The 144,179-nt window shown below is 39.5% G+C and overlaps 1 protein-coding gene, 1 long non-coding RNA gene and 1 other non-coding gene across 11 annotated transcripts; 1 reads left to right on the top strand and 2 right to left on the bottom strand.

Annotated features, from left to right (window-relative positions):
* Window positions 1-19,850: 19,850 nt before the first annotated feature.
* LOC141411484 (uncharacterized) lies at window positions 19,851-27,407 on the bottom strand. Of its 2 annotated transcripts, XR_012436273.1 has the most exons (6): window positions 27,243-27,407; window positions 26,152-26,387; window positions 25,198-25,355; window positions 24,479-24,645; window positions 22,796-22,985; window positions 19,851-20,796 (listed from the first exon to the last, which is right to left on the bottom strand). It is a non-coding gene; the product is annotated as an uncharacterized lncRNA (long non-coding RNA). The 2 variants fall into 2 exon arrangements; XR_012436274.1 differs by lacking the exons at window positions 19,851-20,796; window positions 22,796-22,985 and adding an exon at window positions 23,006-24,012.
* Window positions 27,408-55,464: 28,057 nt separating this feature from the next.
* Katnal1 (katanin catalytic subunit A1 like 1) lies at window positions 55,465-136,737 on the bottom strand. 8 transcript variants are annotated; one of them, XM_074043614.1, is made up of 12 exons: window positions 136,393-136,737; window positions 118,299-118,474; window positions 116,209-116,369; window positions 97,861-98,029; window positions 86,660-86,787; window positions 86,157-86,262; window positions 82,209-82,367; window positions 80,543-80,669; window positions 77,428-77,562; window positions 72,825-72,854; window positions 62,233-62,359; window positions 55,465-60,942 (listed from the first exon to the last, which is right to left on the bottom strand). In XM_074043614.1, the coding sequence occupies exons 2-12, from the start codon at window positions 118,458-118,460 to the stop codon at window positions 60,744-60,746; spliced, it is 1,503 nt and encodes a 500-aa protein (XP_073899715.1). In that variant the 5' UTR covers window positions 118,461-118,474; window positions 136,393-136,737; the 3' UTR covers window positions 55,465-60,743. The 8 variants fall into 8 exon arrangements, 7 of the variants coding, with proteins under 7 accessions (XP_073899715.1, XP_073899714.1, XP_073899713.1 ...); XM_074043613.1 differs by having other exon boundaries at window positions 136,389-136,736; XM_074043612.1 differs by lacking the exon at window positions 136,393-136,737 and adding an exon at window positions 135,992-136,183.
* Window positions 84,863-84,969, top strand: LOC141413123 (U6 spliceosomal RNA). The gene has a single exon (XR_012437947.1). It is a non-coding gene; the product is annotated as a U6 spliceosomal RNA (small nuclear RNA).
* Window positions 136,738-144,179: the final 7,442 nt, after the last annotated feature.

Genomic DNA, 144,179 nt, shown 5'->3' with positions numbered 1-144,179 from the left:
ATTATTTAAAACAGGGTCGTGCCAGGGTATTGTAGGTCTTTAGTCCTCTGTGACCCCAGTCCCGACAAGAAGATGGCCTTGTGAACAGACAACCCCAAGAAAAGAGCCATGTGAAAATGGAGAATGGAGTGATGCAGGTGCACACCAAGAACTACCAGCAACACCAGTGGCTAAGAGGGGCAGGGAACTGATCTTCCCAAGAGCCTTCGAGAACACACCACTGTAGGACCCTTGACTTTGAACTTCTAGTCTCCAGAACCGTGAGAGAATAACCTTGTCTAAGCCTTCTAATGCTTGCTACTTTGTTTAAGCAGCCTTGGAAAACTAATACCACGCCCAGGCAGGAGGCTGACTTTCTGTGTGTTTACACGAGGTAGGCCACTGGGAGAGCTGAGAGCCCAGGCTTTGGATTTCCTGGGCTCCACTCCCTCTTGTGCACTGACCAGCTCTGTCACACAAGAGAATGTGAGCCTCAGTGTTCTCATCTTTGGAATGGGGATAACAAGACCCAACTTCCTAGAGCTGTTTGGAGACAGATGATGTCTGAGGAGCACATGCCTGGGGCTTGGCACTTACAGCCCCCCAAAACACAGAGGAAAGACAGGGCCCACCTGTGCAGCGCAGTGCACTATGGTAGAGGCCCTAGCGCAGCAAGGCAAGCTATTGTCTGAATAATGGAGGGCGAGGCCAGGCCGGGCTCCTGCCTTCCTCAGATATTCTTGGGGAGGGGGTGATGTGTAGATGCCCCTGGAATGAGCTGTCACGTTAGCATTGAATTACCATCACACTGTTTCTGCTCTGTGTCATTGGCAGTTTTATAATTTCAACAAGACAGTTTTTGGTGCGAGGCAGAGATCTGTGTGCTGGGCCTTGATTCTCACCCCAGGCATCTGGCTGTCACGCAGCCACTGCGAGCCCATTCGCTTGGGTCTTACTGCTTAATTATTGTGAATTGGCACGGTTTCAGGTACTTTGAGAGCCCTTGGACATGCACCATACGTTCTGGGCAGGAAGGCTCTCCCGGCAAGGGGTAGCTGCTTGTCACTCCGGCTGCTCTGCTCTGTTAAGTGGTGGATCCTCTCCAAACTCGAAGCCCCAATGCACAGGAGCAAAATCCTGGCACTCGGTGGTGCCAGGGCTTCACACACAGGGGACTGACTTGTCAACCAGCCATCCAGCATTTGTCACCAATGGCAATGGGAAGAGGCAAGAGGGTGGGAAACCAGGGACCCAGAATCAGGGCTCATGTTCTGACAAGCAAGATTTGTGCAAAATATATAGAATCGACAATTCTTGATCCTCCAGATCAGAGTAAGGAGTGATGCCCTTGCCTGTCTTTATTGGCTCTTCTTGTGGGCAGAAAGCCACGAAGAGCTTGGCCAGAGACCCATCGCTCATTCTTTCAGTCAAATAACCAAAATTTATTGAACATCTAGTATGTGCTTGGGCTGTGTTTGGTCCTGAAGACACAGAAAATGGGATGAATATGGGACGGGGCGTCAGAAAGCATCACTTGCTCAGGCAGGGGACAGCAAGCATCTGGAATGAAGAGTCAGCCACGAGGAAGCCAGGCAAGCGGTGAGCTCCCCTGAGCCTCGCCAGGCACAAGTCTCCTTGAGAGGGGCTTGGGGTAGAGCTGCTTAAGGTGCAGGCTCTTAATGAAAATCTTCCACAGACTTTTATTTTGTTTTGCTTTTGAGGCAGGGTCTCAGGACATCTTTACTGTCTGCTTCCCTTAACTGCCAGCAGCCAGGGTTGGTCCAGACAGAAGGACTGGAGTCAAGCCCTCCTGTGAGGAGATGCCAGGGGAGTGGTACACTGAGGCACGGTGGGGTGGTACTTTCAAATACCGAGGCCAGAATATCGTGGCCCCAGTTCTTTCCTAAGGAGATGGGAAGACATCTTGACCTTTCAGATTTCTGATGTTGTGAGAGTTGACATATGTTCTCTTCCTTGCATATGGCCTGGTCACCTGAGCTAAAGCCCCAAAACCATCCTGGAACTTTCTGCTAAGAGCTGCCATGTCACAAGGCAAGGCAGGCCTGGTGTGAAGGAGAATCTGCTCACGCCTGTGTCCTCCAGAGAAACTAGAAGAGCTGCTGAGTGCTGGCACCAAGAGGACCTACCAGATGGTCTGTGGGAAGAAGAGCTGACCATGGCAGAGCCAGAGGTACAAGGAGCTGGGGACAGCACCGGCAAAGAGGCCCTGCTGGCCTGCTGGGCTGGCATGGTGCAGGCCTGAGCAGAGGTATTGGGAGTGGGATTCCATTCTGAAGGAAGAGGGTCATGACCAGATGAAGACTCCTCCCAGGAACAGGGAGGGAAAGGAGAAGGCAAGAGAGATTTCAGAAGTGAATGCAGCTCAGGCTGCAGCACTGCAGGGTTTTTGAGACAGCTAGGTAATTTTGTTGGGGAGGTTGGCCACACATTGCAGGAAGGTTAGTCTCTGCCCACTTGATGGCAGTACCATTTATTTTGGCCACCAAAGGTGTTCCCAGGTATTGCCAAATGTCCCCTGGGGCCAAAATCACCCCCATTTGAGAACCATTGATCTAGTTCTTTCCAGGCACAATTTTCCCCTGTGTCTGCTTGACTAACTTCTAGGGGAGTCACCTGCTTCCATTGGCCTGAAATTTTCCAGGTATTAGCATTGAAACTCCATCCATCCTGGGCAAACCAGGAAGGGCCAACTCCTTCCCCCCTGGACAAGGCCAATCCATTGGTTGGGCAATGTCTTCCTCCCCCAGCACTCCTCACCTCTTTTTCTGCTCTCTGTCTTCCTCGCTCCAGAACACTTCCCACTTTCTACCTGCCACGCTACTTCATTTAGCTTTGCTTAAACTACTTCAGGGTTGCATCTTTGTCTGCTTTTTGCCTGGCATGCCCACAACAGTGCCTGGCACATGGGAGATAGACAACAAATGCTGCATGAAGGATGGGCTTCCAAAGGCACTCTGAGAATCTGTGGCCCGTAGGATTTCCCCACTATTGCTTGTTAGCAAGAAAATCTTTTGCAAGAATAGGACCAGTGGGTCTGTCTTTAGGACAACAGAGACTCTGTGTCCCTTTGCTGCCAGTGGGGGAAAGACAGAGGTGGGCGGGAGAAGTCCAAGGAGAGAGCAGCCCTTTCTGAGGGGAAGGAGGCAGGATGAGCTCTTGGGCCTGATTGAAGAATGAGGTGTGCACTGGAGCCTGCACTAGCGATACCATTGCCATGCTGATGCTGCTAGAGCTTACCCCCTGCAGCATGGGGCGGGTCTCATACCCCAGGGCTTGGCAGTGTGCACGACACGTGGCAGGATCTCAATAAGTAGCTCCTGGATTGTGCATTTAGGAGAAAACAGAATAAGTGCTGAGGTTCAGAGTTTGGACTTTGAGGTTCAAATTAGTTCAAATGCATTAAGTTCAAATGCCAGCAATGCCACTTTATCCGCCTGACCCTGGGCCAACCTCCTCGACTCTCCAAACCCTCATACCATCAAGTGTTAGATTGAAATACAAATGATACTCACTTCACAGCATTACTGTTGTGAGGATTAAATCAGATTACAAATGTAAATCCCCCAGTACTTACAGAACTCTGTAAGTGGAGCTAAGGTGGAATTTCTTCCCAGGAGAGTTGAATTTATTGTCTTAACACTACATTACAAATCATCCATAACTGGGTGCCTTACAAAGCTCCATTTACATGGCTCACAGTTTCTGTGGGTCAGGTAATTCAGGAGTGGCTTGGCAGAGGACTCTGTCTCTGGGATTGTCCAGTCAGATATCAGTCAGGACTCTGGTCTCATGCAAAGGCTGGACTGGGACTGATAGCTAATGAGTTAGTGCTGGAAGCAGGCAGCCTCAGCCCTATCACCACACACTTCTCTACAAAGTGAGTTGACAGTCTACAAGTTATGTCAGTGGCCTTCTCCTGGAACATGGCCTTCTCATGACAATCTATGAGAAGGCAGACGCATCAATGCCCTTCACCCCTTGCCTTAGACGTCACAAATCACCATCTTTCCTGTCTCCTGATGCAACTTGGGAGCACTGGAGTCTCTAACACCATTAGAGGCTGTCTTGGATGTTGTCTATTACCTGATATTTGATCTTGAAATTGAGACTTGCTACACTCAGATTTTTCACAACCACACTGCTCCATTTGCTCATCTGTAAAATGAAGTGCAGTCATCCCTTGTTATCCGCAGATACCAAACCCCACAAATAATCCTCAAGTTCCTCATATGAAATGGCATAGTATCTGCAGAGAACCTATGTATATCTTCCTGTGTCCTTTTATTTTGAAATAGAATCTCTCTATGTAGTCCCCAGACGGGCCTTGAAATGACTTTTCTCCTGCCTCAGCCTCCCGAGTACTGGGATCACAGAGAGCCATCATGCTTGGCTCTCTCATGTACTTTAAATTGCATCTAGATTGCCTCGACTGCCTTACAACACGATTGCTACATAAGTAGTTCTTATACTGTATTATTTAGGGGATAATACAGTTTTTAAAAAGCTATGTACATGTTCAGTACAGAGACAACCATCATAGGCCTACCTACATCAACCCGAGTGAGAGGTGAGGCACACAAGGCTCAGGAGTGCTGTGAGATGCAGGAGCCCACAGCAGTCATGCTCACATTTGTCACATGGAATCCGCACAATGCCCAACTTGCCACATATTCAAGCTTTGTTTTTCAGAATTTTCGGGAATTTTTTTTTTTTAATTTCTGCTCCACAGATGTAGAACCCTCAGGTTCAGAGAGCCAACTGCACAGAGCTAAATGTTGTTTAACTGGGTGATTGAAGCATCTGTTTCCAGGGCTAGTCTGGGAATAAGGCACAGCTGGACGTGCCTCAAGAGGTACAGCACCTGCCTCACAGTGCAAGGCCCTGAGTTCAAACCCCAGCCTCCTCATACCTTCATCCACCCAGTGCCTCACAAGGGATAAGCAGATTAGTTGAAAGACTGGATGTTCTTTCGCAAAGAAATCCAGCTTCCCCTTGCTCCTGAGAGCTAACAAGCTGCAGCCCAGGCAGATTCAGAACGTCAAGGCTCCAGCACTGACACAAGGTAGGGACTTGGGAGCAAGGAGACTATGGATGTGACTCTAGTTGCTGCGTCCAACCAGCAAGGGCCATTAGGACACCCTGTACCCAAGCCACCCTTGACAGCCTCCTGAGCCATCCTAACCTGACCCATGTCAATTGCCAAGCTTTGGTGGCACAAGCAGTGCATTTAAACATCAAATCCTTCTTTCCACAGTATTAGGATTGAACCAAGTGCTAGGATGTTGCATGATTTTTACTTTTCTTTCTTCCTTTCTTTCATTTTTTTTTTTTTGGTGCTACTGAGTCTTGAACTCAGTGCTCATGCTTGCTAGGCAGGAACTCTACCACTTGAGCCATACCTCTAGCTTGATTTTTACTTTTCTTTTGGGTTTTCTGTGATTTTCAGATTTGCCATGCCTATGCCTTTGTTTAGTGAAGAGAGAGAAACAAAAACAGAAATCTTGATTGTCACCTTGGTTTGCCCTAACAGTGCTCCTGCACCCTGCCTTTCTGTAAGACACAATTGCCCAAGGATCCTTCTCCATTGTTGGGAGACCTCAATGACAAGTCTGTGAAATGGGGATATTAACCTTCACATTCTTCTTATGGTATATAAGACTTTTGCCTTCCCCAAGGATTAATGGGATGTTGCTGACAAATGGTTGAGACCTGTGACACCCCATGGCCAGTGACAAAGGGCTGGAGAATGAGATTGTTATCAACATCACATTGACCACCCCCCAAAACTGAGATGTGCCCCTGTTACCTGGATAATTATGCCCACTGTCCTTAATGGATTCTGCCAGAGGGAAGGGACCTGAGTTTGAAGGCTCACATTTAATTATTATCATTATTGCTGTGATTAGTACAATGTAATGGACTTAACGTTTTGCCACTATGTAACAGCAAGGTTCCCAGCTGATAACTGATCAAGGACAGAAATTGCAATTTTTCTTGAGAGACCGTTGTGAGATGTATTAACGTCACTGAAATCCTCAGATTCACCAGGCCTGGCTGCAATAAGTATTTTCCGCCCATTCTTTTCCAGTCCTTCTCAGAAACAGCTTTTCAGTGAGAATTGTCATGACAACCTGGAGAGAGGACACACTCTACAGTGTACCCAGCATGGGGACACAAGGTTCGTGCGTCACGATCGAAAAGCTGGGATGAAGGATGCAGGTCAGTCTGCACACGGCTTTGCTGCAAGCTGTCTATAAAATCACAATGCTTTGTGAAGGTTACGCTCAGCTTTATAAATGGGAAGCCATGAGGATGCTTCTCAGTCCCCACGAACCCCTGTGGATGACCAAAGCTGCACCCTAGCACGTGGCTCGGAGCCAGTGGGCTGCACTCTACCACACTGCCTCCAGCCCTTGCTGCCCAGAGGATTGAAGGGATAATTGAATTTGACCACCAAGGCAACCTTGTGCAAAGAGGCAAGGAGCGTGGGTCAAAGCAGGCTGTTAATCAAGGAAGAGCTGAGAAGAGCTTTCCAGAAAAGCCACGTGGGCTTTTTTGGATAGTGCGTTTTACTGTGACGTGGCCAGGAGAGCTGCTGCCTGCTGGAGCTGAAGAGGGAGAGCAGGGCCTGGCTTCTCCTCTGGGCTGTATGGCTGGCAAACCACTGGGCTGTCCTGCCAGGATGCATGGGGATTGCTGTGCTCCACCTGCTCCCTCCCACTGAAGACCTGTGGTCTCAGGACACTGGAGTATGCAGCACAAACAGTACCTGTGCTGTCAGAACCCCCTAGATCTGGACCCCAGTTCTGGCCCCTATAACTGCGTGACCTTCTCAAAAGTGTCGTTCCCCTCACTGCACCCCCACCCCATTCCACATCCATCCACAAGTCCAGTTGGTCTTGGCTCAAACACCTCTCCTGCTTGCAGCCCTCCCTGGGCCTGTACTGTTACCCCTGATCAGTCCTCATGGGTCTCTTATCTGGAGGCTGTTCCAGCCTCTAGCTGGGTCCTAGGCCTCCACACTTCCCACATTGCCACATATCCTCCACTCAACAGCCACCAGCCACGCCTGGGAAGCGCAGTGCCTGATTGCTTGAACTCCTCCAGGTAGCCAGCCTCTGCTCAGCAGGCTCTGAGCCCTGTATAAGTAAGCAGTTAGTTTACAGATAAGGAAACTGAGGTCAACAAAGGTTAAGTTCTTGCCCCAAGTCAGACTACTGGGGGGCAGAGACCAGACCTAGGTAGTCTGACCCCAAGTCTACATGCTTCGCACCACACTGGATTGTTTCAGATGCTACTCCAGCAACCAGAAGGTCCTCACCAATCTCAGCTCTCACTAGGCTCCTGTTGTCCCCTCTGTTCCTACAACAGGCTGGCACATGCCTGCTTCAGGGACTGTGTTGAGCTGCTACTTGCCTCTGGGCTGCATCCTGTGTCCTGGAGGACTAAGGCCTGCTGGTCTGGAAGGGGACCCTTCATCACATGACGTACTGTTTGTCCCCCGGGTTGTCATAGGCTCCCCAATTAGTGGATAAGAAGGGAGGACATGGCCGTGATTAGGACTGACAGCATAGTGCCTGTGGGGAGCATTCAGCATCCTTGTGAGGAACAGAACAGATGAGCATTGATACAGGTGAGCGCCACATGTGGGTGGGATGAGAGCTCATGACCCATTGTTTGCCCAGGGTGAGGGTCCCTGCAGTCAGTCTGAAGGGGGAACACGCTGGCATAAGGTGACAGCCACTCAAGGGGGAGCAATAGCAAGGGAAGGAGAAACAAGAACAAGTCAGGAAGATGCAGGGTGGCTGAGCAGAAGTGGGGAAGGCTGGAGTGTCCAAGATGGCACCTGGGCAGCAGATGATATGCCAGGATGAAGAAGAAGACAAGATGCAATGCTGTGTTCAGAAAGGACAGCGTCTGGGTACAGGAAAAGCAGTCAAACCTGGAAGGATTTAAAGGACCAGGCAATTAAGAGTAAGGTCATTAAAGGAGAAATGGGAGGTGGTGAGGACAAAAGGATTTTGGAAATTCCTAAGAAGCTGAGAGAGTTTCTCCTTGAGGTGACCAGATCAGCTCACATGTAGGGGCCACCTGAGCTGGCATCGGCTTGCAGTCAGTGGAGGGCAAATAGAAAGCCTCTTTTCCCAAAAATGACCAGATCATTTTCACTCCAATTGATTTCATTAGCCCCAAGGTTAAACTTGGGATTTTCTGCTGGGAGTCCCAGTGGGTTTAGAGTGGCTCTGGAAGATGCAGTGAGAGCTGGAGGAGGCTCTACTGGTGGCCATCTGTCTAGCTGGGGACAGCCCAGGTATGGGAAGAGCAAAGAAGGAGGCATCCAAGGAAGTGGCCACTTGCCTTGGACCTCACACTTCTGCCTGCAAAGTCAGGGACATCTTGGGTCAGAACTGGTAGGCCTGGGCTTGCGAGGCTGACTGTTTCAGTGGAGGGGTTCTGGGACTTTCGCCCTGTTAAGCCCACACCCACGAGAGAGTGCAATTGTCATCCACTTCTGTGCGGCATAGGGCTCAGTGTCAACACACACACTCCAGTTTATAGCACACTAGTTCCCTCCTTATCCGCAGTTTCAGTTACCCACAATTAACTGGGGCAAAATACAGTGCAGTACAGTAAGACATGTTGAGAGAGAGACAGAGACAGAGAGAGAACAATCACAGAACTTTCCTAACAGTATATAGTTATAATTATCTTATTTTATTATTAGTTGTTGTTCATCTCTTACCATGTCTAACTTAAAAGTTAAACTTTATCATAGGTGTGTATAAAAGCAACACTGTGTACGCAGGGTTTAGTACCATCTTCAGTTATAGGATCCCACTGGGGATCTTGAAGTTTAACCCCAGTGGATAAAGGGGGACTGCTGTGCTATATTTGTGGGGCCCAAAATGGTGCAGAGGAAGACATCAGGCATGCCAGTTTTTTGGCTCTTCCATTGCCTTCATGGGTGGTCTCACTGAGCCTGACATTTTTTTTTTATCTCTCATATAAGATTGTTAGATTATAAAGGCAATCCTTCAGTGATTTTTTAAGCAATGGGCCTTCTCTAAAAATTAAAGAAAAACGTTAACACAAATGCTACACAATGAAGTCCTACATGGAACAGCAGACCAGCCTGGAAAGCAGAGCAGTGACCCATGTCCCCAGCCAGGTTTGCTCTACAGATCCAAAATGCCCTGACTGACACCTGGAGAGCAAGGTGTTCTCAAAGGATATTCTGCATGGCTGGGTGACTTCCCTGGGTAGTTTTCTTGCTTTAGGGTTCCGTATGCACTCTGCCTGGTGCCAGAGAAATTTACTGGAGAGCCTGAAATAGGGTGAGACTGTTGTTCCCAGAGGTTGGGAGCATACTCTTTACCTCTGCCCCGGCCTCTTAGGAGGCTGAAGAATGCAGTCCCGTGTCACTCAGCACTAACATCCACAAGTTGACCCTCAGGTCCCAACCATACGGTGTGATATGTCACCCGTGAAGATGCCCCAGACTCTATGTGGCTTCTCCCTCCCCTCCCCAGGCAGGGTCTGCTAAATGAGGGTTTCCTTCCACAAGCCTCAAGCTGGGTACTGATGCTAAATCATAGATTCAGTATTGCCTTCAGCCTGTCACCCCACAGCCTCTATGAATGAGACCATCTCATGAGGTCAGGCTCCGCAGTCTGACAGACACAGGTCAAATCCCCTAGCCTGTTTTCTCATCTGCCCAGTGAAGAAAACAATTTGGACCCCCTCGGGCTGCTGCCAGGAAGAAATGAGAGCATGTGTTCGGCTCACACAGGCTCTGCATACCACAGCCACCACAATTAGCACTGTCACACGGGCCTGCTTCCAAATGATGCCTCGTGGGGAGAATCACAAGGTCAGCTACTGAGACCTCCACACACCAGGGTCATTTTGTAACCTGGATTTTATACCAATCTGTCTGCCCAGTTTGCATACTAGCTGTTTGAGTGTCAAATGACAGAGATGATCTGAAGTTCCACATGACAGTTATCTGCTACCTGCAGGGGAGTTACTTTTGCTCTTGGCAGGTACTTAGGCCAGGGGTGGATTTTCTAGGGTTTGTTTTTTGTTTGTTTATGGGGCTGGGGGTGAAACCCAGGGCCTCACAAGTGCTCTACCACAGAGCTGCACCCCCAGCCCCGCTTGGATAAGCTGATTGATTCGAAGCTGTTCTCAGTCTTTGTGAAGGCAGGGCCTTCTCAAAATGCCAGGAGGGTTTACAGGACCTTTCCTCTGTTTTCCCAGCACCATGAGACTGCTGGGAGTTCTGCCAGCTTTTCATACTGCTGATTGGCAATTTGACATCAGCAACACCCCAGTGGGGAAAGAGGAACTGAGCATTAGGGTCACCTCTCTATTTCCCTTGCCCCTTGATTTGGCTCAAGTCCTAGAGTTTTAAAATATTTTCTCCAGAACTGGATGTGGTGGTGGACACCTGTAATCCCAGTACTCAGGAGGCTGAGGCAGGAGAATCATGACTTAGAAGCTAGGTGGAGCTACATAGCCTGACCTTGTCTCAAACAAACAAACAAACAAAATTCTATCCAGTTATTCTGTTTGTTCTCAAGGTGAGGGATGGTCTGACGAGTCTACCATAGTCCATCATCTTGGTGGACTCTCACTAGACTTTCTATTGGATTTTAATGCTCATTTAAGTACTTTAAAAATTATTCTGTTTTTTATACTATATGTCTTAGTCCATATCATAAACTAGGTGGTTTATACACAAGTAGTATTTGCTTCTCACAGTTCTGGAGGCTGGGAAGTATAAGAACAAGGCACCAGTGGAAATCAGTGTCTGTTGAGAGCCTGTTCCTCGTAGGTGGTGCCTCCTGTGTGTCCTCATATGGTGGAGGGGGTCTAGCTAGCTCTCTGAGACCTCTCTGTCTTTCTCCAACAAATCCTGCCTCAGGTTTATTTACACTAACAGCAAGGGAGGCTACCAGCCCTAGACCAACAGCAGCCCAGGGTCATAGCGGTCCCTCTGTCCTCACGTTGACAGGCAGAGGCCTCCATTCTGGAGCTTTTATGGGGGCCTGGACACCTTTAGGAACCCAAGCTGGAGCTGAAACTGAAGCTGGAGCTTTAGCCAAAGCTTCAGTATAGGCCTTGGTTTGTTCATGGCTTTGACCTCTGGTCAGCAGAGCCTGACAACCTTGGTGATGTGGGCACAAGCATGTGTCCCAAGCTTAGAGTGGGCCATGTAGGGAAGTCCACTGAACTGTGGCTGATGCCCCTTGGGACCTAACCTCCTCGGGCTTTACAAGGAGCTTCATGGCCTGGGCGGCACATTCATGGCCTTGACATTGGTGGCTGCATCTTTTTCAGGCCCTTCTTATACTTCTCAGCAAAGTGCCACAACCCTCAGGAATTTGGTATTCACATGCTTTAGAAATTCATATCTTTGTGGTTGAGTTTTTTGATGCCATTTCTGTGTCATTTGGGGATTTGTATGTAGTGTGGTTCTTGAACTATGTCTTTACTATAACCCTTGGCTCCCACTGGGGGCCCTTTCATAAGGACAGTAATCACATTTCCAAGGGCTCTGTCCTCATGACCTTTTCACCTTCCAGAGGCATCACCTCCAAATATCATTGTGTCGGCAGTTAGGATGTCAACACCTGAATTTGGAGGAAGGCACAAACATTCAGACCTTAGGGTTATGCTCCTAACTTAAAGGCGGTCTCATTGGGTTGGTTGGAGAAGTGACATCCGTGTTTTCTGTGCTAGTCTGGGATCATGTTTCTCAGGAAGTAGCCAGTGAGGAAGGCCTCTGGTCAAGGATGTGGGCCAAAGGGGCACACTGTCTAGAGGTTTCCCCCAGTGCAGAACTCAGAAGATATTCTTCCTTAGCAAGTCCATAATTAGGTAAATTAGTAGGTTCTTCCTCCAAATTAACATGAAATAAGAGAGCCATCTCTTGATGGGAAATGTGGCAGTGTGTTAGAGACCTGTGGAGATTCTCACATTGGTAGAATCCTGTGGGCCCCGAGAAGTGTGGGGTGTCGGAAGTTGTTCAGAGTGGATTCTGCCCGTCTTCACCTGCCTTCAGTGAGTGAGCGCTCATCTTACGCATTTTGTCTATCAGGTTTCTGAGAGATTTTTACCATTGTGGAATCTGAGTTGTCCCACCATCAGATACATGGGAAAACCACTCAAGCGTCAGTTTAACTGCTTCATTTTTTATAGGTAAACCACCCAAGGTTCTTAGTGACTTCTCCTTAAGATCATACAAAGGATTCATGGTAAAACCAAGGCAGAAACAATCCTGACTCCCATTAACACTTTCTACCAATCCATGCTGTCTCTTGAAGACACACTTTCTCAGAAGTTCTTTTTTTTTTGGAAAAATGGGTCTTTTAAAGAGCACTGCTCTGCTTTTTTATAGAGCTGGGGCGGAGGGGCACATTGTTCATACACTCCTCCCTCAGGGAACAAATAGGAAATATGGCTGTGGTCATTTTTCATAATGGGAAGCCAAAGGCAGCCAAGTCAGCTGGAGGCACAGTGATGTCTTCCCTCAGACCTGGGACCCAGTTCCTGTCCTAGCTCTCCTGGCTCACTGGGTGACAGTGACTGGTCAGGTCACCTCACTGCTCAGATGAATGAAGAGCTTCTCAGCCTTGGGAGAATCTTCCAGTGTGGCCTGAGTCACCGTGAAGCCACCTCATAATGACCCTGCCTTCTCTTAGGAAACCAGTGATGTCAACAAGCCCAGACCAATCTCTGCTCCAAGGGAGGTACTTAAAGGGCCCTCACCCTAGCTTCAGGAATCATTCACCTTTACTCTTTTGACAATGTCTCTGCCAATGACTTGGAGAGATATTCATTCCTTTGACAATAAGATAGAGTTAGGATGAGGTATTACTAGGAATCTACAATTTCTACTTTGGGAAAAAGGTCAGAGTTCTCTCTCTCTCTTTCTCTCTCTCATGATGTGCTAGCAAATCTGTATATCTGCCCTTAACCCAGTGAATTGGCACAGGCTCTGGGAACTGGCCCTACTCAGATCTTTGCAGAACCCACTGTGCTTTTGTGACCCAAGTGGCACCTGCCACTGAATTCAGTGGGGGAAAAATGGAAGATGAAAGCCATTCGCTGATGTCTGTCCTTTGTATCCTCTCATTGCCATCTCAATGGACTAAAATGAATCAAAGCACCATCTGGTACAGGGAGGCAATGTCGCCCCATGTCTGTCACACCTTAAAACACACCTGGCTGGATTGACTGATTCAGGGCTGATTGGATGCTAACCAATAAAGAAGAGAGTAAGACAGTAGCTCCCACTTCAGAGATAGGTGCAGAGAACTACAAAGAAAGCCCCTCTTGCTGAGACAAGAAGTGGTATGTCAATAAAGGATTCAAAAGCCATGTTTGTACAGTCTCTGGTAACCAGCCCTCTGCTCCCTCTGTCTGCCTGAAGGTCACAATTCTCCTGAGTTCAAAGGCTGAGGAGAAAACATGAGCTCTGGAGCCCAGCCTGGGTTCTGATCCTGGCTCTTACTAGCTATTGTGTCCCTTGGTGTCTCTGACCCTCAGCATCCTTACCTGGAAGATAGGAATAATAATGTCTTTCTCATTTGTGTGAAGAATAAATGTAGTAAGGGCAGTAAGCATGAGCAGAGTGTACATAAACTGGTGTCACTTTCCACTTTAGAAGGAACACCTTCCACAAGTCCCCTTGCTGAACCCACTGCAGGGCTCTGCTCACACAAAGGCACTAGCCTGGCATTTTGACAAAGTCATCCACCTTGTCCATGGTTTTGCTTTCTGTTCTTTCTGTGCCCTGTGACCAACTGTGTTCCAGAAATACTACTATCTATCTTGACTCTCCAGGGAGAGTACAGCCACAAAACTTTATTACAACATATCATTGTGGTTGCTCTGTTTTATAATTACTTATTGTTGTTGACCTCTTATTGTGGCTTGTTTATAAATCAGGTAGGCATGAGGGCAGGATTGACACAAGGGCAGATGCCTGCCATTCCATCCAGTGACAAGGTACATCATTTTTTATAGTGTTGCACACTTATGTAGAAGTAAGAGCCCCTGAACACACCAAACACTGTCAGTGACTTTGCCCACGAAGCTGACATCTCTTTGCAAATATCCCTAAAGGAGAAGTCTTGGGGAGAACTGCATACCATAGGTAGATGTGCTGAGTCAGATTCCCTGAATCAGCACACAGAAGCACCCACAGCTCTCCTTAAACCAGGAGGTCAGGCCAGCATCAGGAGAGACACTGTGAAGATAGGGCTCCCTGCTCCTTCATTTAAATTCAGTGACAAAATCTCCCTGTGTGTGCTGCTGGTCTTGACATCACAGCCTAAGTAAGGGCTGCTAAGCATCAAATAGCCCATAATTAGTCTCCCACTGCTGCCAAACTTAAGCCTGCAAACCCCAACATGCCTTCATCAGAGCCCAAGAGATAGCTGACTGCCTGGCATGTCCAGAAAGCTCCACAGCTGGCCTGCCCTCAGTGTCTCCTTCCATGGTGATAAGCATGGTCCCTGTGTGAGTCAGTTTGCCTTCAGTATTATAAATGCCTTGGAGATTTATTTGGCTCAGTGTCTTGGAGTTTCTAGTTCATGATTTATTGGTCCCACTGCTTTGGTTCTGTGGCGAGGCAGTACATCATGGCAGGAGTGTGTCACAGAGCAGAACCACTCACCTCATGGCCTGGAAACAAAAGAGAGGAAGAGAAAGAGTTCGGTGCCCTCCAAGGCACGTCCCCAATGGCCTGAGGTCCTCCCACAAGGCTCCACGGCTCATAAGTTCCACTATCTTCCAATAGTGTCACAGGCTGGGGCCAAACCTTTAACACAAGGGTCTTTCGTTGACCCTTATCCAAGCCATAGCAGTCCCCAAGAGATGTATGTGAGAACACCATGTCAGTCAACAGTCACTAATGAGCACCTTTGTGCTGCCAGCCCATCTTACTGGGAAGGGAGCTCTACTGGGGGAAGGGGGGATGGGGCAAGGCACTCTTATTTTATGTGTGTATTTATGTATGTATTTGCAGTCCTGGAGATTGAACTCAGAGTCAAGTGCTCTACCACTTGAGCTACACTCCCAGTCCTAATGCTTTTAGTTTGTTTTTCAAGTAGGGTTTACATTAACTTCACCTTGGCTGTCTTTGAACCCAGATTCTCCTACCTCCACCTCCTAAGTAGCTGGGATTATAGGCATGCACCACTACATCAGATAGTGTCTTGCTAACTTTTGTTCTGGCTGGCCTCAAACCTCAATCCTCCTGTCTCCACCTAACAAGGCACTTTTAGATAGAAGTAGAAGGGTCAAGGAACATTGTTAGCAAATGAGCCATTACCTGGAATCACCAGGTCTAGATAAAATGCTAGGCGAAGCCCTGGTCTCCCTAAGTCAGAAAGACCTGGTTTCAAATCTTAGATCCTCCACACGCATACCAGACTGTGATACAGTGTGAAGAAAATTACTTCTCTAAGTACAGACATGCAAAATGCAAAAAGGTGCTTTATAACTTGTGGTGTCGTAAGGATTAAAGGCCATTGTGTAGGGGAAGAACCAGAACAGTGCCTGGGACATAACAGATGTTCTGTAACTATGAGTTTTTTCTCTTTATGGGCAGAACAATGGAGGCTTCCTGCTTCTTGGAGTCTTTCAACCTCTTCAACATGGCAACTTCCCAGTCTTCCTTTGGTTTTCTTTCAAAAATAGTCCAGACAACACCTTAAGGGTCACTTCCCTGAGGCTACTCAGGGCTGAAGCAGAGGCCAGGTTTTGCCTCACCCATAGTCCTGTGTCATACCCTAAAAATTACCACACAAGCCAAATGTGATGCCTTTTACATATGTTTCTCCCCAAGAACTCTTCAGAAGAGTTTTATTGATGTAAAAATCTTTTTCTAAATTGTGTTTAAGTCTCATCTACGTGTATGCTTAATGGTAAGACTTGAATTTATACCAACTAAAGCAATAATATGCTGCCCATTTTCTACGTGACTATGTGAGGACGTGGAAAGTTACAGCAATGAGGTTCAAGAAGCATATGCTAGACTAATCCGTACCTTCATAGAGCCTACAGCCTACCTGTGGTCTTAGTCTATCCTGTGCTGCTGTGACAGAACACCTGAGACTGGATAGTTGCTAAACAACAGAAACATATTGACTAGTGGCTCTGGAGGCTGGAAGTCTAGGATTGAGGGGCCCATGTGGTCAGTGCCTTGCTGCGTAATAGCAGGTGGAAGGTACCACACGGTGAGAGAGCAAAAGGTTACACTTGCAGCCTCAAATCTTTTTATAATCAGGATTAATCCACTCATAAGGATGGACCCAAAATACCTCCCATGACCCAAACACCTACCATTACACCGCACCTGGCCACCATGAGAGTGGGGATTAAGTTTCTAACACATGAACTCTGAGGAATACATTCATACCTTAGCAGTGGGGCCAGGGAAATGGAACATAAAAGAATGAAGTTATCACAGAAGATTGTTGGGTGGCAAATGGAAGGCACAGGTGGTAGACTGACCCATGCCCTCAAGGAATGGGAGCTTGCCTCCAATGCTGAGGCAAGCTAGCAGTCAACACAGATTGACAGGAAAGATGTAGAGTAAGTCTGCTTAGAGAGAGAGGACAGCTCTGGGCCAGAAGAATTCACTGTAATCTAACTGAAGATGTTCACATCTAAGAACATGCCAATGTAGAGTGCAGGTGGGTTCCCAGAGGAGAGTCAGAGAGATGGAGGTGCTAACCACAAAGGCAGCACAATGGTCCCCAAGGCGGAGTGCCTTACACCTAGTATATTGAGACGATCCTCTGGGTTTCGTAATAAATAGAACTTCTATCTATGTCTGGTTTATCCTTCAAATTTTGTATATATAGGAATGATTGACAAGGTGCAAATATATTAGTCCACTAGAACACAGTTTGTAATAATTAAGTAGACTTACTGTGTGTTTATGCTCAAAGTGGTTTTTTTCAGTGGGTCACATGATAAGCCAATCTGGAGCTGGCAGTCTGAATTGTGTCCCCCGAAATTTCATGTGTTAAAGATCTAACCCTTAGTTCCTCAGAATGGGGCTCTCTTTGGAGACAGGGTCTTTTAAATGGTGATGAAGATTAAATGAGGGTATGGCACGAGTGGTAAAATGCCAAGCTCAAACTCCAGTAGCGTCAACAAAAAAAGTCATGATTGCAGTACAAAATACACAAATTTGGGAAATAAGAGGTGACCTTGATCTCATAAGAGTAGTGGACACTACTGTGAAGAGCTCTCATAGGCCGGGCTTGTGTGCGGTCCTAAGCTAGACAGTTAAGTTCCTTGGCCTCAGTTGGTTTATCTATAAAGTGGGATTTAAAATAGCTTCCTTTGCCTGTTCAAAGATTGCAATACTTATAAGCATTGTTTGGTATACAGCTAAAAGTCATGAATAGTAGAGAAATTCAAAGTTGTGTGAACATTTCATCCACTGAATTAATGCCCCGTGACAAAGTTAGGTTCTGTTTTATAATGAAAGGAGACAATAGCAGATGATTTCTCATCAATATGGGAATAGTGGTTTCTTTTTTCCATCACAAAACTATGGGTTGGTCAGAGGAAAGAATGGGGAAGATTTTAGCAAATAGTAGTCCAAATGTCTGAATGAAATTTGTAAAAACAATTGATTTTTCTTCCCAAGGACTGGAAGTGGCGTGGGCAGTTGGGCAACAAGGGAACAGCAGCAATTTTCTACTCCATTTCTAGAATGACAACAAAAACATGATGGTGGAAAACAAGGCCAAATCAAAATCTTCATTTCCTTCCTTGGGGATAGAAAAACACATACATCTATTAAGTCTTTAAAATCTGTAACCACAGATTGCAGCAAAAAGACATGACAGAGGAAAAGCATGGTTGGGTTGAGCCAACTGTTTGTGGCAATGGATTAAAAGGATGGCTCCCGTATGGGAGAGAAGGGAGGTGCTGAGGAAAAAGAGGAGTAACAGGAACAGAGAGCTGCTTTCCCCAGCCCACTGGGAGGATTGATTGACACCAGTGGGGAACAGGAATTCGCTCTTGCAGACTCCCAGCTTGGGAGAGTGCTGAGTGCTCAGTGGTCCTTGATCCTGGATCAGGAGCCCTTGAGGAAGTTCTGTCCCCAGATCCTCCCTGGCTTCCACTCTCCCATCTTGGCTTAATGAACACACAGCAAAAGCTCACTTATCCAAACATCCCTGGGCAGGAGCTAATAATGCATAGTAATTCATTCTACCCCAAACTGAAGCTTAGCCATTTGAATTGCAAACATTTGTTTGCATAAAGTTTAACTTTTTTTGTTGAAATTTTTTTGGGTTTTTTTTTTTTAATAGCTTAAGACAGTACACATTTATTAACTCTCACCATTTTGGTGCATCAGAAGTCTCATTACAGCTTATATAATCTTTAAATTTTTACTATCCAGTTTCCCTTTCTTGGGTTAGGAAGATGAGCAGAACACAAGAGCAGGCACACTGGGTGCTCAGCAGCACACCTGCTTGTTGTTTGTAACTCAGGGTCATCAGTGTGAGTATTGCTGTTGGAGTGCGACCGCTGCAGAGGCAGAATAGCAAGAGACAAAGGCGAGGGGGACAAAGGACTTCTACTCTTGCCCCTTTACCATGAGGCTACCAATGGGCATTTGTTGGTCCTCTCCTTTACCCTACTCTTGCTCATTCAAGCTTGTGGCCATAAATATCATCCATATGCACAGAGGATTTGTCTACACCCTTGCCCACTAGAAAGCCTCATGAGGTTACTGAATTCACAGTACACGCTCCCAGCCATGGTACCTGCCCTCCTTCACCGACTCACTCTTCCCTGTCCCAGCAAGGGCAACTCTGTCTTCCAATGGCTAACACCTTGACCACATTACTTTCTCATTCCCTGCCTCCAGGGTATCAGTAAACCCATGACCTCAACCTTCAAAATAGACACAGGAGTTGATCCCTGGTCACCCTCTTCACTACTACCACCTTGTGCAAGCCACCACGGTCTTTCCTGGGTTACTACAGAGCTTCCTACTTGGCCTCCTAGGTTTTGACCTTGTCTTTCTGTTCTTAACAATAAATCCTTTAATCATGTCACTCTCAAAGTCAAACTCACCAGGAAGGACGTGGTCTGGGTACCCATCACCTCTCTGACCTCATCACGTCATATTCATTTGGCTTTACTCACCACCCTAGCCACTTGCTGTTCCTGCCTCAGGGCTTTTGCACTTATCTCCTCTGCCTACAGTGCTATTCATGTGGCTAAGCATTTGATTCCTCCCTGAGTTTCAGGTGCTTATTCAAACATCACTCTCCTAAGGCCTTATCTGGTTGCTTTATCTAAACTTCCCCTTATGCATCCAATGCCCCCTCTCTTTCTCTATCTTAACACTCATTTTTACCAAACATAAGATAGAGTTTGCTCATATATTTGTTGTCTGTCTTCACCAACTAGAATGTTAGATCCATGAGAATAGGGATTTTGTTTTCTATTGTCCTCAGCCCCTAGAATAGTACCTAGCATATAGCTGATAATGAATGAAGAATTCATTTCTTACTGTCATTATTAAGCCTGCTTCTAGAAATGCAGAGTAGAATAATAAAGATTGAAAAATCTGCTCTGACCGTATTTTACCTGCGTGACCTTGGGAAAGGAACTGAAGTCCTCTAAATTTAGTTCTTCACCTTTGAAATGGATACAATAAGGTACAAAAAGTATATAAAACTCTGAGCACAGACCCTGCAAACGACTCATTCAACACATTATCAGTCATTCTTAATAGGGATAAGCTACTGTCCCATCTCAGGGCAGGTCAGTCTCATCTGCTGCCTGCTGACCCCCAAACACCCACCCCATCTCCCTGACTCCTGTCTTCCTTAAACCCCTGCATTTTCTGCACACTAGGGCCAGAGTGGTTCTCCAAAACATAAGTACAATTAATAATAATACTATTAAGCTGTTTGGTAATTGACAAGTCAACTAATCATTGATAATCCAAACATTCTCTCCTCCCAAAAGGCAACAAGAAAACTGGCACAAAAATAATTGTCAAAATCAACTTTTCTAGAACTCTGTAAACTAACCAAAGGCTTATAGCAATCTGGGAAGCTTTTATTCAGTACAAATGGCTGGGTCTTGGTATGAAGGCTGAACTTTGTGGTATCTTATCTTGTCTATTCCCATCCCCTATCTCCCTCTTTGTGGGGGCATTGGAAATGACCCATGACAGTAAAGCCAGTAGCCTGACAGCCAAGAGGCAGCAAAATGGGGTTAAGGAACCCCCAAAGGCTCATACCCAGGGAACTGCCATTCCATGTCCTCTCCTGTAGTTCCCTGGTAGACCTAATGTGCAATACTATCTTTATTTGGCCTGACTTAGGGCTTATCCTAGGCAAAAAGCCCCCTGGATATATCCAGGGATATTTCTCTAAAACAATTGGAGGCAATTGATTAACTTTCTGACTGGATGATGCTCTGTGAATGTCTGAGTCCATGGACTTTTTTGGTCAAAAAGCTTAAAAGGAAAAATCTGAGGAATGAGAGGTCCACGGGGTCTTTCAAAAGCCTTTATTTTTCAAAGCATCTGGAAGGGCACGTGCGTGCCCAGGGTTATGCTACACGCATGCACAGAAAAACCCAGGGAGGCCCTAAACTCACCCCAGCTGACCCAGGGCTCTGCACACGCAGAAAGGGAGCAGTGTAAAGCAGAGTTGTCACGATGAAAGGCAGCTCTCACACGCACTCAGAGCATTCAAGGAAACTGTGTCCATCAGTTAAATGACACCAAGCTACCTAAACATGACAAAGAATGTAGGATTTACACAATTAGTTCAGAAAGGTCACTAAACAAAACAACAATAAATCCTGGGGACAGGGCAGAATGTGATTTCCAAAATTGCTATACTGTATTATTTTAAATGTCCAGTTTTCAATAAAAACATTATGAGACATGCAAAGAAAAAAGAAAGGATAGACTATAGTCAAAAAAAAAAAAAAGAGGCAAAAACAGTGAGATAGAAACTTTCCCTGAAGAAGCCCAGATATTGGACTTACTAGACAAAGACTTTCAATCTTTTAAGTATGTTCAGTTAAAGAACTGAAGGAAGGAAGTCATCTCTACAGAACCAAAGGAAACTGTGAGTGTGATATTTCACCAAATAAAGAATATCAACAAAGGGCTGGGCTGCAGCTTGGTAGTAAAAAGCATTTCCCTAGCATTCATGAGGCCCTGAGTTCAAATCCCTGTACTATCAAAAGAAACTATGTATATATAAAACAAAATACATTATCTATCAAGTGCATTAGTATATACTTAATGAGCATCTCAAAATGAGAAGAAAAGAGAGAAAAAGGGAAGGTTACTTCCCACATTTAATGAAAAACAATCTACACATTCAAGAAGGTCAAGAACTCAGGTAGCACTAACTCAGAGATCCCCACCTAGAACCATCATAACCAAACTGTTGGGAGACAAAGAGAACCTTAAAAGCATTAAGAGAGGGAGTGACTCTGATGGTTAATCAACTTGACTGGATTAAGTGATAGTTAGTTAGTGAAGCATTATTTCTGGGTATGTCTATGAGGATGTTTCTGGAAGAGACTGCTATTATAATCAATGGACTGAGTAGAAATCCACCCTCACCAATGTGGGTGAGCACCATCCAATCTATTGAGGGCCCAGTTAGAACAAAAACGTACACAAAGAGGATATTTGCTTCTTTTCTGGAGCCGGACAACCACCTTGAACATCAGAACAAGTTCTTGGACCTTTGGATACCAGGACTTGCACCAGCAGCCCCTAATTTCTCAGGCCTCCGACCTCAGACTGAGAGTTACAGTTCCCCTGATTTTCTAGCATTCAGGCTCAGAGTGAATTACGCCATGGGTTCTCTGGTTCTCCAGCTTGCAGACAGCTAAGACTTGCTGGCCTCCATAATCATGTGAGCCAATTCCTAATCTCAAATACTTGGAGATGAATGGAAACAAAACCACAACCTCATAAAGTTAAGGTTGCAGCTAAAGCAGTGTTTATAGGAAAATTCGTAGTTATAGAGACATATGTTTTTTAAAAAGAAAGACCTCAGATCAATAATCTAACATGCTACCTTAAGAAACTAGAAAAAGGAGAACACCAGAACCAAAATTAAGCAGAAGGAACTAATAAAGACTACAGGAAAAAAATTACTGAAATAGATAAAAGGAAAACAAGAGAGAAAATCAATGAAACAAACAAATTAAGCCAAAAGATCAATAAAATTGCAAAGCATTTCATTGGCTCCACCAAGAAAAAAGAGAGAAGTCTCAAATTACTTAAATTGAGTATGAAAAGGGGAATTAGCACTGGCTTTACAGAAAGAAAAAGAATTACAAAGAAATACTATAAACAACTCTATGTCAATAAATTAAATAAACTAGAGAAAATGGACAAATTTGTAGAAACACCACTGAAACTGATTCAAAAAGAAAGAGAAAGTCTGAATAGGTTTAATAACAAATAAAGATGTATTAATAATAAAAAAACCCAAAAACTTCCCACAAGATGACAGCCCATGACTGGCTGGCTTAACTGATGAATTCTACCAAACATTTAAAGAGTTAACATCAATTCTCCAGACTCTTCCAAAAACCAAAAGAGGAGGGAGCTCTTCTCAGCTCATTCTATCTCAGGAGCTGCCTTCAGAATACCCTTAGGACAGTCGTAATTCCTGACCATGGCTCCATGAAGGTCATGCATATTCACGCCATCCTCATGCAATGAGCCATTCAAGAACACACCACACTCCCTCCTCACCTCCCGGTGTTTTTGCCAGATCTTTCTCCTGCCTGGTGTGGCCTCTCCACCGCCTCTTCTCTTAACTAATTCCTCTTTCCAGTCTTAATTTTCCCTCCTTAGGAAAATGTCCTGGGCCTCTCCTGTGCCTGGTGTCTTTTCTGAGAGCAGCAGCAACAGCATCGGCCTATGTGCCTGTAATGCTTTAACTCTGGAGAAAAAACAAAACAAAACATTTATTTGTCTGCCTCTTCCCAGTCCCTGAAAACAGGAACTGTGAGTCCAATGGTGCATGAGCTTATTATTAGAGCTGAAGAAATGACCTCAGAAGAAAGTGAGACATTCCTAAACTGCTATAATTCCCAGAGCTAAACATTTTACCCCAGTACCAATGAGAACTCTCCCTTTATAGAGAATGAAAATGAAATTTTCTCTACACAAAAAAGACCTGCTCACAGAGTAAATTGCACAGAGCTACCCATTCCCATGTGTGATCTGTGTGTCCCCTTATCACCTCTCAGCGACACATCACACCTTCAGCAGCCTTGCCTAAGGCCTCCTGTTGGTGGTAGAATGCAAAGAGGCCTTAGACATTGCCTGTGCTTAAGGAGCGCAAGTGTCCAGTGAAGAGAAATGAGGTGGTAGGGAAAGGTAACATCACTTCCAGGAAACCACCAATTGGATCAAGGAAATGAGGACTACACTCACTGCGCCAGGGCACAGGGGCTGACCTCAAGGAGAACAAGAAGTTGCAGAAGTTCCAGCAGGAAGAAAAGGCTTGGAGGTGAGAACCACGAGCCTTGGGGATTATTGAGGAGGGGAATGGGAAAGGCAAATGAGACCAATTTGGAGGGTTTGAAATAGCAGGCCAATGAGTTTAATTTTTCCCCTATAGTCAGTTGGGTGCCATTAAGTATTTTGAGACAAGGAGAAAGTGCTATGCAAGCCAGGTAGCTTTCATTTTGATTAACCAGTCAGGGGTGTGCAGGGTGGCCTAGGGGGCAGAGGGAGGAAGCTCAGCAGTCCAGACACTAGGCAGCTTGGCCCTACCAGGAACGATACTTGTAGGAGGAAAAAGTAAGGTTGGGTAACTTGCTGTGTATGTAGTCCATTTGCTGCTGCTAATAGCACGATCCCACAGTCTGGGTAAGTTATGAAGAAAAGAAGTTTATCTTAGTTCACAGCTCTGGTCTGACGTGAAGAGACCACATCTGGTGATGGCCTTCTTCTAGCTGATTCTAAGGTGATAAAGGGCAAAAGACAGACAATGCATGTGTGTGGTGGTCTCCTTCTTCTTACAAAGCCACCAGGGTCTAATTTGGGGGCTCCACCCTGTTGACCTTATATGGTTGTTGAGCCACACCCTACAAGCTTTTTCTTCACTCCTTCCCTGAGGGCTGGGAAGTTTTCAAATCTTTTCATTGCCTCCCTACTAATTATACATTCCATCCTTACGTCATGCACTGGCATATAAAAGTAACCTAGATGTTTTGTGGATATCGTCCATCAGAAATCTCAGTGCACCACTTTTAAAGTCCATCTTTGATCAGGTTCTAGGGCATGCACACAGCTGGGCCAGATGTGACAGCAAGGCCTTTGCTTCAACTGCCAACAGAAGATCCCTCACTTGCATCTGACCACTACTAATCTAAGCTCTAAGACATCATGACTTTTCCCCATGCTGCTGTCTTCTATGATTCTTACCGGAATCACCGTAAGGCTCCATTTATAGGCATTTTTCTAGCCTATTCCTCCAAACGCTTTCAACCTCTGCCCATTACTGCGATACAAAGCTTCTTCCAGATTTTAGGGTGTTCGTGGTTAACAAAAGCCCCACTTGCTGATACCAACTTCCTCTCTTAGTTCATTTCCTGTTGTGAATAATACATAGTAATAGATAAGACTGGATACGTTATAAAGAAAAAGATGTTTATTTTGGCTCATAGCCCTGGTCCAAGGTCAAACGGCAACATCTGATGATGGCCTTCTTGACAGAGTCCCAAGGTGACTCAAGACATTACATGCAAAGGGCAGGGAGACCCTGCATGTGTATCCTGGTCTTCCCTTTTTTCTAAAGCCACCAAGACTTAATCATGGGGCTCTGCTCCAATGACCTTATCTAATTCAAGTACCTCTCAAAAGCCCAACCTTTAAACACCATAGTTGGATCAAATCTTCACCCTCTATAGTTCCTCACAGTGAGGATTACATTTCAACACATGGATCCTTGGGATCACACTCCAACTGTATCAAAACCATAGCACAGTGGTCCTGCAGCCTGGAAGTGGCAGGGAAGTTGGGGCAGAAACCCAGTGACCTCCCTCATCGTCATTCAGCACATCTGCATGGAGACCACCTGGATGAACCTTTAAAACACTAACAATAAAGATGGGTAAGGATTACATGCTACAACAGTCACTTACCAGCATTGCAGGAGTGGAATTTGTCCTCCAACCTTCTTACACAGTTGCTGAAAACCCTCTTTGGCCACACTGAATACTTTGTAGATGCTCATTGAATTGGAAAGTCCTCTGGGCACTGGGATAGTCACTAGAGCAGGTTGTTGCAGCCATATGCCCTCCTGAAACAGTTCAACAGGTTTCCATTTGGAGGCAGCACGATATCTGTGTTACCTTCAGTCATTTCTCAATGACAGGCAAAGGCAGGTAGGGCCCAAGTGACTATTTTAAAAAATGGCTCACCTGTGAATTGGCAACTCTTTGCTTGTGTTCCATAACTTAAAAACAGGGTGTCTACAGGGTGTCTGTGGGCACCCTGTAGCCATACAGGGTTTTTAAAGTTTTCTAAAGGTTCCTGCCTGACAGCTAAGTAGTGTGAGAATCCAGGCACCTCATAACCTTAGCATTCTGACCAGACTTCAAAATAAGCAGACTCAAAACAGCATTTCACAAGAAGAAACAATTCTATTAGGTCTTAAATTTTAAGAGCTTTTAACTGTGTCTTTTTTTTCCCCCTCTCGTAACTAATAGCACAGTTTGAGCATGAAAATAAACTGGGGAGGATGAACAGAGCTCTATTTGCTAATGTTTTTTCCTTTGCTCACTGTTGTGAAATGTAATTCTTTAATAAACGATATTTAATGCTCTCTGTTAAACTCCCTTAGGGCTCCGTGGAGCATGACAAATGGGAGGATAGTTACTTTTCAGTTCTCATTGAGAAGAGAAAACATTAATATATTAAATTTTGTATTTTAATCGAGTTTTTCTACATGGAGGCTTTACTTTTTTTTTTTTTTTTTTTTTTTAGAGTTTTCACTGATAAATCTGAGTTTCCCATTTTCCAACCCACTGTCGCCCTTTCCCTTTAAGAGGTCACCGAGGCTGGGTAGAGTCAGGCTTCAGGGTCAAGTCCATTACCAGGTGGTGGAGAGTCCCGTGCAGCCTCATGTGCTTGCTTCTGACTCTGGGGTCTGCAGTCAGCTGGCGCCCTGCGCAGTTCGGGGAGGCAGGTCACTGCTTGTAGATCAGATACTTCTCTCTTGGGACACATCAAGGATTGCAAGTTCCCTTCCTGTCTCAGTAACATGTCATGGAAAGTTCTGAGCTGTGGAACAGCCAGTCCTTTTATCTTCAAAGCTTGAGAGCTCTTGGATCTAGGAAGGAAATTGCTTATTTGGATTGAAAAACACAATTAGGTTTTAGGATAGTTAAATACAAGATTAACAAAAAAAAAAATTAAAGCCAAACAACTTTTAACCTAATAAGAAACCCACATGTTTACAAATCTGCTCTTCGCTCATTAATGCCACCTAAAAACCAGGCATCCTATGGTGGAGACAGCAACACCGAGGTCCAAAAAGAGTTGGGTGAGAGCAAACGAGAGTCTGCCAAACAGCAGAGTCTGGATGCCGATGGCCTCACTAGGAGTTTGAAAAAAACAGGTTAAGGAAACAGTTTGGAATAGGACTGTGAACCATGAGATACTAACAAGATGTGACAAAATTATCTTACGTGTCCACACATACCCAGGCACCCAGACACCTGCACACAAACTTGTACACACACAGTCACACACTCACCCTACAAACCTATCAGTGTTCCCAAAGGGTATGCCTACTGAGCCAAAAAGGATTTCACAAAGCACTATGGTCCTGCAGGACTGACTGATTATTAGATTAGACGAAGTGATTTAAAACATTATTTTTAGGTTATTAAATCACTAACTTTTTTGGGGGGAGGGTATTGGGTTTGAACTCAGGATCTTGAGCCACAACCTCAGCCCTTTTTGCTTTGCTTATTTTACTTATTTTTTAGGGTCTTGCTTCATGCCTGGGCCATCCTGGACTGTGATCCTCCTATTTATGCATCCTTGATAGCTAGGATGACAGGCGCACCCAGCTATTGGTTGCCATGGGTATGGTGAACTTTTTGCCTAGAGTAGCCTTGAACTGTGATCCTTCCAAGTGCCACCTCTTGAGTAGCTAGGATTATAGACAGGAGTCACTAACCTTTAATAGTCAAGGTTTCCAATCTTTGTAAGCTGCAGTTTCTTCATCCACGAAACAGGTTAACCAATTCCTTCTATGCAAGATTGCTGCTGAGGGTCAACAGGAAGCCTCAGCCCTGCACCTGGAACACAGAGCACACATGCACAGCACGGGTTGCCATGACTTCTGTTCTTACTTACAGTCAGGGTATGAAGACAAGGAATGTGAAGAAAATGAATGCCGTGGAGCTTTTAAAAGGAATGTTCTGGTGCTGGTGTAGCTTTTCTTTAAAATATTGCCCACATTATCATATCTTTTTAGGTTTTTTAAGATTACTGCTAAACATATGTATCTGTGTCCATGTGCAATAAAACCTGCATATATAGCTATTATTAGTTTTTATAAACATTTTGAAATTCCATGTTTAAAGAAAGGGATAACTTATGATAATTCATTTCGCAATAAGACAAAAGTCAGAGTGTGCAATTATCTCTAGAGAACCATTAGTAGGGACTGTCATCTACTTCCAAAGAAGGACATAAGCAAAGAAGTTTTTTTAAGTGTATAAAATACTCTCAATTTTTTAAAAAATATCAATTAGGAAGCAATGAACATTGAGGGAGAGTTGTGTCTAAAGACTTAAACCAGTACTAGCTTTTATGACTGAGCTAAATTTTTGTGACATTTAGCTAAGAGCCAGGGCAAAGCAAGAAACATAAAGTTGTATAGCTTTCGTGACTCAGTAACAGGAAGTCCATTGAATGCATAAGGACTCAGCTCTGAGAGGAAGCAATTATCTGTGAGTTTTCATGTAACAGTGATTTTATATGACTGTTTCTTGCACAGATCCTCTCTCAAAGTAAAGGATGTGATGGGTTTGTAGGATTTGGTGGGCTGTCTAGGGGTTGCTAATACAAGATAGCCTGGGCAAATAGCTTCTGATCAAGTTGGCATGACGCATTAGATGCCTACACGAGGCTGACCAGTGAGTGAGAGTGCGAAGTGAGTACAAATGAGTTGGTGGTGTCTTTGAGTGTCCCAGAGCTCCTGCTAAGGCTCACTAGCTTCCGGTCACATCTCCCTTTAAATATCTGGCTTGGTGCCTTCCTTGATGGCCTGAGAACTTGTGCTGCCGTCTTACTTTCTTAACATTCTCTAATGCAGCTTCCTAGATGGTGAGTCACAGAGCCTTTTTTCCTTTATTATTTGGTACTATTGGAGCCCAATTGGAAAGAAGTTGCTATTGTTATCCGATGTTGTCTGGGAATAGACTTTAATTTGGGAATACAGTCATCTCTCACAATCCTTTCAACTTGTGCTCTCCTTTGATTAGTATACAGATCTCACTCCATTCATGGGGCTAGAGGAGAGATGAATACTACCTGTCTTTTGGCTCCACTGTCCAGAAGAAATTGTAGAGTTTCACTTTGTGCAGTGTTTATTTAGAGATGATAGGCCATTTTTCATTTTGCAAAAATGAAATTACTTTATGAATTTGAGTATTATTTCTCACAGCACACCACTCTTGGACTCCAGTGTTGGGGTGGGATATGCACCTTCACCTCTATGAGACACTTATGAGGAAAGGAAGGTTAGGCCCTTAGGATCTTTCTGGAAACTTCTTTTCCTCATTCATGTGTTTATTCATCCAACCTGGGCCATAAAAAAAAAAAGTAGGATAACAATGGGTGGATTGCCTGACCTGCAGGTATTTTGAGGAGGAGATTGGAAGAAAGGCCCAAAGCTTCACTGGCCATAATAGTAGGAAGCAAATATGTGAGTTTCTATGAAAATTATATATTCTTGGCTGGATCATCTCATCTCCACCTAGGGTAGATTTGAAAAGAACCTGATATCCGGGCAAGGCTTTTCTTGGGAAATAGTTTCTTGGACATGTTCAAATGCTGAAGTGCACAGTTGGAACCCCAGGGCTTTGCCCATTAGGGAGAAGGCTAGAGAAGTCTCAACATGGCTTCTCTAAAACATTGGGTTTAGGGAGTTGGGAGCTTTTTGTTGGTTGGTTGATAGAATTTTGAGACAGGATCTCACTGTGTCATCTAGCTGACCTAGAACTCCTGGGATGGAGGGATCTTCCTGTCTCTGACTTCTAAATACCTGGACTTCAGGTGTGAGTCAACCACTCCTCTCTTTGAAATGCTGAGTTTTGAATGGCCACACTTATGACCTGCAAGATGAGCTTGTCATCAAATACTCCTCCAGAGAGTTAACCTGCTCACTAGGATTGATTATGCCCACCTGGGTGCTGAATAGAATTGTTGAAACCAGTAGTGTTTGGTAAAGTGGATATTGGAGATTAATGCTGAGTTGCACTTTCTGATTATAACTGAACAGCAGATTCAATTGCTCCTGACAACATCATGTCAGGAAAGGTAACTTGCCAGAGCACTCATGGTACCCTCTGCCTGTAATCCCAGCTACTTTAGAAGTGGAGATAGAAGAATCATGTTTCAAGGCCAGCCTAGACAAAAAATTAGTGAGACCTTATCTCAAAAAACAAGCTAGGTGTGATGGCACATGTCTGTGGTCCCAGCTACTCAGGAGGTGGAGGTAGAAGGATCTCAGTCCCAGGCCAGCCCAGGCAAAAGCACAAGGCCCTATCTGAAAAATAACTAAAGCAAAGAGGCTGAAGGTGTGGTTCAAGTGGTAGAGAAAGCTTGAGGCTCTGAGTTCAATCCCCAGTACTTGCCACACCACAACATATGCTCAGCTGAAGATGACATCACATTTTTTATAATGTCATCATACCAGAAGTTCAAAGGGTAAGATTATAACATCAACTCACATGTGCCACATGGAGTTGGAAATCTGCCTTCTCAGGAGCCCATCGTTACTTTCCTATGCTTAGAGGTGGTTCTTTCACAAATTGTCAAGAGGCACGCTGTACACCCTCACACAGGTCATTCTGGAGAGAGCTTCCATTTTTAGAGAATCATAGGTCTGTGGCTATTAATAAGTGGTAAGGTTATAATATTGCAAAAGTTCTTTAAGTGAACCTGAGTGTAGCAATAGCTCATTCTAGAATATTTATGCCTTAGCATACCTGATTTTCATGTAATATATCAAATTAAGGACTTTGCCTACAGTTTGAGGAAAGAGATGGCGCTGTTGACAACAGCATGGATATTTTCCAGAATTACTGTTGGACAAACTGCAAGTGTGCAAGCACTGGAGGAGACTTAAAGGCTGACCAACCCATTTGCCTACACTCAATAGGTGGGATAGTTTGATGGCTGAGAAATAATGAGTCACTACTAGACATTCCCAGATATACCATGGTTTTTCATGATGTCATGTCTTTGAAAAGGCTGTTGCAACTGACTAAAGGTTGTTTCCCACTCTGCCTACCAGTTATACTCAACTTTTACAACTCAACATAGTAATATTTTTCTCAGAAGCATCTCCTATTCCCTCTATATTAGTTTTTTTGTCACTGTGACCAAATACCTGGCAGACACAACTTAAGGGAGGAAGGATTTAATTTGGCTAACAGTTTCAGAGGGTTCAGTCCATGGTTGTCTGGCTCCATAGGCTTGGGTAGGACATAATGACAATGGGAGGGTTCGGAGAAGGAAGAGGCTGTTCACAGGAAGCTGAGACAATGAATTCAGGACAACACCAGGGCAAGATACAGCCTCCAAGGACACACCCTCAGTGACCTCCTTCTTTCAACTAGGCCCCACCTCCTACTTTTCACCACCTCCCAATAATGCCATCCTATTATAGATCCATCAAGGGATTAGTCTGCTTATCAGGTCAGAGCCCTCAAGATCTAAATGTCTCTGGAAACACCCTTCCAGAGATGTGCTTTACTAACTCCTAGACAATTCTCAATCCAATCAAAATAACAGTCAAGATTAACCATCATACCTTCCCAATCCCAGACAAGTGAGTGACTTTCTTTCTATGCAGCCATCGCAGTGATTCCAGACACCGATTACATAGCCCTGGTGACACTGGATTATATACTATCTCTTCAACCACGAGCTCCTGGGGGGCCCCTGCCCTCCTCCAGGTTTCACTCTTCTTTGCATTCCATTCATAATGCCTGGTACATTTAATAAATGCTTATTTCATTAATTAAATATAAATGTCTAAATAGCTAACTGATTACAATGGGTAATTATACACCTCTGCACACCTTCCAAGACAGTTCTCTGAAAATCCTACCTTGAGGGAAGGTGAAATCAGTTGAATCTGGTCTACTCTAGGGACAGCCAGTGTGGTGTAATTGCAGTGCTGTGCCCAAGTCTGCCCCTTGAAGGGTCCTTCAATGCATAGTCTGCCTCCTGACCAATGTCTTTCTAGACCCAAAGGCAACAGAAACAGCCAGGGTTTGTAGGAGAGGTTTCTTGTTCCTCAGAGGCAAAGTCTGGGCTGTGGAACTCACCAGAGGGAATAAGTTTCAGCAGAGCTGCACTTTCTTGAGTGTCAGGGATGTTCTCCATGGTCAGTCCCAGAGCCCAGCTACCCCTGTTCACTCAGCTCTCACTGCACCCTTCTCTCTGCATTGCAGCCTCTGTGCTTCTGCATCTCTGCTCCAGGTAGTTTCCCTGCCTGAAATTACACACACACACACACACACACATGCACACGCACATGTACACACACATATACACACACATACACAGGTAGTTGACTGGCAAATGCCTGCTCAATGTGGAAACTGGGTTCAGGCATCACCTTTCTGAGGAAGTCTCCTTTGACCGCCCCCCCATTCCCACTGTCCCCAGCCCCCAAGAAGCACTATACACTGGCTTCTATCCCATCACTCCATAATGACTGGAGGACAATCAGAACAAAGAGCCAGATTCTTCTGTCATCACAGGAGATAGTCACAGACAAAGCCTGAGACAGCAACCCAGATGCAGCGTTAACAGGGCATGGGATACCACACGGTTAGGGAGGAGTGCTGTGTGGTCCTGCTGAGTCTGAATGATCAAAGGCCTGTGTATGAGGGAACAGGAAGGTAGCCAGAGAGGCAGAGCTCTCCAGGTGATGCGGCCACCTGCTGTAGCCTTCAAGCCTCACTGGGCACTTGTCTGTTCTCCATGGTGGCATGCAGTTTTGAAGCACTTCTATCTTCCTTCTTCAGCTAGAGAAAGAGATTAACTAGGAGCATAAGAATATTGCTAAATGAATGAAGGTCTTCTCAGTAAGGAGCACCACCATCTTTGGCAGGGTTTAAAATCCACCTGTGGCTAAGAAAGAGAGAATGGTTCAACCATGAGCAGTAAGCCTGTGACAACGGCAGCCTGCCACATAGAAACTCCCATTCAGAAAGATTCAGAGCCTAAGAGCCCCAGCTGGTTGACAAATGAGACTACGAGTTAGAGAGTATAGTACCCACTGTTTGAAGGGCTTTCTTCCTAAATGTTGTTATTCATGACTCATCTGCTCCCAGAACTAATATTAAGTTCAATGCTTTCATGGAAGAGATTACTTTTAAAAATTATAGATAGAAAACCATCCGAAATGTTCTCTGCTTCCATCAAACCTGGTTTTATTTAGCTTTCCTGTTCAGGCTGGACGGCCATGAGAGTATTATAGCATCATACCTAAAATTACAGAAACAAGCTCTTAAAAAGCCGGCTTACCTCTTAGAGATTAACTTAGCAAAACAGTAAACACACAGCACTTACCTAATGTGCTCAGCCCTGTTCTAAGTGCTTTCTATGTATTGATTCATCTAATTTTCCCAACTATCCCATGAAGTAGCTACTAATAGAGGATAGTAAGCTCTTATGGAATGGAAACAGCAGAAATGAGACCAAGACACACATACAAACAATCCAAGCAAGGCTACACTACTAGGACTTCAGCTTGGGAGAAGGAAGCCAGTGCTGACCAAAGAGGTGATCAGTCCACTCACTTAACAAAGGGAGCAGCAGGCTTTTATTGATTTTCCAGGGTTGGCTAAAGTTTTGTCCATTGGTCATAAGCACAGTTTAAAAAAAGATATCTTCCTTCTTGTGCACAAGCATTCTGGCCTGAGGTCTGTGAGCTAATGGATGGGGACATAACTCAGGAACTGCTAGTTATTTACCGTCTTACATAAACATCCTGGCCTTATGGTGTGATCTGGTCCTTATGATAAGGACTGCAGGTACTTGAGCTGCCAAGAAAGCCAAGGGCTAGGTAGAAGAAACAGCAGTCCCAATGGGCAATAGGCAAGTTATTACAGTCTTAAATAAACATTTTTAAATGATCAATATGTCTACATGTAGAACTAAGGAGAATCTGACCCCAGGGTTTAAAAAAAGCAAAGGGGACTTACACAACATGAAGACAGAGAAATGCCAAGTCTTTTATCCCATTTTAGTCACCCATCAGATATCTGTAGCCTCAGATGAAGAGTCAGTGTTTTTAGCAAAAGTGGCCTTCAAGATTGTGAAAATAAACCTAGGCAACTGTTATCTATCATAACCCACATGTCACATGCAAGCAAGTGGGAAGCTTATGTATTTTTCAGCTGCATGCCCTACAAAGTTAGAGATCTATAGGTCAACGAAGAGAAAATGAAGCTTAGAAAGCTTATGTAGGTTTGTCTTTGGTAACAACTCCCCCTTGCTTTTGTCAATTGTGTAGCCACCTTGAATCTCATCATTTCTAGCTTGGTCTAGTCATAGGGGCTCCTAGTCTGTAAATATTCCAGCCTTCTGGCCAAATCTGGTGTTTTATGATAAGGCAGTTGACAGCATGCTTTTAACTGGTAACTGCTTAAAACCCCAAAATTTATTTGCCTTTTGTCCTCTTGCATTGGTCCCTACCTATCTCACTTAAGATCATGCTAATATAGACCAGGAAACTGAGGTAGAAAGACTCACCATTCTGTCCTGAGTCATACAGCAAGAAAGAGGTGAGGCCAGGGATTGAACTGGGCAGCAGTCGGTCTCCAGAGCTGCCTTTGATCACCCGGTGATTGGGCCCTTTAGCAGAAAGGCCATGTAGCAAGGCATGCAGGACAGAAAGGATGGTGGCCCCTATCACCTGGGATTATGGAAAAGCTAAACTGGATTCTTGGAATGACTACTCATGGGTAAGGATGTGCAAGGAGAAGGGCTGAAAGGACAAGAAGCTGGGATGTCTAGTGGGGCACCAGTCAAAGAGGCTATCACCAGGAAAGCTGGGGAGCCAGTGTAGGACCCCAAAAAATGCTAAACGTGTACAAGACAAGGGAAAGCTAAGATGAATTCTGACATTGAGGAGCTAAACTGGGCAAGTGCAGAAACCAGTGTAGGGCCAAGAGACCAACATGCACAAGGAACAAGAAGGTGAGGCCCCATTTGGAGAGGAAGGTCCAGGCAGGGGCCTCCTGGTGTTGGTTGATACAACTGCCTGAGGCCATGGGGTAGGGCTGGTCATGAGTGGGAGACGACCTGGGTTCAGGGGTGTCAGGGTAAAATGAATGCAGAGGTTTGAAGTCCAGGCACAGCAGTAAAGATGACATCACAGAAAGATAAACCAGCAGAGACTCATTAGACGAGATCGGGCACGTTCAGTTTGGTATGGCCGTAGACAGCACAGACTCATTAATGGATGCAGTCAAGAAATTTTTTTTTTTCCTAAGGGGTGGTGCTCTGAGTTCTCTTGAGCTGGGCAGACAGGATGTAGGCTTCCCCTTAAAAGCACCAAGGGAAACACTTCTATCTTTCTATCTGCAGCCTTAGCCCAGCTTGTTCTGGCATCACCTGCTAGATCCCCCAGTAGAATGTGCTGGGGTCACTTGTGTCCTCTTGGACACTGAGCAATAACAAAGCTCAGAAATCACTAGCAATGTCCCAGTAATCTCATAATGTCACTGTGGAGATTTCCCAAGTAAATAATTTCCTTTTCTACCACCAAGTATCATAATCATATGAATAGGAAAGCTTTCTATGCATTCCTGGCCAGCTTTTCTCAGATTTATGTCCCCATCATGACAAGAATCTCTCACTGCATTTCAAGCTTACTTAATCAAATGGTTCACTGGTTGACCCCAGCATGTCTTAAAATTGGAATTAATTATGGATATGGTTTCTTGCACAGGGTCACTCTGGGGCCTAATCTGCATATGACTCCCAGGAGAGCTGGGAAGTTATTTGCATAAGAGCCTCTAGGTTTCTTGGGAGAATTTACAAAGATGATTGTAGAACAGCTCAGGGGCAGATTCCCTACATGGAGAGCCCAGCTAACCAAAGGGAGACTCTAGCCAAATCCCAAAGAAAATCATGTAGGAGAAGCCAATTTCCACACACCTCAGGTCAAGAGCAGTCACCATGTGCTCTATGTTCAAAGGCACCTCGGTTATTTGTCTACCATGGTGCCACAAAACAACCTCCTCACTCCCTCTGAGGTCCACTCCAGAAAGACAGAGTGTGGTGTGAGTTTTTGAGCTAGACTGAAATTCATCTACTGCCAGTACATTTAGTTCAAAACGTTTCTTAAGATCCTGGAGATGGCAGGGTGAGAGAGCAAGACCAATAGGTGTGTATGATCCTTGCCCTCAAAGTCTCTCACGGTGCAGGGAGGAAAAGGCATGGTCCACAAAACCAGAGAGGCAATTCGTTTCCGTCTTCCTGGTTGATGTCTTCCTGGATGATGCCTTCCTGGTGGCTTGAGTCTCCTGACGTGAAATGGCCCTCCTTATCTCTACTAACTTTCTTTGCTCTGAAATCTCTTTCAGATATCATACAGCCTGTCTTGCCTTTTTTAAAATCAATACGTTCACGGTGTATCTACAAATAGAGAACTTCCTTTAGCCATTCTTAACAGATAGGTTTGCTAGCAATAAATTCTCCTATTTTTTTTTTTCCTTTGATAATGTCTTTATTTCCCCCTCATTCTTGAAAGGTGTTTCTGCTGGAGATGGAATTTGTGGTTGGGAGTTCTTTTCTTTCAACACTTAAAAAATGTCAGTTCCTCCTGGCCTCCAGCATTTCAGATGGAAAATCCATTGTCATTCGATTTGGAGTTTCCTTGTAAGTAATGTCTTTGGGACCACCTTCAAAGAAAATTTGTTTTTTGGTCTTTAACTTTTAAGTTTAATGATGTTGTGTCTTGCAAAGTGTTGCACACCGTGTGAATTCATTCCATTCGGATTTCACTCAGCCTCTTCAATCTGTAGATTTATGTCTCATCCCATGAATGACTTTCCCAGCAAAAGCAGGGCATTAACTCACACTATCCCTTGCTTCTAAGGATAAGTGTGAGCTCAGTTTCCCCGGGTCTCATTGACACCCAGCACCAGGGAAGGAGAGGGCTCACTCACACTGCTTCTTGCTGCAGTGTTAGGGCAGGAGCTCAGTTCTTTGCTGGGCCCTGTTGACTCTAGGGAAGTGGAAAAGGAAAGGTGTGCCAATGAGTCTGCTTCCCATGTCTTTCTGCCTATTTCGATGCCAGGTAAGTATGCTGCTTGGCTAGCCCTGGATTCTATGAACATATCCCTGGGGGAATCAGAGTACTTCCTGCTCCCATGGAACAGAAGATAGAAGATCAAGCTGTCCACTCAGCCCATAGATAGCACCCCACGGGAGAACAAGAACACCCCTGGACCCACCACTCCAAGGTAAGAGACGATGTCTTTGTTGAGTTTGGGAATTGGAGTGCTATCTCCACCCTTGCTGGGCAAGAGGGATATGGTCTGTCTGCTCTCTATTCAGCTCTGCTGAAAACACAAGGGGGATGGGGTTTTTGCATTATTCTTTAACTGGAGGAGGTGAATGAGTGTTGCCAAAAAGGTTTTCTGTAGTCAAGCCACTCTCAGTGTTTTAGCAACAGGGAATAAGCTTTTCTTGGAGACTGTTTGGCAGGTCAGGCTGGAGCCCTGTCTGAAATATACAGGAGGCCTTAGGGAAACTGGAGAGCCACCACTGTGCTGTGTTCCTCCAGGTCTGAAGGCCCTGGGAAGGCTGCTGTCCAATTTCTGCCCTTCGGGTCTTCCAGTGCTTACTTGTTACGTCACATCCTTGGACTTTTAGTGGTAAGAGAGGAGTCAGGAGCTACAGGGCTACTTTATTTTGATTCTGTTAGAATAAAAAAATCTGATTATACCTGGCATACTAAAGGGAGGTCAGAGACACTCAAGAAACCTGTAGCTCCTGTAGGGTTACAAGGCCATTGCCAAGCTTCCTCATGACCACGTGGGGTAGAGAAGCTGTTAAAAGAAAGAGCCAGTGAGCTTGCCAAAAGGTTGCTATGACATGGAAGGAAGTTTTCATTCCTTTCTGCACAATGCCTTTTCCACGAATTCCAATTAAGTAATAATTCAGGAACCTTGTGAACTGAGCCAGTTTCAAAACATAAAGTACAAACTTTATAGGGTACAGCCTACTCTCCCATGTTGGGTGAATGCATTTGGTTATTATTATTTAGTACTTAGTGGGCTACCAGAGGTACTTAAAAAAAAAAAAAAAACCCTCTGCACCATAAGCCAGCACTTCTAGACCCTCCATTCTAACATTTCCTAACTGTGGCTTTTAAAGACAGTGTCTTCAAAGACCCTTCACGAAGCATCTCTCTCTCTCTGTCACACACACATACACACACACACACACACACACACACACACACACACACACACGTGTGCGCATGTGCAATGGTTGCACTCAAGCATGCCACAGCAGCATGTGTGGCTTTGTCAAATGGGCTTTCTGGGAAACATGGTGTGAAGAAATCAATAAGATGCCCATTAAAAAGGAAGACTTTGATATGCTGCAAGGAGCAATGACTTTTGGCCCCCATTTCTGACATCTGTTTTAACACAAAGTTTCTACGCATCTATCTCTGAGGCTGAGCAGGAATGCTCAAAGCATCCAATGCTCTTCCCTGGCATCATGTGACAACTACAGGCTGTCTGTATTTAAAAAAATCCTACCAGAAAATCTTTTTCCTTTTCAACTAGTTCAAAGCAGAGCATTTAATGGCCATTTATACGTTGGCCACTTTCACAAATGGTGTCATGAGTCATGGTCAAGGGTGTGACTGCTTTGGCAGGCTATGAATGGGCTACTTTATTGGCAAGCTAGAGGGTTGGGGACCACCCCATTCTACGTCAGTCTCATCAGAAAGGCACAGTGTGAATGTATTTGTCAGGTATCCCTCTTCAAGGCACCACTTTGAAGCAAGAATAACTACTGGTCCTTTGTCTGATTTGAATGGCTTCTGAAACTGTGCTTTCAATCTCTGTGACAGAAGCTTACATCGCTTTCGTGGCTGTGGATTAGATGGGAGGGGGTGTGTGTCTGAACGTGCTGTGAGTTCGTGCACAGTAGTGGGGAGGTCAAGGCAGAGTTTTTTCCTTGATGAAATATATGAGGTGCCATATGTTGGAGCAACCTGAGAATGCCAGGTGTGCTTGCATTGGAATCTAATGTGTCGTTGCCATGGAGACCAGCGCTCCCTCCACAGTGCAAGGCTGCTCTTCCAACAGCCACCCCCCCACACCCCGCCCCAGGAAGTCTTGCTTGTCTAATAGAAGCAGGTCCTTTGACATACAAAGGAATTAAGCCTTGAAGGCAAGCCTTCAGCAATTTCCAATTTCTTCTTCCTTGGTTCTTCCTAGAGAGTTTTTGCCCTCTGTACTTGTGGCTTTTATTTGAGCCAATGCCTTGGAGGAATAACAGTGACATTTATTAAGACTGTACTTTGTGTAACACATACGGTATCTACTCTCTGGAGTGTTTTATCCTCATTTATGAGAAAGCCAAGGCTTCAAAAAAATGAGATTCTTCTCAAAGTCATAAATCTCTGTCAAAGTCAGGATCTGAACACAGACCTATCTGACTTCAGCCTGTGCACTTAACTTCCTGAAGGAAGTGAATCATTGTCTGGATCACCAAACTTTTTTTTTGTTCTATTTGGGCTTTTCTGTCAAAACCCACACTGTAGCCAGAGATGGGAATACACTAAGAACTGAGGAGCAAAGGAAAAAAGAGAAAAAGAAAAAAGAAAAAGGATGTAAGTACCCACAGCTACAAAATAGCAACTAGCAACTCATTAACAGGACATGCCACACCACATTGAGAGTGAATGGTTAAGAGTTATTGAGCATCTCTATGGGTCTCATTCTTTCAACAAATATGTACTGAGGCCTTTTTATGCCAAGTACTGGTCTCAGTCCTGTGGATAGAACAGTGAATAAAAAAGGAAACCAAAATCCCCATCTGTAGAGACTGCCTGTTCTGAGCCCAGGGAGACACTCTGGCCCTGGGAGCTTGGAAAATGAAGCATAGTTCTTACCCCAGCTAAATTTACAGTTCAGGAGCCAAGACAGAAATGCAAATAACCTAACCATAGTGAGCTGGGTAAGTGCTGGACTCAGAAGAAGTGCAGAGTACAGCAAACGGTGGGTGGCTGGCTGGCTGTGGGGACTCCAGTGTTCTGCTCATTCACTTTTGAGTGGTTACAGCCCTCACGAGACCCCAGGTCCTCTGAACTGCCGAGAGGTCTCTGGGACCCTCCTGACCAACTTCTAGGAAGCTGGGATCTCTCGGGTGACGTATTGGAGTGGGTCTTTGACACACTGTGACTATAACACCAGGCCTCCCAATCTAGTGCATCCAGCGGGTCTCTCCCTATGTCAAGTCATATCTTTACATTCCAGCTTCCATCCTACTGAGCTCTTTCTAAATGTTGTTTGAAAAATCTTCACCTTTGATTAAAACACTTGGTGATCAAGGTCAAGTAAAAGGCCTATAGCATGGTATTAAAGACTTTTTTCAAGTCCAGAATAGGTTCACTAATTTCCTCTGTTGTGGTCCTTCAACCACTCAAGAACCCATGTAACAGCCATTCAGGAGGCAGCTCTCTACCTTGTCCACAAGGACATCATTGGAGATGTTGTCAGTGCCTTGGGAAGGATACTACTTACACACACACACACACATATGCATGCGTGTGCACACATAAAATCTCGGTAGAAAGCCAGAATGATCACAATTGCTTTGAAATTCAAACTGTGAAGTAACACCACCCAACTATTTAGCTCTGCCCATGCTGGTAAACTCAGGCCTGGAATTTACACATGGGCTTTGCTGCATGACACAAACTGTCAAACAGGTGAAATGTTACCAGACAACTGTCCTTCTGTTTGGTTCATTTGTGAGCAGACAGGCATGGTATCAGAGCCATTAGGGAAAAAAGATCCATGTTAGCCTTAAACTTAGAACAACATGAAGCTAATACATTTTAATGATATGCATAGTCATGATAGCACTGTGTGGTAATTAAACAGGAATGATAAGACATTCAATGTAATTGAAATAATTTCTTCACATAGTAAAAAACTCCTGGGGTGTGAATTGGGTAAAGAGAAGTTCTAAAAGAAGGAAGGGTAATGAGGATTGGATTAGGGCTCCTGTAAGGTCAGGTTTAGGGTGCTGTCTGTTCTGCCTTAAACCCAGCAATTCCAAGGACTGTAATGTGTCTTTGTCCAAGTTTTTCCAATCCCTGGAGACAGCTGAACTAGTCAGCCTGGAACCTGAGCAGGGAAAGAACAGAGTCCAAGAATACTTGTTCAGTCTCCTGAGAGGAAAGAATGAATTGCCTCTAGGAAGCTGATATGAAGAAATGAACCTGATGAGGGAAGACTTCCATCTAATAAGATGAACAACAAGAGGCAAGATGTTGATTCAAATTCATTGCCTAGGAATCTTTTTAAAACTTCAGACACTGCAAAGCCTACCAAGTCAGGTCTCGAGGAGGGGTTAGGCATGTGTATATTAACAGCTCCAAGTGGTTCTGATAATCACCCTGGTCAAAACCGTTATGCATTGATTTATGTCTAGGTAATTAGAAGATAGACTGGGGAGGGCAAAATGAAGAGACAGGATCCACAAAGTGCTAGAATTTCAATCTGCAAAACAAAGTTCAATCGCATTGCTTGCCTAATGCCCATTACCTGGAGAAGAAATGTCTGACTGGGATGGATATGGGGAGATTATTCTGACACAATTGGAGCAGGCTGAGACGGTAGTTATAGCACGAGGGTTTGCGAAACCTAAATGAACTGGGCACTTGATTCACAGAGAGATGTTTTAGGTGGTGAAAGGAAGTGGGAAGATGGCTTTTCAAAATTTGGCCAAACTATTTTTGCGTTGAGTCTCCAGGTGCCAAGGCAGCATTTAGTGGATTCCTTTAGGCATATCCTTTCCTTCTCTCGCCTTTCACTGCCATGAATTCAGGGTGGAAACAATGTGTATCCAGGGAAGGATAATCTTTCTAACCTATAGTGCGGGGAGTGGAGTATGAGAAGCCTATGAGAACTTGACATAAGCACAGCTGTGCCCAATAATCAGCAGGCTGAGTTTAGCATGGCCCCAGCAGCAGAAGGCAAAATGCAGCACAGCTGCTTTTCCAAAGTTATTTAAGTTCAGAGAAGTAGGAATGCAGGTTTCTCTTGTTAAAATGTCACCCCCCCTCCCCAGAACTGTTGCTCCACCTCCTTGTTTACCACTGGATATAAAAGATTCACTGAAGGAGGATGTGAGGTTTTTTGATGGGGAGTTTTGATTGGCTGCTGCCGCTGCTGCTGTGTCTCACCAGAGCAGCTTTCTGCACCAAGAACGCTATACATAGGCTTTAGAAAAGCTAAGCTAAAGAGAACATGGGATAGTGCAAGTCTAGGGACTGAGACTTTAAGAGTTATGTTAATACAGTTTTTAGATGCAGCTGCTGTTGTTTGTCTGCAAGTCTGAGCACTGAAGCTTTAACAAAGCTAAAGAGAGAACATGGACAGTGCAAGTCTGAGGGCAAAGACTTTCTAAGAGAGATTTTGCTAAAGAAAAGCTAAGAGAAAACATGGGACAGAGCAAGTCTAAGAAAAGAGTCTTTAAAGAACAGAAAAGAAGACTTTAGAAGTAAGGTTTTAAACAGAGAGAAAAGAAGCTGAGTAAAGAGAAGTAAAGAAGCAATGAGGCTGCTGTGCATCTCCATCTGACTGCCCAGCACACCTGGCCCCAACTTTATACATGTTTGTCTATCCTTTGTTCTTTCTGCATCTCCCATCGTCCCCAGTTAGGTCAGGAGAACCAGGAATGAGAGAAAACTCTTAACACACAACAGCACTACCCGTGTGCCACTTGTTAGCACTGCTGCAAGAAATTCCCCATTTTGGGGACCTGTGATGTCTACAATGCCAACAAATGCAAACACATATTTAAATTAGGTTGGTCACAGATTTAACAGGTGTTAGTATGTGAAGTATGATGTTTAGATTCATGCAGTCATCTGTCCATCAATGGGTACTTGCCTATGAGCTCGCCTCAAAAAAAAAGGGATTGTGCTGAAAGTTAAAGGTTTGATGGGCACATGGCAATCATCCAACTAGAATTCTTATTTATTGGGAAGCTTCTCGTGCAATAAGCACTTTTGTCTCCTTCTCACCATCTACTCCCAAAGCAGTGGCAACTCCATTTTTCTGCTGTCTCCCCACCTCAGTGTTCCATCTGGGATCTCTTCCAGAACCCTGTAGCTACATTACCCCTTTCTCATTGGTCATTGACCTCAGAATTAGAAATCTGTGAAGAGTATAGATGTTCTAGGAAAGTCAGCGAGTGAGTAAAAATTATCCACATTGCATGCAGGCAGTGCTGGGCTTTAAGTTTTTATCAGCCAAGCACCATGAAAACACTAGCAGCCCACAGAATACCTTCTGAATGGCTCTCACCCAGGTTAACTCCCCAGGATTCAGAGAAATCCACTCACTGTTTCCTGACACAAAGGCTGAAAGAAAGCATACCCAATAGTACACAGAAGTTATATTTTAAAATCAAATCAGCACTCTGGTGCAGGCTATTTGTAAAATAGAGATGCAATTTGCCTTGGAAGAAACTGTGACTTATTAAAACATGAAACAACTCCTGGTGTCATGTTGATACTACATAATAAATGTAAATGAGTATCCACTAACATGAATGTGGCTGGAGAAAAAAAGTGGATAAAAACGGAGCTAGTTTTCATTCCCAAACTAGCCACTCAGGTTCTGTTTTATGTCTCTGTCTCCCAGAGTGGTGTGATTTCAGGAACAACAAAGCATTTTCTTTCACAATGAGCAAAGTGGCAATTCTTTGCTAACATTTTCCCAAGTTGATGTGTGGAAGAAAGTACACAGTGTGTTGTCTTGTGTGACCTCGGCTCCCCTACTAGAAATGCAAGAGTGCCAGATAAGATCTCCAGATGTCTACCCAGTTCCACAGCTGATTTTCCAATCCTAAAACCTACAAGAAAACATAAGCATTAAAATCAGAAAGTCATAGTGAATTGCCCATTCTGCAGAGCACTGACTGAGGTTTACAGTTGGATGGGTGAACAGGTACATCCTGTGGTGGACAGGCATGTCTTGTGGTAGTGTGTGCTATTGTTCCCAGTTAGTCAACCCCTCTCCCTGAAGATCAGCCCCTTGCCACCTATTGCTACACAAATTCTTGAGCAGAGGATAACATTGCCCGACAATGAGTTTGGCCCTATGACTTGTTTTGACCAGTGGGACATGAACAGAAGTGATATAGGTCACATTTGAAAGTAATTTTCTTTGAGTCCTTTAGCCCTTTCTGCTATGCCATGAGAACACAGGCACCATGATCTCAAAATGAAATGCTACCCAGAGCAGAATCAGCGGCAAAACAGAATGGCAGGTGACACATATACATGTGAACAAGAAATATACCTTGCTTATTGCAAGTCACTGGCATTTGGGGTCATTTCATTGCCTTAGTCTTACCTCGAGAAAGCTGACTGAGCCATCACCCCCACGGGGCATACAGGATAAACACTAAAGAATGCCAGGCTGAGCTTGACTAACACATGTCTTTAGAATGGAAGTTCCTGCTAGCAGAAACCTAGGGCTATGGACACCAGAGAAACACAACCCTTCAAATATGTAGCACCAACTGACTCACTGGAACTTGGGGTCAGAATAATGTAACTATCACAGCCATGCCCTCAATCCACCGCATCTCCAATTGGAGTACAGTTTGGTGAAGAGGACCCTGGACACACTGCCCAGAGCCCCACCGTCCCTAATTACTGAGCCCTTCTAGGGGTCTGCAGACTTTGATGCTGTCCCTGTAGCTGTAGGTAATTGGAAGAATCATGGTGGTTCTCCACTCAGAGAGGTCATCTCCACATTTACATTTTTTTACAGTTGTTCATCTAAATGAAAATTCAATATTTAAAAATTTCTCATTGAATAAATGAATTCAATGGCTTAGTCTAAGAAATGCTGGATTCAGTGATCTGTAAGGTCCCTTCCAGCTCTGGAATAGATGAATCATAAAGCATTATTTAATCTGGCCATAATTTTCCTCACCACTTCATGGGTGGATGGAGGATCTATTGGGGCACATATCAACTTGTTATAGCAAATTAGGGAAGAAAAACAGATGAATTTTCCACGTGAATTGACAAGATAACTTAAGATGAACATAGTTTATAGGTAAACCTGCCCTCACTTACCAGTCTTTGTTCAGAAAGCAATGTGTTTGTTACTTTAAGAGGAAAAAAAAAAATAGAGAACTAATTAGATTTACAATCTGTGAACAAAATCAAAATAAAGAGCTCAAATCTATTTTTTTTTCATTTTTTTATAGCTTGGGGGCAATAGCCAAAAGAAATTACTATTAAGTGTGAATAATGCAAAATAGATTGTGCGAATTTCAATCTGAAATGTGTGAATTTAATATACAACTGCAAATTAGGAAGCACCTTTTGATTTTCAAAAGAGGCTAGGTTCACAAGTGGAAAAAATTCTACCCAATGGACAACTCCAAGATGGGCTAACAGACTGCAAGGGGACATGGGGATTTTTGCAGCACTGTAAAGACACTGAGACTGAGGTGCTATATTATCCACAGCATGGAAAATCAGCCCACTTAAGAGCAGCACTGAGGCTTCGAGGGCATGGCTGCTGGGACTGTGGTGGCCAGGCAGCCACTTTCCCACTTGATAAGAGGCAAAGGAGTTTATTAGTGACCCCACAACCAGTTATCACAAGAAGTTGCCTTTAAGCTCCAAGACAATGAAAGGAAATGAAGTTTTGTATATCTTTGAACCATGTTCACAGACAGGACATTGATTTTTGCTCTGGGCTTTCTGCTTGGGAGTTGATTTCAAACCCAAGTCTTGCCAACATCGCAGAAAATCCTGAGTGTTTCTGCAAGTCAGGGTTTTTTGGGACTTCTTTGCCTACAGGGTCACGGAAGGAGAACTTCACATGTGATTATAGACTCATGTAGCCCTTTAGGGAGGCAAAACCCTAGGAAGGTGGCCATGATGGGACAATCCCCTCAGCCCTTGCCTAGCATGGCACCTACAGCAGCAAAGCTGTGTAAAGACTTGCTGTAGTAAGATGCCAGTACAGCTGGAATGTACGACAAGGAAAGTGAGGACAGGTGCATCTACCTGGATAGGTAGTCCCCATCTTGCTTCAGAACATGGCTACCTCACCTCCTCTGTGATCTGGCCTCTTTGTCCTTCTCTTTCAGACAACTGTTCTTACTGCATTCAGTGTTCTAGGATTGCTTTCTCTCTATCACTCTGAGTTCCTTGAGGGCACAGGTTGTGCCTTCATTCAGCTACCCATACAGTAAACTGAACTGATCACAGGTAGGTGTAATAGGCCTACATAAATACTCGCACAAGATTCAACGTAAGACAGATGGCCCCTCCAGATCCCCTCTCTGTGTAACACCTATGAACTACACAGAAACCTTACAGAAAGCCTTGGGAAAATGCCTTGTATGGAACCCGATACCCTCTGACATCATGCAATGCCTTTTCTCTTACGAAAAGAAAACGGGACTAACACACTGTAACTGTAGTCTGTGGTCTTAAGCAAGGTACATGGAGGGCTGTGGGATTCTCTCCGAAAGACGTACTATATCCGCAACGAGGAAGCCAATGTGTAACATTTGCAAATTCCCTGAAGTGCCTGTTTAAGAATTGTGCTTGCTTTTCAGTTTCGACTGAAAATAGAGGGAAATGTGATCCTTACTGTGCTATGTGAGGCAAGAATTTTAACTGGGTGTTACCACCAGCTTCCATTTTCTTGGTTTAGGAAAGATACTAAAATAGGTGAGAACAGAACCTCTCTTTCTCCTACCTTCCCCACCTCTGCTGGAAAGGGAACCAGGTACCTCTCACAAGCACTTGGTCTGCCAGAACCTCAAGGTAAGTAAGTGGTACCAATCATGGTTCAGAACCTTTTGGACAGTGGAAGAATCCACATTCGGCAAGAGGCTGAGAGCAGCATGGGTATAGCCTGGGTGCAGCTTAAGACTGCATTTGTCAAGGAGTAAGAGGGCAGTGCACATTTTAGTTGCTTCTATAAAGGAAATAAAAGTGCTAGGGCATGGTCTGGCCCAGCCAAGAAAGTGGCTAATTTTGGCAAATGCCAAAATAGTCATCCTTGCATCAAAACAGGCCCCATGCACTACGACTAGTCAGGACCAGGGGGAGTGGTCACCACTGCCTCTACGTGTTTCAGAAGGAGTGCCAAAGCCAGACGACGCACCCAGAAAACAGCTAACCAGTGGCATCTGCTGAGTGAGCTCTCCAGGGAGGGGGGCTGAGGCCTTTACTCTCACCATGGCTAACCTACAGTCGACAGGCTGGAGACATTCCTTAATGTCCCACAACAGCTCTGAGGAAGCCTAGCTCACAAGCACGGGCACACCACTGCAGCTGACCCTATGGAGGACTTATCAGGTGCCAGAAGCCAGTAAGCACGGCAGCCTCAGGACTTCATTTAATCTCTCCAACAGGGCTACTAGAAAAGTACAATTACTGTCATCACCTCCATTTCTTTCTCTTTCTCTCTATTCTCTTCCTCCTCTCTCCCCCTCCCCCTCTCCCTCTCCCTCTCCCATATTGACATTTGAACTCAGGGTTTCATGCTTCCTAGGCAGTCGGTCTGCCACTTGTGCCCCATCACCTCTATCTTAATTAAGGTGAAGTACCACAGGACAGAGAGTAACTTGCCTAGTCACACAGCTTGAAAGTGGTGGAGCTGGTGCTAGAATCCAGGTTCACACCCCAGAGTTGCAGTTCCACACCACCAAAATGCCCAACGGACAGACGCTAATAATTATGTAGCCAAAGAGCAGGAAGAGAAAGCACAGTCCAAGCAAGACCAAATGCTCATGGCTCCTATCAACTTTCACCCACAGTGAACTACATTGGGATTCCTCTTCTCTGTCACTTAACACTTTCCTGTTAGTACCTCAGGGTCCCTGCTCTATTCCTGGTCTTCCCTGGAATGGGTCCTGTCTGTGATCAAGGAGCAGCCAAGTAACTGTGTTACTTTGGGAGCTGACAGCTGTCTCTATGTTCTCCTTCGGTCCCTCCCCAGGGAACCTTTCATAAATGGAAAAATGTGGACACCACACAGGAATCACTGATAACTGTCATGTTTTCTTTAAAACATGAAGAAATTTTGATAACGACACATCCATATCATATCTGGAAGTCAGGAACTAAGATGGGAGAAATGAAAATTCACCAGGAATCAAACTTGTTCTGAGTCACTCAGGACTCTCCTGTGTGGACGGAGCACAGCCAGGTGGAGTTCCTGAGAATGTGAGGGCGAGCAAGGCAAGCAAAGGGCAGTTGCCCAGGCTTCACCTTGACAACCTGGTAGCAAAGCTCAGGTGCTAAATATCCACCCAGCACAGTGAAGGACGGGTGCCCCCAGGGCCCAGGAAACCAGGATGGGCCGCTGCTGCTCACCAGTCCACTGAGCAGTTAGCACAGATGCTCCCAGAGGGCAGGGCTGCACCCAGGGCTCCCAGGGCAGGAGGGGTTTAAATCATACGTGACGGTCAGTAACAAAACCAGTTTCCTGTATCGGGTCCAGCAGTTTTACAAACTGAAACTGATTAGAAAATATAGTGCCTTACACATGAGAAGGGCAAAAGCTATTTTTATTAAACTTCTATGTGTACATACATATCTATGTAAAACGAAATGCTTACTCTCAATTCTTTCCAATTACGTTATTTAAAAGATGTTTGAGGAAATTTCACTGAAATCTGTTATGTGGAGAAAATTGATGTTGAGAAATGTTTCCACTGTTACATGATTTTGTTGACAAAAACATTGAGTCTCTTATTAAAAACTCTAATATGTGCTACTTAAAACAATTTTCCTGTTTAAAAATCTTCCAAAGGAAGAGCTTCAATTTTGAACTGTGAATATTCAGTGTAACCTTCAAATTAATTGTGAGAACTGACTGACATCAAGGAAAATGCAAATTTAACAACCAAAGTTAAACAAAAACTTCTGCATAATTAGTGGGTATGATTAAAAATGAAGCTCATTAGAAAGTTGATCTCAGGTTAGGGGCATGGCCCATGTGGGAGAGCACCTGCCTAGCAAGCAGGAGGCTCTGAGTTCAAACCCCAGTACCGAAAAAAAAAAGAGTGGATCTCATAGAAATAGAAAAGAAAATAGTGTTTCAAAGACTAAGAAAAATATGAGGGAGAAAAGGATGGACAGAGGATGGGTAATGGGTGCAGATGTGGATCTGGATATAAGAATAACTTCTAATGTCCTACAGCATAATAACATAACTATGTCTGACAACAACTATTTCAAAATAGCTAGAAGACAGGATTCTGAATGTGCCCAACACAAAGAAATAATTTTTTAAAAACCCCATGAAGTTGTAACTGTAGTCAAGGATTTTCTCCCACTTAGACAAATACACTTTTATAAAGTAACTTTTTCAGCTACAATAATTACTGGTATTAAGCATGGAAAAAAACTAAATGTCCCAAAATCAAGGGCAACCCCCCCCACACACATTTAACCTCATAGCTGTCGATACAAATATTGTTCACAAGTTTTGGAAGGACTTTGTACCAATAAAATTACTTTTCATGTTTTCAAATCTAGCCTTTAAGATCACTATGTTTGGTGAACATCTCTATATTTAATAAATGTTTTTATGAATTACAAGTGCTAGTGTCAACTACAAACATTCTGTAAACTATTGGTAGAATAGCAGTGTGCAGCACTTTTTAAATTAAAATAAATTGTTTTTGCAGTCCGGGGATCAAACCCAGAGCCTCGTCTATGCTAGGCAGGCACACTACCACTGAGCTACATCCTCAGTCCTCGTTTCTGGGACATGATCTTGTCATGTAGCTCAATGTAGCCTTGAACTTGTGATCCTCCTAGCTCCCCCTATGGAATTCTGGAATTACAAAGCATGCACCAACATGTATTTTATTGCTGGCACAGCATTGTCAATGCTTAGGAGCACTGTCCTATGTTGGTGACAAGGACTGCCACAATACTGCCACACAGGTCGGATGAAAAGATGTCAGGAGTCCTGGCTAACTTAGGTCAATGCTCTTGGAAGAAAGGAGGAAAGAGAGCCACTGACTTGATTTCTACAAATACTGCTTTTTAAAACCTTATAATAATTTTATTATTTCTTTTATAAAATAATTATCATGCAGAAAAATACAAAGTAAAAGGTAAAATTCCTAATGCAGGATATATTTTGCATTTTGGTTTGAATAAAGAAAAAGTTAAAGTGTTGATTCTTAAAAGAAATTTATCATAAAGTTTTTCCTAAAATAATAAGAGTCCACTTATGGCACAAGTTAACAAAGTATATAAGAAACTGATTTACTTTGAAAAGTACAGAAAAGATAGTTTTACTAAAGAATTCAGGGAAAAAAATGAAATAGTTACCATTAGAAGTAGGGATTAGCAAATGTGTATTTCCACAATTCCCTACTGAGAACCAATAAAATTGTGCCTTTCTCTTAGCATACATCTGCATGGTTTCTAACTGCCTTAAGCAAACACCTTTCTTTTGTTGCTGTTTCTGCAAATCTTTCCCAGAGTTATTGTGGCTTATGACATTCTGTCCAATTAGCTGTCGGCGCGTATCCTTTTACCTTCACTGCAATAACCTTACTGTTTTCTAAGATTTCATGCCATTAACCTGTTCAATTAGAGCTAAGCAAAAAGCTGTTCTCAAAAACCTACTGCTAGGCAAAAGAAACCTGTTGAACTAAATCTCAGGTAAAAAAAAAATCTAAAAATACATGAGAGCAATTATAATAACTTCACAATAAATTAATTCAACTCAGTAATGTCTTATTAAAATTTTAAGTACAGGGTGAGCATCTCTAATCAGAAAATCTGAAATCTAAAACTTTTTGAGCACTGACGTGAAGCACAAAAACGTCCAGATTTTGGAGCATTTTGGATTTCGGATTTTTAATTAAACATGCTCAACTGGTAAAGTCTCTGCAAACATTCCAAATCCAAAACTCCAAAATCCGAAACGCTTCTGGTCCTAAGTATTTCACAGAAGGGATACTCAACCTATACAAGTAAAAACAAGTTAACCTGGAAGAATTTAGCCTACATGTTAATTATCTCCTCATATTGCCAGGAGTCACCTGGCGGCTCACTAATCCTAGCTACTTGGGAGGCTGAGATCAGGACGGTCACAGTTGCAGGCCAGCCCTGGAGGATAGTTCTTGAGACCCTATCTCCAAAATAACCAGAACAAAATGGATTGGAGGTGTGGCTCAAGAGTTAGAGCTCCTGCTTTGCAAGCAGGAAGCCCTGAGTTCAAACCCCAGTACTACCACCAAAAAGACCCAAAAATGAACAAAAAAATCCTTCTCATGTGTACACAAATGTGTGAATATGTATATAATTTCAGCATACCTGATAGAGCCCCAATAGTTCAGCATGGTATGTTTGATCAGCTTACCTCTGAGTTTGGGAAGACAGGAATGTCAGTGCTCTTGTGTTTTTAAGAAAACACAAACCCTTTTCCTGATACTTGTTTTGAAGTAACAAATGGAGTAAGTTCTCACAGTAAAAGAGAATAATTTATCACCATAAAGTCAGGGTTAGCTTAGATTTTGAAATACAGACACTGCATTATAAACCATACAACATTTCACCCACATTTATTTATCTTGCGGGAAATGTTTTGATTGGGGAAAGGCTTTCAAAGGCTGACAGAATTCATGAGAAGGGTTCCTCGAACTTCTTGGAAACCAAATTGTTCTTAAAAAACAACTTTAATGAGTTAAGTGCAAATGAATCAGAAACATGCATTAAATTTCCTTAAAATACACAAGGGCTTAAAAATTAGAGGAAATGTGTTTGTAAAGTATGTTTGGGACGTGTTACAAAATATATTTCAAAATATTTGAAAAATAGCTTGAGGTATTTGACAAACCCCAAATGAAGTGCAATTCGTTCATCCCTAATTGCATAATAAGCACTAACACTATAGTTTTAAGATTTATGTTAGGGAATACAGTAGTCATCCCATGATTAGTTATTTGTTAAAAATTATTTAGTATGTGCTAACTGAAAGACACTTTAAGCATTCAGAACCAAACTCGGCTCTGGGGTGGTGTGCCATTAGTGCCTGTAACTGATGACAGCCATACATCCAGCAAGGACCATGGACTGGCATCCAGTCAGTGGGGCAGTGGTGGGAATCTGAGTAGTAGAGTTCTATGCCGCTTAAACTGGTGGTCTAGGTAAAATTCATGGACACTCTTAGAACAAGCAGTTCATTTTGTAAGAACTTTGCCATGAAAAACAATAGATGGAGACAGGCACTCTGATATAGCAAATGACAGTAAAGCCCCAAATTAATTTAAATCCCATGACAATGCCTCTTTTTTCCCATTAGTACTAACATTAAAAACTAACAGGGCAAAACAGATCCTGTTGCGGGGTTGATACCATTGGGAGGGGATGTTACGGTAGAAATATAATGTACTCATGTATGAAAATGGAAAAATGAGACCTGTTGAAACTATTCCAGGAATGGGGGGAGGGAGGATAAAGGAGAATGATGGAGGGGGGGAATTCAACATGATATATTGTAACAACTTTGGTGAATGTTACAATGTACCCCCAGTACAATAATTTTAAAATAAAACAGGGCATACCACAGTCGTCTTCCTAAAAAATCTAAAACCCAAAACACTGAAAGGGAAGATGAAAAGTGGTTAAGAATGTCAGAATAAGGCATAAATGCAACATATTTATTTCAAGAATTGGTATTTTGTGGGTTGTGGGTGTTTAACTTCATTGAGAGTAATCATGGAATATGGGCTCTAGAACAGAACAAGATTCCAATCCTCCTCCTGCTTCTTAGGAACCATGCACCTAGAGCAAGTCCCTCTAGAAGCCTGTCTCTTCTTTCACAGAAAAAGAGGAACAGTAAATACATCTCAGACTAAGGAATGAAGTCAATGAAACAATAAAAGTATCTAGCATACACTGAACATTGCAAATGTTATTCTGATCCTTGGATGCTAATATCTTTCATTTCTTAACTATCATCAACTTGGGTAAACAGTCAATTAGTACAGATGAAGTATTCCTAATCCAAACACCCCAAGTGCTCTAGAATCTGAGTGTTGATGTAATGCCACAAGTGGGAAACTCCACACATGCCCTCCTGTGATATCAGTCAAAATGCAGGTGCACTAAAAATGTTATATAAGATTACCTTCAGGCTGTGTAAGGTATAAAGGAAACATAATTGGTTTGTGTGGACTTTGGGTCCTAGCCCTGTGATATCTTATCACTGAAATACAAACAATCCAAAATAAAAAAATATATCCTAAACACTTCTGGTCCTCAGTATACTGGATAAGAAATGCTCCACGGTACCATGCATAGTCTTAAAGGCCTGTAATAAATATTTTGCTGCCTGTCTAGCTTTAAGCCTTGTCAGCAGTATTCTTCAAGAGCAGGAATAGATGCATGCCGTTTCCTAGGCTGGAATGTGATCTTGAGCATGTATCTTAAATCCCATGGTTTTCAGCTCTTCTCCTAAAAGCTGAGAGGAGTGGACGGTCACTTGCTCCTGATTCTAGATCTTGATGATGCAGAGTGCTGGTGAGCCTTTCCAAACTTCTACAAAGGTCTGAAGACAGTATCAGGAAAGGTAAAATCAGGGAAGAGTTGGCCATCAAGCTTTTCTGACCACAAGTGGTCTCTCCTTTGCTCCCTTTCCCACCTGTGCTGGGTGGAGAAGAGCAATGGCTATAGGGAAGGAGCTTGAGCACCCAGGTGAATCTCCATCTCTGTAGCTGGCTGTGCTAACATCTAGTCAGGGAGGGAGGGTGGGAGGGAAGCACCTCAGCACCAGCCTCCAGAATCTGAGTGTGAATTGATGGCAGCAGCCAGGTGGGATGAGACCCAGGCCCACTTGCCTCTCTGCCTGTCCATTAGAAAGGAATCGGCTAATGCAGGGAAGGGAAGGTGCCAGGCAATGCTTATCTCTTTCTTTATGGTTTCTGGCTAAACTCCTGTCTTCTCTGGGCAAACCTCCCAACATTGAACCATTGTCTGACCTTGAGCCAGGAACCATGTCACAGCCCAAGCGGCACTGGCCATGTGCACAGGAGAAAGCAGGAAAGATTGACAAGAGAGTGGGACAGCTCTAGCCACAGTGTCTACTATTTCTGTCCCACTTTACCTAATTTTTTTTCCTTCATATGCTTCAAGAAATCAAAACTTCACTCAAGGTCACGGGAAGAAAAAAGGGTGGGGGTCACAGAACTGTTTCCAGGTGCCTTCCAGCTGTAAATGTCACCCACAGTAACATAATTATGTGTAAGTATTGATTCACACTTGGTCTACCTGGAACACTTTTGGAACCAAAGGTAAGGCTCAAAAGGCTCCATATGGCCCAGAGAAATGACACAAAGCACTAGAGCTCAAAGAACAGAACTTGACCGCTTTTATTCCCAAACCGCCATACTCATTTCCCGTGATCCTCACCAACCTAGCAATCATTTTGCTAGGTCACTGCAGAATGAAAAAGGAACAATAGGCCTCATGCACACCAGCAGAAATGTTAAAAAAAAACAAACACTGAAACTCAAGCACTCATCAGTGAGAGGTAGTACCCCTGAGGCTACCCCTCTTCCAGCTGGAAGTATAGGAAAGTTCTGATGTCTGTAACAACTCAGAATCAGAGAAAAGTAGTTCAAATTCTCTAGTTTATGAACTTAAGGGCACAAGTGTAATACTTTTAGAACTGCTTCAATCACAATGAATTAAAAAATTGATAAGCATATGAAATGGGAGTAAGACAACAATGGGATACATTATACACCTGTTAGAATGGCAAAATCCAAAACATCAACAAAACCAAATGCTAGAAGGATGTAGAGCAACAGGAACTCTCATTCAGGCTGCTGAAAATGCAAAATGATGCAGTCAGTTTGGAAGACAGTTTGGTAGTTTCTTAAAGTAAAAATACCCTTGCCATATGTTCCAGGAATCATACTTGGAAGTATTTACTCAAGTGAGTTGAAAACTTATGTACACAAAAACCTGCACAGGAATGTTTACAGCAGCTTTCTTTGCAATTGTTAAAACCTGAATGCAATTAAGACCGCATTTGTAGGTGAGTGGATAAACAGCTGTGGTCCATCCAGACAATAGAATATTATTTAGTGCACAAAAGATGTGAGCTATCAAGTCATGGAAAGACATGGAGGAATCCTAAATGCGTATTTGTTTCATGGACAATGCACAGCAGTCTTAAGAGGTTACATACTATATGATTCTGACTATATGACATTCTAGAAAAGGCAAAAGTATACAGACAGTAAAACAATCAGTGGTTGTCAGGGGCTGGGAGGAGAGGGACAGATGTACAAGCAGGGCATGGGGGATTTTTGAAGCAGTGAAATTACTCTGTATGATATTATAATGGTAGACACATGGCATTATGCTTCTGTCAAAACCCCTAACATTGTACAACGCAGAGTGAAACTTACAGATTTCAGTAATAATAATGAAAGGTCAATGTCAGTTCCTCACTGTAACGATTACACCATGTTAAAAAAAAAGGGGAATCTGGAGTATTCGTGAGGGAGAGATGAGAACTCTGTACTTTCTGCTCAAGTTTTCTATAAACCTAAAACTGCTCTAAAAAATACAGTCTATTTCAAAAAGTTTTTTGGCAAGAGGTAACTGTACAGAACATATATTTTCCAATAATGCTACACAAGTAGGTATAGTTATCAAAACAGAATTAGTTGAAAAGCCACACATCTTACATGTATCAATCATGAAATTAGTGTAATGCACAGCAAACACAAAATGTGATTTTATGAAAAACAAAATCTGTGAAAAGCCATCCCCCACTAGTGAGGGATTTATTGTTTCCACCAGTGGCAAGAAGTGTACCAGTGACTATATGTCAAGAATGAAGCATAGAAAACACTGATGGCTCTCCAGAAATTTATTACTAAATTACAACCTGGACATAAACCCAGCTCAGCTCAAGACTAGCAAAGGAGCAACACAAAATATGAGGGAAAACACATTTAATAATACAATTAGAAACATCTTTACATTAGGTTCAAATACGGGGAGACAAACACTGGAACAACAACCTTAACCACACACAAGCCATGGTGACATGAAATCCTGCTGGGCAGAGTCCACAGCAACGTTTACTTAAGGCATCTCCTGGCTGCCTTACCACAGTATGAACAGACGCCTGTCCACTTGGGTGTGTTGTTCTAGCGTGCTTAGGTTCTTAGAGAATGACACAGGAACAGTTAATGTCGTCATGCTGGTTTACACTTACAAAGGTCTGAGAAAATGGAATGTGGGTTGTTTGAACCTGCTCCTCAGAATGAGACCCATCTGAATAATGAAGCCATCACAGGGACAGTAACTCAGATGCCGCATGGGGCTTCATTTAGAAAAGTGGCTTTGCCACAAGAAGAATGGCAAACAGCTTTTTAAAATATTCCAGTTTTGGTTCTAAACTTCACAGGAGGGCAAGAGCAGAGGGGAAGAAAATGCTTAAAGAAACAAATCTGCAGAGATTATGAGTTGAATTTAATTCAATTTCTTCCTTCCTACTGAAAATATGCCTGGCTAACTGAGGTAGGCCGGGGATAACACATGTAAAAACTCAGTTTTTCCAAAGGACATTTAGTCACTTCAGAGCGCACAAAGTAAAAGTGCATCTCATAGTTTTGAACATAAAATCAAATGGAAGTCCCTTCTGTAGCAGGGAAACTTCTCTATACTAATTTCCTATTTGCGCCAAATGTACCATTGCTATACCCAGCCAGTGGTAAAGCAATGTCCAGGTTTCAATTTTTGTTTTCTGTCATAAACAGAACTTCATGACATTACCTTAATATTTTTCCTGCTTTTATTGACAAGTCACCTGAAATTTAGAACTATTATCAAAGCTAAAGTTATCCAAAGTCAGAAAAACTAATTAAAAATTCAAAAAATTGTTAACGAGATGAATGTGCAAAAACATTATCTATTATCACATAGATTTGATTTTTAAATACTCATACAGATAAGAAACAATAAAAACAAATGTCCAAAAACAAATAAATAAGTACGAAAAGCCTAATTTAAAAGTATAAATAAGTAAATTACAAGAGTTCTTAGCTCTTTCTGCAAAAATAATAGAGATGAGTAAAACATTTGAGGTTTAAATAATTTTATCCCACTAATACATCCTCCAACTTTTTGCTATTGTGACAGATCCTTAGATTCAAATAAATATTATGTGTATTACAAATTAAATGGTATGTAAATAACATCATATAATCAAAACAGTAATGAACAAAACAAAGATACAAAAAAGTTAGAACAGTCATGATTTTTTTTTTCTCACACAAGTGACCTTTTCTTAGAAAGGACCAACACATACACTTTTAACATTTTATCCCTGACACACAGGGTATATCCTAATGTGCTTTATCTTCAGTAAGATAACAGGAAGAGCAGAAATCTACTATTACACACAAAGACCCAATAAAGAAGACAATGCTAATGGAGCCAACACTACCGTACATGAACTACCTGACTAGTGCTTCACTTTATCTCAAGCTGGGGGACAAGGGCGTGAGACATAAGTAACTATGTCAAGTGTCACTGTTTTAGGATTTACAGCAGATTCAGCAGCATATACAGAAACTTACTCCCAAGGGAGGAAGTCAAACAAACTCAGGCCATCTAAGACTTAAAGATGATACCATTAAATTTTTTTCATGTCCAACAGAGAGTCAGGCTATACAGAGCAAAATGAAAGAGTGACAATTACATTGTGAATCTGGCCTGCATTTTCTCCTGATGTATCTATATGACTGTTCATATTAGATTTTCTAGAAACCTGCTTATTTACTTTTTGAATAATGAGTTCAGTCTATTTTTTAAAAGATATTTGAGGGTCAAATATCACATCACGAAAACTATAATCTCCAGAATTCAAATGAAGCCCTAGCTATACAGCGTGGTTCCCCTTCTACAATGTCTTAGTATTTTTGGAGACAGGAGTCAGAGCCTGATGTGTGTGTAGGTCATTGCAGAATGACTGCACTACCACTGACAAGAAGGTAAAGGCCATGATGCTATCATTTGTGCTCTATTTAGATAATTAGAGGCTGCAGCTTCCCTTAAAGAGCAGCTTGTCTGGTACATTTCTCCAACTTTACTTTTAAAAGAGGAATTATGGGAGCAAATTATTTACAGTACATGTGTTATATGTATACATGCTTATCATGATCGCACATGTAATTATGGCTAATGATTAAAAATCATTAAAAGTCAGATCTGTAATAGCTTTATGCTGTTTAACCAAATATATATCACCTCTAATTTTAAAGCTGATTAAAGAACAAAAAAGATGGGGGTAAACTTAATGTATATTACCTTTCCAAAACACACACAGACTACTGAATCTCTCCATCTATAACCTGAACCTCTTGTCTCAGCAGCAGAAGCCAGAAGCTACACAGAGTAATTAGAGAAAGTGCCAAGTTGGACTTCACTGACTCAGTCTTACAAAACAAGAATTCCCACCCACTGTCTTATACGCAGTAAGCAACCAATACAAGTCTGTCCATGAAGGGACTATCTGATCAGATACCAGCAAAGGAGAATTACATACAACTCAGTCCTACATTTGTTGTGCTATAATATGCAAAATACTCATGTTTTCAGAGGAGTTACAGGAATCAAATATTTCTATTTCAGTAATGCGTGTGCTATTGCAATACAGAAAAACAAAACAATTCCACTTCATTCTGGGTAAGGCAACACACTCTCTTTTGTGATTAAAAAAAGTATGTATATATATGTGTATGTGTGTATACACACATACACACACACATACACACATACACATAAAGGTTGACTAGAACCCTGAGGGTCTCCTAAAAATCCTTTCAAGGTTTAAAATATGCAAAGCTTTCTCCATCCACTGTTAGAACAAAATCTCCATTCATCTAATTCATCTCCCACAGTAAAGATAAGCTTCCTGAAGTGTAAGTCTCCAAATACTGCTTAACTGGTAATAAAGAATCATGACTACCATGAAGAATTCAAGTAAAAAAAAAAAAAATCAATGCATGCAAAACCTAGAAAAGGTATACTTATGAAAATGTTACAGGAGTTTTAGCAATCACAACACTAACGTTTTAATGAGTACTCCTAAGAATTTAGAAGAAAAAAATGCTACTGTATATAGTACTAGATGGCAATAGTTTACAAGATAATTTTACTGGCATTGTTTATTTCCTTTTTGCCTCTTTGTTTTTTGAGATAGGGTCTAACCATGTTGCCTCAAACTCAAGATCCTCCTGCTATAGCCTCTCAGATTATTAATGTCCTTATTTTAAAAGTTCATGAGTGAAGCTATGCACATCTGGTAGTCCCAGCTACTCAGGAGGCTGAGGCAGGAAGATCATTTGAGCCCAGGAATTCAAAACCAGCACAGGCAACCCAGTGAGATCCCCATCTCAAAATAAATAAAAGCTCATGAACAAAACTAATTTTTCAAGATGAACTAATTCAATTACAGTAAAATCATAATGTCTTATAATTTGAAGATTTATAATCTGTCTCAAAGGAAAGAGGGCAATTTAAATTCAATAGATGAATTCATTCATTAGGTGACTACTGGAGTTTAAATAGTCAGACTTAAGTTATCTGAAATAAATAAACATAGGACATTTAAAGTTCTTACTAGGAAAAACTTAAATCTCTTAGGCAATATACTAAGAGTTTTCAAAGTGCCTGTAAAATATATGTATGTGTATGTATACACACACACACACACATATATCTATATATACACATATACCTACCCATAGATACCTATATATGTATGTGTACACATATGCACATATCAGTTTTAAACCAGTGGCTGCTATCCAAAACCAAAAATTCAGGATATCATCAAATACAAATTTCAAAAAGTTTGACCATTAAAGTAGAAACTGCCTAACAATCCAAATGGCATAAACACCACTGATTCTGCAGCGCTATCACAGGACGCTGTACTTGTGACAGATGGCATGCACAACTTACCTTTTCTGGCTCCTTTCTATTGTCTAATTCCTTCTGAATTAAATAAGCATGTCAGATTTCTATCCTAATCTTGCTGTGGGTACAAGTTCAATTCAAGGAAGATTTTTAAGTTTTTCAAATAAACATCACTCATTATACATGATGCTGTTTTGTTAAACAAGCTGGAAAACCATAAAGATTTTGTTTTGCATTAGCCATAGACACTGGGCTTGTTTAGAATGCCAAAGTATTTCTCTTAAACACTAAAGTCAAATTCAACAAAAAATCAAATAGTGTTGGAGCTGAGGAAAATAATAGCTGTATCTGTTTGAACATATTGAAATAAAAGTGAAACCAAACTTAGAAGTCTAGAATGAAGTACTTCTAATACAATCATAATATTCTTCCCACCTTTCCAATACGAAATATAAGAAACACCAGCAAAAAAGTATTAGAGACCAGAGAAACAATCTGGCAAAATGATTCAAAAACCATAGAACACAGGATATTTCCCAATATAACTCAAAAAATAATCAAACAGCTAATGAAAGAACTGGTGGAAGAGGGAGGAGTAAAAATTATAACATGTTAGACTCTAAAACAGTAGGTAAGAACTGAATTCTACATGTTCAACTGGCAAATTCACTATTTCCTCCAAAATTAACTATTCTTTTCATATTATCCTTCAACAATGAATGAATTTAACACAAACCCAGGTTTGCTATTAACCGCCCCCCCACAAACACACGTCTTATGTTCCTTCATGCTCACAGAGCAAAGAATTGAAAAAACTGAAAGATGACAAATGCAAGTAAGAAGAAGAAATCATTCTAAATCTTTTGTAAACAAGTTTCTAAAACAGTATACTGCTACCTTCTGGGCCTCCCTGATATACTGGTTTGGGTGTTTAATATTAATGCTTGAGTATGTGGAATATTAACATAAAGCCAAAGAAAAGAGGCAATTAGTCTCTCTCTATAAGCTTTTCTTATTTCTCAAGTACATTTAGTATCTTTGTAGAGCTTTTTGTTTTGGGTTGGTTTTTTTTGTTGTTGTTTTGTTTGCTTCTAAGTGAAAATCTCTTCAATGAAAAATTCCAAACTTGTTTTTAAAAAAATTGCAGGAATTTCTTCACATTTTATAAACAAAAATACCACAAATGAAAGAACTGACAAAAAGTCAAGCAGATCCAAATTCGACCATCCATTTTTCATACTTCTCTAAGTCTGCAGCAGAGACAGACTTAGCAATTTTCTTAAGAGCCAACTCAAAATCTCCTTTGGTAACAGGCATCTGAAGTTCCTCCTTAGAAAGGGCACGGATCTCTTCTGGACTTAAGCCATTGATACGCCGTCTCATTGCCATTAAGGAAGCATCCCTAGAAATACCAAAATCAGTCAACAGTAATTCCTCGTAGTGTTCTCAGTGCTTTTGATTGTTACAAAGTTAGGAGACATTCAGATCATTTTATATGGAATTATGATACTACTTAGAATTTTCTATTTCTGAGACATCCTGAGGGTTCAAAGAGGATACGGACTTAAAATACAAAATGTGCAATGAATAAACCATAAAAGTCTAGGCTGCACTCAGATTCTTTTTCTATATCTATGCCTCAAAAACAGCCATGAAGTTTAAGAAACTGAAGTCAAATTTTCAATTGCACACTTGGAAATGGACATATGGCTAATGTTAAGATAACTCAAACCAGTTTGTCTACAGCCTAATTAGAGGGAGTAAAGCCAGGAACCCTGTCTCTGCAACATATGTACAAATAGTAGATATGGGATCCCCTACATGGAGTATTTGTGGGTAACTAAAGGCATAAACTCAGGCTTTTCCTGACCTCATTTGAAGCTCTATTTGAGCAACTGCAAATAAATATGAAGGTTTAAAAGAAATGGATGAGTCATGTTCCTTTAAGAACTATTAGAAAGGTCAAGCCAATGAAAATTCCAAATTTGTGAATGTTTTGCTACAGTGATGGTAGAAAGTTTTATGAGATTACTGTATGCCACTCAAGTTAGATGCACATAAAGAAAACACTAGCAAAAAAAGAGAAATGAGAAAAATGTTAAGGCTTTAAAGAAAGGCTATTGAGGTCAATTTAAATATAATTAGAAAAAGATCTAAAAAAAATTCTCTTTATTGAGTGATGTGAATTGTTTAAAAAATTACAATGTCACACTGAAAGAGAAATATTAAAATGCACATTTGTGTTTTTCTTCCCAAGCTTAAAATGATCAACTTTGTTCATGTGCATGTGGTCAAATAATGCCAAACAAAGCAAAGCTGAGGGATATTACTTATGTTGGTACAGCTAGACTCCAAGATAGAGCTAAATCAAGTGTAGAGTTTTCAGTTATTATTACGAAGTTAAATATAATAGTTTCTTTAAGAAAATCAAAGGATCAAAAACCTAAGTGAGGTCAGATGTGGGGGTACCTGCCTAAAATCCCAGAACTTGGGAGACTAAGTCAGGAGGATTATGAGTTCCAGGCCAGCCTAAGATATGCAGCAATACCCTGTTTCAAAAAAAAAAAAGGAAAAAGAAAAAAAAATTTCACAAATGGGAAAAAATTTCAAAAGAAATGGTTATCTGACTTTAAGACCAGTGCTCCTACAAAATCTGCAACTAATGCCTAAAATGTCAGGTCATTAAAAATACCTGCAAACATTAGTTATGTCCGCCCCAGAATAGCCCTCAATCTTCTCTGCTATGTCTTCCAGCTGAATATCAGGATCCAATTCAACCTCACGAAGGTTGATCTTCAGAAGCTCAGTTCTTCCTTTTGCTGTAGGAAGATTTTTTGTTGTGGTTAGATGTTTTACTTTACAAATCATTTTGCATAGATATCATATATTAACATCCAGGAAAAGACAGTAATGCAAAGAAGAGTCGGTAACTGAGAGTCTACCAGTCTTCTCAATTCATCTCATGGCTCACAGAATCATAAAAACTGAAACAGAATTCAGTCTCCCTATAGACTGCCAAGATACCTATTATGAGAACAAAGGATCTGAGATCCTTTATGAAAATATAAACATTAGTGCATTCAAGCACCAGAAATGCTTCTAATAAAAAATATCTGGCCTAGTTGTACAGAACTAGCCTGCAGAGTGAAGCTCCCACAAATGAGTCTGCTCACCTTTTGATATAACAAAGGAAAAGATTTCCGAAACTCTCATCAGTAGCTTAAAGACATCCTTGAAATCAGTAATTGGTACAAAATGCTCATTAATAAATTTTTAAAAGCCAGGTGTTGTGGATCACACTTGTAATCTCAGCACTCAGGACATGAAGGCAGAATGATTATGAATCTAAGGCGAGCCTGGATTACATAGTGACATGGCCAGGGATGGTGACACATGCCAGTAATTCTCGCAACTCTGGAGGCAGAGATGGGGAGGCCAGCCAAGACAAAAAGCTAGTGAGACCCCCTCCCCATCTCAATTAATAAGCTGGGTGATGTGTACCTGTGATTCCAACTATTTAGGAGGCTACTGGTAGGAAGGAGAGCCCTGAGCAAAAACGTAAAACCCCACCTAAAAAATAACGAAAAAGAAAAAAGGGCTAGGGATTGGCTTGAGTAGTAGAGCACCTGTCTAGAAGTATAAGGCCTTGAGTTCAAACTCCCAGTATTGCCAATAAATAAACAAACAAACAAAACAAATTTTTTACTTGGAGAACCTATCAGATTTTTTTTTTCTGCAGTTCCAGGGGTTAGAAAGTGCTCTACCACTGAGCTACATCCCTAACTCCTACATAATTCTTTAATCAATCAATGCTTGCTATTTCACTATTTCTTTTAATGGGAGATCTGATAAAGTACACCAAGATAGCACAAAAGAAATTTATTTGGTTCTCTACAATTTCCTGACAAATAAAATAAAATTCATCTAAACTTTTGCAAAATTTTAAGTCTACAGAAAAAATAATTTACTTTTTCATCAAGATTCACAAATTATTACCATTTGTCATTCCTATTTGCCTATTCCTTCCTCCATCTTTTACAATTAAGTACTGACTATCCAGTATATTATACTTCATCTTAAATTCTTCAGCATGTACTACTAAGAACATACTTATCACTCTTATCAAGAAATTTATGGTACATTAGTATTGTCTAAAAAACAATTCAAAGTAAAATCTCCCCATTTGCCCTAAGCCTTCATAACTTTTCAAAACCATCACATACTGCCTTTAGTTACCTTGTCTCATCAGCTCTCTCTCAACTAAAGTAGCTCCCCAGTGTTTGTTTTTTATTTGTTTTGTGTTTCATGACACTGATAATTCTCCCCTCAACTGATATTATAGAGTTACTAAAGCATTCTAATAAAGTTCCTAAGAGGTCTTTAGAACCTTTTTGTAAATACTAAAATGCTTACAGAAACAGAAAGAACCACAAATAACCAAGAAACTGGAAGAGTGCTAACAAGGCAGGAGGAACTGCTCTGTCAGTTTATAAGACTCACTTGCAGAGCAACAGGATGCCTGCAAGTGCATCCTCTGTGGAGAAGGACCAATCATCAATGACAGGGAATGGGGAGCTTAGAAGTCAATCAAAGTGTATACTAAGGACACCTAATTATGACAGTGCTGGTTCAGCAAGAGGAGGAAAGAAGTGTTTTTTCAATTAATGATTATAGAACAAGTGACTAATTCACAGGGAAAAATGAAATTTGTTCTACCTCATACTATACACAAAAATCAGTGCTGACATGTTACATCTATATACAATGTAAAATTACAAGCATTTAAAGGAGTAATTCCAGAAAATATTTTAATGACTTCAAGGAAGTATTCTCAGAATACATATTTTTAAAAAAATCAACTATAAAGGGAAGGACTGGTAAATTGAACTCATTTAAATTAGGAACATCTTTCATCAAAGACACTAAATCTAGTGAAAACAGACAAGCTAACAGAGTATGTTAAGGTATTTATAACAGATAAGTAACAAAGGACTTATATCAGGCTATTAAAAAAAGTCCTTCCAATCAATAAGAAAAAAATCAGACTACCCAATAGAAACATAGGCGAAAGACTTAAACAGATATCACAAAACCTAAATAGCCAATACATAAAGGGAAAATTGCTCAAATTCTTTACGAATAAATGAAATGCAATGTAAGCCATAACAAGACAACACTGCACACCAATTTACTGGTATAAATTAAAAAGTCTAGCCCAGCCAAGTATTAGAAAAATGTGAAACAACAGGAACTCTTGGATACTGCTGGTAGGCCTGTAAAGTGGAGCACGTACTTTGGAAAACATATTGAACTCCTCTATTAATGCTGCAGATTCACAACATGATCTAACAATTAACTCCTAAGATGTAACACTCCTTCCTGGCCTAAAGAAACTCAGGTATTTTTGCAATTATACTTGGATAAGAATGTTCAATTAGCATTGTTCATAATAGCTTATAGTGAGAAATAATCAAAACATTTATCCAGCAAATACCATGATGAATAAATTGTGGTACAACCACAAAATGGATTCTATGGGCTGAATTGTACTCATTCAAACTTTTATGATGAAGTCCTAACGCTCAGTGCCTCAAAATAGGACTGTATTTGGAAACAGGGCCTTTAGCGAGGTAAGGTAAAATGAGGTCCTATTGGGTGGGCCCTAAATCAATGTGCCTAGAGTCCTTCCAAGAAGAGTCAGGGACATGGATACACTTAGGAGGGAGACCACATGAAGACACAAGAGGAAATGGCCATCTACCAGGCAAGAAGAGAGACCTCATAATGAAAGCACTTCTACAGATACCTTTGTAATAAGGAAAACCTAAACAAACACTTTAGCTTCATTTGCTCTTAGGTGAGTTAAAGATCACTAAATTTTGGAGGACATACAGCTGGGCAATATATTGCTGGTTTCCCAGGAGCTCTGCTGTAGATTGCCATGTGGGAACAGTGGCCTGGGTTACTTTTCAGAAACTTAAAAACCAATTTTGCTAAAAATAGTAACTTGGGTTAATATTATCACTTGGGTCTGTCGATGTCCGATGGATTACTGGAACAGAATAAAAAGACTTGGCATCTCTTTCTCCATATTATGTCTGCCCCTTTGTTGCCTAAACCTTTAAGTCAGCTCAGTTTTGCAAGGAGACATGTTGATCATTTGAGAAATGTTTTGTCCGGAACATAATACAGAGTTATCTTAACCTACACTTGCCTAGTCTTTCTTCCCCTTTCAAGGCCAAAGACACTTACCAGTCACCATGACCAGAAACAGCAGACCATGAAAGGAATAAAAAAGAGAAGGTCATGTTGAGCTCCTAGAAGAGCTCTGTCTGTTCCCAGACTGAACATGACTATTCCTCCCTTCATTAGCTTATCTCATTATTCCTTCCCTGTACCTGTAACCTCTCAACTCCCTGTGGCTCAGCAAAAGCTCCCTCTTCTCCATCATTTGCCACTGAATAAAGCCTTTCTTTATTCCCAACATTCATCTCTTCAGACGTCGGTTTTTTAGGGGAATGAGCTTCCAAACCTGGGTTTGGTAATACCTGAATCCTGGACTTTGTAACCTCCACAACTGTGAGTAACTTAATTTCTGCTGTTTATGGCAGCCCTAGACTTAGGTATTTGTTATGGCAGCCCTAGAAATTAAACATAATGGAATAGCACACAGCAATAAAAATGAACTCTATCCATATGTGGTAACGTGGATGAACCTTTAAAATGTACTGAGCAAAAGAAAGCAAGATACAAGTGAAGTCAAGTATGATTTCATTTACGTAAGATGAAAATAAAAGGGGGTAAAACTGTTTTTGAGGATATACTTTTCGGTGATAAAATTCTAAGGAAAAACAATAAATTACTGCCATAAAGAGAATGGGAGTTATCAGAGGGGGAAGGAACATGCTGGGGACCTGATGAGTTCTGAGGATGCTCCCTTGTCTTACCCTACAGTCCTACAAGTGGTTACATGGGTGTTTGCCTTGCTAACTTCAGGATAAACCAAACATTTTAATAAATGTTTCTGTACTTCAGTTATATCACACACACACAGAGCCAAGTAAGACAAGGCAAAGCAAAGTTGCACAAAGAACACAGTGGCAAAAAGAAGCAGGCAAGTGTTTTGAAGGCCTGCCAGGAAAAAAGGCACAACTAGAAAACATTCACCTCTATAATTTCTTAATCTTGAAAGGCTCCTATGTTGGACCTCAGCAAACAGGCCCATGGTGCCATTCACTGGGGATGCCTGGCAAAGGGATGGTCCTATTCAGGAGGATGGCAAGGGGACTAGGAAGAAAGAGGGAAGGGAGGAAGCTCCTATACACCTACTGTTAGCCAAGGCAGCTGTACCTGATGCTCACATAAGCACTCACTGCTCAGTGCTCCACACAGCAAGTGAATGGGTGAACTAAGATCACCTAATTCTTTCAGTCCAATACTAGAACACCACTGTATCTGTAAGTTCACTGTGGCTGAGCCAAAGAACCTAACCTCCATTTTAGTACACTGCATTCTTTCATAGAAATAAAGCCTTAGACAGCTGATTCTAAATGAACCTGGAACATAAACCTAATCCTCAGTGAGAACCTGGTGGTTCTGTGCATGGTAGGCGGCATCCACCTTTTCCCTAGGAACTAGGACTTTGGGGACAATTATTTTTAATAGCAGTTGTATCAGTGACAGTTTAAAAAGATTCTAAGTTAGATTTATTGGTTCTATAAAACTAAATGAATGATATTTAATAACCTTGTGAAAAGATTTAACAAGGGATTAATATATTAATAATAGTATAAAGATTATCCAAATGCTACATAATAAGGTTTATTTGAATTCTAAATTCAAATAAACAAGGCACCACACCCCACTTCTTATATTCACAATTCCTCTTGATCTCACCAGCTAGCCTGGTGCAGTAGAGAGAGGATGCACCTGGGGGCAGATGTCTGGCTCACATGCCTGTTCTGCTGCACTGGGCAGGGCACTTAACCTCCGACTGTCCCAGCTTCCTCATCTAAAATAAAGACCAGAATAGAATCTGCTTCATCAGACTACCATGAAGATTAAATGAGTTATCACATGTAAAGCCTGGACCACAGTCAGCACTCACTGCCTGCCCCTGCCCATCAGCATACACACACACTAGTCAATCAACAGACAAACCTAGGAGAACCTGAGAAAACTCAGAATCCTGTCTATGGAGAAACACCTGGAAAGGCATCAATACGGACGAAAACGCAGAAAAGTGAAGTCCACACAAGTGAGACAAACCAAGGCGAGAAGACTGTAGTAGCAAGTATGCATTACACTGGGCTTTGAAAAACCAATACAAGGAGAAAACAATCCAGGATATAGGAGTACAATAAAAATAACAGATGTCTGTGTGGTCCAGGATGGGAAAAAAGTAGTAGAGTGCATGGAATAAATGCATAGACACACAGTACACACAGGTGTGAACCTGCAGTAAATAGAATGTAATAAATAAAAAGGACTCTGTGCTATGATAGGAAGCTAAACTCTGTAATGCCTTAATAGTTTAGGGGTTAGTCTAATAGCAAGATATAACTAAATGAAGGAGGCTGGAGAAATGAGTTCATTAGGCCAACCAGGTAATTGTTGCCATAATTTAGATGCATAAAGAAGTGACTTAAGACATTTGATCTTCAATGTGCCCATTATTTTGCCTTTTGTCAACTATGGCAGATGTATTTACCAAAATGGCTGTGATAGTATCTCTCACCTCACACTGCTCTACAATGTGACCTTACCACCCCTCCAATACCCCCAACCAGAGGTAGTCTAGCTCTCCTCCTCTTGAATTTGGTTGAGCTTAAGAATGCTTCTTCCCAAGGTACTGCAGAAGAGACACTGTATAGCCTCTAAGGCTATGCCACTTCTGACTTACCCAGTGGAGCATCACATTTGGAGTCCTGAGCTACCAGGTATGAAACCCTACTACTGCCAAGGCCACATAGAATGCCACAGGTAACATGCAGGTGGAAAACACCAGAAAGACAGCACCATGAGGTCCTAGACATGTGAGTAAAGACCCTGCCATGACGCCAGACATGGCACAGATACAAGGTGGTGTGCCCTACCTCACATGAACACAACAGCAAAACTGTCTTATCCTACTAACTGTTGGAATGTTTGTTAAACAGCAAGAGTGACTTTTCTTGACCCCCATGTCCTAATTCTCAATCTTAATATAATTTGCATATTTTAATGTAAATTATGTAATTTACAATGTGCCTTTTTGGATGGCTTTTGTTTCATTTCTTTCTTTTTACTCCCTTATTCCTTACCTTTGTCAATTAAAAATTAACAAATGCTTTTATTCATAAAATGGTGTTTAATATTTTTATTTTAATACACTCCACTTTTCATTTCATTAGTTACACTCTGGATTTCCACACTGATCTTTCCAAATTTTTTTTATTGTTCTATCTCTTCCACAGCCCTTTATCCCACTAGATGCTCTAGCTACCTGCTATCTACCTACTCGTTTTCAAGCAGCAATCCTTTGCTGTTTTTCCTCTTTGAAAATTCAACTGAAATATAACTTCCTCCATGAAGTCTCCCCTAAGCACATTAGTTAGAGTTTGTTATTCGTCACTCTCAACTCTAAAAGTACATCACAGAGCCCTCAGATCCCACAGCCGCTCTTTTACTGGAGCTGCCTCCCAAGAACTGTATCACTTTACTATTTATCTTTGTGTGCTCACAGGACCTACTCAATATCTTGCAGATAGCAAAGAGCTAATGAATTAGCACAGATGAAAGGCTGAGCAGAGTTCTGGAGTTGACTGTCTGGGAGGTCTTTCAGAAAAAGTGTGTTCCATGGTCATAGAGCGCACAGCTGAAGAGCCATAACCAGCAAAGACACATGCACACGTGACCAGCCATAACAGATATACTTTGTCGTGAGAGATAACAAGTTTAGAAGGAAGTATTTGTCTGTTAAATTTACTTTCTTCTGTATTTCTAAAGGAAATACAGAAGTTTTCCACAGACAAAGTCTTGTCTTCTCCCAATACCTAAGCTTGGCTCAGAAGTTTAGAAAAACAGCTGTCATCAACTGTTTCTCTAACTACATTTTTCTCCTTACTACAGTGAATTACAATTCAAAGTACAAAAGACAGAATGATGTGATGGCTCAGGTGGTAAAACTTTTACTCCCTTCCTCCATATTAATATTTTATTTATAATTACTATAATAGGACAGTAAAATCAAAACTCATTTTGATAAACTAGCCATCATATGTATATTTTGCTTAGAAAGCAAGGAAGAAGAGAAAAAGGGGAAAAGGAGAAAGGACAGAAACTAATAAAAATCAGAAATAAGAGTAAACCACTTGGGTTCACATTTTCATGTAACTAACATAATACAGAGCCAGGCACTAAGGTGTTACTTCTAGAAGGTGTAATATTCCAGGAGGGGTGGGGTAAGCTTATTATATTATTATTATTATTATTATTATTGCTTTAGATAAGGTTATTACTTTATGAGCTCAATCAATTTTTAAGAAAAGTAAGTTTTCATTTTAAATAATAAGATTATTAAAATACACAGAGTGACAGCCAGGCCAGGAGCCAGTGGTTCACATCTGTAATCCTAGCTACTTGGGAGGACCAAGGTTCAGGGCCAGCCCCAGCAAAATGTTTGTGAGACCCCATCTCAACCAATAGCTAGGCATAGTGGTGCATGCCTGTCCTCCCAAGCTACACAGGAGGCTGAGATCAGGAGGATCATGATTCTAGGCCAGCTAGGACAACAAAAGTTTGCAACACCCCATCTCAATAGAAAAAAGCTGGAGGTGATGGCACATGCCTGTCATCCCAATGATGGCAGGAAGCATAAATTAAGAGGACCAGGGCTAGGCTGGCCTGGGAAAAAAAACAAGACCCTATCTTCAGAATAACAAGAGCAAAAAGGGCTGGAGGCATAGCTCAAGTGGTACAGCACCTGCCTAGAACATACAAAGCCCTGAGTTCAAATCCCAGTACTGCCAAAAGAAAAAAAAAAAGAGTAACAGCATGGAAAGACAACCTAAGACAGAATCTGTGTGCTAAAAGTCTACCAACTAATTATGCTAGACAGCTAGTCACAGAGGTGATCAAAAATATGTTATAAAATTAAGCTTTAAAATTCATAGGCAAAGCTTCCACTTCTAGCCATGAAGAAACAACTGGCAGCAGACTTGCCGTCCTGTAATGACCACTATAAAGTGAGACAAGTATTAAGAAGCAGTTACTTTCATGCATACCCATCAGGCAGCAAAGAATTGTAACACAGGGTTTCCTTAGTTCTGCCTGTAATCTGCATACCTGCCAGAACACCTTTCAAGGAAGATAACATAGTCCAGACTCCCTACAATACAAATTACTGGACACATTAAGAAGCAGAAGAAAGAAACTCATTAATCAAGAAAGTTAAAAAACAAATAGAAATACAGTATCTAAATGTTAGAATTGGCCAACAATGAAATATATCATCTATTTCTGAGTAACATTATCCTAAAACTTAAGAAACTTAAAACAATTTATTAGTTTCACAGTTTCTGTGAATCAAGAATTTGGAAGCAGCTTAGCTAGAAGGCTCTAACTTGGGGTCTGTAATGGCTGATTTATTTGAAAACTTAGCTGTGCCACAATGCCTAAGTATTCTGTCAAATTTTATTCTGGAGACTAACATTTAAATTGGTAGACTCTGAGTAAGGTAGACCATTATAATATGGGTGGGCTGAAGGTCTGAATGGCATAAAAGACTGACTTCCCCTAAAAACAGGGAATTCTGCAGCAGAATTTCAGATATAAACTGTAATATCAACTTTTCCTTGATCTCTATTGTGTCCCAGCTCACCTTGTAGATTTTGGCAGTCTCAATAATTGTGAACTGTTACCCTAAAATCAATCAATCAATCAATCAATCTCTTCCTCCTCTCTCTACACACACACACACACACACAGAGAGAGAGAGAGAGAGAGAGAGAGAGCATGTGAGAGAGCACTTCTGTTTCTCTGTCAGGGTGTCTTAGAGGCTGAATGTGGTATATGGCCCAGACTAGTCATCAAAGGACTGGCGTGATGGTGCTGGCTGCTGGTGGAAGACTTCAGTTCCTTCCCATATGGTTTTCTCCACAGATTGCTTGAATACCCTCATGGCATGGTAGCTGAATTCCCCAGGAGCAAATGATCCATGATAAAGAGAGCCAGGCACAACTATTCCTTTTATGATCTAGCCTCACAAGTCATTTAGCATCACTCTGCCATATCCTATATCAGATCACTATGCCCAATCCATATTCATGAGCCCCACCTTTTGAAGGGAAGAATGTCAAAGAAAAAGTTAAAAATGAGTGAGCCAGTGATAAGGAATCCTAGCAAAGTAATGGAAAGTATTAAAACTAACCAAAAGAAATGATAAATTTTGCAAAATATAGTATCTAAAATGAAAAATACACAGGACAGATTTAAAGGCATATTGAAGATGGCAGAAGAAAGGCGATGAATACAAAGATAGATGAATAAAAAAATCACCCAATCTGAAAAATAGGGGAAAAAAAAGATTAGAAAACAATTTAATAGCGCTCCAGAGACCCGTACAATAATATCAAAATGTCCAACATGCACACAGATATATAAAAGAAAACTCCACAGAGGCACAACCAGGGAAGGCAGAGACTCAAGAGTTAAAAACACACTACTATGTGCAATTATGTCTGGAACTGCACTGGCATAGTAAGAAAGGGTGCTTTCTTCAGCCATCAGCTCTTCCCCATGCCAGTGCAACTGAGAGCAGGGGGACTTGCAGCTCCCAAGACCAAGCAGGGAAGAGAAGGAAAAGAGAGGAGCAGAACATGCATGCAGTATGTTCCACTCTTTTCAGACGGCTGCCCAAAGAACTTGAATCTTTCTCCCTAAACTTGAAGCACTAACATGCAACCAGCTGGATGGTCTACCTTGAGCTAAGAACAAAAGAGAACTTAGAGAATTAGTGGTAGCTACCTGTAACCCAAGCTAGTCATGAGGCAGAGGCAGGAGGATCACCAGTTTGAGAACAGCCCAGGCAAAGCAAGCAAGACCCTGTCTCAAAATCAAAATAATGGACTGGGAGTGTGGCTCAAGTTCTAGAGCACATGCCTAGCGTAAGTGAAGCCTTAGGTTCAATCCCCAGTACCACAAAACAAAAAAAAAATAAATAAAAAACCAAAAAAGTCAGAACTCAGCAGCTGTCATGCACTGGTAGCTTATGATACCACATACCACAGACAAAAGCTCGCATACCTCTGTATGACTGGAAGAAAGTTTCCTCCCCTGGGAGAGAAAGGAAAAAATGGAACATAGATCTAACATTCTGGCTTTCTGGGGAACTGCACAGGGGAGTGATTTGTCTCATTTGACTTGGGGCACTGATGGAAGTGGTATACCTTGGAGGGTAAGGGGGCCACAAAGAACAAGACAGGTAAGAGCCTTGTTGTAAGGGTACAGAATTTACAATACCAAAGACAGACACCAGAGGGAGCAAGGGAACACAAACTCCTGAAAAGTAAACCAGCAAACCTCTCTTAATTGGGAAATGAGACACTAAATAAAGCCCACAGAGGAAGCATGCCCACAAAAGATTTGAGAGGGCCCTAGAATCTCTAGCCAGGCTTACTGGTAAAGGAAAAGGTTTTTTACCCTGTACAATGCCAGTCCATAAAAAATTGGAAAAAGTGGCTATTCTTTCAATACAAAAATTGCAACAACAACAAAAAAAAACCCCAAAATCTATGAGTTATCTGGCAAGAAATTCAAAATAATGATCTTAAAGAATCTCTGTGATATACAAGAACACAGATAAACAACTAAGTGAAATCAGGAAAATGATGCAATAACAAAATGAAAACAAAGAGAAGCTAAAAAAGAATACAACAAATTCTAGAGCTGAAGAATATAATAATTGAATTGAAAATTCCAGTAGAGGGGATCAAAAGCTGGCTTGATCAAGCAAAAAAAAAGAATCAGTGAACTCAATGGCAGGTCATTTGAAATTACTGAGTCAAGAAGGTTAAAAATTTTAAAAAGAATGAAGAAAAAGGGCAAAAGCTTAAAAGACTTATAAGAATTCCAAAAGGGAAGAGACTGAGAAATGGACAGACTCTTTATCTGAAGAAATAACAACCAAAATCTTCCCAGAAATGAGAAGGGAAATATATATCAAATCTCAAGAAGGACAGACTCAAGTCCACATGGAGACACATTATAATCAAGCCACCAAAAGTCAAAAGAAGAATCTTAAAGTAGTGAGAGAAAAGCAGGTGGCAGATTTAAATCCAGCCATATCAACAATTACAGTAAATTTAAATGGATTAAATGCTTTGATTAAAAAGCAGAGATAAACTGAATAAATAGCAAGACTCACTTATTTGCTGTATATAAGAAATGTACCTTAAATGTGAAGACAGACGGGGTTAAAATCAAAGAAAAAAAGCAGATATAACATGCAAAGCAAAAGAAAGATAGTGAGGTCCATAATGTCAAAGTAGATATCAAGTCAGTGTATTACCAGAGATAAGCAAAGGCATTCAAAGATAAAAGACAGAATAGAGATAATTACCTAATGCCTAATAACAGAACTTAAAAACGCATGAAGCAGGTCTGAAGAGTGGCTCAAGTGGAAGAGCACCTGCCTAGAATAAGCACGAGGCCCTGAGTTCCAATCCCCAATACTGCAAAAAAAAGAAAAAAGAAAATCAAAATGCATAAAGTGAAACTGCAGAATTAAAGGGAGAGATAAATAAATTCATCACAGTTGAAGATTTTAATAAGCTACTCAGTAACTGATTAAAAAACTAGACTAAAAAATCAGCAAGAATCTTGACAATCTGAATACTATCTAATCAACTTGATTAAAATCATATTTATAGAATATTAAAATAAGCACAGAATAAACAATGGTATTCAGTTGCAAATGTAGCAGTCACCAAATAGACTGTATATGCCATAAAATAAATCTCAATAAAATTCATCAGTATGTTCCTGATTATAATTAAATTAAGTTAGAAATCAACAATAAGATATCTAGAAAATTCCCAAATATATTGCTAGATAGTTCTTGGTAACCCAAGAGCCAAAGAAAGAAAAGGAAAATTAGTAAATATTTTTAAGATGAAGCCAAAGAAGTGTGCTTTAAGAGAAATTTACAGCTGTAAAAATTTACATTTTAAAAAGGCTTAAAGTTGATTCTTAAGTTTCTAACTTCAGAAAAAGAGAAAATAAATTTATAAATGAAAAAATAAGAGAAATAAATAGAAAACAGAAAATTAACACTGCCAAAATTTGTTTCTTTGAAACATCAATACTATTGATAAATCTCTTGCAAGAATGATCAAGAACAACTAAGAGATTAGGAATAAAAAATAAGCCATCACCACAGATCCTACAGACAATAAAAATAAAATGAGGTATGTGAGATCTTCAGATTAGGTGAAGTTAACATTTTTAATTTTCATTATATATCTCTAGGTTAGTACAGACCATGTAAGTCATTGTGCATGAGATTTAAAAGGCAGAAATGAATCAACTCAGAAAGTTCATACCTCCTCTCACTTATTCATTAGTTCACCTTGTAGGTGTTGGGCAACACTTGTGCTTCTAAGCTCTTTTAGCTCCTACCATATTTCCTCCTCTTGATTTTGACTCCTGAGCAGGTTCTTGCTGTAGGAAAGCCCAGCACGGAAGTTAGGAATCATAGAAGAGCCCATCATGGATTCCAACCTACCTATCCTACTGCGTTCCCACTCATCTCCATAGATGGATACAGCTTGCAGTTACTTACATTACTTCACATTCATCTCTTCTGAGTGCCTTCTCCTACAGATAGACTTCAAGTTCCAGAACCAGAGAGGACAGCAACAGTTTCATATAAACTGTTTAGCCACCTTCAACATTTGTATTAGGTCAATCCAAATAAACTTATCAACTTAGAAGAAATGTACAAAATTTTTGAAAGATACAAGCTATCAAAACTTACTCAAGAAGAAACAGGTAACTTGAATGCAAGGCCCTACTCAAAAAATAAAGCAACAAGGGCTGGGGGTGTGGCTCAAGTGGTAGAGTGCCTGCCTTGTAAGTGCAAGGCCCTGAGTTCAAACTCTAGTACCTCCAAAAATATTTTATAAATTTAATGGAAGAAGTTTTTTCAACAAGTGGTGCTAGTATAATAAAAAACACATATGAAAAGATAAATTCAACTCCTAACACACATGCACACACAAAAGTAATTCAAGAGGGGTCACAGATCTAAACACAGCTTCTTTTTTTTTTTTCCTTTCTTTTATTTTATCATTTTTACATTTACTTACATGTGTACTAAATATAGCTTCTAAACGTAAATACAGGAGAAATGCTTTACAACCCTAGGGATACCAAATTACCATGAAAGAAAAAGTTGACAAGAGTACTTTATCAAAATTTATCAAAAGACACCATTAAGAATATTTACTTATATATGAAAATGGAAAAATGAGACCTGCTGAAATTATTCCAGGAATGGGGGAAGGAAGGATAAAGAAAAATGATAGAGGGGTGAATTCAACTATGATATATTATAAAAACTTTTGTAAACATCACAATGTACCGCCAGCATAACAATAATATTATAATTTAAAAAAAAGAAAGAAAATGAAAAAGTAAATTTCAAATTGGAAGGAAACATTCACAAGGCACTTAACTGATAATGAACTTATATAAAATATTAATAAAAACAAATAACTTTTAAAATGGGAGAAAGATGCTATGATAATGATATAACAACGACCAACAAGCACATGAAAAGATGCTCAACATCTTAAGTCATCAGAGAAACATGACTTGAAGTCATAGCATTTCACACTGTCTAGAATGAATAAATAGCAAATTCTGTCAAGGATGTTGCAGTATTGGAATTCTTGTTTATTAAAGGTAAGAGTATAAAATGGCCCAAGTCTGGAAAACCGTTTGGGTATTTCTTATAAAGCTAAACATATACCTTCCCTATTACCTATCCATTCTATTATTATATTACCCAAAAGATTAAGATCATTCATCCATAGAAAGATTTGTACAAGAACGTTTGTAGCTTTATTAAAAAACGAGAAGCATCTCAAATGCCCATCAACAAGAAAATAACAAATTGTGGTTTAATCGTATCAAGAGTAAACTACTGATACATGTAATCACATGAATGAATCTCGAGCACATTATACTGAATGACAGATACAAAGACTATATGTTGTTATAATTTCACTTACATGAAGTTTAACAGGAGGGAAAACTAATCTATGGTGACAAAAATCAGGAAAAAGAATATCTAATGGAGGTCTGAATGAACTGGTGGGGCACTTAAAACTTTCCATGGTAGTAAGAATGTCCTATAACTTAAACAACGTACTGATCAAACTGGAGGATGCATTTATCAAAACTCATCAAACTATATATTTAAGATATACACAGTTCACTATTTGTAAATTTTAGCAAGATGAGAAAAAAACGACTTAAGAAAATTCCAGCATTTAACAAAATGAAACTATACTTTTCAAAATGACATATTTTGAAAAAGACCAAGAACTTTTGTTTTTAATCACTTATATAAGGTTTAATGAAGACTATTCAAAAGTTTAAAAGTAAAATCTTAAGTGCTACCAAATTTATTAACATAAATGCTGCTCAGAATGTGAGAATTTCTCCGAACTGTAAGGAACTTCAACAGAGCACTGTGTCCTCTATTTCTATCTATTACAAACTGGTTCTGAAATGATACACATTTCTTTAAGCTGAATTAGACTGGAATAAAGATTTAGATAAATAGAAAAAGGTAACAGGAAAAGGCAGAAAGCTGAAAATAGAGTAGAAGGAAGGCACCTACCTGTTGGGAGAGGGATGTATATCCTTTTTTCTAATCTCCTTCTCAAAGCCTCATCAATGTCCCATGGGAAATTAGTAGCAGCCAATACCATAACCATTTTGGAAGGATCATCATTTTCTAATGCTCCTCCAACCCCTAGACACAGTGAAGTGGGGAAAATACCATCAGTGTTTTTATTGTGGCCTTTGATTCTTTCCCTCAATCAACATTTCTAAATGTTAACCATAGTGCCTGGTGGTATGATCAACAAGGAAAACAGTAAAATTTTTCGACCTCTACATTGTACAAAAACAGACACATCAGCAGGAAGCAAAAGATTTAACATAATCCAGTGCAGGGTTCTAATTCAATAAGAAAAAACAATTTTTCTCTAAGAAAATAAATGCATATTTCCTCTGAAAAGAAAAGGCACCAGAGGTTAGGCTCTGTTTTAACTCTTTCTTTGTTTTTTAACCATAAACTTCTTCAATAATTATTTTTAGTTGTTATTTATTATTACAAATAATTAACAAAATTATTTGGTTTTCTAAAGAAGCAACAACAGCTGAGGGTTTACACAGCACTCAATCATAATTTTGAAAGACAGATTACACTGCAATAATTTTTGTCCTTCCAACTTTCAAATGACTTGATAAAAAATAACAAAGAAAAAAAATTTAAGAATGAACTAATAAACACTGATGAAACACAGGAGAGTGTTTTACAGCCAAACTGGCTATAGATATGTACAGAGCCTACCTTTCCAGAATTAAAATTACAGGATAAAAAAATTTAAGGTCACAAAACATAAACTCTGGAAAATAGTGAAATTATACAAATATACAGGCATCTATACATATATATGTAAAACTCACAAAATATTGATATGACTTTCTAGCCTGGTATAGAGCAACCAGTTCAAAATGTACTTTCTTATATATTACTACTAAACTCCTATTCCAATATTATCACAAAGAATCAAGCTTTCCAACTAATAACCAACTACAGTCAAAAATACCCCTTGCTAGGCACTGTGGCTCACGCCTATAATCCTAGCTACTCAGGAGGCAGAGATCCAGAAGATTGTAGTTTGAAGCCACCCTGGGCAAACAGTTTGCAAGACCCTATCTCAAAAAAAACCCAACACAAAATAGGACTGGCAGAGTGGTTCAAGTAGTAGAGTGTCTGTCTAGCAAATGTGAGGCCCTTGAGTTTAAATCCTAGTACCACAAAAAGAAAAAAAACAAAACAAAACAAAAAACAAAAAACCTCAATGAAATCCTGCTAAATTTGCATTCAGTGATTTTTCCCCAATTTTAAATATCTAAAGTTCTCCCTTATTAACTCCCCTACAAAAAACTATAACATAGCCATTCTCTTTTCTTATCCTAAAGAAACCTAAGTTTGAATGGGGGAAAACCCACAGGTGATGAGACGGATACTAAAGTCAAATGAACTGATGGACTTGAGCCACCAGTCCAGGAATCTGTTTAAAATTCAGACTTTTTAATAGTGATAAAAAGTCCTATTTGTGAAAAAAAAGTTAAAATTGTAAACTCATGAAAGGAATGGACTCTTAGTGTATTATTTTATTTGTCTTGTAGTGTCTGGCACTATGTAGCACACATAGTAAGTATTTAGTAAGTATCTACAGTTGAAGGATGATAACCATGGCTGTTTTGAAACAATACACTCTAGGTATTTTAAACACATTTTTACTTTTCTCATGGTTTGCTTAAATTACATGTTGTTTACCACACAACTACCAGAGTAAGATATCTCTAGACAGCAGATAAGCCCACAACTGTCTTCTTTGCTACCCCAATGCCTTTTGTTTTTATTATCTTAATTTTGAATTATCATACATTAATAATGCAAGGATATTTCATGGTGATATCATACATGCATAACAGTGTACCTTGAACAAGTTCACTCCCTCCATTATATTTTCATTTCCCCTCCTTTCCTCCCCCTTTCAAAAGGTGTTTGCTGGGTTTCATTATGCTGTCTTCATATGTATATATGCAGCATACTTCTATCCTCTTCACCCCTCAGGAAATGCCTTTTCTTTATCTGAACAACTCTACCCAATGCGTCAAAGCCTGACTCAGCCATACCTTTCCACAAATCCCGTAGTCTATTGGTATGATTCTGAATGTGTTTTCATTGCACCTAGAGTGTACCACAGAACATACTATAATGTATTATAATTTTCTCATCAGTTACCTGTTTCATATCTAATAGTGATTCTCAGGATCCTTTTATTCTCTTAAAAATTATGAGGTGCTCTAAAGAGCTTTTTTGTGTTAAATATCTACCAACATTTGCATTAGAAATTAAAACAAAGGGACTCAATGGCAGAGCACCTGCCCAGCATGGAAAGGCCCTGGGTTCAATCCCCAGCATACACAAAAAAAGTTCAAAACAAAATATTAATTCATTTTAAAATAAGAATAAATCATTCATGGCTTGTTAAATAAATAACATACTTTATTAAAAAAACATGTATTTTTTTCAAAACAAAAAGAAAGTAAGCAAGAAGAAACTCCAGTGAACATGTGACAAATGTCTGACTAAATAGAGAACAGCTAGATTCTCCCATCTGCTTCTGCTTTCCATGTTCTGATATTCCCAGGCCTTGCAACCTCTGAAAAACTCCACTATATACTTGTAAGAGAATGAGGGTGAAAAAGGCAAAAAATGCTTTGATATTACAATTAAGATAGCTTAATTTTTTGAGGATTTTTTTTTTTTTTTTTTGTGGTTCTGGGATTGAACCCAGAGCCTCATGCATGCTAAGCAAACCACTGAGCGACATTCCCTGTCCCAACAGTTTAGATTCTGCAGACCTTTTAAAAGGGTCTCAAGGCCCCAGCTTTTGCTCTAATTGTTACTTGTTGAAGGCCATGGGAGTCATACTTCCCTCTGTAACCTAAAACCTGGAATGGTACATGATTCATTACAAGTATGCAATAATGCTTTCCAAGTACATGAACAAATGGTGGCTGAATAAATGAATAAAAATTAATTCCAGCCGCCTTCTAGTCCATTCGTTGGTAACTTCTGAATTTTAAATCTAAACAAAGTTCAAAAGGGAAAAGATACAAATTTTGAGACAGTAATTAACGTTAATTACCATCCATCTGAATGAGGAGCTCGGACTTGACTCTGCGACTTGCTTCATGTTCATCAGATGTTCCTCTTCGACTACAGATTGAGTCTATTTCATCGATGAAGATGGTGGTAGGGGCATAAAACCTAGCCTTTGTGAAAACATTGTAAAGAAATCATCCAATAGCTCCTAAGACAATCTGGGTATTTTTAAATAACATTTTCTCCTTATAAAATGATAGCAAATGAAAGTTCTCTGTAATGTCTCCACCAATTGGTTATTGACATAGGCTAAATTAATAATCACATCAGCAAAAAAGAAATTTCTAAAAATAAAAATTATATAGTTAGTAAGTTGGGTGGTAGACATATTGGGATTCATTGTACTATTCTTTCTACATTTGTGTTTAGAAATTTCTATAATGGAAAGTTTTTAAAAAGATAAATCAACTTTTCTCTTTAAATATGCATTATCACTTCTTTCAAATCCTGTGAACAAAGCTGGGTATAGTGATACATGCCTGTAATCCCAGCTACTTGGAAGGCAGAGAGCAGAAAGATTATGTATGATTTGAGGCCTGTCTGGGCAAAAATGTAAGTGAGACCTCCCCCCATCTTAACAAAAAAAGAGCTGGATCTGGTGGTGCATGCCTATCATCTTGGCTATGCAGGAGGCCCTATGTAAGAGCATCATAGTCCAGGCTGGCCCAGGCAGAAACACAAGACCCTATGTCAAAATAACTAAAGCAAGCATGTGTAGTAGCTCCTGTTTTTTTTTTTTTTATTTTTTTTTTTCATTTTTCTTTTATTATTCATATGTGCATACAAGGCTTGGTTTATTTCTCCCCCCTGCCCCCACCCCCTCCCTTACCACCCACTCCACCCCCTCCCACTCCCCCCCTCAATACCCAGCAGAAACTATTTTGCCCTTATCTCTAATTTTGTTGTAGAGAGAGTATAAGCAATAATAGGAAGGAACAAGGGGTTTTGCTGGTTGAGATAAGGATAGTAGCTCCTGTTTATAATTCTAGCTATGCAGGAGGCAAGAAATCAAAAGGATCATGGTTCAAGGTCTAGGCAAAAAATTCACAAGATCGCATTTCAACCAATAGAAAGCTAGATGTGGTGCATGTGCCTGTAATCCCAGCTACACAGGAAGCATAAATAGGAGGACTATGGTTCAGGCCAGTTCAGACATAAAAGTGAGACCTATTTGAAAAATAACAAACGCAAAAGGGGCTGGCGGTGTGGCTCAAGTGGTAGAGCACCAACTTAGCAAACATGAGGCCCTGAGTTCAAACCCCAATACTGTGCCAAAATTATTTAATTAATTAAGAAAAAGGAATAAATTTTAATGACAGATCAGTTGTTTTCTAGCTGATTTTAAAAATATATATTAAAATATTCTTCTGTTCCACTAGTGTACTAGACATCCAGAAATACAGATCAACCCACATATGAACAAAGTCTCTTCTACTCCCTCTGGACAGAGAAGAATAGACACTGAGGATACACCAACTACCCTACTACAAAACGCAACACCCATGTGTCTCATTAGGTGTCTAGAACTATTAAAATATTAAAACCACACTGCTCTTTTCAAAAAGATCCCTAGGTGAACAGACCTAGGTTATGGAGCACCATACACCTACACAAACAGTACTTTGAAATCTGCATACATTATCACTCACCATTTCAAACAACAAGCGGACTAACTTCTCAGATTCCCCTCTGTATTTAGATGTCAGGGTGGAGGAAGAGACATTGAAGAATGTTGTGCCACACTCAGTGGCAACAGCTTTAGCTAGCATAGTCTTACCAGTGCCCGGGGGTCCTACCATCAGCACACCCTGAAATTTCAGAAAATTAAATGAATTCTCAGATTAAAATGCATTGTCATAAATTATCGACCATTAAGTCTGTAGTACATGAATATCTTCCCATCAAAATTCAAACTCATTTGTCACAGTAAGATCATGGTGCATTTGACAAGAGTATTGTTTTATAGATAGAAAAAATGAAGAGTGATTTCACTAAAAGTCACAAATTAGAGGTAGTCAGAGATGACCCAATAAAGGCTTGGTTGGACAACCAAGAACCTGCTCATTCATTTAGAAAGCACACTTCCTAAACCTAACTAAATATAGACTAGAAAATTTACTTACTTCTTATCTTTGAAAACAAAGTATTTTACAAAAAAAAAAAACAAATCAGTGAAGAATAAAAATGATTCTAGGAAACCAATCCTCTAAGTGCTGAAGACTAATAAATTTTAAAATCATTATTTTCTTCCAACTTTTTTTGGGGGGGTGGTACTGGGGATTTGAACTCAGGGCATTGCATTTGTTAGGCAGGTGCTCTACCACTTAAGCCATGTCTCCAGCCCTCTTCCAGTATTTTTAAAAGACATTTTTAATGTATATACTACATTTTTGCATAATTATTAGTGATTCTTTAAGAAGAATTCTGACCCTGTTGCTAATTTAGTTTGATAAGCTTCTGGAAGTTTGTATTTTAAAATCTATATGTACACTAAAGTACCAAAGCTTAAAATTCAAGATCTGTTTCAAATGCTTTTCTAGCTATACAATTTTGATCCACAGAACAACTAGGGATCACTAGAACTTGAAACACTAGTTTTATAAAAATTTCTTTTTCCTTTGAGGGCAGTTTTAACTGCATGTGAGACTGAGATTTTGAAAATGCACTGCTATCAGGAACAATATATCAAATATCATTTTTCATTCATATTCCCCCTCCCTCAGTTTTTTGAAACAGGGTCTTGCTATTTATCCCAGGCTGGCTTCAAACTTGGAATCCCCCTGCCTCAGCCTCCCAAGTGCTGAGACTGTAGATGTGGGCTACCACACCACTTTCTAACATCTCCCTGCAAGGCCTTCTCTGTTCCTGTAATGCCAGTAATACAACTGCCTCCAATAGGAGTTAATTTCCAACACTAGCATCTGAACCTAGATATGGTTCATAGGTATAGTATTTCTAAATTTCACCTCCTCATTACATACTCCTATTATTTCTTTCTTTCCTGAATACCGGGCTCTTTCTCCTCAGTACAGAAAGATACCTAAAAACTGGGAGTGCAGGTCAGTGGCAGAGCATGTGTAAAGTCCTAGATTCAATCCAGGGCAAAGGGTGGGGTGGGGGGAGAGAGAGAACTTAAATCTGTACCTTTAAAAATTAAAAAAAATCCTTCACTTGACCCTACAAATTCTCTGGCTATGCTTCATTCTTATCTCCCTGACTTCTCTCTGATACTACAGTGTTCACCCAGAATCAGAACCAACCAGCCCCAGTCCCCATCATGGGAAAAAGTCTCTCCCCATGGGGAGGAAAAAAAAAAACTCCATAAAATTGGAAAAGGCAACTGTTCCACTAGATACACAGATATCAATGTAGGAACACAAGAAACGAAAGAGCAAGGAACAAGGCACCCTGAGAAAGTACAGAAATTCCCCAGTAACAAACCCCAAAGAAAATGAATTTAAGAAATGTTTGAAAAGGAATTAAAAATAATGATCTTAAACTCAGTGAAATATAAGGGAGCAAAGACAATAAAGTCAATACAGTCAAGATTATAATTCATAATTTGAATAAGAAATTCAAAAAACACAGATATAAAAAAAAAACAGTCAGAAATCTTGTAGCTGAAGAATTCAATGAGAATATAAAAACATATAACAAGAACCACAAAAATAGACTGGCTAAAGCAGAATAGAATAGTTGAGCTTGAAGACATGCTTTTAAATTTAGTTTTTAATTTATTTTATTTTATTTTTTTCTGTATATGGTTTTTAAAAATAGGTTTTTTAAAATTAACCCACTCAAAGACAAAAGAATGAAAAAGAACAAAGGAAGCCTGTTGGACCTTTGGGACACCTTATTAGGGAAACAATAGTAGTTGGGTGCTCCAACACCCCACTTTCATCAGTGGGCATACCCGATGAAAAATCAACAAAGAAACCTCTGGGTTAAACTCTATTATAGACCAACAGACATTTACAAATCATTTCATCCAACATCTGCTCATCAGCACATGGCATATTTCTCCATAAGACATCTTGTGTGTTAGGCTACAAAATAAGTCTCAACCTTTTTTTTTTCTATTTTAGCAGTGCTGGGTTTTGAACTCCTGGCCTCATGCCCAGAATAAACTTAGGTGTCCATCAATGAATAGACAGATGAATATTATTCACCAATAAAAAATGAGATACTATAATTTGCAACAACATGGATGAGCCCAGAGGACATTATGTTAAATAAGTCAGGCACAGAAAGACAAATACTGAATGTTCTCACTTATATGTAAAAGCTTAAAAAAAGTGATCTCATGCTCACTTCGGCAGCACATATACTAAAGTTGGAACAATACAAAGAAGATTAGCACGGTTCCTGTGCAAGGATGACGCGCAAATTCATGACACGTTCCATATTTAAAAAAAAACAAAAAACCTGATCTCATACAAATAGAGAGTAGAATAGTGATTATGAGGAGCTGGGAAGCATGGGGGAAAAAGGGATAAAGAGAGGGAGAGCAGAAAGGGAACCGCTGGATCAGGGGATAGCTTCTAAAGTCCCAGCACAACAGGGTAACTATGGGTGGCCAACAAGTAATTGTATATTAGAGAGGATTTTGGATGTTCCTCACACAAAGAAATGATAAACATTTGAGGTGATATGCCAACTATACTGATCTGATCAATGCATTATACATGCATTGTATAAATGTATTGAAATACCTGTATCTCCCTAATATGTATAATTATGTGTCAATTAAAAATAAGTATAAATATTTATATAATAACTGTAGTCTATAAAACTTTTCAAGTTGTGAGAGGCAATCTAAATGCCATGAGTGTTCTACACAATTCAGGTAAATGTACAATTTCTCCTCTCTTTTCAGTACATGGACAGAGAAGGAGGTATTAAGCAGAGAAACAGACCTTTCTAGCTAAGTCAGAAGGCCCAAGTGAGACCATGAATTAATTTCATTCTACTAGTCAAAATAAAGGAAAATTGCCTATGGTTAAGACAAAAAAGAAAAAAAAAAAGATTCCAGGTAGCTAGGCAGGTAGGAGCTTCCATGCAACTTAGGGAAGTTCTTTAGCATCCTCATATGAAAATACTAATCCCAGGTGTGCTTTAAACTCTAAGGCAGAGAGGGCAGGATAGAAAGAAGAAAGCATTCTGATTATGTCTGAGAATTATACTGGGCACAGATTAAATGATTATCAACACAGTTAATGATAAGTGAGAAGTATGTCAACTTTTAAAAAGTTATTTGTATGATCAAACACATTCTACAAGACTATATTCTATTACTTTTTAATTCACTTGTTAACTTTTTCTTTCTAGAAAAACATGTACAATATTCTAGACTAACCTCTAGCTCAGCGCCTGAGAGAAGTGACTTTAAAGAGAGCAGTCTCAGCAATCCAAGGCTGCCTCTCCTGCCCTGCAGATACAGCACACCTCAACTAGAAAGTCAAATTGAGGCATTCTGGGTGTTTAAAAGTCTCCCTCAACCTTACAGACTGCTGAACACATAAAAATCTACAGCATTGGTGCCTTTCATTATCATGCAAGCAGCATTCTTATACAAAACTAGTTCAACAAATTCTCACCTTCCATGGCCTTCTAATCCCTTTGAAAAAGTCAGGCATCCACATTGGAAGAACAACAGCTTCCCTTAGCAACTTCTTAGCTTCCTCCAGATCTGCTATATCATCCCTTTGCAAGAACAACAAAGTTTCATAATGTTTATTTGGCAATACCCTTGAATTATGGTGAAAATTAATTTTTAAAAACTTTTTACTTATGAAATTATTCTTATATTAAGAGCATTATTCTAATTCTTTCTACTTGAAATGATCAGTGAAAATATATTGCAGTTATTAATTAGGACATGTTATTCAATTAACAACCTTTGTCAGTTATGTCAACACCAAATTAACACGTGAAATGTCCTTGGTTACATTCTGACAGAACTGTTCTGTCAATTCTTATATTCATATTATAGATGAAGGCATAATCTGGAGATAATGGATAAACAAGAGAAGAATCACACCAAGCCAAGCTATGACCTGTTTTATCTTCTACTTTAATTCAGAACTTCAAATACTCTAACCAGTGAATGCTAGGATTCCTGGACACAATGTCTCTCTCAAGGGCTTCCACCAGATCCTTATCATATCCAGCACCATCAAATTTTGGAATTTCACCATCACTTGCACCATCTTGCATATTCTTCCTTCCCTGGGGATATGTATAAAAAAAGTTTGGTCAATAACAAGATAATTTTAATTAACATTATTAAGCTTTCAAAATATCATAATGAAATCACTTCTGTAGGAGAGGGATGTGGATGATACAATCCAGGGCTTCGCTCATGTTAGCAAGTGCTCTACCACTGAATACATCACCAATCCATCTGATCACTTTTAAAATATTCTCTTACAATTTAAAATAGTATTTTCAGATTGCTCAAATGCCATTCTCCCTATTTAGTTCATCAGAAATAGATGAACTAGTCACATTTGTTATAAACATTTTCGAATCTACATTCTTGGGGGAAAGTTGCAGACAAGACTAAAATGATCCTTGCTGGATCCCAACAGACTAGGAAAGCCCATCTCTGTATTGGTGGATACAAAGGATTTCCACCACAGCTAAAGAATAATCAGAATATTGATGTACAAGAAGAGTTAATATACTGAAAACTTTCTATGTGACAGAAAATCTCACATATATTATCTAATATAAAACAACTGTATAAAGCAGATATTTCTCCCTTTTATGGATATGGAAAGTAGGCTGTACAAAGTCTAAGTAATGTACTCAAGTTCACTGGTAAATACCAAGGTAGAAAACTAAACTCCCTCAGCCCATGCTTTCCACAACATTAGCCTATCACATGCCTTAAAGCTTCAGAGCAGCTGTGGATGGCAGAACTACAGTTCCTTCAAAGCATCCAAGAAATAGGCTGCAGGTGAAGAAAGATCTGGGACTCTACAACTGCTTTTTTTTTTTTTTTTTTTTTTTGCAGTACTGGGGTTTCAACTCAGGGTCTTGTGCTTGCTAGGCATGTACTATCACTTGAGCAATGCTCCCAATCCTTTCTTGCTTTAGTTATTTTTCAGGCAGGGTCTCACATTTCTGCCTGGGGTCAACCTAAAACCTCAATCCTCCTACCTATGCCTCTTGCGTAGTTGGTATTATAGGCATGAACCACCATTCCCACGTGCAACTCCATCTTACTGAGTCTTTCCCCCGTTACTACAAGTAAGCCCTCAGAGCTCATGGGTCCTTCCAGTAAGGTCTTTGGGACTCAACATAAAGCCATGTAATGACAATATAGAAGGACATTTTTCAAGTGTATTATTAAGATCATTAATGCAAAATGCTTACCCCAAATATTTCATTTAATAATCCAGGGGCTTTAAAAAGGAATTCTATGGTATGGTTTCTATGAGATATGGGGCTTTGTCAAGATTTACTTAGCACTGAAGAGCTTTAAATAAAACACACTGGTTTGCCAGAGGCAGTTCAACTACAAAAACTGCTTTAGCAGGCAGAGCCAATTCCCTCCCAAGAGGTTCAGACCCATAGTTATTACTGTATGGCTCAAATGGTAGAGTGCCTAAGTACAAAGCCAGTATTAGGGGGAGAGAAGGGGGGAGAAAGGGAGATAGAGGGAAAGAGGAAGAGAGAGGGAAATGATAGCGAAAAGAGAAAAAGAATGGACAGGAGGGGAGAGGAGGGGAAGGGGAGGGAAGGAAAGAGGGAGAAGGGAGGAGAGGGGAAAATAGAATAGGATGAACTTCTGGGATCCCACTTTCCTCTGAGAGAAACAAAAAGCACAGTTAGGGCCAAGAGTGGACTAAATGGCTCCCTTTGGCAGATACTTCAGTTTTTAGACACTAGGTAAACACCCAGGCAGTAATTAGGTGACTTGATCCTCAAAATTTACTTTATCTGGGCAGTATGGCAGTAGTGTTCAGCTTTATTTCACTAACATTCTTGCATTTTAGACGACATATATCAATACAGACAATATTAAAAGGAGTAAGCTTATGGCATAACTACACAACACTGATAAATTTAGACTCAGATTTTACAGTAGGGACAGGCCAAGGCTATCCCTAAACAAAGTCAGGCACAGACAAAGTCACATTCAAACAAATGACTAGGAACACTCTAGTCATTTTAAACTATCCTAGAAATCAAAAGAATGCAACAGAAACTGATATATCTTGGGGCTTACCAAGTCTTCACATGGCTTTGTAATTTGAGACTTACCAAATTAAAATTAAAGTTAAAATTTCATGGCTGGTGGAGTGGCTCAAGTGGTAGAATGCCTGCTTAACATGCATGAGACCCTAAGTTCAAACCCCAATACCACAAAAAAAAGTTAAAATTTTATTTTAATATCAATGTCCAAGTGGCAGGGGGAGATTCAAAAAAATACTATAACAAGAGAAAGGAAAAGGTACATACCTGTCTCAAAGCAATAGGAATCATAGAATTTTAAGAAAAGTAAATGTCAGGGGGTGGGGGCAGGGGGAAGAAATAAACCAAGCCTTGTATGCACATATGAATAATAAAAGAAAAATGAAAAAAAAAAAAAAAAAAAAAAGAAAAGTAAATGTCTGAGCATCACAGTTTATGGTGCATCATGCTTTAGAGCAGTGAATGAAAATACATTATTTGTCCTAATCAAGAATCTAAAGCAGAAACACATACAATATGAAATGCTGTGAAAAACTGAGGGGTCAGTGTGACTAAAAGGTACTGAGCAGAAGGAGGAGGCTCAAGAGATGGGCAGAAGTGAAGCTGGAAGCTACAATAAATGCACGGAATGACATGATAGGATCTGAATTTTCAGATGACCATTCTGGCTACCGCACAGGAGAACAATGGGGTGGAAGAGAAGAATCAAAGTAAAAACCTCTCACTACACAGAAAAGAAAACATGCATCATACGCATGTTTCTCAAGAGTAGAGATAAGACCCTCTTTAGCATTAAGAAAATTCTAGAAGCTTTTTTCAAATCAAAATGGTGAGGTAACAGAAAAATAAAAATGCCAAAATTAAATAATTTGGTTCTGTCAAGAAATCAAAAAATGAGTGATAATTATCCTTGTAACAAATACTTAGATAGAACAGATATATATACATATATATATATATACACACACATATATATATATACACACAAAATAGACAAACTATATATATATAAATAATTGTAGAATCTATCAGTTAACCAGCTAATTATCTGCAATACCTGAGAGAAACAGTTAGTTTTTAGGCAATAAAGCTAATCTCATCAAGAAACTGTAACCTGAAGTGTCACTGAAGCCACCTTAGCATTCTTTCCCTAGATCTCACTCTAGTTGACTAAAGTCAACGCCAGCGAGATTTTGAAAGTGAGCATGAAGGCGCATATATTTTATTCATATAAGCAAAATATCTTAGCTTCTTTTTACTAGTATCTAAATTACTCTATCAAGAAAGCTCTATTAAAGATCTTTTATTAGTAAAAGCTAATCATTCCATTTGATGAAAATGAGTTTTGAAGTAACTAACCTAAATATTATAGTCAATAATTGGTACAGCCTGTCCCAAAATGCAAATAATGGTTTTTGCATTCTACTGTGAAGACTCTCACACTGGCAAATTAAATGATAGCTCTGGGTCTTGCACTTTAGAGAAATACTGAGAATGAACCACACCCAGGGAATGGTGACCAGGGCGATAAAGAGCTCAAAAATCATGCCCCACGGAAGCCAAAGACAAAGTGCTAATGCAGCAACATAACCAACTAGCCTGCTCTCTATTACTCCAAAGGAAAGAGCCAGGGCCAAAATAAAGCAATAAGAGGTAGGTTTTGGATCAGCAAAAGAATTTTCTAACAACAGGTTCTGTCCAACTAAGGAATCAAGTCTCTGACAGGTAGTGAGCTACCTATCATCAGAATTGCTGGCTAAATGGTACATACACAATACACAGTAAATATACTGATAAAATCACAAGAGATATAATTACACATAAAAAACAGCAACTATACAAAAAGAGCCAGACACAGTGGTTCACACCTGAAATTCTAACTAATTGGGAGACAGTGTGCAAGAAGATAGAGGTTTGAGGCCAGCCCAGACAAAATGTTGGCAAGAACCATCTCAACCAAGAAAAGCTGAGAGTGGTAGCATTTCTGTCATCCCAGATATGTGGAAAGCATAACTAGGAGGATCCCAGTCCAGGCCGGCCCAGGCATAAAAGACCTTACCTTAAAAAGGATGACAGCAAAAAGGGCTGGGGCTATGACTCAAGTGGTAGAATGCCTACCTAATGGGCACAAGGCCGAGTTCAAACCCCAGTACCACCACCACAAAAAAAAAAAAAAAAAAGTCCAATGTTGGCAAGGATATGGAACAATTACAATCTACACTGAGCAGGTTAAGAGTGGAAACTATTTGATGTTATCTGCTAATGTTTAACTCACAGATATCCTATGAATCCCATGATTCCACTCCTAGGTAAGTACTCAGTAGAAAAGCATGCCCCTACACACACACACATGCACACAAAGTAGAAGAACAAAACTATCTAAAATAACATTATTTGTAACAGTTCTAAATTAAATGCAATCCAAATATCAATAGGGAAAAAGAATTAATTGTATATAATTCTGTATAACAATGAAAATAAATTAGAGCATCTCCAATGGCATGGAGGAATCTCACAAATACGTGTTGAGCAAAAACAAAAGCAAGATATAAAAGAATACTTAACTGCACATAATGCTTTAAATGAGAAATAACTAATTTATGGCATCAGAAAAAAGAATAGTGGCTACCTTTACGGAAGAGGAAAGTGGCAGAGACTGGGAGGGAATCATGAACATGCAAACTTGGAATAAATTATATATATTTTAAAAGGTAATACTCAAAACTCTGCACTTCCTAATTACTTTACTATTATCTGTGCACTTGAGGTTACTTAAGTCTACCCATCTCATCTAGACTCTTGGGTTGAAATCTGTCATAGTGGAAGTATTTATACCATAGAAATTAGCAAATGTTACAACTCAAGCCTGATTTACTATTTTACTGACTGTGCAGATTTACGAAAGTGATGGGGAAAATGTTAATGCAGATTTAATTTTAAAGTCTGTCATTTCTGCTTTTGTTACATTGTGAAGATCACACACCAAAAAACAAAACAAAAAAAACATTCTTCCAGCATTTTAAAAATTACTTGGTTTATCAAGTTGCACAAATTATTGGTGACTGAGCAAAAATCTATCATATTTTTATTGTCTCACTGCCATCTTATTCACTAATGGAAACAAATTATCATCCAACATTCATGCCTACCCTATGTGCCTCCATCAAATGCCACCATAGGTGAGGTGCAGATATAAGATACAAGTCAAAATCAACAAAAGAACTCTATTGATTGTTTAAAATTTTTAATAAAGTGTATTGGATGTTTTATTATTTATAATTATGTACTATACATTCTTTATATTGGTCAGGTTTATAATAAGCTCATGTGTGAATACACATTTTTTTCATAAAAGTAGTTATTAGACATACATCAGCACACCGCTGGTAAGATACCATTATTCATCAAATATAGAGTTATAATTTATGCACTCTTCTTTAATAAAAAGTTTTCAAGTCACTGTTCACTTACATAGTCATCAATTAGTAGGTCGCATAAGAATTCTCCACCCTAGTTTGCAACAACTCTCCAACTCTAGTTTGTACACCTAGGCTTTCTCAGAAGGAAAGTATTGATAAATGGCCATTTATTGTATACAGTTAGATGAAACAAAGTCCTTTAAGTTTAATAACTTAAAAATGAATTCACTGAATATAATTTACCCTTTAATCTGAATCCTATTTAAAAGCATATATAGCTTTAATCATGAGATCATAACAGAAGCACTGTTCATTTCACTAAGAACTAATTAACCATAAAGCTAGCCTTAACAATACTTGAGAATCAGACTTTTACAACTTAAATTCATTTTTATTATAATATAAAAATTTATTCTATTGTATAATATTTTATTCTTTGTCTATCCTTTTTGAGTAAAAACTACAATTCTTATTTCTATGCATATTTCCATACATAAAACTCTGATTCTAAATCACTGTTAAGACTATAGCTTTACAGTTCATTAATGCTTAGTAAAAGGAACACTGCTTCTACTATGATCTCATGGTTAAAGCTATATATACTTTTAAGCAGAATCCAGATGAAAGTAGGGTATATGATATTTTTAAGTATATTTCTATACTGCCTCTGAGCTTAAAAGGCAAAATAATACATCCAATTTTCCCAATGTTTGTGTCCCTCCATTATTCATATTGAAACCTAGTTGCCAATGTATTAAGATGAGAGGCCTTTGGTTATGAGTGGCAGTAGTGCCCTTATTAAAAAAATATCTAAGGAAGCCTGATGGACCCTTCCACCTATTCCTCATGGATGGCACCAGTGAGGAACTGCCTTGATCCTGGACTTCCCAGACTGTAGAACTGTAAGCAACACATTTGTATTGCTAATAAATCACTCAGTCTTTTGTTATACCATCTAAACAGACTAAGACACCAGGTACATTCAAATAAGGCTGAAAAGTAGCTGAATTTGTTCATCTCACTCCTTCTTAACAGTAAAAAAATAAACAGCGTGACACTAGAAGCCTTTTTTTTTTTTTTCCTTTTTCATTTTTTTCTAGCCCAGGCTAGCCTCAAGCCAACAATCCTCCTGCCTCAGCTTCCTGAGTGCTGGGATTACAGAAGGGCACATTTTATTCATTTATATTTTTAGTATCTAGAAACACAACTGACACAAAGTATGCACTTAAAGATCGTTAAATTAAGGGGATATAAACTGATCTTATAGATAACCTGTGGACTTGGGGGCGGGGAGCGGGGAGAGAAACATGGCCTTAATAACAAATCACTATGCAAACTGACTGCTACTTATTTAAAAAAAAAAAACAGCATTTTAAGCTTAGACCTAGCCTGAAGCCTAGGTCTAAAATAGTAGAAGAAGAAACTATGTAATCACTCAGAAAATGAACTGGTACCCTTCTAAGAAAGAAGTATTTATGGAACATTAAGACAAGACAGGAAGCATTTTCAAACAAGAGGCTGTGTGGCATGATTAAAAGCTGCAGAATTACAGGGAGAATGGGTTCAAATCCTGGTTCCATTGTCTATTTATAGCTAAGACTTTGGTGCCTCAATTCTTTCATACATAAAACAGGGAACATAATACTGAGCTCACAGGAGTGTAGGGATCAAATAAACCAATATACAGAAAAAGCTTCAAAAGGAGCTTTTTGTAGAAAACTTCAAAAAGATAAGTGCACTCAAGGAAAAGTAACATCTGCTACCAATGCTATTATTAGTTGTTCTATCATACAGTTCTCAACACTAAACTAAAAACCAAATATACCAGGGACCTTGGGCAAGATAGATAATTTCTCTTATCCTCACTTTTTATATCTTAAGTGGATGAAAAATAGCGGCAGCTTTCAAAAATTCTGACTATCACACAAAATAGTAAGTGTATTTTAGATAATGAGAGTCTACAAGAACGTATGTCTATATAACTAAATTTTTATACACTGAACTAACTAAATTTTTATACAGTGACCTAACTAAATTTTTTCTCAAGATAATACTGTCTTTACTATGAGCAATGAACACTGATTTTTCTAGTCTATTCTACCTCATTTATTGTTGGTGTTGCTTAAATTCTTTGCAACACAGAAACTACCTGCAAAGATCCTTCCAAAATTTACTTTTAAATCAGCCTTTAATGGAATTGGATGTCTACCAGTTTTACCTAAGTTGCCTCAAACCCTACCATTCTTCAGTTTAGTTTTCAAGATTCTAGTCTTCTAATAAATACTTGAATGATTATAACAATCAGAACTGAGCAAACACACCTTTCAAATTCTAATGAAGTTTCCATGAATTTATTTTTTAAGGTTGTAGTCCCTTTAATTTTCATAATGACTCTGAAAGATCTCTTTTATCTTCAAACCACTGTAGAGTTCTTTAAAAAAAATTATGGCATAATTCCTTGTGACATTTGCATACTTAACATGTCAATAAAAGAATAACTTAAAATTTAGAACATTATTTGGAGACATTAAAAATTAAAAACTATTTACAATCCCCAGAAAAATATATTCAACATTCACAAATGCTGTTGGATTATTTTGCTCCTAGTTTAAGAGTAACAATGAGTCAGGTGCCAATGATCCACACCTGTAATCCCAGCTACTTGGGAGACTAAGATCAGGAGGATCAAAGTTCAAGGCTTGCCCAGGCAAATAGTTCTCGAGACCCCATCTCTAAAACAACCAGAACATAATGGACTGGACAGTGTGGCGTAAGCTATAGAACACCTGCATGAAAATGCAAAGCCTTGGCTTCAAACCCCAGTTCCACCCCCCCAAAAAAAAAAGGAAAGAGTAACGATTAAAAATCAGTATTTATTTAATTGTTCATAATTTCTTTTTCCAACTACAATCCAGATTTTCAACCTAACTTGATAGGTAGGGATGCTACCTAACAAAAAAAATCTTAAGGTAAACAAATTCCCATTCTCACTCTAAGGCCTTCAGCAAGTTCCTGTAGCTCTCTCTATACTATAGTTTATTCAACAGCAAAAAGCAGAGTAGGATTGTTTCATGAATTTTTGTGTAATCACTCTGAATGGTGCATACAAAAGAAGCATCTAATAAACCATAGCCACAGTTCTCTTCTGGTCTATGAAGTTAAAACAGTGAAGTTCCTCACCTTTTCCTAAAAGTTTACCTGAAACCCAACAACACAGTGAGGTTTGCACTTCAGTCCCTACTATACTCTCTAACATGCAAACAAGGTTAGCTACACAAAACTAGAGAAAAGAACAAAAACAACACTTAAGATACAGATTTCCAAGTATCCATGTGACAGCTGATTATGGAGGAGGGGAAGCAGCTCAATTTCATCAACAGAAAAAAATATTTTTTATTAATACCTCTCACTCATCTCCAAAACGATCTGGATGACCTCAGATATTATTTTGTGGAATAAGTTCCAAGTATTTCAAACATAAAAAATATATAATTCAGTTTCAGTGTCCCAGTAGGACAGAGAGGTAGAATATGTCTTTGAATCTATTCCATAAATTAGAAATACTCATAAAATATCAGTTTTATTCTACTATGATCTCAACACCCATAAGACCTAAGAAGCTGTTCTATTTAGAGTCCTAATCTACTGATCAAAATTATATGTAGTAAGCCAGGTGCCAGTGCTTCACACCTGTAAACCTAGCTATTTGGGAGGCACAGATCTGGAATATTATGGTTTGAGCCCAGCAGGGTGGGGAGGTGGAAAAATGGGGCATTGCCAAAAGACCCCACCTCAACCTAGCTGGGCACAGTGGTGGGCACCTGTCATCCTAGCAATGGCTGGAAGTACAATTAGGAGGACTGTGGTCCAGGCCAGCCTGGGCAAAATGTGAGACCCTATCTCCAAAATAACCAGAGCAAAAGGGATGGAGGCTTGACTCAAGAGGTATAGCACCTGTCTAGCAAGATGAAGTCCTAGTTCAAACCCCTGTGCTACCAAAAAAATAAATTATATGTAGTAAAAATCAAATATAGCATACAATTGTGAAGAATAAGCACTCATTATCATTATACAAATCATGATTTATGGCATGAATTTGAGGACATATCCTGGATTTCTAACTAGGAAAATAAAGCTTCTTTGTAGCAGTCCACTACAACATCATTTATTTATGACATCACAATGAATGGTAAATGCTATCACTAAAACTTTCTGTCTTCCCGGCTAGCTCTTTACTCTTTAAGATCATTTTCTGGGGAAAGAAGGAATAAAGGAGAATGATGGAGGGGTCGTGAATTCAATTATGATATAATTATAAGCACTTCTGTAAATGTCACAATGTATCCCCAGTACAACAATAATATGATAATAAAAAAATATTTAACAACAGAAAAAAGATCATTTTCAACACACTGTTCTAGGGCTGGAGGCATGGCTCAAACAATACAGCAAACTGAAAGCCCTGAATTCAATTCCCAGTACTGAAAAACAGACAAACAAGCACAAAAACACTGTTCTAAAGTCCACTTTACAGGCAGGACAAAATCTCTACCCAGTACTATGTGTATTTGCCAATCAATTTCCCAGATAAGTAAATGTGCACAATGAATATTAACCATGGGAAATTTTCCCATTAGAGAAGAAAAAATCTTGTTCTGCTCTGTAATTTCAGATAAATCACAGATTACTCTTTTTTTTTTAATTTTAGCAATAGTATATCATTTCTCATCTTGTTCTGTGAATATGTACATCTACTTCTGTGTGTGTTTGGGGGGAGGTACTGGAGATTGAACCCAGGGCCTCACACATACAAAGCAAGTACTCTACCACTTGAGTCCCAGCCCCAGCCCTTTTGTTTTTGTTTTTAAGATAAGGTCTCTACTTTGCCTGGGCTAACCTTGAACTCTTGATCTTCTTACCTTATCTCCTAAGTAGCTGAGATTATAGACATGTACCATCATGTCCAGTTTGCTTTCTTGTAAGTCTTTCTCCTACAATTATGTTTTCACTTCTTGTTCATTTTAATTCAGAATATCTGTTAAGCTATTTTTCAAAACATTTTTAAGCTAGGCATGGTAGTTCTCACCTATAATCCTATTAGCTACTTGAGAGGTAGAGATCAGGAGGAATCACAGTTCAAAGCCAGCCAAGGCAAAATTCAGTGAGCCCTCCCACCACATCTCAACCAGTAAGAGCTGGGCATCATGGGGCACACCTTTCATCCCAGCTATAAGAAGTGTTAATAGGAGAATGGAAGTCCAGGCCAGCCTGAGCAAAAACACAAGGCCCTATTCGAAAAAGGGCTGAGGGTGTGGCTCAAGTGGAAGAGCGCTTGCCTAGAAAATGCAAGGCCCTGAGTTCAAACTCTAGTACTGCAAAAAAAAAAAAAAAAAAAAAAACTTTCAAACTCAAGCACTATTTGGAATGCTACTACAAAAGGATCCATTTACTAAATACATTTACACTCTGTGTGAGTGTGTATGTACATATTTACTTACCTCTGAGATTATTTGCATTTATAGCATGACCTTCAAAATATAAAGACCACTTAGGTTTTGAATCAGACTTTCTTTTAACTCCTCCAGATCAAAATCAGTGTTCCCTAAAATGTCAACAAAAATCATACTATCCATTAAAGTCACAGGCTTCAAGTGAGTAGATTACAAAGAAATAGTCTTGCCTTGTCATCTCTCCCTCTTGCTCTATAATCCTTGTCCCTACTTGTAGAAGGCTTTTCACTCTTTGATATAGGATGTGCTCGGCCTACAGGTCCCCGGGCTCCTACTCCTGCCATTTCCTTCCTCAGAGGTCTTACTTCTCGATTGGGTCGCCTAATTTGAGGTGGAGCTCTGACAAAAAAATAAAAAATAAAAATTAATCAAAGACAAAAATATTTTAATACTACCTTAGTTAATAAAACTATTAAATCAAGAAGCCTGCCATTTTTGATAATTCCCAACAACAACCATTAGACTGGCTTTTAATTTTTTACTCAGAAGTACACAATTATTAAATACACAGAAATGATACACATGGCAACAATTATTTTTCCAAAAGTAACTATTAATCACCAACAGAGGGCAACAAAGACTATCTCCATCAAATAATCTTAATGTAATGGAAAGTCAATAACTTTATTCAACATTGTTCTAAGAATAGGTAACTTTTTTAAAAAAGCTTTAAAAGAAAGAAAAGGATTGAAGGAGCAGAATTCAGAATCCAACTATTTTACATAGTTTATTAATTTATTTTTTATAACAAAAATATTTTCTCTGCCTATATTGGAAAAATTCAATATCTCACTCAACAAATTACAAATGGCAGAGCTTAACAGTGAAATCTTATAAACAAAGTAATTTATGTGTAAATATATTATTCATGCTTTGAAGGTAAAAATCACAGGATCATTCCAATTATACAAGTCTCCAAATGTGATTAAGAATGTTGACAAGCTGGGTGCTGGTGGCTTGTCACCTGTAATCCTAGCTACTCAGGAGGCAGAGATCAGGAGGATCATGGTTCAAAGTAAATCCTAGGCAAATAATTCATGAGACCATATCTTGAAAATACTGAACACAAAAAGGGCTGGTGGAATGGCTCAGGTGGTAGAGCAACTGCCTACCATGCGTGAAGCCGAGTTCAAACCCCAGTACTGCCAAAATAATACTAATAATATTAATAATAATAATGACAATAAATAAAACTAATACAGAGTGGCATATTTTGTTTCATATAATGTGAAACATGTCTCCAAACAGTAAAGTTTTAAGGTTTCTCAACACAGTAGTTATTTCTTTGGTTATGTGGTAAGTGACTCTCACTTTGTGTCTAAATATTAGTTCTTTCTTGAACTGTCTTTTCTTGTTTTCCTTTTCTCTCTTCATATTTGTATTTATATTTATAGTACTTCAGATCCTTTATATGTATTGTTTTTGCATCTGTTATCTCTTTTCCAGACTCATGCTTTTAATTCACCTAATTTATCAGAGAGCCACGGAGTTTCATTCCTGATTATTAGAAAAGGTGACACTTAATGTCTCCAACAAGATAGGAAAATAGATGAAAAGCCATAAATGTCACAGGCTCAGGACAAAAAAGGTAAAGTGTCAACCCGTTACAAGTCTATCTAATATATTCAGATTACTGAAACGAGACTACTCAAAACTACTAAGAATAAGAATGGCTGGTAAAAACTACACATCTACACGTGCCAGGCTGCCATGGACTGCCATCTTAATCCTTGGAATCTAGTCCAGTTAAACATTCATTGAACAACCATTAGGTAGCACACAGCCTCTACTGTGCTGGCCCCAGGAGGAAACAAGGATAAATAAGCAATTGTGAGAAAGAAATCCACAGGAAAGGAACTAGAGAACAGCTCATAGTAAAATGACTACAAGGCACTGTGAAGTTTAAAGTGTTATTACAATATTGGTAATAATAATTCTTAGTCTTTTAAACATTCTGTCAAAATAAAAATGTGAAGAGACTTGTAAAGAAGGAAAACTAATAGTGATAAATTGCTATACTTCTGGTACTTTCAGGCTGGGGATGTAGCTCAGCAGTAGAGTACTTGCCTAGCATTGGAGAGGCCCTGGATTAAATCCCCAGTAGTGCCAAACAAAAACAAACCTCATGCTTTCTAGTATTTCAATGCAACCAATGATTCTTTTTACACTTAACCTTTTTTTTCTGTTTTGAGAAAAGGGGAAGGGGAAGTAGTAGAATACAACTTATTTCTATTTATATACAATTGTGTATGTGTAAGTGTCTTTCCTGAATTGGATTCATTGGTATGGCCAAAGACAATAAAAGGAGACCTACAAGCTCTTCCAGCCACACACATCAAGTTTGCCCTTTTGTTAGCAGCTGTGCCTGCTATTTAAATAGCCTGTCATTGAGGTCCAGCTCTTTAGACTCCACAGCAAGCCTGAAGCCTTTGCTCACACAGAGCAAACCCAGCCCTTGCAGCTGCATGCCAGGCTGCTCTGCAGCAGCTGGGCTTGCCCATTCAGCCTCGCTGCTTAGGGGTGAACTGCCGGGAATCCCAAGACAGTCCTTTTGCTTTCTCAGCTTCTGCTTTCCCCACCTCAGCTTGCTACTGAATAGTCACTTAGGAGCCCTGCTGTAGTTCATTTTGTACACACATCCAGCTTGGTGGAGCTGCGTTGCAGAATTACTTCCAAGCTGGTACGTAGGCTGCCTTCCAAGTATTTGCTGCTGAAGACCTTGTTCTGCCACTCAATATTCTGATGGGCTCATAAAAGGTCTGAATGGGACAGCTCAACAAACTAGATGTGCCATTTGTGGCAAGTCCCATGTCTCAAAGGAAGTGTGCCTGTGCTTTGTAAGTCTTCAGTTCCATCTCACTGCAGTTTGATACTACATTTGTAACAGACTCTGTCAACTTCCCAAAGGACATCCTTCATTCTGTTCTGTACTTCTTTGTCCATTAGTGCATCAATGCACAATGTCACGCTTCACTTTAAGGACTCGGTGACAGCTTTTGGGCTGTGTAAACAATGTAACTCTGAAGGCTTCTTTTACTGGTCTCTCTCTAAAAGAAGACTTTAGTAGAGTTATACAGCATCACCGACCTCTGCCCTAACGGTCAAACAGACTGACACTATGCTAACTTACAGCATTTCAAATAGAAAGAATACCTGCTTAGATACGCAGATAAAGACAAGAATGTCTACACAGTGGTCAATCTTCCTACGTGAGATTTTCCCATGGAAATGGGAAAAAATATGCCTTATTCTATCACATGAATATAAGATTGATTTCCTCTGAAATCCAGTACTTTTTCTTTCTAAATTATGTTAATTATAATCCAAATATAAATTCCATCCTCAGAAGAGATGTGTAAGTTATTACAAATTTATATAATGGAATACAACACACAAAGGAACATGAACTACAACTACATGCAACAGTGAAGATAAATCTCAGCACCACAATGCTGAGGGAAAAACAAGTTCAAAACATACAGACAGTACAATGTTAAGAAAAACAGATATCATTTGATGATATGAACACACATAGTCAAAGAGTAAAGTGAGATAAGGAAAATAAAAAAATACTAATTCAGGACAGTGTTTCTCTCTCTCTGAGGTTGAAGAAAAGGAACAGGATGTGGAGAAGCACATACAAGGACCTTTGAGTATAACACGGTTAAGTTCTCTTAACTTGGTAGCAGGCATTTATCTGGAATTGTCTTATAAGATGTGCTGTAACACTAAATATTTGAGCACCTAAAAAACAAAATTGTAGGTTTTGGCATGTTCTGGCAATGGGGGCTCAGAGTATATAAGCTAAACTGAACCTATTGTACCTGACCAGCAAATCCCCCATAAAAGATCAGGCAACAGAAATACATATCTGTCTGTGGCACTCACTCTTCCAGGATTCTAGGAAGTCAGAGGAGAAGAATCTCTTCTGAAGCAGCTTCATTCAACACTAGGGTCAGAAACAGGGTCTACTCTACTATTACAACCTTCTCCAACAGACACAAAGATTCCTTCTTAAGACTATAGAGTTCTTTTTGCTTCTCCTTCCTTCCTGTCTAATGATTAAATTCTTTGGTTATATCTATTTTGTCCATACAGTGTTAGAATTGTGGTTTAAGAGTAAGTAATCTGGGGACTGCCAAAATGGCTCAAACAGTAAGAGTGTCTGCCTAGCAAGCATGAGGCCCTGAGTTCAAACCCCAGTACTGAAAAAAAAAAAAAAGAGTAAGTAATTTGGTATAGGTGGGATTTATGTCCAAGAATATTAATTCAGATTACTTAAAATTAACTTCTGGAAAAGAAAGAAAATCATACTTTGCTACCACATTAATTTATGTAACTTTAGAGTTAAATAAAAGACAAGAAAGAGAAATGTCAAATAGCTCACACAGATGTTTTCACTATAAGGACTTAAAGTCAACATTTGAGACTTCTGAATCCAAGAGAAATTATTTGGTAAAAATCAGCAGGCAGAAAAACAAAGCTTAAACCTACGATTTGAAGTTAAACATTAGTGATAATTTTTAACATATACTCATCAAATATGTAACTGCTATTTTTCAAATCAGAAAATATTTATTGTGTACCCAGTAAGTAGGGGGACTGTGCTGGATGTTATAAGTCGTATAAAAGTACTGCAATTGCCATTCCACGATCACAGTGAAACAGAAGGGCAACCTGAAGTCAGCTGTAGATTTAAAATCCTAAAACCTGAGGTACTCTTTTCCTCCCGGTATATGAACTCATCACTTAATATCGACGAGCTTCACATTCTTCCCCTGTAAATGGAGATGATAATACTTCATGAAATTTTTTCTCTAAATTTAATGAAGTTTGAGAAAGAAAAGGTTCTACAACTGGGCAATATTCCAGAATGAAGCTCATTCAAAATACCCCTTACTTTGTGGAATTTTCAAAGTTTACTTTTCATTGAGGTATAACCTATATACAGTAAAATGAACATTTTAAGTATAAAAGTCAAAAAAAAAATTGTACCATGTAACTGCCAGTAGATCAAATCAAAATCTTTCCCAATATCCTAGACAGCTCTTTCACACTCCCTCTTAGTCAATGCCAGCCCCTAAGGGGAACTACTATTCTGACCTCGGTGTCAGAGAACAGTATTGCCTATTCTTCAGTTTCATATAAATGGCATCCTAGAGCACATGCCTGCCCTCCCTCCTTCCCTCTTTCCTTCCTTCTTTCTTTCTTTTCTAGTACTGGCATTTGAACCCAGGGCCTTACACTTGTTAGGCAGATGCACTACCACTTGAGCCATGCCTCCATGGACTATCTCAACACTCACTGTAAAAGTCATCTGTGTTACTGCATATACCATTAGTTTAACTTTTTCATTGCTATGCAGTATACTATCACATAAATATACTAAGATCCATTCTACTGTTGATGGATATTTGGGTTGTTTCCAGTTTGAGGTTATTTTTTCCCATTTTTATTAGGATATATTCATTGTACAGGGGGGATTCATTATGACAATTCCAAATAGCCTTAAAATATGCATTGGTTAGATCACTCCCACCATCTCCTCCCCTCCATAACCCCCTCCTTGGTTCACTTAAAGCAACTGCAGGAGGTTTCATCGTTCTATTTCATATATGCATATGAAGCCCATCAACCATATTCCCTCACCTTCATCTCCTCCACTCCCCCTCCCACAAGTACCCCCCAACACCATACCTGTTTTACAGGCCTGTCTTTGATTATTAATTCCAAAGTCAATGTTCAAAGGGGTTTCTCAAAATATCCCCACTGTTCAACCCTTTCCACTGCTCTCCTATATCCTGTCTCTTCCCCCACCCCCATTATTCAACAACTTTCAACACATATCGCTACACCTTCTACCTGCAGAGATGTAATTCATTTTGATACTATTGACTCTATCTTGAGGATACTATTAAAGCTGCTAGGAACATGAGCATTATATTTCCTTTTTTTCTGGAAGTTCTGGGGTTTAAATTCAGGGCCTCATGATTGCTAGACAGGCAGTCAACCACCTGAGCCCCTCCCCAAGGCCCGAGCATTATATTTATATAATGAAAAACATAAGCACTCATTTCTTAGAGTATATACTCAGGAATGGAGTTGCTCGGTGAGAGGGTATATCAAAGATTAGCTATAGTAGATATAAAGTTTCCCAAAATGGTGATGCCATTTTACACTCCTATCAACAAAGTATCAGAGTGCCAGGTGTCCATCCTAGACTTCTGATGGGATGTGATGGTATCTCAATGGTGTTCCATTTCACCTTTCCTACACTACTACACATGTTGAACATCTTTTCATGTGCTTATAACTATGTGAATATGTTCTTCTGTAGAGTGCCTATTCTAGTCTTTTGTCCACTGTTTTTTGTCATTCTTTATTGATTGTTATTTATACACTCTAAAAACAAGTCCTCAGTCAGATATATCCATGTGTCTTTTTCCCAGTGCATGGCTTATCTTTTTACTCTTTGAATGGTATCACTTGTGATGAGCAGGTCATAATTTTAGAAATACAACTTATCGTTCTAGACATCAACTTACCACTTTAGTGTTTTGTTCTTTGCCTAGCCCAAGATCATCATGATTTCTTACTTTTTTCTAGAAGCTTTATTTTACTGCCTTCTATATTTAATATTGACCTATTTCAAATTAATTTTCTGTATGGTGTAAAGTGAGGAAAGGTGTGTTAAGATTTTTCACCAAAAATGGATATTCAACTAACCCCAAGCATTTATTGACAAGACCCACTTTCCCTAATGAAAAGCAGTGGTACCTTCTTCACAAATCAAGTTACTTCACTGAATTCAAGGTTTAGTGATAAGTTCCAGTTCTAAAGAATACTTCAGAAATTTTTAGTTGTTTGCTAGCAGATTACAAAGAGATAGCATACCTAAGAGTCTGTTTTAAATGTTTTCTTACTAATTCTTTCAACAAATATCTGAACTGCTAAGTACGAAAGTCACCATTCTATGTTTAAAAAAAAAAAGCTGTATTAGGCTAACCCCCTTGCATTATCTAAGCAAATTACACACATTCAGAAACATATTGAGTACTACAGGAATACTGATATGAGTTTACTGTATCTTCCTCAAGGGTGCATTTTGTGCAGAAAATACTCTTTACAAGCTACTTTGATTTTGAAGGTATTCAAGTTACTAATGTGAAAAAATACAAAAATTCAGTTCTTTAAATCTTATAGGTTCAACTACAAATTTTTTTTGCTGATAAGACTAGAAGATTTTAGAAGTGACAAAAGAATTTTGAATAATATGAATGGTACCATTTACAAACCTAGCTAATAAAATGCCACCAAACTTCTTGTCTACATTCATAAATTTAATATGCTGTATTTACTTAGTTCTTCCACTGTCTTCTTAATAAAGAGTAATTTACATATAAATCCCTCTATAAATCTTCTAATAAATTAAACTTGTAAACAAGACAACCTTAAATTTCTCCTAAATGTTCCAATAAAGTATTGAGTAATTTTTTTTTTTTTTGAGACAGGGTCTCAATATGTAGCCAAGACTGACGTCAGGTTCAGGATCCTCCTGTCTTAGCCTCCTGAATGCCTGGATTATAGGTATGTGCCACCATGCCCTGCTAGCACAAATTTTTATGTAAAAAAAACACAAATGTACATTATTCCATAGTACACTTAAAAGTAGAATTGTATGCACAGCATTCTCATCAGCCATATTTTATTAAATATCCTAAGTATATAAAATAATAAATATGCAAAAGTACACATTTCTTACAGAAAATTATTACTACAGTCATACTTACTAATTTTTATTCTCTTAGTTTGATCTTAAATAAATAAATAAAATCATACACTGAGGGGGAAAAAAACAAGTAAAATTTTAAAATAAGCTAAAAAAATTTTTTTAACCTGGAGATGCTTCATTTCAGGAAAGAGCTATCCAAGTTAACCAGAAATTGCAGCTGGTATGAGACTTGGGGCTGCAGGCATACTTTTCATACCAAATATTAAAAAAACTCATTGAAAATGGTGGGGACTGCCCTCTTAGCATTCTAGTGTTACCCACACTACCAGTGAGACACTGAGTAGATTCAGCTGAGACACTGAATAGACTCTTGTCAGTGATTCTGACAGGCCATACTAAATCTTAAAGTTGCTATGGCACTTGTTCAAGCATGTCAAGGGGGAGAGGGTTAGTAACATTACTAATTCTTTAGTCTCATGATGGAATTCCACCATTTCCAGTTAGGTTAATTACTTGACTATATCACATTTTTCTTCAGCTCAAAAAACTGTTTCGTTATTTCTTAAAAAAGAACTCTAAATTTTAAAACCTGAGATATTTTAATTTATTCATATCTAAGTCAAAAGACCTTAGATTATGAGATTATTCAGATTATCAGAACTAGAAACCTTTCCAAATAATAATATCAACTGAACTTTCCATATCTCACAGGTCTTTGCTCAGTGTTTATAGCCAACTTCTGAGATTATCCTACTGATTTGTAAAACAAATATATAACGTATTCCCAGCATTTGAGAAGCCTACAATTTAGCTGGAAAAAAAAAATATATATATATATATAACTACAGTGGACATCCCTTTCTGTTCACACATAAATCCTACAACTGTAGGATGAGACTCTGAAGAACTTATGACATAAATAATATATAGTGACAATAAAAATGAGCCAAAAGCCTTTCATAAGAAAACATACAAGAATCTTAGATAAAATGGAACAAACAGCTTCATACCAGAAGGTAAGAGAAATATCTAATGGACAAAAAAAAAAAAGGACTGAGAACTGAGAGCACCTGAGCCAACTGCACAGCAATCCTTCAAGGGTTTGGGGCCTCAGTCACCTGAGGGTTTACGATTTAATGACCACATAGTGAGACCTAAAATTGGGCCTTAGGCCTACAGAAGTCACACAGGTTGAACTGAGCCAGCAACATAAAGCCAGGATTGTCAAACAGCAAGAACCTTAGTGAAGGGGTAGAATTAAAAACCTACAGAAGAAATAAATACATTTGTCTACCTGGGCCTGTGTGTCTATTTGTGGAGTGAGGCAAAAGTCTCCCCCTACAATAGTAGCCAAGGGTTTGTCCTCATGTGATTTGGGTCTCAACTTTATACTTCCTCAGAAATTTAGCCAGGCACTGCTGGCACATGCCTGTAATCCTAGCTACCTGGGAAGCAGAGATTAAGAGGATTAAGGTTTGAAGTCAGCTGGGGCAAATGATTCATGAGACTTATCTCAAACATACCCAATGCAAAAAAGGGATGGTAGAGTGGCTCAAGTGGTACAGCACCTACCTAAGTAGTAAGCATGAAGCCCATAGTTCAAATCCCAGCAACACAAAAAAAGAAAAAATGTACCTAAAAGTGATCTTGGAGTAGGTGACATCCTTAAGGCACCTGGCTAAGACAAATTCAGATCCTCTTAGGATTGGCACATTGTCTAAATTAGAATGACTGAATAAAACCTTGCTGAAGAGACATTCTCAACTTTACCACAGCTATCAGAAACATCAAAAAGATAAAGCTCCCAGCACCTTGACAACAGAACAGTTATACACCAGAAAATAAATGTTTAAAGTTATTAAAAGCATTAAAAGTGAATTTTAAACAAAAGAAGCCCAATCGTCAGTAGTATAAAAATAAACTCATGCTTAGATAATTCATAGTGAAACTGTTTAATGCCTAAGACCAAAACTAAAATCTTTAAAAACAATGAGAAAGTAAAATTACCTACAAACTAAAAGTAATTAGGCTGATAATGTAAGCCAACAGACAAAATGATATTATTGTCCTCTTCAAAGCATAGAGAATAACTACCAACCTAGTATTCTATATTAACCTATCATTTAAGAATAACAGGAAAAAAAGTTACTTTGATACAAAAACTGGTAGTTTACCATTAATAGAGAATTTTGCTGTAAGAACTACTAAATATACTTCAACAAAGCTGAATCTAAATCCATGAAGAGTGAGGTACAAGGAATGGAAAGCAAGACAACTGGAAAATATGTGGATAAGTGTAAATAAGCATTTATTTACTCATTTTCTCAACATATACTTACTGAACGCCTACACTGTGCCAGACAGTGTTCTTGGTGCTAGGGGTACAGCAGAAAATCAAAGGCCCTGACCTTATAGATCTTACAATCTAGGTAGGGGATGACAAACACACACCAGGCAGCAATACTGCCATGAAGAAAAATAAAGCAGGGTACAGGATAGAGTGATGACAGGTGAAAGGATAAGTACTTTAAACAGGGTGGTCAAGATAAGACTCTGGAGGACAGCTGAGCAAAGACCTGAACGAAGTGAGGGAATCAACCATCTGAGTATCACGAGGGGTGGAAGTGAGTAATGAAAGTACAAACCTTTCTCGAGCACTTCCACCGTGGAAGGCTGTTCTTTACACTATACCTGCATTACATCACTTAATTCTCACAATAACCCTAGAAGGTAATTTTTATACTGATCCCAATTTACAGAGGAGGAAAATTAAAGAGAAACTGATTAGCTCATTCTACTGACACTAAGTAGCAGAGCCTAAACCTTGAGCCACTCCACCAGCCCTTTTTTGTAATGGGTATTTTCGAGACAGGGTCTTGCAAATTATTTGCCCAGGCTGGCTTTGAACTGTGATCCTCCCGATCTCTGTCTCCTGAGTAACTAGGATTACAGGTGTGAGCCACCAGCGCCTGGCTTAATAGATACCTAGAACTCCAAACAGAAATTTCAGATGAGTGACTACTGAGATCTATAAAATAAGACAAACTTACATAAAACAATGTTTTAACAATAAAATAAGAAGACCAGAGAGAATGTCCTCCCGCCTATGGGACATCAGACTGAAAAATATCTGGTGCCTCTGCCTTTACTCTCAAATGCTCGTTTGCTTTTTCTTCACTCAGTGAAATGACCACAAAAGAACCTGCATGAGCTGTCACCTCCAGAAGCTGCCCACCTCTCTGCGCCCCCACCTCCTGTGACTGAGCCAGCCGCTCCCCTGCAGGTGCATTTGATCCACCCTCTTGTCTACTCAAGGACACTGCTCCTGCAGCTCTGCCTCTCACCCACACCCATGCAGTATCTCTCAACCACATCTTCCACACAACGCTCCCAGCAGCACACCATTCCTCTCCTACAATAACAAAGTTGTTCTCTCAGTCTTCCCTGAGTATCCCACTTGACTTCTCTGCTCCCCTCCTCAGCAAGACTCACTGAAAAAACTGTACATGCTCACTGTCTTCAGTTTCTCTCTTCCCACTCTGAATTCATTCCGTCACTCTCTACCATCCCACCAAAACTGTGCACACTCACTCAGAGCAGGAGGGTTGTGAGTTTGATGTCAGATTGGGATTCATAATGAGACCCTCTCAGAGAGACACTGTCTCAAAACAAACAAACAAGCCAGGCACTGGTGACTCATACCTATAATCCTAGTTATTTGGAAGGCTGAGATTGGAAGGATCACAGTTCAAGGCCAGCCTGGACAAAAAAAAGTTTATGAGACCCTATCTCAACAAATAGCTGAGCGCAGTGATATGCACCTGTCATCCCAGCATCATGGTCCAGGTGGGCCTGGGCAAAAAGCAAGACTCTATATCAAAAATAACCAGAGGGAAAAGGATTAGAGGCATGGCTCAAGCAGTAGAGCACCTGCCTTACAAGCACAAAGCCCTAAATTCAAATCCCAGTTCCCCGCCCCCCAAAAAAAAGATCTGTGCACTGAAGGCACCAGTAAACTTATGCTGCTAAATTCCATTTGATTGTCAGTCCATGTTCTATGCTATGTGTGACACACACACACACACACACACACACACACACACACACACTGTATTTGATAAAGTAAGTAACTTAGGGTCCGTTTCTTCTTCTAAAACCCAGGGATAATAATAGTACCTATTTTAGAGGGAGGTTTTGAAGATTAAATAAAGAGTTTATGAGCACAGTATCTGGTTCACAGACAAGAATTCAATAAAAGTTAGTTATTGTGTTTCGTCATCCCTGCCACCTACAGTCTCTCACAATCTAGAAACAGAGTCCATCTCCTACTCCAGAATCAGTCTTTGGGAAGACAGCATGACCCCAAATTGTTGAGAAAGTGGGTATAATCTCAACATGCTGACAATATTAGCAAATAACTTACTCCACTGTATAAAGACTGACCATGAAATTTCCACCTCAGCCTCGGGTGCTGATTCCTAAATACCACTAAGCCCAATCTCTCAAACTCTGGTTCTGATTTCCAATTCCTATGATGTATTTAATTCTGTGCTCCATTTTTTCTCATTCTCTGTAGCTCACTAATCGCCAATGCAGTCTATTCCACTTCAGTAATGGTTCTCACACCCATCTTCAAGCCCAAATGGTTGAAAGAGCGGGGACCACATCTATTTCTGCATCCTCCCATATGTGGGTGGACCTGGCATAATACTTGGTATATATAACAAATCCCAGCACCCGAGCTCAAGGTTTCTAGGATGCTTAGATTATTTCTCTTGTTGGTTTCTTTTCATTTTGTTTGTTTGTTTGTTTTGAGACAGGGTCTTGCTATATAGCCCAGGCTTGCTGGAACTCTCCATCCTCCTGCCTCAGCCTCCTGAGTACTGGGATTACAGGTGTACTACCATGCCTGGTGTTTTACTGGTTTTGAGGCCAGGGCTTTTCTTTATTATCACTATACTGCCAGACGGCCACAAACAGATGATGTCTAACATATGTTGAATATTTATAAAATCTATGTTGGGTAGATCAATGATATAGTACTTTTCTTCCTAAGACTTCAAAGCACTTTTACAGTGCAATCTTATTATGGTATGCACTTTATAGGGGAGAGAATCTGTTCACAGAGAAGTAAACTTGGAAGATGACTCATTCAGTAGTGGAAATCATACAAAAGCTTGCTGTCCCAACCTTCTAATATCAGGAAAACAACTGAATCACAGCTGGTAAAATACCTATGATAGTTTACTCTCTGATCTTTCTCATTATAAACTGTGTTTTAAAATGCTACTGGTTACTTAAATTATTTGAGAACCCAAAGAAACATAAGACAACAACTTTAGTACCAAGTCAACAAAGGCATCCACTGCTGAAATTTTGTAGAATAACACTAATTTGATGAAAGCCAACCTTCCCATTTATATGCACAAAGAAACACACTGCACCATCTCCCATAGGTCTTCATGAAATAATATGAGAAGGTCTATTCAAGTTTTAGTCTACCTATACAGAATAAGCCAAATGATAACTTCAAGATCACAGATTTCTCATCACTCCTGTCCCAAAAGGTGTAATTTTTTTAAATCCACCATATGAGGATTAAATAGCCATGATGGAGAACACAATGGAAGATATTCAAAAAATTAAAAATCATATGATCCAGCAATCCTACTTCTGAGTATATCCACAGAAAATGAAGTCAGTGTGTTGGAGAGACAACTGCACTCCCATGTTTATTTCAGCAACATTCACAGCAGACAAGACATAGAAACAACTTAAACATCTACCAACAGATGAATGGGTAAAGAAAATGTGGTGTGAATATTCACAGTGGAACATTACTCAGCCTTAAAAAAGAAGGAAATCCTGCCATTTACAATAACATGGATGAACCTAGAGGACATAATATTAAGTGAAATAAACAAATTGCAGAAAGGCAAATATTGCATGATCTTACTTATATGTGGGATCTAAAATAGGCAAACTCATAGAAACAGAGAATAGGGGCTGAAGTGAAAGGGACATGCATTTTCTTAGCCCATTTTGTGCTGTTATAACAGAATGCCTGAGGCTGGGTAATTTATAATGGACAGAAATTTATTTCTTACATTTCTAGTGGCAGGAAAGTCTAAGACTAAGGGGACCACATCTGACAAGGACAGAAGGCAGGGCCAAAAGAGCACAAGAGCCAAGAGGGGACCACCTGGCTTTTATAACAAACTACTCCCATGATAACAATACTAATCCAGCCCTCATAACCTAATTACATCTTAAAACTTCTACTTCTACCTCTCTTAAAACTGTTGCACTGGGAATTAAGTTTCCAACACATGACTTGGGGGACATTCAAAGGAAAGCAGGGGTTCATGATGGTCAAGGAATACATACAAAGTTTCAGTTGTGCAAGAAGAGACACTTCTGGAGGTCTAACATACAACAAGGTTTCTATAGTTAACAATATTGTATTTTATACTGGAAATATGCTAAGAAGATAGATCGTAAGTGCTCATATCACAAAAAGAAAAAGATGGTAAACTATGTGAGATGACAGTTGAGTTAACTGGCTTGATTGTAGCAAATATTTCACAATGCATACATGTATCAAATCACTTTAAATATATACAATTTTTCTTGTCAACTATACTTCAATAAAGCTGGAAAAAAGATTTACCACATTCATTTTCTGAATAAATAATAATTTATTGAATATGAGCTATGTCAAATATGTTCCAATATAGAAAGTCTTAGTTTCATAGCTCAAGTCTCACTAGGAGAGATCATCTCATTAAAGACAATATACTTATGAAACCTACATGTAGTATATTATAAACATCACTTCATTAATAAAAGAAACCTATTGGCTTAGGACTCTGTGAATGATCTGAAGGCTTCATCTCCTTGGAATTTAATTTTATTATTGATATCACCTCTCATCATGCCTGACTTTTACAGCTCAATTTCCTCACATTTAAGGTAATGAATCTAATTTATTTTAAAAGATTTTTTGACTTATTCAAGCAGCTGCTGATTTAAAACCTGATTATGATAAAACTCAACAGATCCATGACACAGAAAGTATAACTTCAAACAGTGTAGCAAAAGCACTGGTGGAAACCACAGTATACACATTACCTTGGCATGCAGCAGTAGGGGGAGGGGGGAAATTCTGGGTTAGCAGTCCACAAAGGGATAACAACAAAACTGCAAAAAGGGCTGCCAAAGTAGTGGTTAATGCCAAATATCTCAACTGCATCCCTGAAATGCTTTGCACAAGAAAAGGTAAACTGTATTTTCCTAGTGACTTAGGTCATAACACCAGATAGGGAAAATTTTTAATTATGCTTAAAATATTGACAATTATTTCATTAAGCATTTTCAGTTTCTTTACTCTCTCACCACCACTAGAGTAAGGATTTATCAAGTAGATAATATCAGGATATATAATGTATATCAAAATATAGCCACAGATACCACAGAGTGTGTTATTAAAATAACAGAGCAGGGTGGATACAATTAAAACTACTGAAGTTGAGAAGATCTGAGTTCAAATACTGACTCTGACACTTTCTTGTTCAGATGACTAAAAAAATAAAACAAACTTGGTAAGCCTCAATTTTCTCATTTGAAAATTACCTTCTTACTAACAAACTAGCAATGATAATAAGGGTACACAATAACTTTATCTACTTCATGGGACCACTAGAGGATTAATAATGCCTGTAAACCTTAAAAGATGTGACCAATAATTGTTAGCTATCATCCTTTCCTTGAAAATGATCACCAACTTCCTGAGACTTTAGGCATCTAAAATGCCATAACCTCTTTGCCAGAAAAATATTTCAGAAAACTAAAGGTTTATATAGAATTTATAGGAAGAAAAAATTACTTGAGAAATTTTATGGATAAGGCAATCTTTTTTGGGTTTTTTGGCAAACCCTTTTGCATGCTAAGCAAGCACTCTATCAATAAGCTGTATCCCCAAGACCCCAATCATTTTTCAAATCTGTTAATCTCTTGTTATTTATTTGAAAGAATACTGTAGGGTACTGAAGGGTGAAGAAAATCAAAGTATATTACATATACATGTGTATATATATATATATATATATATATATATATATATATGCATGGAGACAGCATAATGAAACTCACCAAATATTGTTTTAAAAAGAGAGGAGAGGCTATAGTCACTCATGCCTGTAATCCTAGCTACTCAGGAGGCAGAGATCAGGAAGATGGCAGTTCGAGGCCAGCCCAAACAGTTTGTGAAATCTATCTCAAAAATACCCGACACAAAAAAGGGCTGGCAGAGTGGCTCAAAAAGTAAGTGTCTGCTTAGCAAGTGTGAGGCCCTGAGTTCAAGCCCTAGTACAGCCAAAAAAAGGGGGAGGGAGAATGGAAAAGGAAGGAGGGCTAAGGAATATAACAGAGGGATGAACTTGCTCAAAATACATTCTACATATCTATAGCATGTTCACATGAAAACCCCTGGTATAATTAATGTATTAACGCGCCCTAAATGATATAATTTTAAAAATCATTTCTTAGATCATATCTAACTCAAAATAAAGTAAAGCACTAAATTTTAAAAATTTAGGGGTCATTGATATATATACGTTATAGTCAAAATATGAAATATCCCCCCACAGGCTCATATGCTGTATACGTGTCATTGTATAGATGGTAGCACTATTTTGGGAGGTTGTGGAACCTCTAGGAGGTGCAGCCTAAGCTGGAGGAAGTGGGTCACTGGAGGACTGTATCTTCTCTACTTCTTGTCTCCCTCCCTCTCTACTTCTTGTCTGCCATGAGGTGAACAGCTCTCTTTTGCCACACTCCTGCTGTCATAGGTTTTTCCCAAACGCAAAGGGCCATGCAACCATGGACTGAATAGTCTGAAACCATTAATCAAAATAAACCTTTCCTCCTTTTAGTTGTTTTTCCCAGTGTTTTATCACTGTGATGCAAAAGTAACCAACACAATGTAGAAATGAGATTCTTTTTTCCAGGTAACATTTGCAGTTTTAAATTTACTTTTATTAAAATTTTCTGATGCATAGAGGGAAACACACACATACGAAATAGCTACATATAAGGGCCTATTTAGTATGGAGAAGGAAGATTTGGAGAAATACATTCTGGTGCATTTGGCTTCACTTTTATTACAAAAAAAGAATTAAAACAAACAAGTTCAAAAATAAATGAGATCTATGTTGTGGGGAGGTAAGGAAGCACAAAGCAAAGGAAGTTAACTGGCTAGTGTTTCTCTAATGAGGAGAGGTTGCCAGGTTGTTATTCATCAATGAGAAAAGGTCATCCACAGTTCTTTACTCAGTTTGAGCCATGAACATTAGTTATTACCTGTGGACACTGCTGCTTTTAGCTTTAAACTAGAAGTATATTTCAAAATTAATGACTCACAGAAAAAAATAAGGTATTCCATTACAGACACATGCAGAAAAATTCAAGTTCCAATAGACGACAATTATGGCCATTGTTTCTGTTCCTTTTTTTTTGCAGTACTTACTTGGACCGTCCATGGTAATACCTATGACCTCTGAAGACAGTGCCATTTGAGAGATTAGGGTTACTTAATCCAAAACACCTGAAGGAAGTTACATCAGATGGAAAAACTACATTGTCCTTTAAAAAGAATCTTTGTTCAGTGTTTTTACCATGGGAATTGCAAAATTATCTATAACTTATTGGAAAAAATCATGAAAGAATAAATTAACCACTTTTCACTATCCTTTAAATGTTTTTAGAAAACTTCAACAGGAGATGAGTTAAACAAATGATCACAGCTACTGACCAAAGGAAAACTTATTTTCTATGGTGCAATACTCTAGCCATAATACCACTCCACAATAAAGCAGACAGAAAGCAAGAAAGACCTAATCTCCGATCCTAAGCTAGCCCAATTTACAAGTCAGGGTCCCTCAGGCCTCAGTTTCCTCAGTTGTAAAATTAGTAGAGTTGCTCATTCAATGTTGAATTCCATACTATGTGCCAAACCCTATGTTAGCAAAGGAACTCAGTTGTGTTTTCAATAAATTAAACCATGACCCTTGCCCTTGCAAAGCTTCTAGTCTTATGAAGAGACAAATAAATCAACAGGATAACTGCTCTGAACAAATTTCTATGCCTAAGCAAACTGAAAACGCTGCAGAGGAGACAGCAGAGCAGACTTGTTTATAGATGTAAATTATGGGTATTTTTGAAAAAAGAACACACTGTGCAGACAAGAAAACAAGGAAGAAGAGAGAGGTTTAATGTGAATGAGCATATATTGGATGTCAGAGAAAAGTGATGGGAGGTAGGAACATTACATAGCGCACTAAGAAATCTAAACTTTTAGCAATAATAAGCCACCTAAGCATTATTGGTAAAGCTCCTTTTACACTGAGACTAGAAACTGGATGAAGGTTCAAACAGATAAATCCAATTTCTCCTGTTTCATTTGAAGTTGTTAGACTTTTCAAGCAAAACAACATCCAAGTATTGATGCTGATATTAGGAAACTTAAGACTTCTCTTAATTGATAAATTTTAGTACATCTATTATTACTGCAATGATAAAGCATTCTAAAAGCAAGATATATGATAAGTGATTTACTTCTGCTTTTTATCAAACACAAACTCTGTAATCCTATAACTTGTGAAAATTATAAACATATATTAAATGTATAAGCCCTCCAAAATGCTTTTTCATACTTAGTTCAAATAAAGTCTCACTCTGAATATCAATTATCTAGAAGCACCTTTAGAGAATATAAAGTCTTATTTACTTGTGTTCTGCAGGGACAGGAGGTGGCCAAACTGCAGGATCTCTAAATGGTTCGTCTTGACAGGACACTGGGAAATCTGGGGGCTTGTCGACTTTAAAACTTTCTAAAGTGCTGACAATACTTTTTACTTGTTCATATTCTTCCAGTAATTCCTGCCGGACCTGAAAAAAAATAGCCTTTATGCTGGAAAGCATTTAAAGTTTTGTAAATAAAGTTTATACAAAATGTAAATAAAACATTGCTACAGGATGTAAGTTTTCTTAACGTCATTCAAAGCACACAGAATGAATCATTAAAACATACTCAAAAATACTGAAAAAACTATTCAGAGTAATATACAGAGAATACCCAAACAATGTATGCACATGTGAATAAATGAATAAAAAATTTTTAAAAATATATATACAGACAACAGCAGAGTAATTTGACAAAAGACATAATTATGCAACTTTCATAAAGGAAATAGTTATGTCTTTCATAATAGAACTCTAGCTCTACCAAAAAAAAGTGAAAATCATTAACATAATTTAAAACAAGTAACTAAGTCAGTAACAAGGTAACTACTCCCAGAAATCTCTATTGTGCCTGCTAAATCCTTTTAAAATACTCATAGATTACAAAAAATGTAAAAATTTTCACCAGCAACTCGTATCTACAATATCACTAAATATGCCTGTCATGAGTATCTGAAAGCCTAAGGCACTATATAATACTGTGAACTACATATTTTCAATTTTTATTTAAATTCTCCTTCACCTGAAATCTAATATTTTGGTCTTAAATTCTTTCAAGTCCTGGGTAAAGTTTATTTTAAGTTTAAGTCAAGATTTTTCTTATATTTAGGGCTGGAAAAGTGGCTCAAATGGTAAAGCACCTGCCTAGGAAGTGTAAAGTCCTGAGTTCAAACCCTGCTACCACAAAAAAAAAAAAAAGATTTCCCTGTATTTAAAAAAAACTTAACTAAGCATGTACTATTTGGAAAATGCTGTTTCCAAACTCTAAGCCCACACTAATTTTCAAAAGCAAACAGATAAACATTAAAATTATGTTCATAAATTCAGTTTGAGTAATTTTTTTAACCAGAAAGCACATTTTGCTCTTAAGCAGAACAGAAGAAATGTTCCTCCATCTTTACTTTGAACAAAATAGCGAAAAGAACAAATGAAGACGTTACAGAACCAAAGAAAAATCTAGGTAAAATTCAACTGCTAATATATGCCATTATATAGTATGCTATAACAGAGAAATGAAATTTCAGAACCCAATAGAAACACAACAGAAATACCTATATATAAATGTTCACTATTTAACAGATGTAAGCTACCCTGCCTGTGAGTAGTACAAAGAATAGAACTAAAAATCTCAGCCTGAGTTAGAGTATGATATTCTCATTCAGTCAACATAATTTGGTAATACTTAAAGTGGAAAAATAAACCAAATTTGCCCTCAAAAGTCAGTAAAACACTTGATTTCTAACAAGTGGAAAAATTAGGAGAAACACTTGAAAGGCATTAGCACATAACATGGAAACTCCAAAGAAATGTTTGACTTTGTTCTTTTAATTTTAAAAGGATTTTAAGTTTTAACAATAATTGGGAAAATTATAATTCAAGTTTTTATTAACTGTACTATTATATAATCAAGTTGTATAGTCAAAAGTTAGAAAATATATTAGTTTTTTTATTAGATTACTGACCTGTTTGTATTTGGAAGGAGATTTTCAAGGAAAAGTTCTATGAAATGAGTCAAAACTACATTTAAAAGTAAAAAGAGAACAAGTAGAACTATTTCAAAAATTTGTCAGACACAATTAAAATTAAAATTAAAATGTTTTAATTAAAAACAGATTCAATCAGAATTAAGTATCTTCAAAATATATCTCATGAAATACATGATCAAAAATATATAAAATATTAACTAGGAATATTAACATTGGAATATTACTGAGTTACATTTGAAGTATATTTCAGTATTCAGACAAGTAAGACCTATTCTCAAAAATCTTAAACTGGTGTTCCAACTCTAACCTCTCAAGTGTGACAGGCTATTTACTGCCATCCTGGCACATGGAGTGCTCCACTGCGCCTCACCTGGTGCCATTTGCCTTTGATAGCTGGGTCTCTGATTGACTGGCAATGTCTCTGAATCTGCTGGATCACTCCCTGGTAATACACCATGGACGAGTCATAATTTCCAAGAAGTGCATACTCTCTTCCTTTCTTTGCATTGTCACAAATCTCTGCCAAATTCATCTTCTTTCAGAGACCTAAACAATAAAATATCATGGCTTTTTAAAAGTTTTTAGCATTAACTTTAAAACATTTTTTGTCATCTTTATATAATTTTTTATTATTGTTGTACTGGGGTACAATGTGACATTTGCAAAAGTTATCACAATACATCATAGTTAAATTCACCCCCTCCATCATCTGCCTTAATCTCCCCTTCCCCTGGAATATTTCAACAGGTCTCATTCTTCCATTTACATAATCTTTCCACCTGTTTTTAAACCATTTTTATAAAATAATCTACTCAAACCATTTTAAAAGTCAAAAGTTATCTGTCATTCTTCAAGATTATCTGAAATCATAATACTGAACAAAATTTTCAATCCTGAAAGTAAAGGAGATCACAAGAACACCCAAGGAGACAACAGGGAGAGAAGTTACATAGACCTAGTCTTATTATTTATAGGTACATGGGATGGACACCAGTGTTCCTTACTCCTTTACAATTACCACAAGCTGCAATAATAGTAGCATACATTCTGAAGACTTTACTTTGTTTCACTGCAGAATATATTCATTTCTTGACAACACAGAAATAAGAATATGAACACCATACAAACAAATATATGAATGTTATGTTTTCCACTGATGTAAGTTAAAACTACAGAGATTTTCAGACTCAAGAGTGAAAAATCGTATTTAAGGACCATTTTTTGTCATTACTGGGGCTTGAACTCAGGATCTCCCACTTGCTAGGCAGGTGTTCTGTCACTTTACCATACCTCAGTCCTTTCTTTGCTTTGGTTATCTTTAAGATAGACTCTTACAACAAACAGTACATGATTTCTACACAATGAAAAATGTCAATGTTCTAGTACATGTATCCACAGAATACAAAACAACCATGGAAAGCTGCTTCTTCAGATTAAGAACATTAACACAAAATAATAAGGTGTGATGGTCAATTTGATTGTCAATTTGAGTAGATTGAGAAGTACTTAGTAGAGCACACCTGAGAGAGGATTAACTAAAGGGGAAACACTCTTCCTGAATGTTGGCAGCAGCATCCCATAGGCTGGGCCTGAATAGAATAAAAGGGGAAAAAGGAGAAAGCCCACTAGAGTAGGCATTCTCGCCTTTTGCTTCCTGGCTACCAAGAGTTGAACAGTTCTGCAGTACCACACCCTTCCCCCATAATGTACTGCCTCACCACAGTCCCTAAAACACAGAACCAGCCTACCACAGATTGAAACCTCTGAAATTGGGAGCCAAAATAAATTCATTTCCTTTAAGTTGCTTTCCTCAGGTATCTGTCACCAAGATGAAAAGTCTGCTAACACATAAGGTTTTATTACATTGACAAAGCTACAATAATAAATCCAGCATAAACAAAGCTGCTCCACAAAGTATTTTCTCCTAAAGTCATTGTGAGGCAAAATTAGTGTTAATTCTAGTAACTGCAAGTATACAATTATGCAATATAAAAATATTTTGATATAACCAAACGGTCAGCACACCTTTTCTATAAAGGACCTTCAAGTATGAGAACTAACAAGCAAAATGGAGGATATTATGTAAGTGCTTATATAATGAGACAAAATTTCCATAATTTTTACTGATGAAATTCAAAACATTGTAGTAGTAATAACATTCTGTAAGACACACTTTCTAAAGAGAAGAATAAAACTCTTATCGAGGATATTTCAATTAGGACTCAGTTAGGATTAGGAATCCCTACCATCAAAACCAATCACAAATGTTCACATAGTGCTGATTGCTAATACATTTTATATATTTCATCTGCGAAAAATGTCTTTTTTTTTTCAAAAAGTACCAGTTAGGTACTGCTGCAATCACAAATGTATCGAATCACAAGCATGTAATTTCCATTCAGCATATTCATTGTCTGGAAGGTATTTAAAGAATTCATTCTTCTCTGAGTTTTTGCCTTTTAGCAGGTTATTACATTACAGATTAATCATGTCCAATTAAAGGTTATGTGGAAATACTTCAAGTGCATAGCTAAATGGATTCTGTAATATGGAAATTTCCTTTTCATTTGCATCAAAGTTTGAAAAATGTTGCTGAAACTAATTTACACTCAGAAAATATAAAGACAGTAACTTTGGGTGGGAATGGAGATCTCAACTTATTTTAACTTTTACAGCACAGAAAGCTGCATAAAACAGCTTGATATTAAATGCAAAACATTAGTTAGCATTGAAAGAATTTCATCACAATGTAAGTTTCAATATAAGCACTTTTGATCTTGTAATTTTAGGTTGAATTCATTAAGAAACATTATCAAGTCTGTGGCAAAAACTGATTTCTAAAATCATTCTGAGTTCAATCATGGGGACTACAGGCAGTTCCTCTCATTCAGAAAAATTTTAATCTTAGCTATAACTTTGAAAGAAAACCTTGCCACCACTAACTAAACTACTGTGTGGTTAAGGCAGATGAGGATATTTGTTTTCTAATTTCTGATAAAAATTCAAGGAATTGGCAATGGCTAATCCCATGAAGGTAGATTCAAATATTCCCTGCGAAACACCTCAGAAATAACACAATGAATAATCATAGGCTTTAAATACCTTAAATTTTCACAGCTTTATAAATGTGTCCACCTGAGCTTATTTCTGTTCTGCACAAATTTTGCAACATCTTTTAGCAGATTCTACTTCAGGTTATGTGGAATTAGTGTCTTCTTCTTGAAAACATTCTTGTCTGTAGTTGTTCCACATTCATTAAGACTAATTCTTCAATAACTTCAAACTCAGCATTGATTTCTTAAATAAACAACAAGCAGGATTGCTAACATCTGCCAACTCATCATGAGCCAAGGAAAACCATTCAAAATCATTTACTTTGTTTCTTAATTGATTAATGATGTCCTCAACCCTTCCAGCAACTGTTCCTGCCAAAAGGCTAATGGTTTTAAACAAGTTTATTTTCTCCAGACACAGTTCTGTGCCTGCTGCAACCCCACATGATTCAGTTAACTCACCATAGGTAAATGACTTCCTTGCTTGGCTCACAAACAAGTCACTTGGAAGTTTACTCTGGGTATGATTTCATTTTCATTTTTTAATTTTGTGAAGAAATGTCACTGGAATAAGACATTCCTTTTTAAGTTTTCTAAATTTTCTAACCATTACTTTTTTCTTGCAAGCTAGGAATATTGTGATGAGTGCTTGGTCTGGTAATGTCAGTGTATACTGACTTATTTCTTTAGCACAGCTATAGTGTCACTGCATAATAAACACAATGCTTTGTCATCTAATTCAATAACCCACACTCCACTGCACTGTAAAAGTATGATATTCCACATGTGCATTTTTTGTCTTTTCTTGTTTTGACATAATGGGTATGCACTGACAAAAAAACAAAATACACAGTGTAAAGTATAGCACCTACACCACTGCTTACAGTGGACCAGGCAGCAGTACAAAGCAAGGAGAATGCCATGTGGTCTCTGACACAACTACTCAACTCTGCCATTTCAGCACAGCAGCAGCCACAGACAACATCTTAAGAACTAAGTGTGGCTGCATTCCAATAAAACTTTATTTATAGTACTGAAATCTGAATTTCCTTTAATTTCCACATGCCACGAAATATGCTTTTGATTTTTTCAACTCTTAATGTGAAAATAATTCCTAATTCATGGGTCATTCAAGAACTGGACTTAGCCCCTGCATTGCAGTTACTGACTCCTACTTGTAACTTCTATCTTAGGAATCCAAATTAAACCCAAAAGACGCAGAAAGAGAAAACATAATAAAGAGAAGAAATCAATGAAATTTAAAAAAAAAAAAAGGAAAACCAAATTTCAATGTGGTCAAAAATAGGTTCTTTGGAAAATTCAATAAATTGAATCAACCTCTAGAAAGATTTGCTAGGAAAGAGAGGAAGACAAAAACACTAATTACCATACTCAGAAATGAAAGATGGCTATTCCTACAAACACCACAGATAGTAAAAGGCAAAACAGAGTTTAATGAAATGAACAAACTCTGTGATGGTCACAACATACCAAAACTTACTCAGAAGAAATCAGCATAATCTGAATGAAACTAAATTTGTAATTTAACACACACCCCCACACCCATACACACACAAAAAAACCCACTCTAGACCCAAATGGCTTCACTAGTGAATTCTACCAAATACTTAGGGAAGAAACAAAACTAATTCTAAAGGAACTGCCCTAGAAAATAAGAGGCAGAAATAGTTTCATCTCATACTTAAGGCCATTATCCCGATACCAAAACCATATAAATACATAAGAAAACTGTACATCACTATCCCTCATGAACACACCCACAAACATCTTTACATTTTAGATAATTGATCCAGTAATATATAAAAGGATAAGGCATTAAGGCCTAGTTCTATGACTAAAATTTGAGATGGTTTATATTTTAAGCCAACTAGTATAATATTAAGAAAATTGAAACATCATATGATCATCTCAATAGATGAAGAAAAAGCATGACAAAATTCAACATAATTCATGGTAAGAATGCCTAGCAAAGTAAGAATAAAAGACAATGTTCTCAACCTAGAAAAGGCATCTATGAAATACCTGCAGCTAGCAATGTATTTATTGTGAAGACTAAATTCTGTCCCCCCAAGATCAACAGCAAGGCCAGAATATTTGTTCTTATCCCTTTTAATCAACATCAGAACTAAAGATTCAAACTAGAACAGGCATTAAAAAATAAAATGCATAAAATTCCTTTATTCACATACAACATGATCATTAATGGAGAAAATCCTGGGAAATCCACAAGGAGTCCTAGAACTAATAAGTGAATTGTGAAGGCTGCAAGACACAAAGTCAATATACAAAAGTCAATTGCATTTGTACCTACTAACAACATAAAAGTATTAAATACTGATAAATCTAAAAATATGTTTAAGATCTGTAACCTGACAACTACCAAAAAATTCCAAGAGAAATTAAAGACAGCCTAAATTAATAGAGATACACATGTGTGAATGTTTTTGTGAACTGAAACATTCAAGGGTTAGATGTCAATTCTCTTGAAAGTGAGACATAGTCAATGCAATTCAATAAAAAATTCCCACAGCCTTTTAAAAAAAATTGGCAAGTTGATTCTAAAATGTATACAAAAGTACAAAGAACACGGAATAGGTAAATCTATCTTGAAAAATAGGAGGTCTTATGCTAATTCCAAATTTTTCCAGAAAGTTAGCATAATCAAGACAGTACTGATTGGCATACACACACAGACCAATGGAACAGCTTCAGAGTCTAGAAACAGATCTACGCACATATACCCCCAATTAATTTTCGACAAAGTTGCCAAAGCAAGTCCATGAGGGGAGGACAATTTTTTTCCGACCAAAGGGTACTCAAACCAGATTTCCAGATTTCTTTTTTTAAAAAAACTGAACCTCAAACCCTTATATATGTAAAAAATGAACTAAAAAATGGTTTTATTGACCTAAATGTAAAGAGTTAACACTATTATATTTTTGGTTTTTTGGCACCAGTTCTTCAAGTTCCAATTCCCAGGGAAATTAGAAAAAGGCCAGGTAACATCTGCATATGCAGTCAGTTGAATTACAGGAAAGAAACCCTAAGTTTACAAAACCTGAATCTATTACGGGGAACAATAGTATCTTACACCTTCCAAGACTGTGAGCAAACCTGAGTTTTGCTCTGGCAGGGACACTGTAACCACACTCTTCTGTTTCACTTAGTACCTGCTGTCATCCTAGGGAGCTTCTTTGCCTTTTCTATGTTGTTCTTTTTTATGTATCACATCTTTCTCTTCTTGGTTTTACTCCCTTACCTTTATAGAGCTCATTTCCCACAGGTAGTAGATAAACATCTTTCAAACTGTGTACGTCTAAAACTGCCTTTACTCTACCCTCATGGTTCAGTGATAGCTTGGCCAGCTATTAAAATCCTAGCATAGAAATATTTTTCAGAATTTTGGAGGCACAGTTCTATTGCCTTTTAGATTTCAATACCAGGTTAAGATGAATAAAATCACTAGGTGCCAGTTGTGCATACTTGCAATGCTAACTACTTGGGAGGATGACGGTGGGAGGATGGAGGTTTAAGATAAGCCCCACAAATAGTTCTCAAGACCCCATCTCCAAAGTAACCAGAGCAAAATGAACTGGAAGTGTGGTTCAAGTGGTAGAGTGGCTGCTTTGCATCAAGCCCTGAGTTCAAACCTCAGTCCCACCAATTAAAAAAAAAAAAAAGAAGTCATTCAAATTCCTGATCCTTCATATAACATGCTTTTCCCCTCTTCTGGAAACTTGTAAGGAATTTCTCTTTAACATGATATTCTTTGAAATGGGTCCATTTGGAGCCCTCTAAAAGTATATATTAATGTTCTTTCCAATTGCAAGAAATTTTCTGAATTATGTCATTAATAATTTCTTTCCTTGTTTCTGTTTTCTGAAATACCTTTCATTCAAACATTAGACTTCCTAGGCTGGTCCTCTAATTTTCTTATCTCTTCTCTCCTATGTCCCATCCCTCCTGCTCTGTTTTCTTGAAGATTTTCTCAACTTATAATCTAGTTCTTCTCTGGGTTTTTTTTTTTTTTTGATTGAGGTATATAATTTATATAAAGCACACAATTGATTTTTATACTGTATACCTTGTTTATACCTGCTATAGTTTGGATCTTAAATGTTCGCCCCAAAGGCCCTTATGCCAAAGGCTAAGTCCCCAACTTAGAGCTATTGGGAGGTGGTGGGACCTTTAAGAGGTAGGACCTAGTGGGAGATCTTCAGTCACTGGGGCAAGCCCTTTAAGGGGCCTGGGAAACACCAGTCTCTTACTCTGTCTTACAATGTCCAGCAATGAGATGAGTAGGTTTCCTCCAACAGGTGCTTCTGCCTTATGTACTGTGCTACCACAGGGCCAAAGCAGGGGTTCATGGATTGACCCCTCCAAAACTATCAGCCCAAACAGACCTTTCCTCTTTTTAAGTTATCTCAGCTATTTTGTTATAGTAATGGAAAGTTAACAACACTAAAGTAATACCCACATCAAAATACAGAACACTTCCAGCTCCTTAGACAAACACTTCATGTCCCTTCCCAGTTAATATTTTCCTAGAGTAATCTCTATTCTACTGTCTGACTCTATCAATGAGTTTTGCCTACTTTTTTAATCTGCTTTTTTGAGGTGACATTTTCATACAATTAAATTCAAAAATCTTTTAATATACAAGTTGATGAGTTTTGAGAAATGTATCAATTGCAGAACCACCACCACCATAGAGATAAAGAACACCTTTGTCACTCAGGAAACCCCCTTTTGACATTTTGCAGTTAATCCCAACCTTCACCATGCACTCTTCTGTTCCCTATAGTTTTGTCTGTTCTAGAAAATTGCATAAACATGTACACCGTGGTGTTTAACTTCCTTCACTTAGAACAGTATTTTTGAAATTCAACCCTGTCCTATGTATCAGAAATTTGCAGCTTTTTATTGCTTAAAAACGGATATGGATATAATAAACTTTGTTTACTTACTCATCATTTCTCCATGAGGCACTTTGCAGAAACAAGCACAAAAGTACAAGACACAGGCCTCACAATACTTCTGCATAACATCTAACATTACAAGATACAATGAAAATAACCCACCATGAGGGACAGTCACATGAAACAACATGTGGCAGAATTATGCCAGTATGTAAAGCACCTGGTAATCTATAGAGAGCTACTATAAAAATGAGTGTATGTAAAAATATAGAACAAGACATTTAAAAATGAATAAGCGCATTTGAAAATCAATCTAAAAGAACTTGGTAGCATTAAAATACATAGTCAATGAAACTAAAAACTTGTGACTAGGGAACATGTCAGACACAAATGAAAGGAGAATAAACCAGAAGAGCGAGGGTAGAACTGCCCAGTACGCAACACATAAAGACAGAGGAAGCATGCAAGATTAGAAATGCAGAGGAGGCCCATCATGTGTCAGTTATGAATTCCAGAAGGAGAAAGTGGGAGAGACAATATACAAGCCCATCATGAGTGAGAATTTTCCACAAGTGACAAAACATAGTATTTCTCAGTTTCAAAGTAAGTTTATACCTAAAGACAATGTAGAAGACTGAAGAATTTTTAAAGCCATAAAGAAAATGGTATACTATCGGCAAAGGAAAAGAAAGTATACTGATACCTAACTTTTCAAGAGTAACACTTGAAACCAACCTAGAAACAATGGAATTAATATATGGCAGGGGGAGAAGGGGCTGTCAACTTAGAAATATTTACTAAGCTACATTGGTCAAGTTTATGTTTTTATGTAGACAATATAAACACTTCAGACAGAAAAGCCTGGATATGAATACAGGTACCACAAATTTTTAGTTGTGGTCTCAGGCAAATGATGTAATAGGCCTCAATTCTGTCTATAAAATAAGGAAAACAGGGTATTTTGGAATTTTAATGTGATAATGAGTTAGCATCATTCCTGACATATATAGTAAGCACTGAATCAATGTACAGTATTATTTTTACTTCAAACTCAACATCAATACAGAAGTCTTGAAATTTAGTTTTTAAAATCTCCTTTAATATAAATTAGAAGAGTTTGTAGGTTTTCTAAAAGATCAGGTTAAATCTAAAGGAGACATGAGATATTTTAGCAATTTCTAGTACTTGACGACAGTTCTCTTATTTTGAGTTTAACATGTATTCAAAAATAAATTCAGAATCTTCTTGCCATACTTGGTGTTGAAATGATCCAGTAATGTTGCCCTATACAGAAGGACCCAAGCTGTACTTCAAGGAGAGTGCTGCACTCAGACTGAGAAGAGCTTAGTTTAAGTTCAAGTTCTGACTAAGAAGAAGGAAAGTTAGTTTATTTGGTCCAAGGTAATTACATGTCCTCCTCCCTGGCTCAGATCTAAACACAAAACACATGACGCCTTGGTGCCAACCTATCTCTTCAGCTCCATCCCCAGACACTCCCTATCTTTTAAATCTGCTATCCCCCACAACACACAAACACATGCAAGCATTCTCTCCTAATGCACTTGAAATACCTCATACCAAGCCTAAACATACAACTAGGAAGTTAAAATGGCTTGTATCCAGAACCCAAACCCACTTGGGATATCATTAATCTAATTCTCCTTTCTAATTAAATCTTATTTATAATTCTTTTGTCTCCACAGTAATGATTTTTAAGTAGGAAAGAAAACATTTTTCCAAACTAACTTCACATGAGTGATGTCTGTCTAGTTCAACTATGCTTACGATATATACGGCGCTAAGGAAAAAAATCCGATTTATACTGTTTTCATCCTCACACTTCCGTATTTCTCTCACATTGCTCATTTTCCTTTTATGAGTGATTACGTTCCTGAAAGTAGATGCTTATTTTAGAAACACTGAAGCAGCCTCAACTATAGCAACATGGACACTAGTTAGAACAGTAGAAGCAAAACAACAAATCAAATTTGGCTGTAAGCATTTTGTACTGTACTGAATTCTTCTGTCGAAGTTCCACATACTTAAAATGTTTCTCCAAATCACCAAAGTCTAGTTTACTTTATGCAATGAATGCTATAAATGTAAGCAATTAAGAAAATATGCCACTTCTCAAATTAATGCATCTTGAAGTATGTTTTAATAGCAGTAAGTTAACCTACTATGTGAGTACTTACCATCAAAACAGTTACCTTTTAAAATTATAATCCCCTTCTCTCTATGCTGAGTAACACTCTCAAGGATTGTAGCGTGCCATGAACAAAAAGAACATAACCTAATCATCACAAAGCCAGATATAAGAGAAGAATGTTCTGTAGCAATGAAACCTTTTCATTTATTTCCTTACCTGAACTCATGTCTCAAATACTTTGGAACAGAAACATAACTGTTGGTGACACATAAAAGAATCTAGACATGTGGTCCTAAGATCTTAAACATTTGTCAGGAGTGAGCATCACAATAATTTTTTCCAATGTACTAAATTCCACAGACATCTTTAAATCTCACAAAACATTTAAAATGTGTATCCTCTGACACTTTGCCTCAAGACAGCAGTTTAAACTGTCAATTTTATCTTAAATGCATAAGTACTATGAAAAGAATAGTAGCAACACTTATTGAATGCTTACTCTACATTAGGCAATACGATAAAAATGGCTCTGTACACATCTCATTTTTATTAGTGTAAATTAATTGTACACAGAGGTTTCATTGTGATATTTATGTATATACATATCATGTATTTTGATCTAATTCACCGCCTCTACTATCATCTTATTTAATCCTCACAAACATTATAAAACAAAAACGATTACCTCCTATTTAATAGAAGAGGCAGCTGAGTCTTGAAAGAATTTAACTTGTCCATAAAATCTGGATTCAAACCCAGATATGTCTAACTCAGAGTCCTTCTGGCTCATTACTGTTCTCCTTCCTTAAATACCTTCAAAATAATTACTTCCTTTAAAGTTATACAGCTAATCCAAAAATTCATCTCATTAGTAGAGATGAAATAAATAATGAGTTCGTTCCAGCTGCCTACATAATTAAGAACTATTTGGTTCTTAATTTCAGTGTTTAGAACAATACAAAAAAATTTTTTTTAAATCTCTGTACAGGAATGGAGGGAGAAAGGGATAAAGAGAGAGATGAAAGGGGTGAATTCAACTATGACATATTGTAAGAACTTTTGTAAATGTCACCAATATACACCAAGTACAACAATAAAAATAAAAATTAATGAAAAATCATCTGCTTCAAGCTAGGTGCTGGTGGCTCACACCTATAATCCCAGCTACTTGGAAAGATGACATCAGAAGGATCCATGTTTCAAGGCCAGTCCAGGCAAAAAGTTCACAAGACTCCATCTCAACTAACGGCTGTTGCAGCAGGAGGCTGGCGGTTCCAGGTCAGCTGGGGCAAAAAAAATTGGCGAGACCCCAACTCAACAGACAAAAGCTGGGCAGGATGGCACCTGCCTATCATCCCAATGACAGCAAGAAGCATAAAATAGGAGATTCATGCTCAGGACTGCCTGGGCATAAAGGAAGATTCTATCTTCAGATTAACCAGAGGAAAAAGGGCTGAAGGCATGAATCAAGCAGTAGAGTACCTGCCTAGCAAGTGTGAAGGCCAGAGTTCAAACCCCAACATCACCAAACAAAAAATAATCTGTCTCACATTACTTTATCAAGTAATTTTATTATATTTATTTGCTTATCCATTTATTATCCAATCTACACTACTGAGTAAGTATGTATACTAAGAAATTACCTACATATATATAAGGAACTACGTAAGGCTACATGGAGTTTACTAAAATAATCACTGACTACAAAGAATACATCATAACACAGAGGAAATAAGAGCATAAAAATAACTACAGAAAATGTGTTAAATGACCTTTCATCAATATTCTTCTTCAAGTAGATAAGAAAAATAAAATAAGATCTACTGATTTCCTATATTCATTCATTTCCTCTTCCTACCTGCTAACTGCCAAGAAAAAGAGAAAGGAGAAAATATCAAATAAAAAAGATACTGAAGTTTAAAGAAACTCATATCAACAAAGGAATAAATAAGAACAAAGAGGGTGGTGCACACCTGTGATCCCAGCACTTGGAAGGCAGAGGCAGGAGGACTATAAGTTCAAGATCAGCCTGAAGTATACAGTGAGACCCTGTCTCAAAATGAGATACAGAAATTCAAGTGGCCAAAAAACACATGAAAAAATGCTCACCATCTCTAGCAATAAAGGAAATGCAAATTAAAACCACGCTAATATTCCACCTCACCCCTGTTAGAATAGCCATCATTAGCAACACCACCACCAACAGGGGTTGGCTAGGATGCAGGGGAAAAAGGAACCCTCTTACACTGTTGGTGGGAATATAAACTAGTACAACCACTCTGGAAAAAAATTTGGAGGCTATTTAAAAAGCTAGACATTGATCTACCATTTGATCCAGCAATACCACTCTTGGGGATATACCCAAAAGACTGTGACACAGGTTACTCCAGAGGCACCTGCACACCCATGTTTATTGCGGCACTATTCACAATAGCCAAGTTATGGAAACAGCCAAGATGCCCCAGCACTGACGAATGGATTAAGAAAATGTGGTATCTATACACAATGGAATTTTATGCAGCCATGAAGAAGAACAAAATGTTATCATTCGCTGGTAAGTGGATGGAATTGGAGAACATCATTCTGAGTGAGGTTAGCCTGGCCCAAAAGACCAAAAATCGTATGTTCTCCCTCATATGTGGACATTAGATCAAGGGCAAACACAACAAGGGGATTGGACTTTGAGCACATGATAAAAGCGAGAGCACACAAGGGAGGGATGAGAATGGGTAAGACACCTAAAAAATTAGCTAGCATTTGTTGCCCTTAACACAGAGAAACTAAAGCAGATACCTTAAAAGCAACTGAGGCCAATAGGAAAAGGGGACCAGGAACTAGAGAAAAGGTGAGATCAAAAAGAATTAACCTAGAAGGTAACACCCACGCACAGGAAATTAATGTGAGTCAATGCCCTGTATAGCTATCCTTATTTCAACTAGCAAAAACCCTTGTTCCTTCCTATTATTGCTTATACTCTCTCTTCAACAAAATAAGAGATAAGGGCAAAATAGTTTCTGCTGGGTATTGAGGGGGGGGGAGAGAGAGGGGGCGGAGTGGGTGGTAAGGGAGGGGGTGGGGGCAGGGGGGAGAAATGACCCAAGCCTTGTATGCACATATGAATAATAATTTTAAAAATGAGATACAGACAGACAGAACACAGGAACAGAGAATTGAATACAGGAGATGAAGTTACATTTTTTTGGTCTGCAAACAAATCAAAGCTACCAAAGAAATAAAATACATTGGGGTTTTTTGGGTTTTTTGAGGGGGGGAGGTTATCACCTTAAAAAACACAAGAATATACCACAGCTAGAAACTTACTGAGCATTGATAGATCATAAGAAAGTTTCATTTAAAAGAACAACTGCTGACCAGGCAGGCGCCAGCGGCTCATACTTGTAATTCTAGTTGCTAAGAAGGCAGAGACCAGGAGGACCACAGTTTGAGACCATCCCATAAATAGTTTGAGAGACCCTATCTCAAATATATCCAACACAAAAAAGGGCTGGCACAGTGGCTCAAGTGGTGGAGTGCCTGCCTAGCAACTGTGAGGCCCTGAGCTCAAACTTCAATTCTGCCAAAAAAAAAAAAAAATTGCTGAATCATCTTATAGAATCAAGTCATCATTTTTAATGTTAAGTACTAGCTAATTAACCTGCTTAATGTTCAAGTACAGTCACAGGCAAGACCTCTTTGTCAGACAGAACTGGCAGTCCTGCCACATTGTTTGGAAGGAGAAGAAAGGGAAGAGAAACGTTCAGTTACTAAACACTTGAGAGATTATCTCCACTAAACTGTTTAATCATATGAAATAGTATTAACACCTTTAATATGATAAAGAGTACAGGTTTGGAAAGATGTCTATGATCACAGAGAAAATAAAATATAGCCCCAGAATTAAACAACAGATATGTTTAACATTTTTCCCTACACCACATTCAGTAAATGACACTTTTAGGTCGACATTCTAAATTCAAGAATATCACTGTAGATATGGGCATGGTGGTACAAACCTGTAATCCCAGCACTCAGCAGGTAAGGAAGGAGAATCATGAGTTTTAGGCCAGCCTAAGCTACATGGTTGAGTTCTAGGCCAGCCTGGGCTACACAGCAGGAGTCTACCTCAAAATAAATAAATAATCCCTGTAACTGTTGAGAAAATATTCATCAAAAAGTTTAATATGGGCCTTTCTAATTTTACTCTTACATTTATCAAAGGAGGTAATAGTTGTGTAATTATTAAAAGGATAAAGCTAAAATGGTGAGGAATTATCCAATGATCAGTTCTTGGCATACCTTTTCTTCTCTTCACATTCAGTTACTGATTTCCCCCAATATTTTAAGCTCTCCCCCAGGAAATCAACCAAAACTGAAGGCAGAAAATTATACACTCTCATGTTTTGTTGCCAGTGACAACTTCTAACCTCAGCTTGGTGAAACTATTCTTACTTGCCCTAATGGAGTAAGGACAAGTATGGACATTCCACAATGTCAACTTCAAATCTCCTCTCTTGGTTTGAACTCCAATTTCTTCTCTCATCAGCTGACCTCTATTCCTATCCACCTCTTATAGACCATAAGCTCTGGACTCTCATCTCTTTTCACTCAACCTACAAGTATCCTTACCCATTCTCACATCCTTCTCTGTCACACTGCCTAGGAATCCATCCAGCATTTAACTGGCAAATGCGACATTGATTCAAGACCGAGTCTTTCACCCTGCTCACCCCATCCCTTCCTGCATTTAAAACCTCTATCAGCTCTCCTCCCCTCCATCTCTTCCATCTTCAAACACTTCCTCTTTATTGGTTCATTCCCTAATAGCTTATCAATCAAAAAAGTCAATCCTACAAACATTTTTCAGTTAGTTCCTCATCTCTTCTCTTTCACAGTCAAGCTCCTTCAAAAAGAAGTATGACTGGAAATTTTATATTAAGGAAATACTCTCAAGTAGGATAAAGAGATTATAGTTAATATCTTTTTAAAGAATCTCGAACTTTTTAAAAGACACATACTGAAATAATAATAGATTAAAAAAATGCTGAGCTTAGCTTCAAAATAACTGATTTGGGGGTCAGGGCTATAGAGTAAACAAAACTGGTTATGTGTTCCCTCTTCAAGGCAAGTGAGTTACATGGGGTCACTGTTCTATTTTGTCTTCTTTTGCATATGTATCATTATGGGAAACTTTAGGGCCTTTTTTGTTTTGTTTTCTCACAATGTAGCCAGGCTGGCCTTAAATTCCCAATCCTCCTGTCTCAGTCTCCAGAATGCTGGGATTACAAGAGTGTACCACCACACCAACCTTTTAAACATTTTTAATGAAGTTCATGCTGTTTCCTAATTTACAGTTTTTAAATGATTTCTAGCCATGAAATCTACCAGACATTTCTCAGCATTTTGCTAACTTGTCCTCTCTGAGGCACCTGATACTCTGGACCACTCCCTGCTTATTTTCCTCCCCTTATGCTTTTGTCACACTGCCAGTTCCTCTCCACCTCCTAACTTCTTCAGTCTCCTGGTGGAATCCCACTTATCCTCAAACACAGCCCCTCCAAATATATGCTTGCACGCGGGCACACACACACCTTAAATAATGCTGCTTCCAGAGAGTTCCACATTTGAACTTCTTTTCATTTCTACTCATTCCTCCTCCATGAAGTCTACAACTTCAACTTATCTATCTCAAACCAAACAGTGATGTCTCTGGACATCAAACCCAAACACATCCCTATCTCCATACCCAACAGGCACCTGGAACAAACATTCAAAACTGAACTAACCCCTCTTCATCTTTCACAACAAAAATCTGCTCCTCCTAATCTCAAATGGTTTCATTATCCTAGACAATCATCCTAGACAAAAACCTAGGCATCATTTGTTAGAGGGTTCCAAATCTTCTAAGCTCCCAACATCCAAAGCCTTAAATTGTATCAATTCTACCTCTTAAATACTCCTCAAATCCATCTCTTTCCGCAACCCCAACTGCTTGGTTTAGACGCTCTTCGTTTCTTTACTAGACCTTTTTCTTTGTCTACAACTGGTTTCCCTAACACCACTCTACTAATCTTTTCTTCTCTAGGTCTATTCTCCACAATAGAGCTAGAGTTATCCTTCTAAAATATAAACCCAGTGACACCACTACTTTACCTGAAATTAAATGGTTGCCTCATGTTAAGAAAAATTTTAAACTCTGATCAGAGCACCAACTACTTTAAGATCTGGATTCTCCTACTACACTGCAAGTACTCTTGAGGTCCAGTCATTTAGAACTACCAAGGGTTCCCCAAATACAACATACTAAATCTCTCCTTTGCTCATAGGCCATTGGCCTAGAATGACTTTCCTCATCCACTCGCCAGTGAAAGCTTATCAACTTTTTTAACACATGCAGTCAAAAGACTTCATACCAAAGACCTCCCCTGATCACCTTAGACAGAGTCAAGATCTTTTTACCTACTGGTAGGCCAAATGGTGTCAGTGGTTTAGACTGTGAATTATATCATGAGTTAGACTGTACCAGTTATAACTTTGGGCAAGATCTATAAACCTAGTTCCTTGTCCCTAAACACCTTCATTATGAGGACTAAATATAAGAAACTGTAGCAAAATGCTCTGTACTGTGCCTCACAGAGTAAGTACTCAATAAAACTTATAGTTATATTATTTACTCCTATGGCAACTTGGCATGTATCACACTATTGTGATATGACTATTTGCCCATGTGGGACACAGGCAAACACATCTTTTTAGTCCCATCACCTGGCATAATACCAGGTAGCACAGTAGATTCTGAACACATTTTGAATGAATTAATAAAACACCTCAAATCCCTACACTACATAAGGTCTATTTTATTCCTAACAGTCTTACTAAACACTTTGTTTCCTTATACAAAATTGTCACTTTAAATAAAATTTAGGGGTCATTTTGAGTGAAAAAGAATCTTAGTGTGTTCCTGGTCTTTTGTTTGTAAAAACATTCTCTCTCTCTCTCTCTCTCTCTCTCTCTCTCACATACACACACACACAACTATCAATGATTTCCCAACTCACTCCATAAAATACCAAAATTTTAGGTCATCCACCTACTGAAGACTTTAAATGATAGTGAAGGTAGATTTTCTAAATTTCTGTCATCTTCCTTACCACCAAGCCTTTAATCAACTCTTGTGACTAACATGTATTCCATGTCATTTTTTAAAACAAATTAGAACATGGCATTTTCCATTCTGAAAACATACTCCTGAGAAATTCTGAAAAACACTGAACTCATCCAAGAAAATAATCACTATTACCCACTGCTTAAGGGAAAAAAAAAAAAAAAAAGGCCATGCTTTAAAAGTTATTGGGTGGTGGGGGGGTGTAGCCCAATGTATTCACGTGAGTAAACGTAAAAACCATAAAATTAAAAAAAAAGTTACTAGTAATTTAAAGTTTAAGTAATCCTTAAAATAGAATCAGAGCATGTGAAGGCAGTGTTCAGGCTGGGGGGGTGGGGATTATATCCACAACCTTGACCCTCAATAGATAAAATGCAAAAATGGTTTAAAAAGAAAACACCGGATAGCACCATATAAGAACAGCAACTTTCATCCACTTCCACACTTACCCTTTAACCACCACTGCCCTGTGAGTAATTACTAACGGATGGGTTTAATATCCCAACACCTCTGAGCTACTTTAAAATCGGCACGGTTCGACCCCTAGAATAAACGTAGCAGGGGGTAGGACGGCCTGTTAAGTGACGGTTTCTGGGGTCTCGCATTGGGTTTTGCACCGGGCGGTAGCACCGGGAGGCCCGGGCGGGGCGGCAGCCCCCCAGACCCCGCGCAGGGCGGTGGCCGGCGGGTGGGGCGGGTGTGCGGCAGCCGGGCGGATGGGCGGGCGCGCCCAGCCGCGGGGCGGGGTGCGCGTCTCACCTCACGTCCGTCTCCCGGCGCGCAGGGCCCAGCTCCGTGACCACCCGGGAGACCCCTCCAGACAAAGAAAGACATTCGTCCCCTCCGGGACCGCTCAAAGTTTATCGGGCTGGGACCGATGGGCGGCCGGGGCCGCCGGGCTCTGTAGTTCGCGGAGACAAAGTCACCCCGCCACCGCCGCGAGCCCGACGAGCCGCTGAACTACCATTCCCAAGATGCTCCGCGAGCCGGGCGCTCGCTAGCGCTCGGGTCCCCCTCCTCACCCGGTGGCCCGCACCCCCGGAACCCCGCCGCGCGCTGCCCCAGCGTCCTCGGCGGCGTGGGTGAGGCGGGGTTGCCAGCTTAGGCACCCCACACCTGTCCGCCATTTCGCGTCCCAGTCCCTCGGGTTCGTTACCTACGTGCCGCAGGTCGGCGGGGGGACCATCCGTGGTAGGGGCGGGGCTCAGGCCTCCGCAGAGTCCGTTAGTTCGCGACGTGCGTGAAGAGGCGGCGTACGGTTGCCATGGCAGCCGCGGGCAGCATGGCTTGTGTGGAGAGCACCAGGCTCTAAGTCAGCTCTGGGAGGAGCCTGGGCTGCCAGCCCGGGTGCGGAGGCAGGGAGGGGGACGGTGACATTGCTGGGGACGGCTGGGCGAACCCGCTCGGGTCGTGGCGTGAGCCCAGCCTCCTGCTGTCCGAGGGAGCAGGATGCCGATGTCTGTGGCATCAGAGGAAGGAGCACCGCAGCATCGCCGCGTTGCTCTCGCGCGTGGGGCCGCTCCTGGCACACACCCGGGATGGGGTGTGTGTTTTCACAGCAGTCACATGGAATTTGCAAGCCCTTCTTGCCATTCTTGGGGAACCGGAAAGAAACAAGTCCTGCCATAGAATGGATTGCATGCACGGCCTTTAGGATTCTCCGGGAGGATTTAGAACCTGTAACTGGGATTGGTCGCCACTGAATTTGGAGCTATCATATTTCTTAGGCCATCGTTTGTGGACTCCCCAGGGCCGTCAGGATAGTACAAACTGATATTAAAGAACGTAGCCTTGTAAAAACTGATTATTAATTCATTCTGGTCCTAACACTTGCAAGCTGTTCACCTGGGGCACCTTAATTACCTGCTCTGATCCTTACCGTTTTCATCTGCAAAATGGAGATAGCTATCTCGCAGTTCTTGTGAGAAATAAACTCATTAGTATGATGAAGCAGTATAAAAGGAAGCCTGGAATCTAACAATAGCTGTCAAACATTAACTATTTAATCCACCGTGATAAAAGTCACAATACTATTTGGCTGGCATGGCAGAAGGACTTTGGCTAAGGAGGGAATGTTCTGTAGTGACAGAAAACTTCTGTATCTTGCTAGGGTTAAGTTACAGAGTATCTACAGATGCCAAAACTCATGGAAAAGTACAATTAAGATTTGCACATCGTACTGTAGGTAAATTTACCTCACTAGAACATAAAATATTAGTTATTATTTGAGCTCTAATAGAAACCAAAGAGATATTCTAGCCCCAATCTCAAGATTTTTATAGATGAGGAAAGTGAGGGCTAGATATTTAATAGGAAAAAAGAGAGGGATCAGGAGTAAATTACTGACCTTAAATGTCTGAAGAAATGGTTGAAAATAGCAAGTTACAATGTTGTCAGGGTCACCCTGTCACTGAGATTTTGTTGAAATGGACTCAAGTCTGTTGTCCATGTCTTGTAGAAAAGCCCAGATCCTCTCTTAAGACTGCCCACTCCCTAGGGACCTCGATCTCAAGGTCATTTCTGGCTGTTGAGTTCTTGCTTTCTCTGAACACTGAGACTCACCTGCAACTCCTCTGTTGCTGCACATCATGGAAATTAACCCCTTTTCTTTGGTTGCCCCCACAGCAGATCTTCTAAAGAGTTGGAGTAGCTAAGAATTTTAAATGAGGGACACAAACTAAAATTAGAAATCCTTCTCTTGAAAGTCCTTTGTTCCCCTCATGGCATTTTTATCCACCGACTCCCATCCCTTTAGCATAAGCTGCAGCCTCCCACTATCCACCATCTCTCTGCTCCCATCTCTCCACTCCTCTTTCCTCTCTTTATACAGCATTTTAGTTAGCTCCATCTCCTAATCTATGCCTTCATGACTACCTACCATTCCTAAACAGCTTACCAGAGTATTTTCCTATGCAAAGAAAGTACCTTCCCCAAGAACTCTGGAGCCAGCTATAAAAATATTTTTCCACCACAGTATATACCTGCATGTTCTGTTTGATTCTGTTCACATGGTAGTTAGTAAATATTGAGACATTATGTATGTACTAGGCATGGTGGCACATTCTGTAATCCCAGCCACTCAGGAGGCTAAGATAGGATCAACAGTTTGAGGCCAGCCAGGACAAAAAAAAAAAAATTTGCTGAGACCTTATCTCAAAAACCAGCTGGGCCTGGTGGTACACACCCATAGTCCCAAGTACTTGGAAGGCAGGATAGAAGAATAACAGCAGCCAGCCCAGGCAAAAACATGAGACCCTATCTGAAAAAGAAACTAAAAGCAAAAGGACTTGGTATGTGACTCAGGTGGTAGAGCACTTGCCTAATAAAGCAGGAGGGCCTGAGTTCAACTCCCAATACCACCAAAAAAAAAAAAAGTTATGTTCATGATCTATCAGACTATCTTTGTAGTTGGTTCAATTATGAAAACTATTTTATTATATCCATGATAGTGGTTTTATTCTATTTCGTGTAAGTATGGAAGCAGATGATAATTGCTGGAATCTGTTATCTAGGAAGAAGAAACCAATGTCTACATAAGCTTAGGTTATATTGTACAGACGAAATGACAGCATATAAGTCATAAAGTCCAGAACAAAATCTGAGCAGGAAGGCATAATGCATAATGGCATCCTATTGAAGGAACACCTGGACCTGTCACCTGCCACTTTGATCACAACTGTGCATATGTAATGAGCATATAAATAGATTCTCCTTTGCGCCTGGAGAAGATGATACTGATCTGCTACAAGCTGAACACATGTTTTTGTAGTAGGGATGAGGTTCACCTGATCCACCCATCCCTCATCTGGTTTCCCTCATGATCAGTTGCTTGTCTCTGTGAGGCAGCTGGCCAGGTTTGTAGTGCATTTTGTAACCATGAAGAAGCCTCCAAAGATAAAGTTGCAGTGAATAACCCTTCTTGGTTTTTTTTTTTTTTTTATGGCAGGATCTTAGAGAATCAGTTCAGCAGGACAAGCCACTTGAGAATGGGTGACAGAAGGGAAAGCAGGCAGCTGCTCTGAGAGGAGCTGGTGGTGGGCAGTCACACAAAGGGAGACTGTGAGCCACTGAAGCGCAGCTGTAGAACACCTTGCGGGTCATGCATAGCTATGATAAAGTTCATAAATTAGACATGGTAAGATTAACAACAATAATAAAATAGGACAATTATATTGTAATAAGTTATTTAAAAACATTGTTTCTGGAACATCCCATTTAATATTTTCAAACCATATTTGACCATGGGTAACCAAAACTGTGGAAAACAAAGTCAGGAATAAAGAGGCACTACTGTATACTGAAGATTTGCAACTTTTTTTGGTGGGGGGGACAAGCAAATTTCATTAGTACACTACTATAGGAAACAACAGGCAGTCTAGCAACAAAGGAAATGTCACTGCTGCTGTTGCACCAATATGGTTGGGGATGGGCTTTTATGGGGTTACTGGGGATCTTGCTGATTATCTGTTTCTTTTTCTGCACCCTCTTAATATAAGTATCCCTGAAGCCTATGAAAGTGTTGGCCCCATTTGTATTCAGTGGGGGGTCCCTTATGAGGAGATTCCTCCAGGTCACTGTTGCTATGGGAGGAGTCAGGAGGAAAGAAGTACTGAACTCCAGCACTCCATCCATGGCCCTTGAAGACCTGCTAGAGCAGAATTTTCCTCACTGGCTCATGGCCTACTAGCAGGTGATGAAATCAGTATAATGGCGCTTTCCCAGCTTTTTAATAATTTGAGTGTAACAAGTAAGGTAGTGCCAGGTAAGTAAAATAGAAAAGAATGCAGTAAAAATTCAAGCTGTACACCCAGAGTTAAGGTACAGCACAGCATTTGTCGAGCTGTTATCTTTTAGCTTCAAACCTACCTGTCTCCTCCACTCTGTGTTAGCAGGGATGGAAAGTGCAAACCATACTTTTGGTCACTTGCCTACTGGGGCAGTAGAGGAAGAGCACAAGGCTGGCGCGGGGAGCAACTTGCTCTTCCCGTTGGCCGCCTGTGCTTGTCAGCATCGCCACAGCAGTGGCCTTTTAGCCTGGTAGCAGGTTTTCCTAGCTCCAGCTTCTTGTGCTTCCAGAACCAGCTACACTGTACCTCTTCTCCCTTAGCCCCAGACTTATCAGCTGAGCCAAGCAGTGCATCTTTTTAGACATCTGAGTTCCAGCTCTCTGGGGCCCCTTCTCCAAGCTTCTGGGTTCTGATAAAACCAACCTCCTCTCCTCTGGTGGATTTTCAACCCTAGAGGCCGTAGCCATCTCTTGCAGTTATTTGTTTCTTTATAAAGTTTTCATCACTCAACATCTGTTTGATCAGTTCCTTATACCACATTCTCTCTGTTGAAGTGCTCTAGTTACTTTCCTGACTAATAAGCTTTACATAGTAAAATACATTTCTTACTGTATCATTCTAAGAGGCTTAAGAAACCCTACCTCAGAGGAGTGGGGACTTCTGACATAGACAAATGTCCTGAGTGCTAAGGGGACAGCCCTAACATGTAGAGTCACTCTGAATTTCAAGCTCATGAAGGGCAAAGGTCCAATTCCACAACAGCAGATGCCATATTTGAACTCCAGGCCCAGCTCAACCTATAGGGACTACTGTCGATGAGGCTGCATTTTTCCTCCAGAGTTTGGCCTGAACCCCAGGCTGATTGTGGAATCTGACCTCTCTCAGACATGTGGAAACAGCTTTCTGACTTGCTATACCTTTACTCCACTTTATAGCAAGTGGGGGAATCAAAAACTTGATGAAGAAAGCCAGGTCCCAGACCTCAAAATGAAGAGGAAGAGGATGAGTGGGAAGGAAGGATAAAAATGCTGGGTTTTCAAGGTGGCAGTTTTGTCTCCTTGACGCTGCCATTTCTGACAGGGTGTATGAAGAGGTACATTTCTGCCTTATCCAGTCAAAAGGAGAATGTTGCTTTACTTTATGAACCTACTACACCTATTCCATGACAAAGAGTCACATATTCCTAATGAAAAGAACTGTTCCACACTTTAGGAATTAAAATATTTTTATGTATGACAGTAGTCTGTGAGGATTCTCCTTGCTTTTGATTTTGCATTTTTATGCTAATTTTGAAATATGAACAGAAAACCCAGGACTTGAGGCTGTTAAGTAGATGGAAACACTCTGGAGGATTGTGGACACATAACTCAATGAACAAAAACATAGTCATCTGTGAGAGCTGCAGTAGTGGTGTTCTCACTGGGTGCAGCAGTAAGTCACTGCACGTGCTCTGATAGAAGCTACTGCATTAGTTCCACATCTTTCACCTGTTTAGGCTCTTGCATTTAGTAAGGAATCCATAACTAAATGTGAATTGCTCAGGCAAATGTTGGCAAGAGTTACTTGTTTGTGACATGCAGAGTATCTTCCAGTGAATTGAAAAGCATGTCGGTGGCATGTCACAGAGGAACAGCAGTTTGTGATCAGGTTTTCTATACATTGAAAGCAGCATTGTGCCATGCAACCCCAACCACAAAGCATTTTCAATGAAGAAAGAAGCAGCACAGCTGGACTGCCTTGTTCCCCTTCTGAGAAGATACCAAGCACTATGAGGGCCTCTTCCACCCTGAAATCCTTTGTTTTCCTTGTGTCCTGCTCTGCTTCAGCTATAGATGGGTTTAGGAGGAAAATTCCATTTCCTTTCTTAGCTCTTGTTTCTCTGGCACGTTTTAGGTGTTCTTTGTTATTTATGTACACAAATGATGCACGTTTTATGTGTTCTTTGTTATTTATGTACACAAATGATACAGAAATCAATTATCAGCTTACATAATCACTCCTAAGTGGTTAACTACTCGAGCCACCTGTTCATCATTCCCTTCTCCTTGATATTCTTTCCTTACCCTCTCCAGGCTGCCTCACTCCTTTCTCAAGTCTCAAGTTTCACATTTCAAAAAATCCTCACTGGCAGGAAAGAACTCTACCAGTGCTTATTCTACCTCATCTCCATCCGTTTTCCCCACTGTACTGGTTACCTCTTCTCATGTCTGTTAGTGGAGTTGGATGACATAAAGTAAGGACAGCAGTTATATATGCTTGGGAAGAAACATGTTTCTTCTTTCTTGATCTATGCCAAGAGTTATGAATTCATAACAGCATTCAAGATTTTTAGTATTTAAAACATATAAAAATTGAATTGAAGAGGTAGCTCAGTGGTAAAGCACTTGCCTAGAGTACATAGAACCCCAAGTTCAATCCCCAGCACCACAAAAAAAAAAATTATGGAGTTGCATAACAACAACAAAAAAAGCTTTACCTATCACATCCCAATTTTTTTACTACTATTACATACCTCTATATTACAAGTATAGAATACTTGTTATATCATATTATACTGTTTTTGCAAGTTTTCAAATTTTGTGTAAATATTATTATAGTAGGCTTTCCTGAGATTTACCCATGTTGATAAATGCGGGTTTAGCACATTAATTTTAATTGCTGAAAACATTTACTACACTTCATGCATCTATATTCAAAGTTATCATTGATAATAAGATAAGGACTTCCTACTGCCATTTTGTTCATTGTTTCCTAGTTATCTTGTAAGTCATTGTTTTTTGACCTCTCTGGCAGCCTTTCTTTGTGGTAAAGGGATTTTCTCTAATGTGATTTGATTCTTTGCTCTTTACTTTTTGTTTATCTGCCATAGGTTTTTGCTTTGTGGTTTCCATGAGGCTTAAAGACACACAGTTATAACAGGTTATTTTAAGCTGATAACAACTTAATTTTGATCACACACACAAACACACACACACACACACACCCCTCTACACGTTTACTTCATTCTTCCCCTAAAATTTTGAATTTTTTTATTTCACTATTTACATCTTTTTTTTTTTTAGTATTTTTTTTTTTTGGTGGTGGTGGTATTGGGTATTTACATCTTTTTATATTGCATATCCCTTAACAAACTGTTGTAGTCATGAGGCTAGGCATGGTAGCTCAAGCCTATAATCCTAGCTACTTGGGATGCGGAGAGTGGGAAGCTTGAGATTTGAGACTACCCCAGGCAAAAAGTTCACAGGACCCCCATCTCAACCAATGGCTGAATGCAGTGACATGCACTTGTTATCCCAGCTACGTGAGAAGCATAAATAGGAGGATCACAGTCCAGGCTGGCCTGGGTGAGATCCTATCTCAAAAATAATCAACACAGAAAGGGCTTGTGAAGTGGCTCAAGTGCTAGAGTGCCAGCCTAGCAAGTGTGAGGCCCCAAGTTCAACCCCCACCACAAAATTATTGTAGTTATATTTAACCATTTTTTTCTTCCAACCTTCATACTAAAGGTTGATTACTAAAGGTTAATACTAAAGGTGATTTGTACACCACCACTGTATACTAGAGCATTCTGAATTTGAGTGTAGTTACCTGGTGGGTTTCATAATTTTACATGTTTTCATGTTACTCATTAGCATCCCTTTCTTTCAGCTGGAAGAACTCATTCCATTTCATCTGGTGGTGTTTATTTTGTTCCTTGTGGCTATTGGCCGGAGTCTACCTTCAGTACCTTGCTATGTGAGCCTCTTGATAGAGCCACTCATAGTCTGCAAGGATCGAGACTTGCTAACAAGACAAAAGCCAGAATCTTAAATGATCTATTCATGGAAGTGTCATCCTTTGCAGATTCTATTGGTCAGAAGCTAGTCACAGGTGGCACTCATGCTCAAGGGGCGGGATTATTCAGAAATGTAAATACCAGGATGTTGGGACTAACACATACCATTTTAGAGACTAGCCCCCAGAGGCAGGTACAATCCTTAAGAATAGTGGTCAGCTTGCTATTACAGATTCAGATGACAATGGCTTAAACACATCTAGAGATTTATTTCTCACTCATTTCAAAGCCTGGGTAGGTAGTGCAGGATTGGTATGGCAGCTGTAAAGCCATTAGGGACCCATGTTCCTCCTATCTCTCTGACCTTCCATTCTCAACACTGGCT

The sequence above is a fragment of the Castor canadensis genome, chromosome 10 (assembly GCF_047511655.1).
Source record: "Castor canadensis chromosome 10, mCasCan1.hap1v2, whole genome shotgun sequence".
In the NCBI taxonomy this organism is placed as follows: domain Eukaryota; kingdom Metazoa; phylum Chordata; class Mammalia; order Rodentia; family Castoridae; genus Castor; species Castor canadensis.
Note: the sequence above shows the minus strand (reverse complement) of the source record. Positions and strands in the feature narration are given on the sequence as shown.

Coding starts and splice junctions, on each gene's coding strand:
- Katnal1 (XM_074043614.1), bottom strand. CDS start 118,460: ATGAATTTGGCAGAGATTTGTGACAATGCAAAGAAAGGAAGAGAGTAT. Junction 86,263..86,659: donor AGGAATCCTAGCATTCACTG/GTTAGAGTATTT, acceptor GTTCTTGCAAAG/GGATGATATAGCAGATCTGG. Junction 62,360..72,824: donor TTTCTTCCAGTCATACAGAG/GTATGCGAGCTT, acceptor ATCTTCCTACAG/CAAAAGGAAGAACTGAGCTT.